Below are 136,521 nucleotides of genomic sequence, written 5' to 3'. Positions count from 1 at the left end.
GGGGGGGGCGCGGTGGTTAGCATGAAGGATCTTGATAGGAGTAAATAAAAACTATCTATTTCCATTGTCTTGAAATTCACTAAGTAGAGGGTTCAATTCCTATACCAGCTGAGGTTACCATGTAGGACACACCAGATTCATCAAAGTCTGTTGAACTTTTAATTTATTCCTTTAATTTCCTACTTTAAGCTATGAAAGACTTTAATGATAACTATTACCTTATTTCTTTATTATTCTACTATTCTGTGGAGTAATGCTTAAACTTTTTATTTCTCGTTTCTCTTACTACTTTGTGTGTAAGTTTTTTCGTACCTAGGTACTATGGTACCTAAGATGATGCTGTGCTGTGAACCACTTCAGCAATCAAATTCTGATCAATGGTCAATGCATGACCAATTGAGGCCTTTGAGTAGTCAATTAATGAGGGCCTTGACCCACCATTCATCGATTACTGGCTTTTTCTAGGAGGTGAGAGAAAACTGGAGCAGGGTTGCCTGTTGGGATTTGGGGTGTGGGTGGGGCTGGGGCCGGGGCTGGGGGTGTGGGTGTGGAGGAGGGCAGCACAGGATGATAGCCTCCAGTTGCCCCAACCTTGGGACAATTGGGAGAACAGATGGGGTGATGAAGATTGTCCACTGAGAATCACATCTCTGACCCCTCCCTCTCACTACAGCCCCCATTCCACAATCAACTGCCCTGACAATTCACTCCTCTTTTTGCTAATCCTAGTCTTGATGGCTACTGTTCCACCAGCGGAAACTGTATTAGTCATATAGACACTGTGGTTATAAGGACAGGTCAGATGCTGGGAACCGTGGCACATAACTCACCCTGTTCCCACAATGCCTGTTTGTTCACCATCTGCAAGCCATAACTCAAGAGTGTGAATGAAGGCTGCCCAATTGATTTGATGAGTGCGGCTCTGACAGCACCCAAGAAACTCCACATCATCCAGGACAGGGCAACCTACTTAATCAGCACTTGCTTTACAATTGACAGTGACTGCAATATGTCCCATCAACAAGATGCACTGCAGCAACTTGACAAGACCCTTTAATGCCACCTACCAAACCCGTGACTTCTGCTTCTGAAAAGGATATGGGCAGCAGACGCACGGTAACACAAAAACCTGATACTTCTCATCCCAGCCACAGGCCATCCTGACTGGGAAATATTGCAATTTTTTTTCACTGCAACTGAGTCAAAATGCTGGAACTCCCTCCCTAACTGCTGTGCACTTAACACCACGTAGTCATAGTGGCTCACCACCACCTTCAACTCACTGATGCATTGTCACTAAGATTTGGATCAAACTCTGCAACAAGTGAAATTGTGATTAGCTGAATTGCAAGAGGTTTCCCACCCACAAATATATGTTGAGTAGAGCTTTGGGACAGTTCAGAAGGCTCCTGTGTAATTCCTCCTTTCTTCAAAAATATAACTAGTGCAGTAAACATGTGTAAAGTGCCATTATTTTCAATTTGATCACACCTTACAACCTAGTGCAGTGAAAGAATCTAAAAACACTGGGAATTAGCTGTGGAAAATCTCAGTCATCTGCTTCTGCTTAGCATGCTGTCTTCAGGAGAGTCTGTCACACTATCAATGTGGTCAGACCATGTTGTCCAACATTTTTGAGCTGCAGTGTGAAATCTCAGAGCATCTCAATGGTGCTCTGTGGCTTCAGCGAAGGACACTGTCAGGTGAGTGGGCAGGTAAGAGACTGGAATCTCTTGTTAGGAATGACAGTTGTGAAATTGGATGAGTTAGCAGAGATAGGGAGGGATGAAACCACAAAAGTATTTACACAGAAATGTGGGGTATGCTTGTACAAGACATGTGTTAGGCCTCAGCTGGAGCACTGTGTACATTTCTGTGCATTATATTATAGTAAAGATTCAAATACATTTTAGAAAGCACAGAAATGATTTACAAGAATGGTTACAGGGATGAGAAACTTCAGTTATGAGGCAGATTGAAGATATTGGGACTGTTCTCCTTGGAAAGAGGAGGGCCAAGAGGAGATCCTGTAAAGGTTTCCAAAATCACAAGTGCACTAGACAGAGTAGATCAGGAGAATCTGTTCCTACCCATAAGAGGTAATGTGGAGGTGCTGGTGTTGGACTGGAGTGGACAAGGTCAGAAGTCACATGACACCTGGTTACAGTCCAACAGATGTGTTTGAAATCACAAGCTTTCAGAGCGTAGCTCCTTTGTCAGGTGAAGTAAGGAGAGGCACCACAGACTTTATATTTATTATAATAGACAGAATTTATAATTAGAGAGATCAAAAGATAGGACAGCTCCTTAATGAATACTTTTCTTCGGTATACACAACTGAGAGGGACCTAGTTGTAGGGGAGGACAGTGTGAAACAGGCTGGTAGGCTAGAGGAGGTGGATGGTAGGAAGGAAGATGTACTAAGAATTTTGAGGGACTTGAAGATAGATAAATCCCCCGGGCCTGATGGGATTTATCCAAGGATTCTATGCAAAGCGAGGGAAGAGATCGCAGGGCCTTTGGCAATGATCTTTTCTTCCTCACTGTCCACGGGTATAGTGCTGGAAGATTGGAGAGTGGCAAACATCATTCCCTTGTTCAAAAAAGGGAATAGGGATAACCCCGAAAATTACAGGCCGGTTATTCTTACTTCAGTGGTGGGCAAATTATTGAGAGATAGGATTCATGATCACTTGGAAAGGCACAGTTTGATTCATGATAGTCAGCGTGGATTTGTGAGGGGTAGATCACGCCTCACAAACCTTATTGAATTCTTTGAAGAGGTGACCAAACACGTGGATGAAGGTAGAGCAGTGGATACAGTATAAATGGATTTAAGTAAGGCGTCCGATAAGGTTCCCCACGGTAGGCTCATGCAGAAAGTAAGGAGGCATGGGATAGAGGGAAATGTGGCAGATTGGATTCAGAATTGGCTGACCCTTAGAAGACAAAGGGTGGCAGTGGACGGAAAATATTCAACATGGTGCTCAGTTACCAGGATCAGTTCTGGGTCCTCTTCTATTTGTGATTTTTGTAAATGATTTGGATGTAGGAGTGGAAGGGTGAATTAGTAAGTTCGCAGACGATACAAAGGTGAGTCGAGTTGTGGATAGCGCGGAGGGCTGTTCTAGGTTACAAACGGACATTGATAGGATGCAGAGCTGGGCTGAAAAGTGGCAGATAGAGTTTAACTCTGAAAAGTGTGAGGTGATTCATTTTGGAAGGACAAACTTGAAAGCAGAATACAGAGTTAACGGAAAGATTCTTGGCAGTGTGGAGGAGCAGCGGGATCTTGGGGTTCATGTCCGCAGTTCCCTGAAAGCTGCCACCCAGGTGGATAGAGTTGTTAAAAAGGCGAATGGTGTGTTAGCTTTCATTAATAGAGGGATTGAGTTCAAGAGCTGTGAAGTTATGCTCCAGCTATAAAAAAGCCTGGTTCGGCCACATCTGGAGTATTGTGTCCAATTCTGGTCACCTCATTACAAGAAAGATGTGGAAGCGTTGGAAAAGGTGCAGAGGAGATTTACCAGGATGTTGCCTGGAATGGAGGGAAGGTCTTATGAGGAAAGGTTGAGAGAGCTAGGGCTTTTCTCTTTAGAACAACAAAGGACGAGAGGTGACTTGATAGAGGTGTACAAGATGATCAGAGGTATAGATAGAGTGGACAGCTACAGACTTTTTCGTAGGGTGGAGGTAGCTATTATGAGGGAGCACAGTTTTAAAGTGAGTGAAGGTAGATATAGGGGAGACATCAGAGGTAGGTTCTTTACTCAGAATGAATTGCCAGAGAGGGTAGTGGAGTCGGCCTCATTTGGGGCATTGAAGCAGCTATTAGGTAGGCATATGGATGACGGTATAAGATAGGGGTGGACGTTAGATAGACCTTAGGTTTAGGGTAAAATTTCGGCACAACATTAAGATCTATATTCTATCTTACAAATGGTGTGAGTGGATTGTCAACAGGCCCTATAATAAGTTTCTGCCGGTGATCAAGAGTGTCAGATGGTGTGAGTAAAGTGTCAATCATAAGTAAAAGGATGATCTACAATCCAATTCATTGAGGCAAACAGATAATTACAAAAAACTAAAAATAAGGTGGTGCTGGAGACATACAAATTGACTGTAATAACATGATCAAATATCCTTTATTGCCACTTGTACTACAAAAAACAGAAGTATAGGAGTACAGTGAAAAGTTTTTACAATGGCTGCCTTTTAATGGCGCCTTCTTAGATACAAGTACCTGGGTACATCTTACAGGGTAAAAAAGTGGTGTTCTTGTACAAAGAGGATAAAAGGAAAGCATAACTTACAGAGGTAGTTACAACATTGTAAGAAGGTTTTAAATTACAGTCCGATAACAGCAGCTCAGCATGTGGCACCAGGCCTGGGTCCAGCAATTGTGCTGCATTGCTCCATCATCCAGTCTGCTCTTCACTGGCACTCAGCAGCAACCAGGTAAGTTGTCCTGTACCAGGATTCACATCTTGGCTCCTCCCTCACTCAGGACTCAGCCCCTCTGACACTCTGGGTGGACTGTGGACGCGGCCCCTCCATCACCGCCTTGCGCTGCCTGCTCCCACTTTCACCACCAGCCCTGGGATTTGCTACCTGTGCGATGCTCTGGGATGCTTCCCCACGCGCTGCTATGGGGCTTTTTCCTGCACTGCTGTGGGGTGCACAGCTCATGCGCTGCTGCAGGGCTTACTGCTTGTGGTGTTCCGGGGCATGAGTGCTACTTGCTGTTGGCTCCATTGCTGAGGGGAGAGATGAAATAAAAGAGAAAAGAAAAAGATGGGAAAAGAACAGGTATAAAAGAATAGGTATGATAGTCGCATGTCAAGGATCTAACCAAAGGAACAAAGTAGCATTCCAAAATTGTACAAACTAATTAAGGTAGAAAGATCATAACAAGTTATCAAGGTGATGATGTCAAAACAGGGTAGTAAGATTTTACAGATATAGAACAGTACGGTGGGGTCATATGTAATGTGACATGAACCCAAGATCACAGTTGAGGCCGTCTTCATGAGTGTGGAACTTGGCTATCATTTCTGCTCAGCAAATCTGTGTTGTCGTGTAAGTCAAAGGCCGCCTTGGAGGACGCTAAGTGTCCTTCACTGAAGTGTTCCCTGACTGGGAGCGAACATTCCTGTTTGGCAATTGTTGCATAGTGTCCATTCATCCATTACTGTAGCGTCTGCATGGTCTCGCCATACACCATGCCTCAGGGCATCCTTGCCTGCAGTGTATGAGATAGACAACATTGGCTGAGTCACATGGGTATCTGCCGTGCATATCATGGTGGAAACGCTGTGGATGATGGTCTGTTTAAGGTTTGGCGGTTGTTTGAAGGCAACAAGTGGAGGAGTAGAGATGATCTTGGCAAGATGTTCGTCATCATTAATGACATGTTGAAGGCTGTGAAGAACATGGCGTAATTTCTCTGCTCCAGGTAAGTACTGGATGTGATGGGTAGTCTATTGATCATATCCTGTGTCTGTCTTCTGAGGAGGTCATTGCAATTTTCTGCTGTGGCACCTCAGAACGGGGAATTGATGAGTTGAGCATCGTATCTCGTTCTTATGAGGACGTCTTTCAGCATCTTTAAGTATCCTGTGGATACACAGGGCTTGTCCGTAGGGGTTGGCTTTTTTAACATGTTTAGGCTGGAAGCTAGAGAAGTGCAGCCTCATGAGGTTATCCATGAGCTTGTGGTAAAGTGAGGTACTGAGGTGTCCGTCCCTGATGGAGATGCATGTGTCCAAGAATGTGACTGATTTTGAAGAGTAGTCCATGGCAAATCTTCCTTACTGTCCTGTTTTGAAACCAGCACCTTAATAACTTATGATTTCTCTACCTTAATTAGTTTTACAGTTTTGGATTACTTATTACTTTGGTTAGCCCTTGGCATGTGACCCTTACACCTAGTATGTATTCCAGCCATTTGGTTTCCAGCCTCTGCTCAAACAAGGAGGAACGTGAGGGACACCTAAAGATGCTGAAAGAATGGGGTACAATGCTCAACTCATCGATTGCAAGTTCTGATGTGCGAAAAACCGCAATGACCTCCTCAGAGGGCAGACACAGGATATGACCGATTGAGTACCCTTCATCATCCAGTACTCCCTGGAGCTGAGAAACTACGTCATGTTCTTTGCAGCCTTCAACAACTCATAGAATCTTATAGAATCCCTACAGTGTGGAAACAGGCCCTTCGGCCCAACAAGTCCATACCGGCACTCGGAGCATCCCACCCAGACCCATTTCCCTATAACCCACTTAATCTACACGTCCCTGAACACTACAGGCAATTTAGCATGGCCAATCCACCTAACCTGCATATCTTTGGACTGTGGGAGGAAACCGGAGCACCCAGAGGAAACCCACGCAGACACGGGGAGAATGTGCAAACTCCACACAGACAGTCACCTGAGGCTGGAATCGAGCCTAGGTCCCTGGCACTGTGAGGAAGCAGTGTTAACCACTGAGCCACCGTGCCGCCCCATGGCATCAATGACAAGTCATCAACGACGACCAACATCTCGCCAAGGTCATCCCTATGCCTCCACTTCTTGCCTTCAAACAACTGTCAAACCTTAAACAGGCCATCATTTGCAGCAAACTATCCAGCCTTCAGGACAACATTGACCTCAACATCACACAACACTGGCATGGCAATTTCTGCAAGACATCAGACCATTGACACGGATATTACCATCACACGTGAGAACACCACCCACAACATACATGGCAGATACTCATGTGACTTGGCTAATGTTGTCTACCTCATGCACTGCAGGCAAGGACGCCCTGAGGCATGGTATATTGATGAGACCATGCAAACACGATGACCATGGATAAATGGACACCGTGCAACAATCACCAGACAGGAAAGTTCCCTCCCAGTCGGGGAATGCTTCAGTGGTGAAGGACATTGAGCCACAGATCTTCGGGTAAGCATCTTCAAAGGCAGCCTTCAAGATACACAACAACGCAGAATTGCCACGCAGAAACTAATAGCCAAGTTCTGTACCCACGAAAATGGCCTTGACCATGATCTTGGGTTCATGTCGCGCTGCATGTGACCCTACTATACTGTTCTATATCTGTAAAATCTTCCTTACTGTCCTGTTTTGATACTTTCACCTTGATAACTTGTTATGATCTCTCTACCTTAATTAGTTTGTACAATTTTAGATTACTTGTTCCTTTGGTTAGACCCTCGGCATGTGACTCTTATACCTATCATGTTATTCCAGTAATTTGTTTGTCTCCAGCAACACCTTATTTTAAAATTTTTGTAATTCTCTCTCTGCCTCAATTAATCGGATTATAGGTCATCCCCTCACTTTCTATTCAGCTGTTGACATTTTACTCACACCATCAGACAGTCTTGATCACTGGCAGATTATTTGGCCTGTTGACACTCTACTCACACCATTTGTATGATCTTTTGATCTCTCTGATGATAAATTCTGTGCCTGTGTGCCTCTGCTTACTTCACCTGACAAAGGGGCAACACTCCTAAAGCTTGTTATTTAAAATAAAGCTGTTGGACTATATCCTGGTATTGTGTGACTTCTTACCTTACTCATAAGAGGAACAACAAAAAGACAACTTTTCATTTCTGCTCGATTCTTCCAGTGGCGTTCCAAACAGCCCGTCTCCAGAGGTCACAGATGTTAGCAATTGTCTCCCATGAGTCAGTGGCCATGATCTTCTCATCTCATTTCATCTCATCTATAGGCATCCTGTAGTGAAGGTAGATTCCCAGGAGGTCATGGCCTAGTGGCCGGTTTACCATGTCAAAGATATTTGGATAAATGGCTGTCATCCATACAATTAATGTGACTGAGTCAATGCAGACATCCTTTGCTTAGCAATGAGTCTACATTGATCGAATTACAGAATTACCGAATGGTTACAACTCAAAAGGAGGTCATTTGGCCTACTGTCTGTGTTAACTATGAAGGAACAATTTACCAAGTATCATGGGATAACAAGGTGTAGAGCTGGATGAACACAGCAGGCCAAGCAGCATCAGAGGAGCAGGAAAGCTGACGTTTCGGGCCTAGACCCTTTATCCCTACTTCTTCTGTAAATTCTTCCTTTTCAGATATTAGTGCAATTCCCTCTTCAATGTCTCGATTAAATCTGCCTTCACCACACCTTCAGGCAATGCATTCCACATCCTAACCACTCACTGTATGAAAACTCATGTTGGCATTGTTCTTTTTGCCAATTCCCCTATAATTGTCAAATAAAAGCAAAATAATGTGGACGCCAGAAATCTAAAATAAAAATAGAGAATGCTGAAGAAATATGGCAGGTCTGGCAGCATCTGTAGAGAGAAACAGAATTGATGTTTCAAGTCTGAAATGACTTCTTCAGAAGATCAATTAAACTATTAATGCTGTCCTCAAAGGGAACCCTCTTGAACCTTCCAATCTATTCCGGTAACTGAAGTTCCTCATTCCTGCAACAATTCTTGTGAATATTTCCTTCAATCTCATCAAGTCACATCCACATGTGGGACACAACTGCTGGAGTCTGAGATTTTTTAAAATTCATTCATGGGATTGGGCATTGTTGACTAGGCCAGCATTTATTCCCCATCCCTAATTGCCCTGGAGATGGTGAGCTAACTTCTTGAACCACTACAGTTCTTGTGTTGGAGGGACACACGCAGTGCTGTTAGGAAGGGATTTTAATTTGTTACTTTTCATCTCAAACTGGATACCGTCCGCGTCTTGTGACAAATGGATACAGTATCCAAGGAGTTACTGAAAGTTGTGCAATCATCAGTGAACATTCCCTTAGATCCAGAGAAGATCATTGATGAAGCAGCTGCTGATGGTTTGTCTTAGCATACCAGTGGATCAGTTGTGCTACAAGATGGCAAGTTTCATTTTTATTATTTTATGCAATCTGTGTCACTGAAAAGGCCTACCTAATTATCCTTGGACTGAGGTGCATGCTAAGCCATTTCAGAGATAGTGCGTATGAATGATGTGGAGGTGCCGCTGTTGGACTGGGGTGGACAAAAGTTTCTGCCATCCTTCGTCAGTTTTCACCTGATGAAGGAGCAGTGCTATGAAAGCTTGTGATTTCAAATAAATCTGATGAACTATAACTGGGTGTCATGTGACTCCTGAGAGTGGGTATGAAGACATGTGGGCCAGACTGGATAAGGAGAGCAATTTTCGTTCCCATTAATGAATGAGATGGGCTTTTGCAACAATCATTTCATGGTAAACATTAGTGAAACTAGCTTGCCAATCCAGAATCATGACCATAAGAACCAAGAACAACAGTAGGCCATTCAACCCCTCAAGCCTGCTCTGTCATTAAACAGGATCATGGCTGATTCGACACTCCTCACATCTGCATTCCTGCCCTTTCCCCGTAACCCTTGATTCCTCTACTGATCAACAATCTATCTATTTCAGCCTTAAATGTACACAAGCATTCTGCTGCCACAGTCCACTGTGGCAAGGAGTTCCAAAAACTCTCAACCTCATCTCAGTCTTAAATTGGCACGCTTAATTCTAAGACTATGCCCTCTAGTCCTAGACTGTCCCACGAGGAGAAACATCCCCTCAACACTTATCCGGTCAAGCCCCTCAAGAATCCTTAATGTTTCAATGAATTGAATTTAAATTCCACCATTGTCATGGGAGTAATCTGGGTCAGCAGTTCTGAAAACACTCAAGAAGCTCAACAGGACAAAGCAGCCGCTTGATTGGCACCAGATCCCTAAACATTCACTCCATCCACCAGATCGCACTGTGTATTGTCTACAAGATGCACTGCAGAAATTCACCAAAGATCCTCAGACAGCACCTTCCAAACCCACAACCATTTCCATCTAGAAAGACAAGGGCAGCAGGTACATGGGAACACCACACCCTGCAAGTTCCCCTCCAAGCCGCTCACCATCCTGAATTGCAAATATATCATTCTTTCACTATCACTGGATCAAAATCCTGGAACCCCCTCTAATGGCATTGTGGGTCTAGCTAAAGCACATGGCCTGCAGCGGTTCAGAAGGCAGCTTCACCATCGACTTCTCAAAGACACCTATGGAAGGACAATAAATGCTGGTGCAGGTAGTGATGCCCACATCCCACAGAAAATAAAAATAGTCACTGGATAATAAACATTAACTGATTTCTCTCACTCTCTCTACGGATGCTGCCAGACCTGCTGAGTTTCTCCAGCAATTTCTCTTTTTTGTGCCTCTTGGTTAATAACCCACTGATACTATCACTGAGACACTGCGCTACCCTACAGAACACGTGCTTCCTTCGAGTGTATCTACCCGCGCTCCCTCCGCGCGCATGCGCCGAGTAAATGGTCACGTGGTGCCACCTCCGCACTTCCACAAGGCGGGAGAAGCAGCAGGAATCCAGCGCCATCTTGGTCGCTGCTCGATGTTTCAGGACCCGCAGCCGGCCGCCGCCAGCAGCACCACCACCACCACCCTTGCCCGCCCTCCGCGATATGCCTTCGGGTTGCTGGAGACACCCCGCAGCGCCGGGGGAGACCGAAGCGCTAGCTCTTCTACGGGGAGGCCGGCTTCAGGCTCGGCCTCGGAGCCGTCTCGCGGTCACCAAGCTCCCAGCGGCTTCACACCGAGCGGTGGCTCGTGCGGCAACGGTGGCCTGAGCCGAGGTGAGTGCGGCGGGGACGCGCGGCTCGCTCTGGGGGGGGGGGGGGGGGGGGGGCGGGTGCGCTGCGCGTGCGTTGAGTTCGTGGCTGGGAGAGGTCAAAGAGCCTCCCCTCAACACCCGAGTCACGTGCGTCCTCGTGTCGTCAGGATGTGAATCTTCGACATGTCCTCCCATCCCCTGAAGCAGGATCCCGCTGAGTTCAGCTTCATTCCATTTCAGTAATGCACTGCTGTTCTATTTCTCCCCATCAAAGGAGACAAGTGCACATTTCGATTATATTCCCTTGGCTAAAGATTAAGCCCACTCACTTAAATGTTGAAATTAGGAGCAGGAGTGGGCCATTCAGCTGTCTGTTCCACTCTGCCATTCGTTACAAACATGGATGATCATCCAACATAATACCTTGTCCCCACTTTCTCCCTATGCCCTTTAATCTCTCTTTTTAATTCATTGACAGGTTTAGGGTGTCCCTGGCTAGTCAGGGACTATTACCCATCCCTAATGGCCCAGCGGGCAGTTAAGAGTCAACCACATGGGTCTGGAGTCGTATGTAGGCCAGACCAGGTAAGGTTGGCAGTTTCCTTCCTTAAAGGACATTAGTAAGCCATTTTGCATTAGGAGCTATACCTAACTCCTCATTGAAACCATAGAGTCATACAGCATGGAAACAGACCCTTCAGTCTGACGCACCCATGCTGATCAGATATCATAGACTGATCTTATCCTGTATGCCAGCATTTGGCCCATATCTTTCTCAATCCTTCCTATTCATGTACCCATCCAGATGCCTTTTAAATGTTGTAATTGTACCTGCCACCACCACCACCACCCCTGGCAGCTTGTTCTATATGCTCACCGCCCTGTACATGAAAAAATTACTCCTGGGGTTCCTTTTTAAATCTTTCCCCTCTCTCCTTAACCGAAAGCCCACTAGTTTTGGACTCCTCTATCCTGGAGAAAAAGCCTTGGCTGTCCACCCTATTCATGCTGCTCATGATTTTATGAACCTCTCTAAGGTCACCCCTCAGCCTCTGACACTCCAGGGGAAAAAGCCCCAGCTTATTCAGCCTCCCCCATATCTCAAACCCTCTGACCCTGGGCAAAAATCTTGTAAATCCTTTCGGAGTCCTTTCAAGTTTAACAACATCTTCCTTATCCTTGGAGAAGATTAAAAGGAGATCTGATAGAGGCATTCAAAACTAGGAAGAGTATGGACAAAAGATAGAGAAACCTGTTGGATCAAGAAACAGGACACTGATTTAAGCATTTCGGTAAAAGAAGCAATGGTTATTTGAAGAAATGCACCACTGCATGCTACTGGAAATATTTTCGTTCACAATCTCAGTCTGCCCTGTTAGGTGGATGCAAACGATTCCATGGCACTGTTTCAAAGAAAAGCAACGGAATTAAAAATTTGACAAGATGTTAAGTTTATTCCTCATTCAACATGATCATTATTCCACTGCTGTTTGTGCACGAAGAACAATCCCGGTTTCTTCAGTGTCTCCATGTACCTGAAGTCATGCACCCCAAGAATCATCGTGATAAATCTTTATACTCCCTCCACAGCTTCAGCATCCTTCTGAGTGTGGTGTCCAGAATTGGAACAAAATCTAATATTCCATCTGTGGTCTAATCATTGACCTACAGAGGTTTAACTGTAATAACCTCTCAAATATATGCAGGTAAGCTGAGAGGACCACCAAATGTGGCATGGAAGAAACCCAAATTGTCAGAATTAGAATTATTTAACACCTCAGTAAAACAGTCTACATGTTTCACTCACATCGGCGAGGAAATGACATGGCTTGTGAGCCCAGCAAACCTTCATAGTAATTTGGTTTCAACTTTGAAAAAGACACTAACATTTTGGAATGCCTAAAATTCTTATGTTTTTAAAACTGAAGTTTATAACTATATTTTTAATAAAAAATGTCATTTTACAATAGCAGTGGGGATTGTTGGCTTACTTGAACATGTAATTGCGTGATGGCCAATTTGTGTTAACGAAACACACGTTATAGCAGAACTACTTGTAGTTCTTGTAGTTTGGTTTAAATTTTTATGGGGTCATAGATAAGGTAGAAAGGGAGAAAATTTAATCCTTCGTTAAGGGTCAATGCCAGGCGGCAGAGTTTTTAAAGTAAGGAGCAGGAAGTTTAGAGGAGATTTGAGGAACCTTTTTTTTTCACCCAGAAGGTTGTGGTTATCTGGAACTCATTGCGTGAAAGTATGGTAGAGGTAGGAGCCCTTAAGACATTTTAAGAACTATTTAGATGAGCACTTGAATTGCCACAGCATACAAAGCTACGGGCCAAGTAATGGAAAACGGAATTAGGGTAGATGGATGTTTAATGATTGGCATGGACATAATGGGCTAAAGGGCATCTTTCTGTGCTGTAAAAATACTCCATGACACTCTATGACTTCATTTGATTTTGCACCTCTCAGGGTCTTATGGATCTTTCAGTTTTGTTAAAAGCCCTTAGATTGGGGAAAATGGTAGTGCAGGCCAGATTAATATTGTCAGGTTATGGCTTCAAACTCAACCATGGCAGTTAGTGAAATTTAAAATTTGATGATAAAATCTATAAAAATAGTGTCATTGATGACAATGGTGACAGTCATCAATTGTTGTTAATACCATCCTGGTTCAGTTGTATCTTTCAGGGAAGAAGATCTGTCACCAATTTTCTACATGTGACTTCAAATGCACATCAATGTGTTTGACTCTTCATTGTGCTGTCTAGGGCAGTTAAAGATGGGCAACAAATGTTGACCTTGCCATTGATAGCCGCATTTATTAAGAACTTCAGCAAAGCTTTTAATAAAGCCCAGTGGCTAATTAGATCCAGAATTGGCTGAATGGTAGAAAGCAGAAGTTGGTGGTTGAGGGTTCTTGTCGTGACTGGAAGCCCATGTCAAGTGGGGATCAGCAGGGATCAGTATTAGGTCTCTTATGGAATATATAAATGGTTTAAAGTTTGCAGATGATACAAAAATTGGTGGGGTGATAAAGATAGCCTTAGAGGAAATAAATGGGCTGATCAGTGGCAAATGGAATTCAGTCTGCATAAGTGTGAAGTGATACACTTAGGCAGGACAAACCAGGCAAGCAAATACATGAACAATGTAGGACCCTGGGGAGCACCAAGGATCAGAGGAACCTGAGTGTGCATTTCCACTGGTCCCTTAAGGTAGCAGGACAGGAACATAAAGTGGTTAAGAAAGCCTATGGACACTTGATAATGCTGAAAAAGTTGGTTAAGCTAGAGTATTGTGTGCAACTGTGGAATCCACACTATGGGAGGGATGTGATTGCAGAAAAGACTGACCAAGTTGTTGCCTGGGTTGGAGAATTTTAGTTTTGAAGAGGAATTGGATAGACTGAAATTGTTTTTATTGGAGCAGAGGAGCAAGAATGGGGGCATGACTGAGATGTATAAAATTTTGAGGGGCATGGACATAGTGGACCAGAAGAAAGTTTTCCCTTGTTGGAGGGATCAGTGATCAGGGGCATAGATTTAAAGCAAGGTGCGGGAGGTTTAGAGGAAATTTTTTCACCAAGTGAATGGTGGTAATCTGGAACTCACTGCCTGTAAAGAAGGTAGAGGCAGAAACACTCATAACATTTTAGGAGTATTCAGGTGCACGTTTGTGATGTCAAAGCATGTAAAGCTATGGACCAAGTGCTGGATAATGGGATTAGAATAGTTATGTACTTGTTTTTGACTGGTGTAGACTTAGAATCATACAGCATGGAAACAGACCCTTTAGTTTACTAGTCTGCGCTGACCAGATACCTAATCTGACGTAGTCCCATTTGCTAGCTTTTGGCCCATATCCCTCTAAACCCTTGCTATTCATGTACCCATCCATATGCCTTTTAAATGTTGTAATATTACCAACTTCCAGCATCTCCTCTGGCAGATCGTTCCAACCACACACCACCTGTTGCACGAAAGAGTTAACCCTCAGGTCCTTTTTGAATCTTTCCCCTCTCACCTTAAACCTATGCCTTCTGGTTTTAGACTCACCTATCCTAGGAAAAAGGCCTTGATTGATCCGCTGAAGGGCTTTTATTGTACCATAGACCTCTATGGCTGCAAAAGGGAGGTGATGGCCTAGTGACATTATCGCTGGATTGTTAATCCGGAGACCCAGATAACGTTCTGGAATCCCAGGTTCGAATCCCACCATGGCAGATGGTGGAATTTGAATTCAATAAAATATCTGGAATTAGGAATTTAATGATGACCGTGAATCCATTGTCGATTGTCGGAAAAATCCATCTGGTTCACTAATGTCCTTCAGGGAAGGAAACTGCCATCCTTACCTGGTCTGGCCTACACGTGACTCCAGACCCACAACAATGTGGTTGCCTCATAACTTCCCTCTGGGCAGTTAGGGGTGGGCAATAAATGCTGCCTGGTCAGCAACGCCCTCATCCCATCAATGAATAAAGAAAAAAAAATTTACTTCAAGTTAGTAGATATTTTATTCATTACAATCCATCTTGATGTTTGTTTTGGCAGAATCATATTTTGGTGATAAAAGTTCTAACATAGGGAACCAAAACCTGTTTCCGTCCGCCTCGGCACAGAGCAGTTCTTCACTGAAGGGTTATGATGATACCAGAATAGGGAAGACGCCTGCGTCCACTACCAGCAGCAGTCGCAATGCAAGACCCCCCTGCAAACTTCGTACTCCCCAAACTGGTCACTCAGGTTCACTGATAATTATTTTTATATTTCATCAAAGAACAGTTTAAATATATTCTTTCTCAGTAGTTCATTGCAACTTTTTAATTAGAATTGTTATCAAAACAAAAACGTAGAGTGAATGATAGAGCCTTTTAATAGAAGGTCTTTTGACGAATTCCATTGAATTTACAACACAGAAGCAGCCCATTCAGCTGTCATTGATAATATTCATGCTTCTCGCTGTTCCATCCCATCCTACTTTACTTCAACTCTATCAGCACTCCTATTACCATCTCCAACTCTTCCACTTCAAACTCCCAGCATTTCTTTATCTCTGGGAAAATGGGATAGAGTCCTTGCAGGATGGGGGCTGTGACAAGCTGTAGTGAAGATAGCTATGGGAATCAGTGGCTTTGTATTGGATGGCAGTGAATAGTTTATTCCCTGAAGTGGAGACAGAGAGATAAAGGAAAGGAAGAGAAGTCTTGGAAATGGGCGATCTAAAAGTTATAGAGGAGTGGAAATTGGAGGCAAGATGAATGAAATTTTCAAGGTCTTGGTGGGAGCACGAAGTGGCACCAAAGCAGTTGTTGATGTATCGAGAAAAGAGTTGTGGGACGGGGTCAGTGTAAGACTGGAATAAGGATCGTTCCACATACCCCAAAAAGAAGTATGCATAACTGTGCCCCATGCAGGTGCCCATAGCCACTCCTTTGACTTGGCAGAAGTGAGATGAATTAAAGGAGAAATAATTCAGTGAGAGAACAAGTTCAACCACGCGGAGGAGAGTGGTTGTGGACGGGGATTGTTCAGGCCTCTGGTTGACGAAGAAGCCGAGAGCTCTCAGACTTTCCTGGTGGGGAATGAAGTTATAGAGAAATTGGACATCCTTGGTAAACAGGAGGAAGTTAGGGCCAGGGAACTGGAAATTGTCAATATGGTGGAGAGCATGAGAGGAATTGCAGACGTAGGTGGGCAGGGCACAAGTGGAGAGAGGATGGTGTCAAAGTAGGAGGAAATGAACTCAGTGAGGCGGGAACAGGCTGGTTCTTTGGGCCTACTGGCTCTGTCTGGCTCGTGGACTTTGGGAAGGAGGTAGAAGTGCGCTATCCGGAGTTGGGAGACGACTAGGTGGGAGGCAGGGGTGGGGGTGGGGGTGGGTGGCTGTGCAGGGAAGATCTCCAGAGGTAATGAGATCGGTGACATTCCTGGCAACAATGGCTTGATGTTCAGATCTGTCTCCATTTCAGGGAATAAACTGCCATCCATTGCAAAGCCACTGATTCCTGAGGCTACCTTCACTACAGCTTGTCACACCCCACATGCTGCAAGGACTCCATCCTATTCTCCCAGTTCCTTTGCCTACATTGCATCTTTTCGAATGATGCCATCTTCCAAAACAGCGCTGCTGACCTGGCTTGCTTCTTCGATGACTGTGGTTTCCCATGCTCTGTGATTAATAGGGCCCTCAAACCCGTCCGACTTAACACCTATGCTTCCATCCTCGCCCTTTCCCATCACTCTCAATAGCGTAATCGGGTTCCCCTTGTCCTCACTTTTCATCCCACAAGCCTCTGCATTCAAAGGATCATTCTCTGTCATTTAAGACAACTCCTGCTGAACGCCACCAGCAAACACATCTTCCCCTCGCTCCCCCTTCTGCATTTCGCAGGGATCGTTCCATCTGGGACACCCTACCCCATTCCACAACCACCAACACCATCCCCCCTCTCTGCGGCACCTTCCCATGTAACTGCAGAAGGTGCAACACTTTCTTTCACCTCTTCCCTGCTCACCATCCAAGGGCCTAAACAGTCTTTCCAGGTGAAGCAGCATTTCACCTGTACCTCCTTCAATCTTGTGTATTGTATTCAGTGCACCCTATGTAGCCTACTGTACACTGGAGAAACCAAGCGCGGACTGGGTGACCACTTTGCGGAACACCTCCGGTCTGTGCACACGCAGGACCCCGACTTTTCCATAGCCAGTCATTTTAACACAGCTTGCATGGCCATGTCTGCCCTCGACATACTGCAGTGTTCCTGTGAATCACAGCGCAAACTGGAGCAACAACATCTCATCTTCAGAATAGGCACTTTACAGCCTTTTGGACTTGAGTTCAATATAGAGAATATTGAGTTCAACACCTGTAATTGGTGAACCATTTCTTCCCTTTCTTTTAGCTTCTTATCATGTCCTCCACTCCCAACATCCCGGTTACTACCCTTTCAAGTCTGGCTGGAGACACACCATTGTTCTGCCATTCTCAGATTCCGATCACTTAATCTGAACAATCCACATCTTTTCTCCACCAGCACCCTACTTGCACTACCCCCGTGCCTCCCCGCAAACTATAGCATAAATGCTGTACCCTCCACACTTTACTTCAGCTCTGATGAAGAGTCATCTGGACTCAACGTTAGCTTGCTGTCTCTCCATGGATGCTGTCTGACTCGTTGTGATCTCCAGCATTTGTTGTTTTCAGTACAGATTCTAGCATCTGCAGTAATTTGCTCCTACTTTCAGCTACCAGAGGACCCAATTTAATGGTGAGTGAGGAGAATTTGTTTATACAGCAAATTGTTGTGATCTGGAATGTGCTGCCTGAAAACATGATGGAAGCAGATTCAATAATAATTTTAGGCAGAGAATTGAATAAGTGGGGAAAGAGCAGAGGAATAGGATTAACTGGGTAGTATTTTTCAAAGAATCAGCTTGGGGTGGAATGGCCTCTTTCTGCACTGTGTGTTTCTATGGTTTAGATTAGCAAACTGTCTTAATGTCTTGAACTTTGATTTGATTCCAGACCACATTATGATTGAGGAAAAACTAAGCCACAGAGACTGTTTTGAAACCACACCCTACTGAACCTGGTCACTAACTATGCATCATAATATTTTATATGGAACAAATGCAGAAAAATAGTATATCTTTCAGATAGATATAATCACAAAATATTGAGATAGCTCCATTTCCTCTACACCATTTTTAATAAAATTAGGGCACAAGCAATAATTTCATGCAAGCACATGAACCCATGAGCCAAGAACGGCATCCAATGCTATTTACACCCCATGTAATATAAAGCCTGAAATTTCAATGAAGATGGACAGCTGTTTGATTTTGATATTTGTCCTGAAGAAGAGTCATATCAGACTCAAAATATTAACTTTTTTTTCTCTTGCAGCTGGTGACCATAAAATTATCATTGAATTTTATTAAAGCCCTTCTGGTTTACTAATGTCCTTTTGGGGAAGGAAATTTTCTATCCTTACCCAGTCTTGTGACTTCAGAACCACAGAAATTTGCTTGACTCTTAACTGGTCTTTGAAATGGCCCAGCAAGCCCACTCAATTCATGACTAAGTAGGGATGATCAGGAAAGCGGCATCCGTATCCCATGATAGATGAAGAAGAGCAGTTTTCACCAATCGGGAGGTACAACATTTAGAAATTCTCCAGTGAATAACTCACTTCCCATCTTTTCAATGCCTGTCCATCGTTTCCACAACATGAGTCAGGAGTGTTGGAATACTCTCCATTTGCATGGATGAGTGCAGTTCCAACTACACTCAAAGCTCATCAAGATACAGGACAAAGTAACCCATTATTGGCAATGTAGTAAATTCGCTTTTTATTCCCCTCATCACCACTACACAGGCAGCAACTCACCAAGACTGCTCCAACAGCAGCTTTCAAATCCGTGACCTCTACCCTTGAAGGACAAGGGCAGTAGACTCACGGAAACACGTTCAACTACAAGGTCGTTTGCTAATCACACCTCATCCGACTTGAAACTATAATGCCTTTCTACACTGTTGCTAAATCAAAATTCTGAAACTCCTGAACAGAACTGCAGCGATTCAAGCAGGCAGCTCACCACCATCTTCTGGACAACTAGGGATGTGCAATAAATGCTGGCCAAGTCGGCAGTGCCCACATCGCATTGATGAATTAAAAATAATTCAATCTTGCATCCTTTTAAGTGCTTTATATGTTGGTATATGGGTATCCCAGCTTGCCAGGTAAATGGTACAGCTTTTCACAGCTGGATTTGTTATTTTCAATAAAGCGAGTGGAATGCAACAGTTCGAGGTGGCAGCTCACCACCACCTTCTCAAGGGCAACTAGGGTCAGGCAATAAATGCAGGCCAGCCTGTGTCTCCCACATCTTGCAAATGAATTAAACAATACCGCTGTAAAGTGCCTAAGTGAAAAATGAGCTGTTGTTCATCAAGCTTGCTTTCCACTTTGATGGACCACTGCAGAAGGTTCAGGACAGAATTGCTAGTGAAAGAATCAGGTGGTTTATTGAAATGGCAAGCAATTGCAAAGTTGAAGTCATTCCTATAGACTAAATGGAAGTGTTCTGGAAAATAACAGGGGCACCAATATTACAGCCTTGCTCATCAACTACAGCTCCGCCTTCAACACTATTATCCCCTCCAGGCTGATCTCAAAACTCCGAGACCTAGGTCTCGGCTCTGCCATCTGCAACTGGAACCTCAGCTTTCTGACCCATAGTCCGCAATTGGTCAATCCGTGAAGATAGACAACTGCACTTCCTCCATGATAACCCTCAACACTGGAGCCCCCCCTGCAAGGATGTGTGTTAGCCCCTTACTGTACTCCTGGTACACCTACGACTGTATATCCAAATTCCGAATGAACGGCATCTACAGGTTTGCTGATGACGTGACCGTGGTAGGACAGAAATGAAACAACAATGAGTCAGAATACAGGAAGAGATAGATGGTTTGGTGGCCAGGTGCAATGACAACAACGTCTCTCTCCATGTCGGCAAAACAAAAGAACTGATAATTGATTTCAGAAAGAAAGGAGGCGAACACGTCCCTATCTACATCAATGGAACTGAGGTTAGAGAGGGTTGCCAGTGTCAAGTTCCTAGGAGTGATGATAACCGACAATCTGTCCGGGACTTCACGTGTAGATGCGACGATCAAGAAGGCATAACAGTGCCTCTTCTTCCTCAGGTGGCTCAGGAAATTCGGCAAGTCCACAAGGACCCACTCCAATTTTTACAGATAAACAGTAGACCGCACACTATCTGAGTCCATAATGACGTGATATGGCAACTGCTCTGCCTGGGACCGTAAGAAACTGTAGAAGGTTGTGTGCACAGCCCAGATCATCACGGAAACCAAACACATATCTATGGACTCCGTGTACACTTCTTGTTGCCATGGAAATGCTGCCAACATCATCATTCTGGTAATGCTCACCTACATCAGGCAGAAGATACAGAAGTTTGAACATGCACCAACTGGTTCAAGAACAGCTTCTGCCCTGCCATTATTGGTCTGATGAACGGACTGTCTAACTTTAAATAATGTTGATCTTGCTTTGCGCACCTCCTGTGCAGTGTAACCTGCATGCCTCGCTCTGTCCAAACACCCAATGATCTGTACGTCCTTGGTTACTATGATCTGCCGGTACTGCTCACAAACCAAGCTTTTCCCTGTACTTAGGTACACGTGACAATAAGTCAAAACAAATCAAATCAACAGTCACCCAGTCAGTGTTTGATCTTGCCAATGTAAAGAAGACTGAGTTGTGAGCAGTGAATGTAATAGACTAGATAGAGAGAAGTACAAGTGAAATGTTGCTGTAAGTGCCTTGATGAGACCACATCTGGAGCACTTTTGTTTTGTGTAACTATTTGAAATGAATACCATTACATGAGAAGCAGTTCAGAACAGGTTCACTTCATTCATAAGTAACGTGAAAAGCTTATGCTGTAAAGAAAGGCTGAATAGGGTAAACCTTTACCCATTGGAGCTTAGAAAAATGAGAGGTGAGCTTATTGAAATATGTAAGATCCTGACAGTTTTTATTCGCTAATGGGATTGCCTTCTTGAACTACTGCAGTGCACACGCTGTAGTTGGATCCACAATGCTGTTAGGGAATTCCAGGATTTTGACCCAGCAACACTGAAGCAATGGCGATATATTTCCAAGTCAGGATGGTTGATGGCTTGGAGGCCTACTTGCACGTGGGGGTGTTCTGATGTATCTGCTGCCCTTGTCCTTTTACGTGAAATTGGTCGTGGGTATGAAAGGTGCTGTCTCAGGATCTTGGGCAAATTTCTGCAGTGCACCTTGGATCAGAGAGGTTAAGTGAGCGGGGAAGAAGTTGGCAAATAGTGTATGTAATGTGTGAAAATGTGAAGTTGGTCATTTTGGAAGGGAGAACAAAAGAAGAGTATTAGAAAAACTGCAGAAGGCTGCAACACAAAGATTTTGGGGGACTCATGCATGAAACACAGAAGGCTAGGACACAGGTGCAGCAGGTAATCAGGAAGGCTAATGGAATGTAGTCCCTTCTTTCAAGCAGTTTGGAGTAGAACAATAGGGAAATCTTACTGCACCTATACTGGGTGCTGATGGGACCCCATAGGGAGTACTGTGAAGTGTTACTTCCTTATTTAAAGAACAATATAATTTCATTGGAGGCAGTTCAGAGAAGGTTCACGAGGATGATTCCCGATTATGGAGGGATTGCTTTGTGAGCAAAGCCTAAACAGGTTGGGAATCAACTTGGAGTTCAGAAGAATGAGAAGTGATCTCATTGAAATATATTGGATTCTTAAGAGGCTTGACAGGGTAAATGCTGAGAGGATGTTTTCCCCTCATGGGAGAGTCTAGGACCAGAGGGCATAGTCTCAGAATTAAGAAGTGCCAATTTAAGACTGAAATGAGAAGGAATTTTTGACAGTCTTTGGAACTCCTTGCCACAGAGAGCTCTGGGGCAGAGCCCTTGTGTATATATTTAAGGCTGAGACAGATAAATTTGTGATGAGTCAGGCAATCAAGGGTTATGAGGAAATGGCTGGAAAGTGGCTGTGAGGAATGTTGGATTAGCAATGACCCTATTAAATGCTGGAGCAGGCTCAACGGGCTGAATGGCCTACTCCTGTTCCTATTTCTTGTGGTCTTATTATGGTCTTGTAGATTGACACTCAGTACACACTGATGCACTATGGATGTTTATGGATGTGCCGCCAGTCAGGTGGGCTACTTTGTCCTGGATGGTGTCAAGCTTCTTGATTGTTGTTGGAGCTGCACTCTTCCAGTGTTCCATCACACTCCTGACTAATTCCTTGTAGATGATGGACAGGGTTTGGAGAGTCAGGAAGTGAGTTACTCACCGCAATATTCTTAACCTCTGATCTACACTTCCAGCCACTATTTTATGTGGCAAGCCCAGTTGAGTTTCTGATTAATTTATAATCCCAGGCCGTTAAGAGTAGGTTTTCAGTGATGATATAGACTGATGGGGCGGTAATTGCATAGATTGGATTTGTCCTGCTTTTTGTGTACAGGATAGACATACCTGGGCAATTTTCCACAATGTTGGGTAGAATTCGGTGTTGTAGCTGTACTGGAACAACTTGCCTTGTGTTGTGAAGGTTCTGGAGCACATGTCTTCATACTATTGCCAGAATGTTGTCAGGGTCCATTGCCTTTGCAGTATCTAGTGTCTCCACCCTTTCTTTGTCACGTGGTACGAACCAAATTGGCTGAAGACTGGCATGATGCTGGGAACCATTGGAGGAGGTTGATTGGCTGAATACTAGTCAGTGACGCCCACATCCCATGATTGAATAAAGGAATAAAGTTTGGACATCCTCTTCTCTACGATACATTATACTCAGTCTACCTTTGCTACTGTACCCACTTCTCACCAAGGCTAATGCTTGACTATTCTCACTATTGCCTTCAATGTTTTCCCTTACTCTGACCGACAGCAACCCTGACATGACTAACGCTGCACTTTGTCTGCGCTGCCTACTCACTCACTTGGAGTTCCTCCCCTGCACCAAAAGGAACAGATGAGTCGCCCACTTTCGTCTCCCTTAATAATTGTCTCTTTCTCATTCTAAAAGAAAAACAGTCGACAGTAGTGTACAAAGTATCAAGATAGGTGATGGTATGCCTAGCATTTGACTGTTTGACCCTTATGTGGAGAGGATCCTCACCCTCATTCCTTTGAGTAGCTTACTGACAGTCCAAGCCCCTGGAATCATATTAGAGGTTGCCTTTGACTTACTGTGCTGGGACAACCTGATCAAAGCTACTCTCCTTTGACTTGATTGAGGAACAAAGAACAAAGAAAATTACAGCGCAGGAACAGGCCCTTCGGCCCTCCAAGCCTGCGCCGATCCAGATCCTCTATCTAAACCTGTCACCTATTTTCCAAGGATCTGTATCCCTCTGTTCCCTGCCCATTCATGTATCTGTCTAGATACATCTTAAATGACACTTTCATGCCTGCCTGTACCACCTCCGCTGGCAACGCGTTCCAAGCACCCACCACCCTCTGCGTAAAGAACTTTCCAGACGTATCTCCCTTAAACTTTTTCCCTCTCACCTTAAAATCGTGACCCCTAGTAATTGAGTCCCCGACTCTGGGGAAAAAGCTTCTTGCTATACACCCTGTCTATACCGCTCATGATTTTGTAGACCTCAATCAGGTTCCCCCTCAACCTCCGTCATTCTAATGTACATGATCCTAATCTACTCAACCTCCCTTCATATCTAGCGCCCTCCATACCAGGCAACATCCTGGTGAACCTCCTCTGCACCCTCTCCAAAGCATCCACATCCTTTTGGTAATGTGGCGACCAGAACTGTACGCAGTATTCCAAATGTGGTTGAACCAAAGTCCTATACAACTGTAACATGACCTGCCACCTCTTGTACTGAAAGGACTGCTGACCACAATGATATGCTTCCTAGATTTGTGTCTGTATTAAACAGCAAGTCACTACAGCAATGTGTGAACTGGGAGGTTCCCCCTCTTCTGAAGTCCAGATATGAGGCGCAAAACTGCAACACTGACCTACACAGGAAATCGAGGTATGACCTTCGTGAGGCATCAGAGATACCATGAGGCAATACCAAACTAACCTTGAAACCCATACCAACCACATCGACACCATCATTTGTGGCAAGGCTTATATGACATAATGGTCCACAAAGTGAAGTCAGTTGTGGGCAACAGTACATCATTACCTGATGAGCTCAATACATTCTGTGCTCGCTTTGAACAGAAGTTCAGTGAAACAATGCCACCTATCCCAACAGACTCGGTTGCGCCTCTACTCACGGGCAGTGCCGCAGAGTGAACCCACACAAAGTAACTGGGCCAAATGGAGTCCCTGGCCATGCGCTCATTTCCTGTGTGGAGCTTTAACCTCTCCTTACTACGATCTGAAGTGACCACCATCATCCCAGCGCCCAAAGGAAAATCATATAGAGTCCCTCAATGACTACTGGCAGCTCTGACCTCTGTAATTATGAAGGACTCGGAGATGTTAGTCATGGGTCACGTCGCCTCCAGCCTATGAAATTGCCTTGATCTTTGTGAATTTACCTATTGATGCAACAGGTCCATAGCAGACACCATCTCCCTCGTCCTACATTCATTCCTGGAACTTCTGCACAACAGGGATACCTATGTCAGGCTCTTACTTATTGACTACAGTTCCACCTTCAACACCATAATTCCAATAACCTCCATCTTTAAACTCCAAGACCTAGGTCTCATCACCCCCATCTGTAACTGGAACCTTGACTTCCTGACTCATAAACTGCAATCATTAAGCGTAGGAGACAACATGTCCTCCACCATAATCCTCAATTTAAGTGCCCCGCAAGGCTGCATATTCACCTCTGTACTCCTCACACACGCACAACTGTATGGTTGAATTTACATGTTTGCTGGCGACCACTGTTGTAGGTTGGATCTCAAACGATGATGAGACAGAATACAGGAAAGAGATTGAGTGCTTAGTGGCGTGGTGTAAAGGCGACAATTTCTCTTGATGTCAGCAAAACGAAGGAGCTGATCATTGACTTCAGGAGGTGGAGTGGAGGGCATACCACTGTCTGATTCAAAGGTGCTGAGGTGGAGATGGTCGATAAAGTCAAGTTTCTGGAAGTGATGATACCAACAATCTGTCCTAATCCATGTGTGTCGATGTGACGGTCAAGAAAGCACAACAAAGTCTCTATTTCCTCAGGAGGCTAAGGAAATTTGGCATTTCCACAAAGACTCTTTGCAATTTTTATAGATGCACGAGACAAAGCATCCTATTTGGATGTATCACAGCATGGTTTGGCAACTGCTTTTCCCATGACCAAGAGAAATTACAGCGAGTCGTGAACACAAGTCCGTCACGCAAACCAGACTTTCATCCACTGACTCTATCTATACTTCCCACTGCCTTGAGAAAGCAACCAACGTAATCAAAGACCCCTTCCATCCCAGTTATACTCTCTTCCACCCTCTTCAGTTGGGCAGAAGGTATAAACATTTGAATACATGTATGAATAGATTCAAGAACAGCTTCTTTCCCACTGTTATCGGACTTTTAATGTACCTCTGAAATGTTAATTCTGATCTCTCTCTCTCTCTGCACCTTCTTTGCAACTGTAACATTGTATTCTGCACTCTGATCTGTGAACCTGATGCACTCTGTCTGGAATGATCTGCCTGTAAAGCATGCAAAACAACACTTTTCACTGTATCTCAGTACATGTGATAACATTAAATCAAGCAATCAATTGGTCAGTATCATGGCCCTGATATCTCTGGCTAAGGGCCAAGACACAAGAAGACAAGACAAGGCAAGGCAGAGATGCTGTGAGCATTCAGGTAGGCTCAAATAGGGTGAGGCAAAGAGAGCAAGAGATTCAGCCTGGTCCAGTCCATGAGCTGAATACATGTCCCTATGTATAAAGTGTCTTTATTGCAGCAATTGCAACGGTAGAATCCGTTGCACCCAAGGTGCAGCATTGAACTATAGAAGCATACTATAAGAAGATTGGAGATGGGCCATGAGGGTTCTAAGAGGGTGACACATGTCTCGTGCCAGTATGGACATGAAGTGCATGTGTCTAGTGCCCTTGAAGCATGCTCTGAGATGCTATTGCATGGTGACCAACATGGAGACTTTTTGCAGCCAGCAGTGAGCTGAAGTCGCCAAATACCTCACTTTGATTTCCATGTTGAGAGTTCTCAGTGTTTTGTTTGCTCATGGCAGTTGCCTATTAATGATGCAAGATCTGCAGTTAATAAGGTTGTGAACAAGCAATAATCCCTCTCATAGGCAGCTCGCAAGAATCTTGCTTCGACCCCTTGAATCTAGTTAGAAGATGCGTTGAATTATTCTTGATGTTGAGATACACTTCCACTGGACTTCTTGGGCGATTTGGCCACATTTCTTGCCAGACTCTATGATTCAGGAGTCCAGCAAGATACCACCCACTGTTTTTCAGATGAGGTATCAAACCAAGATGACAGTTTGCCCTTTCAGGGGTATGTGTGAGATTCATCTAAATAGTTAAAAAAAAACGAACAGATCCCTGTTCTGGCAATATTTATCCCTTGATAACACCTAAAAATTATCTTTTTTTATTCCTACAAGGGATGTGGGCATCACTGGCCAGGCCAGCACTTTTTGCCCATCCCTAATTGGCCAAGGGGCAGTTAAACTGTCACCCACATTTCTGTAGACGAGACCAGACACGTAGACCAGACCAGCTGATTACAGCAGTTTTCCTTACCTGAAGGGCATTAGTGAACCCCATAGGTTTTTCCGACAATCATCATCACCATTAGATTCCTAATTCCAGATATTTATTGAATTCAAATTCCACCATCTGTTATGACAGGATTCAAACCCAGGTCCTGAGAACATTACCAGAGTCTTTGGGTTAATAAAAACCGAAAGAACTGCAGTTGCTGTAAATCAGAAACAAAAACAGATGTTGCTGGAAAAACTCAGCAGACGAGAAATCAGAGTTAATGTTTCGGGTCTGGTGACCCTTCCTCAGTCAGTTGGTCATATATTTAATTTCCATATGCCAGAGCTTGCTCTGCACAAATTGGCTGCTGTGTTTCCTCCATTATAGTACAGAGATGACACTTCAAAAATACTTCACTGTAAAGTGCTATGAGAAGGCGAAAATAAGAATAGAAATAGAACATAGAACATTACAGCGCAGTACAGGCCCTTCGGCCCTCGATGTTGCGCCGACCTGTGAAACCAATCTGAAGCCCATCTAACCTAAACTATTCCATTATCATCCATATGTTTATCCAATGACCATTTAAATGCCCTTAAAGTGGGCGAGTCTACTATTTTTGCAGGCAGGGCATTCCACGCCCTTACTACTCTCTGAGTAAAGAACCTACCTCTGACATCTGTCCTATATCTATCACCCTTCAATTTAAAGCTATGTCCCCTCGTGCTAGCCATCACCATCCGAGGAAAAAGGCTCCCACTCTCCACCCTATCTAATCCTCTGATCATGTTGTATGTCTCTATCAAGTCACCTCTTAACCTTCTTCTCTCTAATGAAAACAGCCTCAAGACCCTCAACCTTTCCTCATAAGACCTTCCCTCCATACCAGGCAACATCCTGGTAAATCTCCTCTGCACCCTTTCCAATGCTTCCACATCCTTCCGATAATGCGGTGACCAGAACTGTACGCAATACTCCAAGTGCGGCCGCACCAGAGTTTTGTACAGCTGCAACATGACCTCATGGCTCCGAAACTCAATCCCTCTACCAATAAAACCGAGCATACTGTACGCCTTCTTAACAACCCTATCAACCTGGGTGGCAACTTTCAGTGATCTATGCACATGGACACCGAGATCTTTCTGCTCATCCACACTACCAAGAATCTTACCATTAGCCCAGTACTCTGTATTCCTGTTACTCCTTCCAAAGTGAATCACCTCACACTTTTCCGCATTAAACTCCATTTGCCACCTCTCAGCCCAGCTCTGCAGCTTATCTATGTCCCTCTGTAACCTGCAACATCCTTCCGCACTATCCACAACTCCACCAACTTTGGTGTCATCCGCAAATTTACTAACCCATCCTTCTACGCCCTCATCCAGGTCATTTATAAAAATGACAAACAGCAGTGGCCCCAAAACAGATCCTTGAGGTACACCACTAGTAACTGAACTCCAGGATGAACATTTCCCATCAACCACCACCCTCTGTCTTCTTACAGCTAGCCAATTTCTGATCCAAACCGCTAAATCACCCTCAATCCCATGCCTCCGTATTTTCTGCAATAGCCTACCATGGGGAACCTTATCAAACGCGTTACTGAAATCCATATACACCACATCAACCGCTTTACCCTCATCCACCTGTTTGGTCGCCTTCTCAAAGAACTCAATAAGGTTTGTGAGGCACGACCTGCCCTTCACAAAACCGTGTTGACTATCCCTAATCAAATTATTCCTTTCTAGATGATTATAAATCCTATCTCTTATAATCCTTTCCAACACTTTACCCACAACCGAAGTAAGGCTCACTGGTCTATAATTACCAGGGTTGTCTCTACTCCCCTTCTTGAACAAGGGGACAACATTTGCTAGTCTCCAGTCTTCTGGCACTATTCCTGAAGACAATGACGACATAAAGATCAAAGCCAAAAGCTCTGCAATCTCCTCTCTAGCTTCCCAGAGAATCCTAGGATAAATCCCATCCGGCCCAGGGGACTTATCTATTTTCACACCTTCCAGAATTGCTAACACCTCCTCCTTATGAACCTCAATCCCGTCTAGTCTAATAGACTGTATCTCAGTATTCTCCTCGACTACATTGTCTTTTTCCTGTGTGAATACTGACGAAAAATATTCATTTAGCACCTCTCCTATCTCTTCGGACTCCACGCAGAACTTCCCACTACTGTCCTTGACCGGCCCCAATCTTACTCTCGTCATTCTTTTATTCCTGACATACCTATAGAAAGCTTTAGGGTTTTCCTTGATCCTACCTGCTGAAGACTTCTCATGTCCCCTCCTGGCTCTTCTTAGCTCTCTCTTTAGGTCCTTCCTGGCTAACTTGTAGCTCTCAATAGGCCATTGTGCCTCCTCCCCCATTAAACTAGATCGTGGCTGGTTTTCTGCTGCATTGCCATTTTCTAGACCCATATACCCTTTATTTATTATTTGGACATCTATCAATTTTTGTCTTGATTTTACTAAGTGACTGAGCCTTCACAGCCCTCTGGAATAGCAAATTCTGAAGAAATTCCTCCTCTGTCCTTAGTCCAAGATGGCAATCCTCTTAATCTGATGGAGGGTTCTGAGGAATGACGTTTCCCAGGCTGGGGATTCTGATTTAAAACTAGGAAACACAGCCTCAGATTAAGGTCACCAGACCCAAAACGTTAACGTTGATTTTTTGCTTCACAGATGCTGCCGGACCTGCTGAGCATTTTCAGCAATTTCTGTTTTTGTTTCTAATTTATAGCATCAGCAGTTCTTCCAGTTTTCCCTTAATCTGAGATTGTGTTTCCGAGGGAAACATCATTCTTTCAACTGCCTCTTGACCCCTGTCGTAATTTAATACTTCAACGTAATGACCTTTCATTCTTGTAATCTCCAGTAGATACAGGCCCAGTCTCCTCAATCTCTTCTCGTAATCCTGCCATTCCCACACACATACACACGTGCACACACACACACTCACACCCCTGCCCCAAGGTGCTATTGAAGTGCTGTAGCAATACACTCAATGCAAGATGGAAAGGAAAAGCACTACCAGTCCATTGACATAGAACAAAAGAGAAGTACGGCACAGGAACAGGCCCTTTGGCCCTCCAAGCCTCTGCTGATCGTTGTGCCCTGACTAAACTAAAACACAAACCTTCTGCCCTTATTAGGTCTTTATCCCTCTATTCCTTCCCTATTAGTGTAACCATCCAGATACCTCTTAAATGTCACCAATGTGCCTGCTTCCACCACCTCCTCTGGCAGTGAATTCCAGGCTCCTACCACTCTCTGTATGAGAAACTTCCCTCGCACATGTCCCTTAAACTTTTCCTGTTCTCACCTTGAACTTGTGCCCCCTTGTAACTGAAACCTGGGAAAAAGCCTCTGACTATCCACCCTATCTGTGCCCAGGTCTCCTCTCAGCTGCCGTCTTTCCAGTGAAAACAATCCTAGTCTTTTTAACCTTTCCTCATAGCCAATGCCCTCAGGACTGGGCAACATCCTGGTGAGCCTTCTCTGCACTCTCTCCAAAGCTTCCACATCCTTCTGGAAATGTGGCGACCAAAACAGCGCACAATACTACAAATGCGGTCTAACAAAAGTTTTATATAGCTGCAACATGTTTTGCCATCTTGTGTACTCAGTGCCCCAGCTGATGAAAGCAAGCGTGCCATATGCCTTCTTAATCACTTTGGCCACCTGTGTTGTCACTTTTAGGGAACTGTAGACCTGCACGCCCAGATCCGTCTGTATGTTAATGTTCCTAAGGGTTCTGCCATTTACAGTATAATTCACACCTAAATTTGATCCTCCAAAATGCATCACCTCACATTTGACTGGATTAATCTCCATCTGCCATTTTTGTGCCCAAGTCGCCAATCTGTCTATGTCCTGTTGTATCCTTTCACAATGATCAGCACTATCAGCAACTCCACCAATCTTCATGTCATCTGCAAACTTACTAACCAGACCACCCACACTTTCCTCCAAATCATTTATATATACTACAAACACGAGAGGACCTAAGACTGATCCTGGTGGAACACCACTAGTTACCGGTCTCCATTCTGAAAAGTATCCTTCCACCCACTGCTACCCTCTGTCTTTTATGACCAAACTAGCTTTGTATCCATCTAGCCAGCCCATACTGAATACCATGTGATTTTAGTTTTTATACCAATCTGCCACGTAGGACTTTATCAAATGCCTTACTGAAGTCCATATAAACTACATCTACATCTCTTCCCTCATCAATTATCTTTGTCACCTCTTCAAAAAGTTCGATCAGGTTCGTGAGACATGACCTTCCTTGTACGAAACCACGCTGCCTGTCGCTCACTAGTCCATTTTCTTCCAAATGTGCATATATCCTGTTCCTCTGTATCCTCTCCAAGAGCTTCCCCACCACAGATGTCAGACTCTGTGACCTATAATTACCTGGGTCATCCCTCCTTCCTTTCTTAAACAAAGGAACCCCATTGGCTAATCTCCAATCCTCTGGAATCTCGCCTGTGGTCAAAGAAGATGTAAAGATATCTGCTAATGCCCCATTTATTTCTTCCGTTGCCTCTTGCACTAACCTGGGATAGATCCCATCTGGGCCTGGGGATTTGTCTACTTTAATGCAATTTAGGACACCCAAAACTTCCTCCTTTAATATATTGACATTCTCTAGAGTATTCACACATTCACCCCTGATCTCAACGTCAGTCATGTCCTACTCCTCGGTGAATACCGATACAAAATACTTATTAAGGATCTCACCCACTTCCTGTTGCTCCACACATAACTTCCCTCCTTTGTCCTTGAGGGGGCCTATTCCTTCCCTTACTACCCTCTTTCTTCTAATACATGCATAAAAAGCTTTGGGATTGTCTCTGACCCTGTTTGCTAAAGATGTTTCCTTTTAGCCTTACTGATTCTGCGTTTAAGTTCCTTCCTAATTTCTCCATACCCCTCAAGGGCTTTGTCAATTTGTCACTGCCTAGACCTATTGTATGCTTCCTTTTTCCTTTTGACTAAGTTTACAGTTTCCCTTGTCATCCATGGTTCCTGGATCCTGCCATTCCTATCCTTCAGTTTTGCAGGCACATGCATGTCTTGCACTTTAATCAACTGGTCTTTAAAAGTTTCCCACATGCCAGATGTAGTTTTGCCCTCAAATAACAGCTCCCAATCCACATTCCCCATATATGTCCTGTATAATTGTAATTTATTGTGTATCAAATCATATGCACTCTCCATTCAAAACCCAAGTGCAAGTTTTAATTTAAACTTCCAGTGAAACACTGAATAAAAAGGATTTGTTAATGCAAAATCATATTTTTGATATGACACAGTTAGACTGAACTGTTCACCTTTGAAGTGAGATTTCTGCCATTTCAGTTTACTTTTCATTAATCTGTGGCTTGTGTTTACATGAACACACAAGTATAATTTTTCGATGGAAGGTTTGAAAGTGCACTCTTGTAGATAGTGCATTTAGACTGTAGTTCAGCTGTTACATTTGTAGTTTTCTTTATACATTTTCTTGTATGCAGTTACCTCTTCTTCAGCAGTCTCAGCTCATGTTGCATCAGTAATTGTAGCTGTAGTGGAGGGGCGTGGGCTTGCTCGGGGTGAAATAGGAATGGCGAGCATTGACCTGAAGAGCCCTGAGTTAATATTGTCCCAGTTTGCAGACAACTCTACATACGCGAAGGTAATGCATTTAACAAATAAATCTACATTTGCTTACAGTTTCCCATGCCCTTCTTGAGATTATTGTACATTTACATAGAATCAGAGATATTAACAGCACAGAAGGAGGCTTGTTGTGACTGTGCCACAACTTCATGCAGTCTCTCATTCAGCTACTACTGTGTTTATGAGGAAGCTAGATGAGAAAGATGAGAGGAGGGATGAATAATAAATATTACGCTCTGCCCCGGGAGAATCTCCCACATCCCAAAAATCCCTCAGTGATCAATAGTTATGCTTTTTTTAATCATCAGAACAAGTTTTTGAGACTGTTTCAGAAGAGAAACTGTTTCCGCTGTCAGAAAGATCAGACACAGATTTAAAGCAATTGGCAAAGGAAGTAGAAGAATGGAGATGAGACTTCGAGTTGTTAAGATCTGGAATGCACTGCCTGAAAGACCGAGTCAGTAGCAGCCTACTGAAGGGAATTGAATAAATACTTCAAAAGGAAAAGAAATGCAGGGCAATGGGAGAAATGCAGGGCAAGGGCCAGCTCTTTCAAAGAGCCAGCACATGCCTGATGGGTCCAGTGGTATCCATAATTCTGTGTGTAGAATCACATTAAGGTCAGACCAGGAGGACATTGACTATTCATTTGGGTCTTTTTTTGCAATCTGGCAGTTTGCACGGTAATTTCCTTCATCTGTTGCTAGTCCATTAATTACCAGATAGTTTTGAATCAGTCCCAGAAATTATGAAGATGTAATTTGAACTCTCACACCTCTACTGCAGTGCTGAAATCACTAAGTCAGCACATGCTCAAATAATTGTATAAGGAAAGCAATTACTGACCCGGCAGACAATATATGATAACTCAAAATTCACAACCAGTTCTTGACACTGTGGAATACATACTTATTACATTTTAGAATGTGAGTAAAATAAGTCCTAAGATACAAGGTAAAATGATTCTTGCATAACGTATTTTAAATACTGAGATTATATGATAATTCATTGAATCCCTACAGTGTGGAAACAGGCCATTTGGCCCAACAAGTCCACGCAGGTTCTCCGAAGAGTATCCCACCCAGACTTACCTCAGCACACCCCCCAAACCTTATCCCTTTAACACTGCGTTTCCCATGGTTAATCAAACTAACCTACACACCCCTGGACACTATGGGCAATTTAGCATGGCCAATCCACCTATCCTGCATATCTTTGGACTATGGGAGGAAACCAGAACACCCAGAGGAAACTCATGCAAACACGGGGAGAATGTGCAAACTCCACACAGACAGTCACCCAAGCCTGGAATTGAACGTAAGTCCCTAGCACTGTGAGGCAGCACTGCTAACCACTGATCCACTGTGCCGCTCCTGAAAGCAAGTGCCTCAAATATTCTGGTGGCCAGATAGTTATCAGAGTAGTGCAGATTGGATTTGTGCTTTGAAACAACTATGTGGGATTCCAGAAGCAGCAAACTCTGTGTGAATTACCCAGGTAGTTGAAGATTCCGATAGGCAATTCCCACTGAAGTCCTCCGAAAGAATCCGTTAAAGTCAGAGAATTCAGCACGTTTTGCTTCCGTTAATAGTTACCCAGGAAATTTAGTCAATTAAAAACTTAGTCAATATCCTAAGTATTAAGCTGACCACCTAAGTATTAAGCTGACTACCCACCCCCACAACTTATCACACTTGCCTTACACTTTCCCAGATTCTACAGCCACTAACGAGGTTCCCCCCATAGCCCCTCTCCAAACCCACTTGTCACCAGCCTGAAACCACTTTTGCTAGCTGGTTTATACCCTCAGAATCTGACACCCCATTTTCCTGCTATCCTGAGCTCCTAACACCCCTTCACCTATCAGCCCTGACACACCTCTATCATTACCACTGGTCTTGATATTCATCTGCTGTCCACCCAGCCCTGCCAGCCTCAACATACATCTTAGGCACTGCCAGCCCAAGCATATCTCCCCGCTGTGGCTGGCTTCGTCACCCTTACCCCCTCACTCCAAACGCATTCACATAAAACCCCTAACCACTATCCCCCAGTTGACCCCAGCCTGGGCACCATACCAACCTGGCAACCTGCCCATCTAGCTCCCTTACCTCTTAACCAACTGCCATCCTAACCCACACTTATTTTGCATCCTACCGTTTTACGTGGAGGTGCTGGTGTTGGACTGGGGTGGGCAAGGTCAGAAATCATATGACACCAGGTTATAGTCCAACAGATTTATTGAAAACACGACTTTTCGGAGTCTTACTCCTTCTTCAGCTGTTAGTGAGAGAGGTTGCATCGGACACAGAATTTATAAGTAAAAGATCAAAGGGTCACACCACCGCTGAGGATGTACTAAACAAACCTACGATGCTGTTAAATCTTTAATCAGTTAGAAAGTTTTAATTGGTTAATACATATATGTAAATCTCCGAATTCCCTTGAAGTCACTGTCCTGAGAGAACTAAAGGTTTTATCAGTGTAAAGAAGAGGTAACATTTTAGGTCAGACAATGCATGTTAGGTGTGAGGCCTTGTTTAGAATCTGTTTGTGTTTTGGTTTGGAGTCAGACTGATTATATTTCTAAAGTGGGAATTTATAAAATGCCACATTGACTGACTGTCTACAAATTGTGTGCTTTTTGAACAAAATAGAATGTTTCTGCAAATACAAATTCACCCCATTCACATACTTACACACTCACACAGACCCTCTCTCATACACACTCTCTCTGTCACATACATACTGATCCACACACACTCACAATTTCTTTTTTTCAAGCACATGTGTGAACAAACACACTCACATACACACACTCCCTCTCTCACACACACACTCTCTGTCACACACACATACTGCCTCCCTCACACACAATCACTCTCTCTCTCCCTCTCCCCAATCTCTCTCAAATACACACGCGCGCGCACACACACACACACACACTCTCCCCGCCCCCCCCCCACCACACACACTTTCTCTGTCCCCCCACCCTTCTCTCTCTCTCACACTCACACACACACACACACACCCATATAAATCTATAGGGTGAAATTACATTTGCAGATTTGTAATTGCAGATATATCCTATTTTGTTCAAAAAGCACACAATTTGTAGACAGTCAGTGTGGCATTTTATAAATTCCTACTTTGGAAATAAAACCAGTCTGACTCCAAGTTAATACACACCTAGATTCAAAACAAGGCCTCATACCTAAAATGCATTGTCCGACCTGAGATGTCACCTCTGGTACACTGATAAAACCTTTAGTTATCTCAGAGCAGTGACTTTAAAAAAATGTTGTGATTTGCATATTAATCTGTTCTAACTGATTAAAGATTTGACAGCCATCTTAGGTTTGTTTGATACGTTCGCATCAGTTCTATGATGCTTTGATCTTTTGATAATAAATTCTGTGTCCAATGCCACCTTTCACTAACACTTGAAGAAGGAGCAAGACTCTGAATGCTTGTGTCTTCAAATAAACCTGTTGGACTATAACCTGGTGTTTTGACCTTCCTTCCTGATAGGCATAACCCTATAATTCTGAAAGCATTCTTGTCATGAGCAAGTCCCATCCCTTTCTGATACAAGAGTCTACATATGTATTTTCCAGCTGGATTCTCTAGAAAGCACTAAGACGTGAAAATCTGCCTGATTTGTTTCCATTTGCTGTCCCAGGGGTGTTCAGTTTGATTGCAGTAATCCAGCTGGAGTAGCAAAACAGACGATGAGCTGAGCTAGGAACCTTCTTACTTATGTTGTGCAGTTTTATAATGCTTCATTGGTAATAATTTATATATATATATTGCTTATTTCTGAAATAAAAATAATAACTATGAAAAATTAAATGGGTTTGAATCATTTATTTAATTGGATGGGTCACTTCCTGCCTTATGTTTGTTTTACAGGTTATTACCAAGTTGCAGATTTTAACACCGTTAGAAATTATTATGCCAAATACCGCTTGTGATAAAGGAAGTGGGACTAAGCTGTTTACTCTTATCACAGAAAATTTTAAAGTAGGAATGGTATAGTCTGTCAACAGTATTTATTCTGTGTTTAGGTTTTGGACATAATAATTGTTTTACAATATCTCTACAATTCTGTGAGATTTCTAACCTAATCCAGTTCTGCCATCTTGCTGACTGCTTTTGTATCACTATTGGCAACCATACATCAGCCAACTGAAATTGCTGTGACCACCCAGCTCCTTATCCTCCCTTAATGATGAAGAGAAACTATGGGACACTGTCTCAGGATAATGATAGTATTGAATGGCAGAGCAGGCTCAATGAATTGTGTGGCATTCTCTTGCTCCTGTTTTCTCCCACATGAACTTTGGGCTTGAGGGTTCTGTCAGCTGTTGGCCTCCAGTAGTATCCAGGAGCCCTGATGGCAGGGGAGAGGTACATACCCAACCCATCCCCTGATCCTAAAGATCCCTAGAGTGGGCAGGTCAGTGCAGGAAGTGTGCTTGGGTCACACATCGAACTCATATAGGAAAGCTGTGTACATTTTCTCATTATAGCAACAAATAACAGTAACTTATACTTATATAGGAACTATAACATTGTAAAATCCTCCTAAGGTACTTCACAGAAGGGTGATCAGTCAAAATGTGACACACTTAAGGGACTGTTATGACAAGGGATCAAAGTGGTAAGCTTTAAGACTCTGCCTTCAAGGGGAGAGAAAGGCAGAGAGACAGAGATTTAAGAACAGAATTTCAGAGCTTAGGGCCTAGGAGTTGAAGTCCTGGAAAAGAATGATGCGGTGATTAAAATGGGGCACGCACAAGGGGGCCAGAATTGGAGGACTGCAGAGATCCTGGAGAGTTGTTGGGGATTGGCGAAATTGCAGAGATGGACATTGAGAGGCTGTCAGGAAGAATGTTAACATCTGACCTTTTATAGTGGATATTAATAATGTATATGGGTTATGTATACAATTTTAATTTAAGAAATGGAATACAAAAATTTGAATGAATTAGAGCACTCGAGAATTTGGTGTTTGAAGTTAGTCTGCAATTGATTACCAAATTGATTGAGTCATAATACATTCTGACTTGTGTGGAAACAGTGAGTACTTTGTTATGCTAAGTTTGCTGGAAATTTTATTGGGAAGCCAAGGCATGGTGTTGTAAATAAAATGCTGATTAAAAGTTGCCAGTTCTTGAATATTTTCCTTTTCTTTCTCACAGAGTGTGGCTCTCAGTACTGTTCAGAGAAAGTACTTTAATGAAACAAAGGGACTGGAATACATTGAGCAGCTTTGCACACCCGAATTCAGCACTGTGCTAATGGAGATTCAGATGAAGTACGGAATTAAGTTAAGAATTAAAGGCATTTGGCCTGCGCACAACACATTCCATTTTACAGTGAGCTTTTACTAATAATTACTTATTTAAGAAAAAAACATGCATTTTTGTAGTGCCTTACAGTATCTCAGGACATTCCAAAGTGCTTTACAGCTTCCGTTGTTTTGGAATGTTGTTGGTACCAATAACATAGATTAAAACAAAAGAGAGATGCAAATAGGACGTAGGAAGCTGGGACACACATTAAAAAGTAGGACCTCAAAGATAGTAATCTCGTGATTACTCCCAGTGCCACATGCTAGCAAGATCAGGAATAGGAGAAGAAACCAAATTAATATATGTAATAGAGGAATGATGTAGGAAGGAGGGATTTTGATTCTTGAGGTATTGAGACTGATTCTGGTGGAGATGAGACCTGTAGAACCTGAACAGGGTGCACCTCAGCAGGACCAGGCCTATATCCTTGCAAGGACATTTAAGGAGGGGTTAAGCTGGAGTGGCAGAGGGACAGAAACTTGAATGGGGAGATATGTGAAGGATCAAAGATGAAAATGAAAGATAGAAAAGTAGAAAGCAAAAATTGAAGGCAGAGGAAAGAATTAGTAGCAACAATTAGGATTAGAGTACAAAAGGAATGGGTAAAAATTTCAAAAAAGACAAGTCTAAAGGTACTATACTTGAATGCATGGAGCATTTGCAATAAATTAGATGAGTTAACAGCACAGTTAGTTGTGAATAGTTATAATATTGCAATTACATTAACCATGGCTCCGGGGTGACCAAGGCTGGGAATTGAACATCAAGCACATTCAATTATTAGGAAGGACACACATAAACAGAAAAGGAAGTGGGGCAGTGTTGTTGATGAAATTGATGAAAATTGTTTAAAAGGTGAAATCAGTGCAATAGTGAGGAAGAATATTAATGCAGGAAATATTGATGTGGCATCTTTTTTGGAGCTAAGAAGCAATAAGCAATGAAAAACAGTAGTGTGAGTTATCTACAGGCCTCCAAGCAGTAGTGGATACCTAGAGGATGGCATTAAACAGGAAATTAAAGATGCGTGCAAGAAGGTAGCTGGAGTATTGTGTGTGATTTTGTCTGCACATAGACTAGGCAAAACACATCTGTAGTAATACTATGGCAGATGAATTCCTGGAATATGTACAAGATTTTGTTTTAGACCAATTCGTTGAAGAGCCAACTAGAGAATAGGCTATTCCAGATTTGACTTTCTGCAGTGAGAAAGGGTTAATTAATAATCTTGTTGTGAGAGGTCCTTTGGGAAAAAGTGACCATAACATGATAGAATTCTTCATTGTGATGTAAAGTAAACCATACAATCTAAATTTGGAATCTAAGTACTAAATCTAAACAAAGGAAACTTACCCAGGTATGAGTGGTGAGTTGGGTTTGATTGACTGAGTAATTTCATTAAAAGGCATGATAGTGGATAGACATGGTTAATATTTAAGGAATGAATGAATGCATGCATTGCAACTGTTATACATTTGTTTTGGATGAAAGAGCACAGTGGCTCAATCATAGTTAACAGAAGAAGGTGTACAAAATGATCAGAGGTATAGATAGAGTGGTCAGCCAGAAACTTTTTCCTAGGGTGGAGGTAACTATTAAGAGGGGGCATAGTTTTAAAGTGAGCAGAGGTAGATATAGGGGAGACGTCAGAGGTAGGTTCTTTACTCAGAGAGTGGTTGGGGCGTGGAATGTATTGCCGGAGAGGGTGGTGGAGTCGGCCTCATTAGGGCCATTTAAGCGACTATTAGATAGGCATATGGATGATAGTGTAAGGTAGGGGTGGAGGTTAGATAGACCTTAGGTTTAGGGTAAAAGTTTGGCACAACATTGTGGGCTGAAGGGCCTGTACTGTGCTGTACTGTTCCATGTTAATTAGATCTCCGCTCTTCTAAACTCTGGAGAGTATGGACCTAGATTACTCAATCAGTCTTCATAAGACAAACACTCCATCTCAACTTGTAATATAACCTCTGTTTTTCTGTTTTTAGGGTAAAAGTTCGCACAACATCATGGGCCGAAGGGCCTGTACTGTGCTGTACTGTTCTATGTTTTGTGTTCTAAGAAGTTGAGGATAGTGTTAAATTCAGAGAAGAGTACCATGCCTGAGGACTGGGTGAAGTTTAGAATTCAGCAAATGAGGACCAATACATTAGATAAAAGGGAAAAGGTTCAGTATGCAAGTAAACGTGCAAGGAAAATTAAAGTGGGTAGTAAAAGCTCCCTTAAGCATGTAAAAAGAAACTATTAGTGAAGACAAATGTAGACTCCTTACAATCTAAAACTGAAGAATTGATGATGAAGTAAAGGAAAGAAGATACAAATAACTTCCCAAAAATGAACACAACATTTTTACTTAGCCAAATTTCATGCTGACTGTGGGGCAGGTCCCTATCACTCCCCATAAGACTGAACCTCTTCCCGGAGGAATTTCACCTGTGCCTGGTCCTTGGTGGAAGACCCAATTTACATCTGGTGACAAGGAATACCATTGCATTGGATAGGTTTTTGTATCTGACAGTGTCGGTGACAATGGTTGCTAAAGGCAGTCTTGCTTGAACCACCTGGTCCAGTCACAATTTAAACACCTCTTTAGAACATCCCTGGGCAGGTTGAGCAGCAAGGCTTGCCATGGGGATAGGTCAGTAACTGTGTAGCAATCTGTTCCACCTGCCTTTTTCAGCCTAAGGTCTACAGTCCTGACTGTGTAAAATGTCACTTGCTCCTGGGAGTCCAGTCTTTCCCTATAATCTGGATGATGTGATCCAGTCTGTTGAGAAAAGGCAATTGATGTTTGCCACTATTAAACCTCCTCAACTGTATCTTGACCTTCTGCTAGACTGTCCTTCAATATCTTGTCCCGATTTGATTTGAAGGAAAGATCTAGGAGGATGATACAATTGAACAACTTCAACTGCACTGATACGGAAAACAGCCTCCCCCCCTTAAGCTTGCTTGTACTCATAAAAGTTCGTGTGTAGTTGTGCCGAGCTACTGCTGCCCCCTAACCCCTTGGCAGTACCTCAAAGATCCACTGCAGCCTTCTTTGAACATCTGCACCTCACGTTCCCAATAAGCTTTCTCACACTGATGTTCCATGACAAATGTTGCCCATTCCCTCACATTGAGGCCTATTTATGCCATAACCAGTTGTGCATCCTCAATCCAGTCTGCAATCATAGAGTCATATAGCACATAAACAGACCCTCTGATCCAACTTGCCAATGCCAACCAAGTTTGCCAAACTAAAGTATCCCACTTGCCTGCATATGGTCCATATCCCTCTAAATCTTTCCTATTTATGTACCTGTCCAAATTTCTTTCAAATGTTGTAACTATACGTGCGATCCTTACTTGGTCTGGGCCACAAGTGACTTCACACCCAAAGCAATGTGGATGAAATGGCCCAGAGAGCCAATCAGTTCAAGGGCATTTGGGGTGGGCAGTGCCACCCAAGTTTCCTGAACGAATTTTTAAAAATCTGGAACGAGTAGGGTGCCTCATGAAGAAAGGTTTGGACAGGCTAGACTGGAGTCTGGAGCATTAAGAGGTGACTGAAACAGAAGATCCTGAGGTGCCTTGGTTGGGTGGCTGCGGAGCTCCTCTTGTGGGAGTATCCAGAACTAGGGGTCAATGTGTAAAGATCAAAGGTCTTCCACTTAAGACAGAGATGAGAATTTCTTTTTATTGTGGAGAGTTGAGTGTCTTTGGAAATGTCTTCCTCAAAAACATGTTGGAAGTAGAGACTTTGAATATTTTTAGGTCAGCGGTAGATAGATTCTTGATAATCAAGGGGGGATCGTGGTGAAAGGTTATCAGGGGCACATGGAAATGTGGAGTAATTAGATCATGATCTATTTGTAAGGAGGAGCAAGCTTGAGGGGCTGAATGGCGTCTTCCCACTTGTATGTTTCAGTGAATTAACAAAGGAGCCAGAGTATGCTTTCTCCTACTGGGTTTAGAGGTTGATACATTGGAAGAGGAGGCAGATGGGCAAATGAAGATTGTGATGCCAGATTGAAGATTGTGAAGAACTAAACCCCCACGTAATGCAAGGTTAGGAGATGAGCAGTTTGTGTTGTACAGGGCCATGTTGACACCACATCTGGAATATTGTGTGTAGTTTTGGTCTCCTTTTCTGAGGAAGGATGTTCTTGCTCTCAAGAGAGTGCAGCAAAGGTTTAGTAGGTTGATTTCAGGGATGTGAGACTGATATATGAGGAGAGATTGACTAGGTTAGGATTATTTTCGCTGGAGTTCAGACAAATGAGGGGGGATCTCACAGAGACTTACAAAATTCTAACAGGACAAGACAGGGTAGATGCAGGGAGGATGTTCCCAATGGTGGTTGTGTCCAGAACCGTGGTCACAGTCTGAGGATTCGGTGTAGACAATTTAGAACGGAGATGAGGAGACATTTCTTCACCCAAAGAGTGGTGAGCAGGGGGAATTCATGACCAGAGGAAGTAATTGATGCCAGAACATTGAATGTATTCAAGAAGCAGCAAGATATAGCACTTAGGGTGAATGGGATCAAAGGTTATCGGGAGGAAGCAGGAATAGGCTATTGAGTCGGACGATTAGCCATGATCGTGATGAATAGCAGAACTGGCTAGGCAGGCTCCTATCTTCTAAGTTTCTATGTGTATGGGCTGAGGTGGTGAAATCACAACCACAAGGGCAGATTAGGTAGAATGTTGAAAGCTTCAAGGGCAGGCTGCTGGGATTAAACAGAGAGAGTAGGACAGGAACCTTGCTAAAAGTATCACCCTGGGAATTAGGAGGAAAGTAGGATGGGAGTGGAAGAGAGGTGAGGGGTGTCTGAATCAGCATCAGACTCTGGAATCCCATTCATTATCAAGAAGCAAAACATAAATTGCTGGAAAAACTCAGCAGGTCTTCTTCTTAAGTTCTGAAGAAGGTCACTAAACCTGAAACATTAACTCTGCTTTCTCACCACAGATGCTGCCAGATCAGCTGAGTTTCTCCAGCAATTTCTGTTTTTGTTTCAGATTTCTAGCATCTGCGGTTCTTTGGATTTTTTTCCACTAAAAAAAATAGACAACATTGATATGAATCAAAACATCAAAATCCAAAACACGGGTTTTATTTTTGTTGAACACATTCTTTTGAGGGCAAGCACCAAGAATTCAGCAGCTGACTGCAGACATTGACGCTTTCTCAACGTACAAAAGGAAACATCAGCAGCATCCCAAATATGATGGCACTTAAAAACAGAATGAAGACGTCCTTGCATTGCTGGTTGCTGTCTCTCAGATTTGTTGCCCTCATCTTGGCTCTTACTCAGCTCACAAGTTTGAACATTTCAAGACAATTGCTGGATCATTGGGTATTTCTTGTCCTCCCCTGAATCCATCCAACTTCCTACCCTAGAACAAGTAGAATATCCTGACTAGGAGTATTGCTTCCTTCCATCATAATGCCAAAGGAACACACCTGAGCCTCACCCTTTTAGTTTCTACTTATACCTGAACCTTCAGTTATGTTGGAGCAGCTTCAGCCTCCTTCGTAGACATTACCAATTTAAACTCCGCTATTCAATCCATCTGAGCCAGATGCCTTTCAACCGCTTCTGCCATAAGAACATAAGAAATAGGAGCAGGAGTAGGCCAACTGGCCCATTGAGCCTGCTCTGCTATTCAATAATATCACGGCTGATCTTTTTGTGGACTCAGCTCCACTTACCCACTCACCATAACTCTTAATTCCCTTACTGTTCAAAAATCTATCTATCTTTGCCTTAAAAACATTCAACGAGGTAGCCTCAACTGCTTCACTGGGCAGGGAATTCCACAGATTCACAGCCTTTAGGTGAGGAAGTTCCTTCTCAACTCAGTCCTAAGTCTGCTCCCCTTTATTTTGAGGCAATGCCTCCTAGTTTTAGTTTCACCCGCTAGTGGAAAGAACTTCCCTGATTGTATCTTATCTATTCCCTTCATAATTTATGGATTTATTGTCACATGTACAGAGGTACAGTGAAAAGCTTTGTTTACGAGTAGTACAGACAGATCATAGTAAGCAAGGATGTACAGATCAAAACAACTTAGAGGTACAGGTTACATTGCACACAGCATGTGCTAGATGAGATCACGTGAGCAAGATCAGTCATTTGAGGCTAGAGAGTCCATCCATCAGTCTAATAATGGCCGGGAAGAAGCTGTTCCTGAACCAATTTTATATGTTTCTATAAGATCTGCCCTCATTCTTCTAAATTCCAATGAACCATGACTTGATGCCTATGCTGTTGAATCCTGCCGACTATTCCTGAAATGAAACAGAGATTTGAATGCATGGATATTCCAAAGATCAAGAAGCAAGGATTCTTTATTCAGTGGCTTCAGGTCATTACAAACAAACAAGGAAATTAATTTAAAACAAGGAAGCCCTTACAATATTTACATGGAAAAAAGTCTATGTTTTATGTTGGGCTAAGGAATCCTTTGTCTGCTCCTTCATCCAAAGCAGTCTTCTTCCCCCAAAGGCACCTTTTATTTCCAGAGAGTGTCCATTCAGCTGCTCCAGCTGTCATCATTTACCATCTGTGTCTGTTCCTGGAGGTCCCAGCACAATTGCTCATGCTCCCCTACTAAGCATCCGCCCTCATTGTCTCCACCTGTTTGCTGGAGATATATTGCATATTCTTTATTGTCTCTAATAATACAGCTGTCCCACTCTCTAACTAATGCGGTACACACTGCCTGTCAGCGGCTGGCATTTAAACACTGTTGACTCACCCATCTTTCTGCAAGGAGCATCAAGTGGCAGTCAGTTGCTTTTCCTATAAGAAAAAAGCAAACCAGCAAGAATTCCCTGATATTACCATCTGGTTGCTCATTTACAGCTGCCTTGTTTGAAGACTGTATAGATCACCCAGTCTTTTCTTTTTGCCCCTGTTACAAACTACCTCTTTCATCAAGTCTGGTCATCTGCGCTAATATCTGCTCATGTCAATTTTTTCTTCTAATAAAGCCGCCAAGAAGTGATGGGCAGGCCATTTGGCCTATTCACACCAACCTTCCAAAGAGCATCCCACCCAGACTCATCCCCCTACCCTAGATCTCCCAAAACTAATCCAAATAGTCAGCATATCCCTGGACACTATACGCAACTTAGCATGGCCAATCCACCTAACCTGCACATTTTTGGACTGTGGGAGGAAACCCACACAGACACAGAGAAAATATGCAAACTCCACACAGACAGTTGCCCAAGGGTGGAATCAAACCCAGGTCCCTGGTGCTGTGAGGCAGCATTGCTAACCACTGAGCCACAATGCCATCCAAGTGCCTTGAAACTTTTTTTTGCTGACCATTTTATGTAATTGCATACAATTTGGGCTCATTGGCAAGATGATTGATTCTGCAGCATTGATGAGAGTTACGCGTTGGGGGCCTGTGGAATCTCTGACACAGAAGATGCCAAGGGAGTTGAAGTTTCAAGTGAGCATATCCCCTGCACCTGGAACTCTCTGAAAGTATCCATTTAAATCAGAAAATTTGAAGAGTTCTGCTGCAGTTAAGTAAATAGTTGCTCAGAAAGTTGGACGATGAAGGACCTAGAGTAACTCATGAATAATTATTAAATTGACCTGACAACTGAGAGTGAATCAGAGGGCGGTTGAGAGTCATCACAGCAGACTTCTGGGAGACATCGCCACAGTCATCACGACTGGACACCAGGTCAGAGAGAACCTGGTGTCGCCCTCCCTTCTCTGACCCAAAAAAGAGGACTGTGAGGAGGACGACTGGCAAGGTAAAGGTGTACCGGGGAGCAGCCATTAAGAGAGTGGGCAAGTGTTAGAATTGAAGTGCTGAAGCCTTTGCACGAGAGGTTTCAGCATGAGGAGGGTGAGCAGCGGTAGAGGTAAGAGCAGGTAAGGGCTCTTTAACTCTACTTACTTTCCGTCTAGACTGAAAGCAGTGGGGATGGTAGTTAGGGCATCTTGCAGGATGTGGGAGATCAGGGAGACTTCCAGTGTCCGTGCTGCCTACACCTGTGAGAAGCGCACCTGGCTGTAGCTCCTGATAGACTGCTTTAGGGAACGGGAGCTGGATACACTCAGGATTATTCAAGGTCCAGAGAACATCACTGATAGGAGCTATAGTGAAGTGGTCACTCCTAAGGTGCAGGCTGCAGCTACCTAGGTGACCACCAGAAGAGGTAAGGGGGGCAAGGCAGATGGTGCTGGGTTCCCCTGTGGCCCTTCCCCTCAATAGCAGGTACACCGCTTTGGAGACTGTTGTGGGGGGATGACTTTTCAGGAGCTAGCAGCAGCAGTCAGGTCAGTGGCACTGTGACCGGCTCTGAGGCTGAGAGGGAAAGGGTGCAGTCAGACAGAAGAGACTGAATTGTGAGGGGGACAGACTAGAGATTCTGTGGCTGCAGAAGAGACACCAGGATGGTATGTCGCCTCCCGGGTGCCAGGGTCAAGGATGTCTCTTGAGTGGTTGCAGAACATTCTGAAGGGAGAGGGTGAAATGCCAGAGGTCATTGTGCACGTTGGACAAATGTCATAGGTAGACAAAGAGATGAGGCCCTGCGAAATGCATACAGAGAGTTAGGTAAGAAGTTAAAAAACAGGAACCCAAAGGTAGTGATGTCTGGATTACTTCCAGTGCCACGCTCCAATAAGGATAGAAATAGAAAGATAGGCCAGATGAATGCATGGTGTAGGGGGCAGGGTTTTCAGTTCTTGGATCTTTGGGATCTCTTTTGAGGTAGAAGTGATCTGTACAAGAGGGATGGGTTGCACTTGAACTGAAGGGGGTCCAATATCCTTGCGGGGTGATTTGCTAGTGTTACCTGTGAGGGTTTAAACTAGTTTGGCAGGGAGGTGAGACTCAGGGGCCATCGAGAAATCAGGGGAAAATCAAGAGCAAGTTTACTATTCAGGATAGCCAGGGGCGCACTAAAGGGAGGGAAAAGACTTCTGGTTTAAAGTGCATTTATTTCAACACACAAGTCCTGAATGGTAAGGCAGATGACCTCAGAGCATGGATTGGCTCTGGGGACTGGGCTATTATATCTATAACAGAAACATGGCTGAGAGAAGGGCAGGACCGGCAGCTCAATGTTCCAGGATACAGAAGCTACAGGCGTGACAGAAGTATAAATAAGCGAGGAGGGGGAATTGCCCTTTTGATAAGGGGGGGCATAAACAACAGTGCTGAAAGATGATATTCTGAAAGGGTCATCAAATGAGGCCATGTGGTTAGAACTTAAGAAACATGAAGGGGATGGTCACTCTGTTGGGACTGTATTTTAGACCCCGAAATAGCCAGTGGGTACTAGAGGAGCACATGTGGTGAAAGATTGCAGGAATAATAGAGTAGCATTGGTTGGAGATTTTAATTTCCTCCGTATTGACTGGGCCACCCACAGTGTAAAAGGCCTGGACAGAGTGGAATTTGTCAAATGTGTCCAAATGTGTTTGGAGGTCGCAACACTGGATGTCCTCTCAGGAAATGAGGTTGGGCAAGTGGTTGAACTGTCAGTCGAGAGCAATCTGGCTCCACTGACCATAACTGTCTTAGTTATGGTCATAGTTATAGAAAAAGATAGGAAAGGTCCATAGGTTAAGGTGCTGAACTGGAGCAGGGCTACTTTTGGGGGCATTAGGTAGGATCTCGCAGAGGTCGATTGGATGAATCTGTTTGGAGGAAAAGGAATGACTGGCAAATGGGATTTTGTGTGATATCAAGAACCCAAGGACAGTATGTCCCTGTTTGGGTGAAGGAAAAAGCCGGCAGGTTTAGGGATCTCTGGTTGACGAGGGACATTGAGGCTCTAATCAGGAAGAAGAAAAAGGCATACATTGGGTTAAGCTATCGGGCTCAAGTGAATCCCTAGATGACTATAAAAAGTGTAGGAGCACACTTAAGACGGAAATCAGAGGATCAAAAAGAGGGTATAAGATGGATCTGGCAGATAAGGTTAACGATAATCTCAAGAGGTTCTAAAACTATATTAAGAGTAAGAGGGTGGCTAGGGGGAGAATAAAATCAGCATGGCTGCCTATGTATGGAGCCATGGAGATCGGGGAGATTTTTAGTGAAGAGTTCTCCTCAGTGTTTACTGAGGAGAGAGTCATGGATGCTAAAGAAGTAAGGGAATCAAGTGGGAATGTTTTGGGCCATATACACATTACCAGAGAAGAGATGTTTGCAGCCTTAAAGCACATTAAGGTGGATAAATTCCCTGTCCCTGATCAAATCCATCCTCGGATATTGTGGGAGGTTAGGAAGGAAATTACAGAGGCTCTTGCAGATATTTTTGCTTCATCTTTAGCCACTGGTGAAGTTACGGAAGACTGGAGGGTGGCTAATGTTGTTCCATTGTTTAAGAAAGGTAGCAAAGACAAACCAGGGAATTACAGGCCAGTGAGCCTGACATCAGTGGTAGGCAAGTTATTGGAGAGGATACTGAGGGACAGGATCAACCAACATTTGGATAGTCAAGGTCTGAGCAGGGATAGTCAGCGTGGAGTTGTGCGTGGGAAATCATGTCTGACAAATCTTTTAGAGTTTTTCGAAGAGGTAACCAAGAGAATAGATGAGGGTAGGGCAGTGGTTGTTGTCTGTGTAGACTTTATTAAGTCCTTTGACAAGGTCCCACACTGTAGGCTAGTCATGAACGTTAAGTTTCATGGGATCCAGGGAGGGCTAGCTAATTGGATTCAAATTTGACTCGATGATAGGTAGCAGAGAGTGATAGTTGCAGGTTCTTTTTTGGACTGGAGGTCTCTGACTAACGCTGTGCCACAGACGTCAGTGCTGGGACCATTGTTCTTTGTTATTTACATAAATAATCTGGATGTGAATGTACAAGGCATGATTAGTAAGTTTGCAGATGATACAAAATTAGAAGGTATTGTTGATAGCGTGGAAGGTTATCAAAAATTACAGAGGGATCTTGATCAGTTGAGGAAGTGGGGTGAGGATTGACAAATGCAATTCAATACTGATAAATGTGAGGTATTGCACTTTGGAAAGTCAAACCAAGGTAGGACTTATACAGTAAATGGTACGGTCTTGAGGAGTGTTGTGGAACAGAGGGACCTTGGAGTACATGTACATAATTAATTTAAAACGGTCGTCACAGGTAGACAGAGTAGTGGAGAAGGCATTTAGCATGCTGGCCTTCATTGGTTGAGGCACTGAGTATAGTAGTTGGGAAGTTATGTTGCAGTTGTATAAGTCTTGGTGAGGCCGTACTTGGAGTATTTTGTACAGTTTTGATCACCCTGTTATAGGAAAGTCGTAGTTAAACTGGAAAGTGTGCAAAGATGTTTTACGAGGATGTTGCCAGGGCTGGTAGGACTGAATTATAGGGAGAGGTTGGCCAGGATAGAACTTTGTTCCTTGGAACATAGGAGATTGAGGGGTGACCTTAGAGATGTATAAAATCACAAGGGGTATAGATAGGATGAATGCTTATAGTCTTTTTCCCAGGGATGGCGAATTGAAAACTAGAGGGCATTGGTTTACGGTAAGAGAGGAAACATTTAAGAAGGACCTGAGGGGCAACTTCTTCATCCAGAGAGTGGTGCTATATGGAATGGGCCGCCAGAGAAAGTGGTTGAGGCAGGTACAATTACAACATTTTTAAAAATCGTTTGGATAGGTACATGGATAGGAAAGGTTTTAAGGAATATGGATCAAATGCAGTCAACTGGAATTAGCTGATCAGGCACCATGGTCGGCATGGATCAGTTTGGGCTGAAGGGCTTGTTTCCATGCTGTATTACTCAATGATTCTAACCTGCACACTACCACCTCTCAATTATACTTTCCCCAGATCCAGATCTGACACCATATCCTCTGGGACTGACACTGCCCCACTGCACCTGACACCTCCACTCTATCCTGGGACCCAATAATATTCCCACTACTCCCCCACTCCAGACCTGAATTCTCCCATGCATCCCAATTTATCCTAAACACTCTCTCGCTTATTTGGCACTTTACCCAAGTGGCATCCTATCTACTTGCCAGCCTGGCACACTACTCCCAATCCACCTCTACTCTACCCACCTGGCTCCTTAACCTGATACTTACAATGCTACCCTTTCACATGAGCAGGAGCTGTCAAAATGGCTGGCTGTGATGCTGGTCATTAAAATCACAGGATACAGTAATTGGCTGCTGTGAAATCGGGGGGCGTGGTTTGTCTTCTCCCTGAGTGCACTATGCCTATGAGGACCCTGACAGATTTAAAGGACGACTCCGCATTTCTGAGGAGACATGTTCAGAATCTCCAATCAGAAATGCAGAGCTCTTTCTTAACATCAAAAAGAAGGAACCGAGTGACCTGAGTGTGATTACCACTGCTGCAAAAATCTGGCCCAGTGTGAATGACCTGGTGGCTACGGTGAAAGGGCCAAAAGGGAAATACTGAGGGAAGACACAGTTGGTAATTTATTTTATTTTTGCATTTGTAGATATTACTGTTTGGCTGCAGCCGCAGCCTTGCTGAAGTATGTTGAATTTATCCAGAATACAGTTTATGCTCCAAAATCTCTCAAAGTTATCTTCAAAGGGAGTGAACAGACAGCGATGATTGATTCGGCCTCAGCTCAGCAGCTTGAACTGATCATTAACAACAGAGATCCAAGGTATAGATACAAGCAGATTATCTGAGAGAAGAATCTTCCATAGCTAACCATTTTTAACCATTATAAAGTTAGAAAAAAAAATGAATTATGTTGCATTTTTGCCAGTCAAAAATCAGAATGATGGAACACAATGAGACCTTTCAGCCTATCATTATCAATGCCAGCTCCATTGAAGAAGCTATTCAATTAGTCCCATTCCCTGCCTTTTCCCCATGATCTTGCATTTTCGCCCCACTTCAAGTATGTAACAAATTCCTTTTAATAGTTACTGATGGATGTGCTTTGATTCCATGTCGGAACAATTTGCTGTATAAATTTAGGGCAGCATGGCGGCTCAGTGGTTAGCACTGCTGCGTCACAGCACCAGGGGCCTGGGTTTGATTCCACCCTCGGGTGACTGTCTGTGTGGAGTTTGCATGTTCTCCCCATGTCTGCGTAGGTTTGCTCCGGTTTCCTCCCACAGTCCAAACATGTGCAAGTTAGGTGGATTGCCCATAGTGTTCAGGGATGTGTAGTTTAGGTGGGTTATAGCGGGATGGGTCTGAGTGGGATGCTGTGAGGGTCGGTGTGGACTTGTTGGGCTGAAGGGCCTGTTTCCACACTGTAGGGATTCTAAGATCTAAACAAATAAAGTTCTGTTCAATCCTCTCCCCAGTTCCCATGTTAATTATCTAAAATATGTATCTCCTGGTTGTTACTGGCTGTGGAACCATGTTCTTATAATTTATAAAAGTGTGAGGTCATCTACTTTGAAGCTAAGAAAGGTAGATTAAAGTATTTTCTAAGTACCATCAAACTAGGAAATATGAAGCAGATTTCGGCGTCCAACTACAGAAAGCTTAATGAAGCCCTGCCCTCTGTCTTAAGTGAACTGGAATACAAAGAACAAGGAAAATTACAGCACAGGAACAGGCCCTTTGGCCCTCCAAGCCTGAACTGACATGATGCATGTCACAACTAAAACCCCGTACCCTTCCGGGGACCGTATCCTTCTATTCCCATCCAATTCATGTATTTCTCAAGATGCCCTTTAAAAGTTACGATCGTATCTGCTTCCACTACCTTCCCCGGCAGCGAGTTCCAGGCACCCACCACCCTCTGTGTAAAAACTTGCCTTGTACATCACCCTTAAACCTTCCCTCTTGCATCTTAAACCTATGCCCCAAGTAACTGACTCTTTGACCATAGGAACAAGGTTCTGACTATCCACTCTGTCCATGCCCTTCATAATCTTGGAGACCTCTATCAGGTCGCCTCTCAACCTCTATTGTTCCAGTGAGAACAACCCAAGTTTCTCCAGCTTCTCCTCATAGCTAATGCCCTCCATGCTAGGCAACATCCTGGTAACTCTTTTCTGTACCCTCTTCAAAGCCACCACAATCTGGTAGTGTGATGACCAGAATTGAACACAATATTCCAAATGCAGCCTAACTAAGGTTCTATAAAGCTGCAACATTACCTGCTAATTCTTAAACTCAGTGCCCCATCCGATGAAGGCAAGCATGCCATATGCCTTGCTAAGTACCTTTTCCACCTGCGTTGCCAGTTTCAGTGACCTGTGTACCTGAACACCCAGATCCCTCTGCCTATCAGTACTCTTAAGGATTCTGCCATTTACTGTATATTTTCCATCTGGATTAGACCTTCCAAAATGCATTACCTCACATTTTTCCAGATTAAACTCTATCTGCCATCTCTCTGCCCAAGTCACCAACCAATCTATATCCAGCTGTATCCTCTTACGGTCCGCATCGCTATCCGCAATTCCACCAACCTTTGGGTCATCAACAAACTTACTAATCAAACCAGTTACATTTTGGGCTGAATCATTTATATATATTACAAATAGCAAAGGTCCCAACCCTGATCCCTGAGCTAATCACAGCCCTCCATTCATAAACGCACCCTTCCACTGCTACCCTCTGTCTTCTATGACCGAGCCAGTTTTTTTTAATCTATCTTGCAAGCTCACCTCTGACCCTGTGTGACTTTATCTTCTGCCATGAGGGACCTTGTCAAAGGCCTTACTGAAGTCCATGTTAACAATATCCACTGCCGTGCCCTCATTGATCGTTTTCATCACTTCCTCAAAAAACTCAATCAAGTTAGTGAGACACGACCTCCCCTTCACAAAACCTTGTTGCCTCTTGCTAATCAGCCCACTGATTTCCAAGTGGGAGTAAATCCTGTCTCGAAGAATCCTCCCCAGTAACTTCCCTACCACTGACGTAAGGCTCACCGGCCTGTAATTAGCTGGATTATCCCTGCCACCCTTCTTAAACAAAGGAACAACATTGGCTAATCTCCCATCCTTTAGGACCTCCCTTATAGCCAGTGAGGATACTAAAATTTCTCTCAAGGCCCCAGCAATTTCCTCCCTTGCTTCTCTCAGTATTCTGGGGTATATCCCATTAGGCCCTGTGGACTTGTCTACCTTAATGTTTTTTAAGACCCCCAATACCTCCTCCCTTTTGATGTCAACATGACCCAAACTATCTACACACCCTTCCCCAGACTCATCATCCACCAAGTCCTTCTCTATGGTGAATACTGACGCAAAGTACCCATTTAATACCGAGTCCATTTCCTCTGGCTCCACACATAAATTCCCTTCCCTGTCTTTGAGAGGGCCAGCCCTCTTTCTGGCTACCCTCTTGCTGTTTTATATATGTATAAAAATCCTTGGGATTTTCCTTAATCCTGTTGGAAGGGTGAAGGTTATGCTACAGTTCTAAACAACTTCATTTAGACCTTTTCCAGAGTAACTGTATTCAATTCTGAGTATGCATCTCAAAAAAGACTTATTGGTCTTGGAGAGGATGCAGCATAGATTCACCAGAATGATATTTGGGCTGATGGAATTAATTTTAAGGATAGGTTGTACAGACCAGTTCTTTGCCCCCTTGAACATGGAAGATTAAGAATGATACAGCTGAATTAGAACATAGAACATTACAACGCAGTATAGGCCCTTCGGCCCTCGATGTTGCGCCGACCTGTGAAACCAATCTGAAGCCCATCTAACCTAAACTATTCCATTATTATCCATATGTTTATCCAATGACCATTTAAATGCCCTTAAAGTTGGCGAGTCTACTACTTTTGCAGGCAGGGCATTCCACACCCTTACTACTCTCTGAGTAAAGAACCTACCTCTGACATCTGTCCTATATCTATCACCCCTCAATTTAAAGCTATGTCCCCTCGTGCTAGCCACCACCATCCGAGGAAAAAGGCTCCCACTGTCCACCCTATCTAATCCTCTGATCAGCTTGTAAAACATAATTAAGGGATAAGAACTAGGAGCAGGAGTAGGCTGTCTGGCCCTTCGAGCCTGCTCCGCCATTCAATAAGATCATGGCTTTTCGTGGACTCAGATCCACTTACCTGCGTTCTCACCGTATCCCTTAATTCCTTTATTGTTCAAAAAAAATCTACCTTTTTTTAAAAGCGTTTACTGAAGTAGCGTCAACTACTTCACTGGGCAAGGAATTCCATAGATTAACAATCCTCTGGGTGAAGAAATTCCTTCTCAATTCAGTCCTAAATCTGCTCCCTCTAATCTTGAGGCGATGCCCTCTTGTCCTAGCTTCACCTGCCAGTGGAAACATCCTCTCTACTTCTATCTTATTTATTCCCTTCATAATTTTATATGTTTCTATAAGATCCCCCCTCAATCTTCTGAATTCCAATGAATATAATCCCAATCTACTCAGTCTCTCCTCATAAGCCAACCCCCTCAACTCCGGAATCAACCTAGTGAACCTCCTTTGCACCCCCTCCAGTGCCAATATATCCTTTCTCAAGTAAGGAGACCAAAACTGCACACAGTACTCCAGGTGTGGCCTCACCAGCACCTTGTACAGCTGCAACATAACCTCTCTGCTTTTAATTTCAATCCCTTTAGCAATGAAGGACAAAATTCCATTTGCCTTCCTAATTACTTGTTGTACCTACAGACCTACCTTCTGTGATTCATGCACAAGGACATCCAGGTCCCTCTGCATAGCAGCATGCTGCAACTTTTTACCATTCAAGTAATAATCCTCTTTACTATTACTCCTACCAAAATGTATGACTTCACATTTATTTACATTGTATTCCATCTGCCAGACCTTTGCCCACTCACACAATGTATCTGTGTTCCTCTGCAAAGTTTCACAGTCCTCTGCACACTTTGCTCTGCCACTCATCTTAGTGTCATCTGCAAACTTTGACACCCTACACGTGGGCCCCAACTCCAAATCATCTATATAAGTTGTAAATAATTGCGGTCCCAACACCAATCCCTGAGGCACACCACTAGTCACTGACTGCCAGCTAGAATTTATCCCCACTCTTTGCTTCCTGTTAGTCAACCAATCCTCTATTCATGCTAATACTTTACCCTTAATGCCATGCATGCTTATCTTATGCAGTAGCCTCTTGTGTGGCACCTTGTCGAAGGCCTTTTGGAAATCTAGGTACACCACATCCACTGGGTCGCCATTGTCCACCTCGCTCATAATGTCTTCATAGAATTCCAAAAGGTTTGTCAAGCATGACCTGCCCTTCATGAACCCATGCTGCGTCTGCCCAACGGGACCATCTCTATCAAGATGCCTTGCTATTTCTTCCTTGATAATAGACTCAAGCATCTTCTCCACTACAGAGGTTAAGCTAACCGGTCTGTAATTCCCCATCTTTTGTCTACTTCCCTTTTTAAACAGTGGCATCACATTTGCTGTTTTCCAATCTGCTGGGACTGCCCCAGAGTCCAGCGAATTTTGGAAAATTACCTCCAGTGCACCTGCTATTTCTCCCGCCATCTCTTTTAGCACCCTGGGATGCATTCCATCAGGGCCAGGAGACTTATCAATCCTTAGCTCCATTAGCTTGCCCAACACTACCTCTTCCGTAATAATGATTGTTTCCAGGTCCTCACCTACCTTCGTCTCTTTGTCAATTACTGGCATGTTATTAGTGTCCTCCACTGTGAAGACCGATACAAAATACCTGTTCAATGCCTCGACCATTTCATCACATCCCATAACTAAATTCCCCCTCTCATGCTCTAAAGGGCCAACATTTACTTTAGCCACTCTTTCGTTTTATATATTTATAGAAACTTTTGCTATCTGTCTTTATATTCTGTGCTAGTTTTTTCTCATGTTCTATCTTACTTTTCTTTATAGCTCTTTTTGTGGCTTTCTGTTGACCTTTAAAGTTTTCCCAATCTTCTAGTTTCATGCTGTTTTTGGCCACTTTGTATGCCTTCTCTTTCAATTTGATAGCCTCCCTTATTTCTTTAGACACCCATGGCAGATTACCCCTTTTCTTACAGTCCTTCCTTTTCATTGGAATATAGAGAGATAGATAGAGAGAAACTAAATTCTCTGATTGGGACTTGAGGACAAGGGGCCCGAATCTTAAAATTAGAGCTGGCCTATTCAGAGGTGATGTCAGGAAATAGTTCTTCACTCAAAGGACCTCATGGAAATTTGGAACTCTCTCTCCATCCTCAAAACAAACAGCTGTTGCAGATGGAAGTCAATTGAACATTTCAAAACTCAGGTTGATGCTTTTGTTAGACAAGGGCATTAGTGTTATGGAACCACAGTGGATAAATGGACTTATATTGCAGACTAGCCCATGATTGGTTTGAGTGGTGAATAGTCAACAAACTGAATGACCTCAAGCTGTTCCTACATATCTGGGTAATGAGAACCTTCTAAGTTTTTGCACATTTTTATGCTTCCCTTTCCCTCTTGCATTCCTGGGTAACTACTGGCACACTATCTGGGTCTGGCATACATTATCCTTCAGTTTATCTCAACATTGCTCAATTTGTTTTACATCACCATCACCTCTGTTGTCTAATCATTAACTGTCCTCCAACGCATTGTTCACTTTTCCTTTTTGGTTTACGGCTCTTCTCTATCTGTTGCTTTTTGTAAGGTCTTCATCTGTGTCTCATAAAACTATAAGAAATAGAAGCTTAAGTAGCCCATTCAATTCATTGAGCCTGCTCTGCAAATCAATAATATTATGGCTAGTCTGATTTTAGCTTTAATTCCATTCTTCTGCCTACCTTCAATGACCCTGTCTCCACTGTTGTCTGGATAAGAGAATTCCAAAGACTAACAACCTTCTGAGAGAGTAAATTCTTCTTTATTTCTGTGTTAAATGAGAGATGCCTTATTTTAAAATGGTGCCTCCCAGTTTTAAATTCCATTTTGAAGGAAAAGATCCTCTCATACTGTATGAAGTTTCCCCCGCCCACCCAAATCTTAAAGGCTTTTTTTCAGATCCCCTCTCGTCTTTGTAAACTCCAACGAGCATAGGTCCAACTTGCTCAACCTTTCCCTATATACAACTCCTTCATCCCAGGAATCAGCCTCGCAAACTTTCTCTGCACCATATTCAATACAAAAATATCTCTCCATAAATTATGGGACCAAAATATAACACAATATGCCACGTGTGGTATCACCAATGCTCTGGACAAATGTGGCTAGACTTGCCTAATTTTATTTTCCTTTCATTTTAGAATAAAGGCTAACATTTCATTTCCCTTTCTAATTATTGGCTGTACCTGCGTGCCAAAATTTTGCATTTCATATGCAAAATATAATAAAATCCCACCTACTCCCTAACACCATCACTGGGGGAAGGCAATGGCCTAGTGGTATTATTGCTAGACTGTCTCTGTAATCCAAAAACTCAGATACTGTTCTGGGGACTAGGGTTTGAATCCTGCCACGACAGATCGTGGAAGTTGAATTAAAAATGTTTGGAATTAAGAATTTATTGATGGTCACAAAGCCATTGTTGATTGACAACAAAAAAGGCCATTAGGTTCCCAAATGTCCTTAAGGGAAGCAAATCTGCTGTCCTCACCTGCCATCTACATGTGACTCCAGATCCATGACAATGTGGTTCACCCTTGACTGCCTTCTGAAATGGCCTAGCAAGCTACTTAGTGTACCAATTGCTACAAAGTCTCAACAATGAAATGAAGCCAGATGAGGCATTTGTCATCAACCTAGTCATTGGAAACAACATTGATAAAAGTGGTCCTGTCGACCCTGCAAAGTCCTTCTTTCTAATATCTGGGGGCTAGTGCCAAAAGTGGGAGATATCTCGTAGACTAGTCGAGCAACAGCCTGACATAGTCGTACTCATGGAATCATAGAGACAATTTCCCGGACACCACTATTTATTGATACGTCCTGTCCCACTGCAGAGCAGACTCAGCAGAGGTGGTGGCACAGTGATATACAGTCCTGGGAATCCTCAACATTGACTCTGAACCTCATGAAGTTTAAGACATCATGTTAAATACAGGAAGGAATCCTCCTGCTGATTACCGCATACCATCCTCCTTCGGCTGATGAATCAGTACCCCTCCATGATGAATGACACTTGTAGGAAGCACTGAGGGTGACAAAGGCACAAAATGTACTCTGGGTGGGGGATTTCAATGTCCACCACCAAGAGTGGCTCAGCACAGGACTACTGATTGAGCTGGTTGGCTCCTAAAGGACATAGATACAAGAGTGGGTCTGTAGCAAGTGGTTAGGGAAGCAATGGGAGGGAAAAACATACCTGATCTCATCTTTACCAATCTACCAGCTGCAGATATATTGATCCATTAGAGTTTTAGTAAGTGATGTCTAAACAGTCCTTGTGGAGACGATGCCCCACCTTCCCATTGAGAGTACCCTACATTGTGTTGTGTGGCACTATCACTGTGCTAAATGGGTCAGACTTCCAACAGATCTGGCAACTCAAGACTGATCTATGATGGGCTGTGAGCAATCAATAACAGCAGAAGTGTACTCTAGCACAGTTTACAACCTCATGGACCAGCATTTCCCCACTCAGCCATTACCATCAAGCTAAGGGATCAACCCTGGTTCAATGAGGAGTGCAGGAGAACATGCCAGGAGCAGTACCAGGTGTCAACCTGGTGAAGGTACCAAACAGGACTACATGCATGCCAAACAGTATAAACAGGAAGTGATAGAGCTAAGAGACCTCACAACTAATGGACCAGATCTAACTCTGCAGTCCTGCCATGTCCAGTAGTGAATTGTGATGGACAATTAACTCACTGGAGGAGTAGGCTCCTCAAATATCCCCATCCTCAGTGATGGAAGAACCCAACACAACAGTGCAAAAGATAAGGCTGAAGCAATCACAGCAATCTTCAGCTAGAAGTGCGGAGTGGATGATCTGTCTTGGCCTCGTCCAGTGATCTCCAGCATCACAGTTGCCAGTCTTCAGCCAATTCAATTCATTCCAGGTGATATGAAGAAATGATTGGAGGCACTGGATAATGCAAAGGTTTTGGGCCCTGACAACATCCTGGCAAGACTACTGAAGACTTGTGCTCCAAAATTTAGCTGCTCCCCTAGCCAAGCTATTCCAGTACAGCTACAATACTGGCATCTACCTGACAATGTGGGAAATTGCCCAGGTATGTCTGGTACGCAAAAAGCATGACAAATCGAACCTGGTCCCATCAATCTACTCTCGATCATTAGTAAAGTGATGAAAGGTATTATCAACAGTGCTAGCAATCAAATGCTTAACAATGACCTGTCAGTGAATGCCCAGCTCGAGTTTCACCAGGGCCACTCAGTTCCTGACCTCACTACATCTCAGTTTAAACATACACAACGACTCTTCCTCCACAGCTTTCTGTGGCAACGAGCTTCAAAGACTGACAACTCACTGAGATAAGAAATTCCTCCACATCTCAATCTTAAATTGACACTCCTTTATTCTGAGACTATGGTGCTAAACTGTCCCATGAGGGGAATCTTCCTCTCAGCATTTACACTGCAAATCCCTTGAGACTCCTTTATGTTTCAATGAGATCACTTCTCATTCTAAATTTAAGTGAGTAGAGTTCCAATCTGTTTAATCTTTGCTCATAAGACAATACCCCCCTACCAGGGAGCATCCTAGTGAAGCAACTGCCTTCTTACATCTGATTTCAGTCAGGCCTCCTTTGAACTACTTCTGATTAAATTAAAAGAAAACATACTTATTCTAGCTTCAACCAAGCTAATGACAGACTTCTCCTGTCTTAAAACCCCACAATATAAGAAAGTTTCCATTATTCCATCAGGAGGCCTCCAGCCATCAGCTCTTTGACGCATACTGGTTTAAAATCACGGCTCTGTAAAACTGACCATCAGACCCCTTTACACAAGTAAACCAAAATTTGTATATCACTTGATTAAAATCCAAACTCTGAAAAATATATAAATCACACAGCTTTCATCACTGTATCCTCCTCACAACTTGCATTCTTATCTATCACCTCCTGGTTCTGACGGAGAAGTAAGTCATTGACTTGAAACTTTAGCTCCACTGCCTTCATTTTCCCACAGTATGGCTGCCAAACCCCACAAAAATTCTGAGGAAGGGTCACCAGACCCAAAAAGTTAACTCTGTTTTCTCCTTCACAGATACTGCCAGACCTGCTGAGCTTTTCCAGTAACTTTGTTTTTGTCCCACAAAAATTGCCCTGTACTGCTCTGTGTATAAAAAAAGGGAGAAAGTCTCAGGATAGAGGGACTGAATGGCCTTCTCCTGCGCCTGACACTTGCTTTATTGAGTCATTGCTTATACGTTTCTAAAGTAAATTTACTTGTCTGTTTTTGTCTTTTTTTTTGCAGAAATAATCACACACTGTACGGGGTCCTGAACTACACAAAGACAGCTGGAGGGAGTCGCAGACTTCGCTCCAACATCTTGGAGCCCCTGGTTGACGTGGAAACTATTAACACAAGATTGGACTGTGTACAAGAACTCCTGGAAAATGAGGATCTCTTCTTCAGCCTTCAGTCCAGTCAGTCTGCTTGTTGTTTTCTGGGAATATTATGCACACTGCAATAAGATTATGAAAGGGGTTAATAGGGTTGACATAGAAAAATACTGTTTCCACTTACGAAAGGAATAGAACTTGGTGCCCGAAATTTAAGGTTGTCACTAATAAACCTAGTAAGAAATTCAAGAGAAACTTCTTTTTCACAGGGGAAGTGGAATTCGCTAATACAGGGTGTGGTTGAGATAAACAGCAAAAAAATGCATTTAAGGGGAAATGATAAATGCAGATAAACTGGATAGACAGAGTAAAATGATTCCACAACCAGTATATCAGGTTTAAACACTGCAGTTCTGCCTCATCCAGTTGTGAATTATGGTGAGCAATTAAACAGTGGAACAACGCTTAGCATTGCTGCCTCACGACGCCAGGGACCTGGATTTGATTCCAGCCTTGGGCAACTGTCAGTGAGGAGTTTGCATGTTCTCCCCATATCTGCAAGGGTTTCCTCTGGGTGCCCTGGTTTCCTCCCTCAACCAAAGAGGTGAGGTTAGGTGGAATGGCAATATCTCAACTCCCTGAGTGAAAAATGGGGCTCCAATTTTCTCTTCTCCACTATTTCTAGAACAAATGTCTGGAATCATGCAGTGTCCATGGATGTGCATTTTAGATGAAAAAACCACATGCAGGCCCGAAACGTCAGCCTTTCTGCTCCTATGATGCTGCTTGGCCTGCTGTGTTCATGCAGGGATATATGGTCTGGATGGGATATTCTTCAGAGGATTGGTGCAGATATGATGGGCCAAATGGCCTCTTTCTGCACCCGGTGATTCTATGAACTCATTGGAGGAGGAGGTTTCACAAATATTCCATCCTCAATGATGAAAAAGCCAAGCATATCGATGCAAAAAAAAATTCACAGCCACCTAGTATCCAAAGTGCTGAATTATAGTGCTGATTCGTCTCCACCTGCTCCAGATACAGATCTTCACAGATACAGATTCATCATGAAGGGTCTAGGCCCGAAACGTCAGCCTTCCTGCTCCTATGATGCTGCTTGGCCTGCTGTGTTCATCCAGTACTACACCTTGTTATGTTAGAGATTGCTGGAAAAGCTCTGCAGGTTTGGCAGCATCTGTGAAGAGAAATCAGAATTAACTTTCGGGTTCAATGACCCTTCCTCAGAGTTAACAAGAAATAGGTGAAGGCATTGGATTCTGCAAAGGCTATGGATGCCAACAATGTTCCAGCAATGAAGACTTGTAACCCAGAATTAGCAGTGTCTTTGGCCAGGCTATTCCAGTACAGCTACAACATCGGCATCAACCTGGCAATGTGGAAAATTGCTCAAGTGTATCCTGTCCACAAAATGTAGGATGAATCTGACCCCAGAAAATTAGCTAAGTATCAATTTCGTTGAGTTTTCATCGAGGATTTCTATCCATGAGACCTAGCACGTTTTCTTGCCACATCTTGCCAAACCTGTCACATTAACTACCTACCCACCTCCTATAGCAACCTCTTGTCTGATTCTAACTCCATTCCACTACTTGCCATACCCAGAACAACTCACCATTGCCAGGATATCCCAGAATAGATCAGAATTCTTGGCACTAGTGTTTGTGAACCTGGTCAAGCTTTGTCAGTCTGGATCTGCTCTGCATGATTCTAGACATTTGTCCTAGAAATGACGGGGAAGAGAAAATTGGAGCCCCACTTTGCAGTCAGGGAGCCGAGGTCCTACTGGATGGAAAAGTGTAGAAGTGGGACCAGCAGTGGAGACTACAACCCAAACAAAGCACTCTGGCCTGAGCCATCTCAGCCAGTGCAGCCTTAGCCATCTGGAGGAATACACAGCAATGTAAAAAAAGTTCACTCCACTCCACCAGTGTAAGGGCCACCATCTTCTCTCCAATACCTCACGTTCACTCCATCTTTACAACTGTACCCATCCTCCACCGAGACTCATGCTCTACCACTCTTGCTATTGTCTGCAACATCTTAGCTCATTTGCTCTCACTACTTCACCTTCTGACATCACTAACCCTGTATGCCACTCATGCTGCCTACTCGCTTACTCAGGAGCCCACCCTACTTGCACAACAGTAATAGCTATACCACTTACTTTCATCCCCCTTAGTACCTCCTCTATCTCTTATTGCAGGAGTAAAACAGCCCACCATAGGGAAGAAAGACAGGTGGTGCGCTGCCTGACATGAGTCTTCTTCTTCCTTAGGATGAGACAATGTTGATTCAGATCATCCAGAGTGGTTGACTGTGTCCAAGCCCCTAGTCTGCTAGGCTGTCTTTGACCTAATGTGCTGGACCACCCTGAGAGAAGGTTATCTCCCTTAAATTGCTTGAGAACTGTAGACAACATGACGAGGTTCCCTGTTTTGTGCCTGCACTAAACAGCATGTCAATGAATTGGTATCTCTGGCTGAAGGACTGTTCATCCTAATGAAAATTTTACTTTGATGCCTGGACCTTAGTTAAAACATGCATCGAGTTGTTCCCATTGTTGAGATAGACCTAGAATCATAGAATCCCTACAGTGTGGAAGCAGGCCATTCAGTCTATCGAGTCCACACTGATCCTCCGAAGAGCATCCGACCGAGTTGATAATGGTATCAACGTGTGGGTGAAAATAAACTGTGCTGAAAATGAGCTGTGCTGAAAGCAACCCATATCTTGGCAGGGTCTGGGGTGTGGGGCTGGGTAAAGGACATGGAAGGAGGTATTCAGGCCCTAAAATTATTGAACTCATTATTGAGTCCTGAAAGCTTCCTGTAGCCTTCTCGATTATGTGCTGTACCTGCATACTAACTTTTTTGTGACTCATGCACTAATACAGCTAGATCTTTCTACACCTTGAAATTCTTCATTTGTTTTCCGTTTAAGTAATACTGTGCTTTTTCACTCCTCCTATCAAATTAAACAACTTCACATTTTCCCATGTGACATTCCATCTGCTAATTTTTTTCCCACTCACTCAACCTATCTATATCCATCTGCAAATTTCTTATGTCTTCTTCACAGCGTAGTTTCACGCCTATCACTATCATCTGCAAATTGACCTACCATGACTTTACACCACTCATCTAAGCCATTGATGTTAATTGTAAATTATTGAAGCCCAGCAGAGACCCTTGTGGGACTCCAATGTTCCGTAAATGCTTTGTTAAATATATGTTTACATAAACTGTATGCTTGTGCTTTATCTTTGCAGTAATTTCACGGTTCTTGGATACTGATCAGCTCCTGTCTATCCTAGTGCAGATTCCAAAGCAAGACACTGTATGTTTCATATGTTACTTTCTCCGTACTGTTTGAGAATGTTTTTAACTATGCGTAGTTCTAATAAAGATTACAGCTCATGCAGACCTTTTTTACTTATCTGTCAGAAAGTAGGAGTTGTGATTATCTGCAAAACCATGCATCACAGAGTACCCCCATGATGTCTTTTTCTGACCCACATGTTAATTCATTGAACTAACTGGCCTTAAAAGGTTTATTATATCGGCTGTCTAATCCATGACATGCTGCCCTCTGCAGTCTTAAAGTGTACGTTCTTTTTGGTTTTAAGATAGATATATTTTTCAAGCAAATTTGAATCAGAATTGCACATTCCTTTAAGTAAGGGGTTGTTAGTTCTAATTGTTGATGGCAATTACAAAATATCTTGTGTTTACTAAACAGGTACAGGCAGCAGAATCCAAGATCACTAACTTAATTTACCTGAAGCATACGTTGGAGTTAGTGGAACCATTGCAGGTATTGAATGGAGAAAATGTGTATGTGAAGTGGGTGAGCAGCCAACAAACATTTTATATGGTCAGCGTGATAACTTTATTGATATGGATGAAATAAATAGTCAGATTTTCCATGCTACATAGGAATAAATGAACACAAAAGCAAAATACTCAAGATGCCGGATATCTGAAATAGAAAATGCTGGAAACATCAGCATGTCAGGAAGCATCTCTGGAGACAACAAATGAAAGGTTCTGATGTAAGGTCACAGGTCTAAAATGTTAACTTTGTTTTTCCTGTCCATTGTTGCAGCATTAACTGCTGAATATTTCCAACATTTTCTGTTTTTTTTATAGTAGGAATATGCACAACTGTGTTATCTACCCTATTGGGTAGAGATTTAAACTTTGCCACTTCTGGTTGACATGATCCAGGTTCTTTGGCTCCAAAATCACGTTACACTGACCGCCTTACATGGGGGAGATAGTAAGAACTGCCGATGCTGGAGTCTGAGATAACAAGGTGTAGAGCTGGGTGAACACAGCAGGCCAGGCAGCATCAGAGGAGCAGGAAAGCTGATGTTTTGGGTCTGGACCTTTTCTGAAGAAGGGTTCAGACTCGAAACATCAGCTTTCCTGCTCCTCTGATGCTGCCGGGCCTGCTATGTTTATCCAGCTCCACACCTTGTTACTGGGGGAGTGTTTGCTAGAGTGGTTGGGGAAGGGGGATAGGAACCTATGTAAAGAGTCAGAGAGGAAGGCAGCAAGGACAAAAACAAAAGCTGGAAAAGGGAATAAGAAAGGTGAAAGGCTGAGAAACCAAGGGCAAGATTCAAACAGGGCTTTTGAGAAAAATAGGGAAGAGACAAACACAGGTAAAAGGGCAGGCTTAAAGGCTTTGTGCCTTAATGCGCGGAGCATCCGCAATAAAGTAGATGAATTAATCACGCAGATAGATGCAAACGGATACGATATAATTGGGATTATGGAGACATGGCCGCAGAGTGACCAGAGATGGGAACTGAATGTCCCAGGGTTTTCAGTATTTAGGAAGGACAGGCAAAAAGTAAAAGGTGGAGTGGCATTGCTGGTTAAAGAGAAATTAACACAATAGTGAGAAAGGATATTAGCTCTGACAGTGAGAAGTCTGTACGGGTAAGAGTTGAGAAATACCAAGGGACAAAAAACATTAATAGGGGTCATACCTAGACTCCCAAATTGCAGTGGTGATGTTGAGAATGGCATTAAACAGAAAATTAGAGATGCATGTGGTAAGGGAATATCGGTAATCATAGGTGATTTTAATCTGCACATAAATTGGGCAAATCAAATTAGCCACAATGCCATAGAGGAGGAATTCCTGGAGTGTATCCAGAATGGTTTTCTTGACCAATACGTGGAGGAACCAAATAGAGAGCAGGCCATCTTAGACTGGGTGCTATGTAATGAGAAGGGAATCATTGCCAATCGAGCTGTGTGAGACCCTTTGAGGATGAGTGACCATAACATAATAGAATTTTTTATCAAGATGGAGATTGAGGTTGTTGATTGGGAGCCTAGGGTGCTGAAACTTAATAAAGGAAACTACGAGGATATGAGACATGAGTTGGCCTTGATAGATTGGGGAGAGTTACTTAAAGGGATGACAGGAGATAGGTAATGGCAAGCATTCAAGAAACGCATGGGGGAACTGCAACAACTGTTTATTCCTGTCTGTCGCAAAAGCAAAATGGGTAAGAGAGCCAATCCAAGGCTTACAAAGGAAAAAGAGATGGTCTCCGATCCAAGGAAGAAGCATACAGATTGTCCAAGAAAAATAGTAAATCTGAGGAGTGGGAGCAGTTTAGAATTCAGCAACGAAGGACCAAGTGATTGATTAAGAAGGGGAAAATAGAGTATGAAAGTAAGCTTGCAGTGAACATAAAAGACTGACAACAAGGTGCAGGGCTGGATGAACACAGCAGGCCAAGCAGCATCATAGGAGCAGAGAGGCTGATGTTTCGGGCCTAGACCCTTCATCAGAAAAGGGGGAGGGGAAGGGGGTTTTGAAATAAATAGGGAGAGAGTGGGAGGCGGATAGAAGAGGGATAGAGGAGAGGATAGGTGGAGAGGAAACAAACAGGTCGAAGAGGCGGGGATGGGGCCAGGAAAGGTGAGTGTAGGTAGGGAGTTAGGAAGGGGATAGGTCAGTCCAGGGAGGACGGACAGGTCAAGGGGGCGGGATGAGGTTGGTCGGTAGGAGATGGAGGTGCGGCTTGAGGTGGGAGGAGGGGATAGGTGGGAGGAAGAACAGGTTAGGGAGGCAGGGACGAGCTGGACTGGTTTTGGGATGCGGTAGGGGGAGGGGAGATTTTGAAACTTGTGAAATCCACATTGATACCATTGGGCTGCAGGGTTCCCAAGCGGAATATGAGTTGCTGTTCCTGCAACCTTCGGGTGGCATCGTTGTGGCACTGCAGGAGGCCCAGGATGGACATGTCGTCTGAGGAATGGGAGGGGGAGTTGAAATGGTTCACGACTGGGAGGTGCAGTTGTTTATTGCGAACCGAGCGTAGGTGTTCTGCAAAGCGGTCCCCGAGTCTCCGCTTGGTTTCCCCAATGTATAGGAAGCCACACCGGGTACAGCGGATGCAGTATACCACATTGGCAGATGTGCAGGTGAACATCTGCTTGATGTGGAAAGTCTTCTTGGGGCCTGGGATGGGGGTGAGGGAGGAGGTATGGGGGCAGGTGTAGCACTTCCTGCGGTTGCAGGGAAAAGTGCCGGGTGTGGTGGAGCTGGAGGGGAGTGTGGAGCGGACAAGGGAGTCACGGAGAGAGTTGTCCCTCCGGAAAGCAGATAAGGGTGGGGAGGGAAAGATGTCTTTGGTGGTGGGGTCGGATTGCAGATGGCGGAAGTGTCGGAGGATGATGCGTTGGATCTGGAGGTTGGTGGGGTGGTACGTGAGGACGAGGGGGATTCTTTTTTGGTTTTTATTGCGTGGACGGGGTGTGAGGGATGAGGTGCGGGAGATGTGGGAGACACGGTTGAGGGCGTTCTCGACCACCGAGGAGGGGAAGTTACGGTCCTTGAAAAACGAGGACAACTGAGATGTACGGGAGTGGAATGCCTCATCCTGGGAGCAGATGCGGCGGAGGCGAAGGAATTGGGAATAGGGGATAGCATTTTTGCAGGAAGGTGGGTGGGAGGAGGAGTATTCTAGGTAGCTGTGGGAGTCGGTGGGCTTGAAATGAATATCGGTTTCTAGGTGGTTGCCCGATATGGAGACAGAGAGGTCCAGGAAGGGGAGAGAGGTGTTAGAGATGGTCCAGGTAAACTTAAGGTTGGGGTGGAAGGTGTTAGTGAAGTGTATGAACTGTTCGAGCTCCTCGTGGGAGCACGAGGCGGCGCCGATACAGTCCTCTCCACCTATCCTCTCCTCTATCCCTCTTCTATCCGCCTCCCACTCTCTCCCTATTTATTTCAAAACCCCCTTCCCCTCCCCCTTTTCTGATGAAGGGTCTAGGCCCGAAACGTCAGCCTCTCTGCTCCTATGATGCTGCTTGGCCTGCTGTGTTCATCCAGCCCTGCACCTTGTTGTCTCGGATTCTCCAGCATCTGCAGTTCCTACTATAAAAGACTGACACTGAGTTTCTTTAGGTACATGAAGAGAATTAGATTGGTAAAGACAAATGTAGGTCCCCTACAGATAGAAACAGGAGAATGTATAATAGGAGACAAAGAAATGCCTGAGGGACTGAATACATACTTTGGTTCTGCCTTCACAAAAGAGGATGCAAATCAGATACCAGAATTGTTGGAGGAAACAAGATTTAGTGAGAGGGAAGAACTGAGGGAGATCAATATTAGTAGTGAAATGGTGCTGGGAAATTGTTGGGATTGAAGGCCAATAAATCCCCAGGGCCCGATAATCTACATCCCAAAGTACTTAAGGAAGTAGCTCTAGAAATACTGGATGCATTGGCAGTCATCTTCCAGGATTCTGTAGACTCTGGAATAGTCCCTGCAAATTGGAGGGTGGCTAATGTCACTCCAGTATTCAAAAGGGACGTAGAGAGAAAGCAGGAAATTATAGACCGGTGACCCTAACATCGGTAGTGGGGAAAATTCTCGAATCCATTGTCAAGCATTTTACAGCAGAGCATTTAGAAAGCAGTGACAGGATCAGATAGAGTCAGCATGGATTTACGAAGGGGAAATCATGCTTGACAAATCTGTTAGAATTCTATGAAGATGTAACTGGTAGAGTTGACATGGGGGAGCCAGTCAATGTAATATATTTGGACTTTCAGAAAGATTTTGACAAAAGTCCCACATAACAGATTAATGTGTAAGATTAAAACGCATGGGATTGGGGAAAGTGTATTGAAATGGATAGAAAACTGGTTGGCAGAGAGGAAACAAAGAGTAGGAATTAATGGGTCCTTTTCAAATTGGCAGGCAGTAACTAGTGGGGTGCCACAGGGATCGGTGATGGGACCCCAGCTATTCGCTATGTTTATTAATGATTTGGATGAGGGAACAAAATGTAACATCTCCAAGTTTGCATATGATACGAAGCTCAGTGGGAGGGTGAACTGTACCAAGGATGCAGAGATCCTTCAGCATGATCTGGACAGGTTGGGCGAGGGGCAAATCAATGGCAGATTCAGTATAATTTGGATAAATGTGAAGCTATTCACTTGGGAAACAAAAACAAGAAGGCAGATTACTACCTGGATGACTGTAAATTGGGAGAAGGGAATGTGCATCGGGACCTGGGCGTCCTTGTGCACCAGTTGCTGAAGGTAAGCATGCAGGTGCAGCAGGCAGTAAAGAAGGCATATGGTATGTTGGCTTTCATTGCGAGAGGTTTCAAGTACAAGAGCATGGATGTGTTGTTGTAGTTGTACAGGAACTGGTTGAGACCACCCCTGAAGAAGGGTCTAGGCCCGAAACATCATTTTCTGAAGCAGGGTCTAGGCCCAAAACGTCAGCCTTCCTGCTCCTCTGATGCTGCTTGGCCTGCTGTATTCATCCAGCTCTACACCTTGTTATCCTGGAATATTGTGTGCAGTTTTGGTCTACTTTTCTGAAGAAGGATGCTGTTGCTCTCGAGGGAGTGCAGCGAAGGTTTACCAGGCTAATTCTGGGGATGGCGGGTCTGACGGATGAAGAGAGATTGACTAGGTTGGGATTGTTTTCGCTAGAGTTCAGACAAATGAGGGGGATCTCATAGAGACTTATAAAATTTTAACAGAACTGGACAGAGTAGATGCAGGGAGGATGTTCCCAATAATGGGTGTGTCCAGAACCAGGGGTCAGAGTATGAGGATTTGGGGTCGATGATTTAGGACGGAGATGAAGAGACATTTCATAGAATGAATATAGAATCCATACGGTGTGGAAACAGGCCCTTCGGCCCAACAAGCCCACACCAACCCATCTCCCTATAATCCACCTAATCTACACATCTCTGAACACTATGGGCAATTTAGCATGGTCAGTCCACTAGCCTGCACATCTTTGGACTCTGGGAGAAAACCGGAGCACCCGGAGGAAACCCACGCAGACACAGGGAGAATGTGCAAACTCCACACAGACAGTCGCCCAAGGGTGGAATTGAACCCGGGTTCCTGGTGCTGTGAGGCAGCAGTGCTAACCACTGTGCCACCATGCCGCCCGATTTCTTCACCCAAAGAGTGGTGAGCCTGTGGAATTCATTACCACAGGAAATAGTTGATGCCAAAACATTGAATGTATTCAAGAGGCGACGAGATATAGCACTTGGGGCGAATGGGATCAAAGGCTATGGGGTGAAAGCAGGATTAGACTGTTAAGTTGGATGATTGTGAAGAATGGTGGAGCAGGCTCGAAGGGCCAAATGGCCTCCTCCTGCTCCAATCTTCTATTTTTCTATTGCATGTAAAACCCATTTAATTAAAGCGTTAACTTTCCTTTGGATTGTCTGCCGATTATAATGTTGCTCATCTGCACTTACTTATCTTGATATATGTTGTGACTAGATGATCTTTATCTACATGTAATGCAGTACTGTATGATCAACCCAGTTTTAGTTCACAGTTGCATCAGCCAAAACTGACTCTAGCACCAGTATCACCCAACCCACATCAACCCCTTGTTTACTCCAAGTTGCTTTCTCAATGATGCCTATCAACTCTCCTTTACACGGTTTATAGAGCTTCCAGAGTACCAATCTATCATCTTCCTACAACAGTGTGTGGCTTTCTGGTGAATCAATCAAGTGTGTAAATCCTCAGCCATCTTTCCTGAGGACTCATTACTTTGTTGCAACAAAATCTTTCCTGAACTTAGCCCCAAATTAGCCTTCTGCAAAAGGAGGAAATATTTTTATCACCTCTGAACATTGCAGATGGCTTCACAATGATGTACTTTCATCCATAAACCAGAGCCCTAAGTTTGTTTGTTGTATTTTTTATTGTTTCATAGTATGCAAAATGCTGGCGAGGCCAAAATTTATTGCCTATGCGTAATTGCCCTTGATAAACTGATTGTAAACCACCTTTTTGAATTGCTGCAGACTATGTAGTGTTGATACGTTCACAGTGCTGTTAGAAAGGTAGTTTCAAGATTTTCACTCAGTAACTGTATAACTGTCCCAAGTCAGGTTTATGTTTATGCTTCTGGTGGTATTTAGCCAGTCGCTATTTCAGGATCTAATTCATTGTTTCCACCTGCCCCCATGGTTGTGGATGATAGGGACAGTGAAAGTTCCAGTGAAATGCATTCCCTGGTCCGAGTCAATGTTGGTGGGTAGCACCCACCGGGATATGTAATCCTTACACAGTACTTTGGCTGTGGCCTTTCTCACAGGAGCAGCTTCCACCCATCTGGAAAACTTGTCCACAATTCAAGGATGTCTGAGTAACCTTGACAGCATGGAAGTAAGAAATAATCAACTTGCAAGTGCTGGAACAAACCTGGAGGTGCCGGTGCTTTGAGATGGGGAACTTGTACTTTGGCTCCGGGGTTGCCTTTCTGGCAAGTGAGGCAGCAGTCCACTACTGCTTGAGCATATCTTTTAAAACCTCGTCCTCACTGTGCTGAAACTGGGCTGTCATCTGTTCAGATCCAGAATGTCCCCATGAGTGGATTTGTTGTGCCAGATATGGCATCAAGGCAGTGGGTGCCACTGGTTGATTTGATTCTCGATGTCTCCAAACTCCATCTTTGCATAGCCTGTGTCCATTATTGATCCATTCGCATTTCTCCTCTTGGGAACATTCATTCTGCATTATTTGCAGATTTTGATTTGCTGTCGCAGTGTCGAGCCGGCAGACGTCACTTGAGGCTCTTGGCAGGAATGATTGGAGGTGACTCTTTGGCTGCCTGATCTCTCAGTGCATTACCCTGGGCTTCCATGGTGTTATTCTTAGTGTGGGCTTTGCACTTTAATATGACCTCTTCTTTGGGCAGTTGGAGAACCTCCAGCAAGTCCTTGACTTCTTTCCCGTTTCTGAATCCACACGATTTCCGTAGTTGGCCAGAGTTGTGGGAAATGTCAACAGCATAATAGGAGTCTGTATAAATGTTAGCAGACTGATCCTCAGCTATTCTGCAGGCTTCAGTCAGAGCCTGTAATTCTCCTCGTTGTGCCGATGCTCTGGGAATAGGCTTCCCGATGTCATGACAGTATGGAGTGCCGTGACAGCCCATCTGACTTTCCTTATACCATTTTCCATGAAAGAGGAGCCGTCGGTGTAAGGGATGAGGTCTGGGTTTTGCAAAGCCTTCTTCATTGTTTGATTACAGTCCTCCAATTCCTGCAGGATTCCAACACAATCACGGTCATCTTTTTCCCCTTCTGCAGGCGCCGGTAATAGTGTGGCTGGATGGACCAGGCTCACAGGAACTATTTGTAGATCAGGGGCTTCTAGGACTGCTGTCCATCAGGACCACCAGGCAGCATTTACCTGGGATAGTCTGCTCCTAGTGAGCAAAGTGTGTATGGCATGCGGGCATTTAACTATTAATCTCTGATCCAACACCAGAGTCGCAGTAACTTCCACCGCCATGCACATAGCTTGCACCGCTCTCAAACAGACCCCCATCTGAGGGCTACACTGTCCAATTTCCTTGAATAATACCCAACAGGTCTCAACCTGTCCCCATGTTCCTGGGCCAGCACTGCTGTCATATAGCCCTCCTTCTCTTGGGCAAATAATGTAAAGGGTTTTCCATCATTGGAAATCCCAATCCTGGTGTGGAACAAAGTGCTCTCTTTAGGTCCTGGAAGGCTTCTTCCTGTCCCTTTGTCAGCGCAATTTGTTCTTTCAAGTCCCGTTTCCCCTTCAGGAAGACTGTCAGCGGCTGGGCTAGTTAGGTATACAAATCAACCCAGCGCCAGTTAAAGTTACACAGACCCAGGAAAATCCTCAGTTCTCGAATTGTCGTAGACTGTTTGGCAGCCTGTATGGCTGCAGTCTGACTTTGGGTGATCTCCTTTTCATGTGGGAGATTTTCTGTCCTAGTTAGACTACCTCTTTCTGGGTGATCTGAGCCTTCTCAATACTGGCCTTGTGATCTTTCCATTTCAGGTGGTTTAGGAGGGTCTTAAGGTCTATCTTATGTTGCTTTTCTGTTTTGGAAGCTATCAGTGTATCATCCACATACTGAATGATAACTAACTCGGTTGGCGGCATTTCATGGAGGTGGTTTTGTAAGGCCGAATGGTACACAGTCGGGCTGTTGTGGAATCCCTGCAGCTGAACTATAGGTCCTACCTCATTACTAACTCATGGAAGCTGAATGCAATATGCATGGGTTTGGTCCTTGTAATTTTGATCCTGTCAGCTTCTGCTCCGTAAGCTGTCCTCACTGTCCCCTTTGGCGGGTGTTTGGTCCCATACCTCTGGGGTAGGCACGTTAACTCTGCTCCTGTGTTCAAAAGGCACTCAATGTCCAGGTTTCCCACTCTCATGATCACGTAAAGTCCATCTCCCCTCACTGGCATAAAGCCAATAGGAGCATAGAGGGTCCTGGGGCAGGCTCTCTCAGTTTTTTTATCGTCTTGAGCAGCTCCTAGTGCTGCTGGGTGGTTAGCTGTTTCAACTGCCATAGGAGATCGGTCTTACTCCCAGTTTTGGGTGTCTCCTCTTCCTTATTGCTTATTGGACGACTTTGCCCTTTCCCCTTTTGTCAGCACTGTCTGGCCCAGTGGCCTTCCTTCCCTCAGACGTAACACTTCGCTGGGCATTTGTCCTGGGTCTTTCCAGGGTTACTAGGGGTTTGTCCGATTTGTCCTGTCTGTAGGTCTTGCAATTTGCTGCCCATATCTCAGTTGAGCCGATGGGCTTGGTCCACCAGTTCATAATAATTAGTCCCCCTCAGCTCCCAGCCTGGTTTGGTGAGCTTTAGCACCTTAGTAAGCTCAGATTAAAGTCCGGCCACAAAAGCAGCCATCAGCGGGCTGTAATCACAACCTTCTAAATCCCTATCGTCCTGCACATTTAGCACTCCTGCATTCCCTTTCCAGATCATTCTAAACCTTTCCTCGTACTCTGGGACTTCTGTTTGTTTTGACAGCAAGCTATGACTTTCTTCCAGTCAATCTCAGGCGGACTATATCCCTGTAACCAATGTTTTATTGCTGTCCAGCCAGCTTGCAGCTCCTGCTTGCATACTCCAAAGGCACCTTTTACTACCTCATGGAGAAAGCATCCTTCTTTTTTAGTGACAGTGACATTCAGAATCTGTATCCCATCCCAGGGATGAAGCATAAATATTCCCCTTAACCAGTTTAGGCTCTCCCATGTCTTCATTGGCCCCTTCTTTGGGTGAGACATTGCTTTAGACCACCTGCCTATGTTTTCAGGGGCCGTAGGTTCATGCGCAGTGTGTTCTCCGGTCCGTTTTACTGGAACATCCACCTCAGTACTGTCCTCTAACCTTTGCCTCACCTTCTCGGTCTTAAGGGTCATAAAAATGGTACAAAAACAAAGTTGCTGGGAAAGCTCAGCAGGTCTGGCAGCATCTGTGAAGGAAAAATAACAGAGTTAACGTTCCCGGTCTGGTGATCCTTCCTGCTGAACGCTAAATGCGGGATTTGAAAATGGCCAACTCATGAGAAGTTTGGGATCGCGTTCAGAGACTAGATCATGACTTTAAGAAGGAAGTCTCTTACCGTTGGAGTAGTATCAGTACCAGTCAGTTTCGACTCTGTCTACAGTGATACTGCCAAATATGCCAAATTGTGGGATCGTATTGAATAGTGACTGCAATTGGTGAGTGGCGAAAATAGCCTCTTTATTGAGCATCTGCAGTGGCACAGTTTGAGGCGGAGATGGAAATCCAAAGTGCAGTAGCCTCTTTTATAAACAGTTTTTACATACATTAAAATTTTAGCGCTGTAGTGTCACATAATTTTACACAAGTTTACATGACATCTGTCGTGGGGAAGCAGGAGATATTTAAGCACTTGCTGGCTGTTACTCCTGATGGGATTAGAATGTATGTCTGGTCTGAGCTTGCTTAATTAAGAGGTGTTAGTCCTTTTGTCTTTAAAGTTAGTAATGTTAGTAAAGTACTAGATTTATACGATATAAATAAGTGAGAAATTATATGTGAACTAAATATAAGTATAGAGGATATTAAACTGATCTCTCGCTGTTGGGTCATGAGATTTCATCTACTGTTGCCGGTTCTTGACAGTTCCTACACATTCATTTATGCAGTTTCATGGAAGCGCCATTTTGATAATAAGTTTCTTAAAGGGGGTATGTATTTAAATATGTATTTAAAAAGTATAAATCCGTATATTAGGACAAGATGGTAGTCCTAAAAAAAATTAGAAATAGGTAGTACAGTGTTATAGAAATAGGTAGTGTAATGAGGAAATTTCAAAGAGTTAAAAAGCAGCGGACTGTAGGAACATGCTGGTGGTAGAAACTGTATGATGTCCTGCAGCCTGCTCATGTCCCAAGAGACAGTTAGTATGGGCTAATTAATATTATAATATTTCCATAATTTTGAGTGAGTTATGGAGACACAGTGGTGGGTTCTGAGTAGGTTACAGCATTAATGCTTATTCAGGGATAGCCTTTGATAGAAAAACAGCTCTAAACAATGCTTGCAGCATGAGGCCAATAAGAATTGAAAGGTGTAAAGAAACAGTAATGGGTTGGCAGCCTAGGAAGGGATGTTTAATTTAGTTTATCTTGTAAGAGTAAAATGTACTACAAGAATGTGGTTTTACGAATGAACAAATGCAAATGCGGTATAGTAAACATAGAGCGCTTGTGAGTGAGTTAGTAAAGAGAATAATAATACAATATCTCACATTGATGAATTCAGAGCATGTTTAAGAACATGGGTTTGGGACGTCATAGCTATCATAGAAACATAGAAGATAGGAGCAGGAGGAGGCCATTTGGCCCTTCGAGCCTGCTCAGCCATTCTTCACGATCATGGCTGATCGTCTAAATCAATAGCCTAATCGTACTTTCTCCCCATAACCTTTGACTCCATTTGCCCCAAGTCCTATGTTTTCAAGAGTTGCCTCTTGAAAACATTCAATGTTTTGGCATCAACTATATCCTGTGGTAATGAATTCCACTATCTCACCACTCTTTGGGTGAAGAAATATTTCCTCATCTCTGTCCTAAATCATCTAGCCCGAATCCTCAGACCGTGACCCCAGTTCTGGACACACTCACCATCGGGAACATCCTTCCTGCATCTATCCTCTCCAGTGCTGTTAGAATTTTGTAAGTATCTATGAGATCCCCCCTCGTTCGTCTGAACTCCAGAGAAAACAATCCAGCGAAAACTTGGCTGAGACATGGACAAGACTGGCAGCTCAGTGTTCCAGGTTCTAGATGGAGGCAAGAAAAGTAGGCAAGAAGTTGTGGGGTGGAGTTCATTTTTGATTAAGGAATTCTCTAACTTGAGAAGATATTTCTGAAAAATCATCCAGTGAAAATATATGGGTAGAAATTAGAATAAGAAAGGAAAGATTACCTTGATGGGATTGTACTATAGGCTCCCCAATAGTAAGGGGGAAATTGAGAAACAAATATGTGGGGAGATCTCAGATATATGTAAGCATAATAAGGTTGTAGTAATTGGGGATTTTAATTTTCCAAATATCGACTGGGGCTACCATAGTATTAAAGGTTTGGATGGTGAAGAATTTGTCAAATGTGTTCAAGAAAATGTTCTTTATCAACGTGTGGATGTTCCCATGAGAGAAGGAACAAACAAGACCTTCTTCTGGGCAATAATGCAGGGCAGGTGACTGAAGTAAAAGTGGGGGAACACTTTGTGTCTAGCAATCATAATTCTATCAGTTTCAAATGGTTATGGAAAAGGATAGGCCTTTCGTAAAAGTTAAAAGTTTTTAATTGGAGTAAGGCAAATTTTAATGGTATGAGACAAGAACTTTCAAAGTTGGTTGGAGTAGGCTGTTCGCAGATAAAAGGACATCTGACAAGTGGGAGGCGTTCTACAGCGTGATGACGAGAGTTCAGAGGCATTATGTTCCTGTTAGAGTGAAGGGTAAGGCTGGGATGGTTAAGGAACAATGGATGAATAAAGATATTGAGGTTCTAGTCAAGAATAGAAGAGAATATTATTTTAGATTATAGACAACTTGGTTCAATTGAATCTCTTATTCAATATAAAGAGTGTGGGGCATTCTTAAAAAACAAATCAGGAAGGCAAAGAGGGGATATGCGATAGCAATGGTAGATAAGGTTAAGGATAATCCGGAGAGATTCTACAGAAACATTAAGAGCAAGAGGATAACTAGAGAGAGGGTAGGGCTTCTTAAAGATCAAGGAAGTCATCTTTGTGTTGAGCCCCACGAAATGGGACAGATACTAAATGAATATTTTGCATCAGATTTTACTGTGGAGAAATAAAGAGTCTAGAGAATGCAGAGAAATACAGTTTGTTGTTTTAAAAACAGTTCACATTACAGAAAAGGAAGTTCCGGAGTCCTTAGCGGATATAAAGATTGGTAAATCTCTGGGACCTGATCTAATGTATCCCAGAACGTTGTGGGAAATAAGGGAGGAAATTGTGAGACCCCTTACAGAAATATTTGCATCATCTATAACTAGGGGTAAGGCGCCTGATGACTGGAGGGTGGCTAATGTTGTACCTCTGTTTAAGAAAGGTTGTAAATAGAAACCGGGGAATTATAGACCTGTGAGTCCGACTTCAGTTATGGGTAAAATGTTGGAGGCGATTATAAAAGATAGGATTTATGGACATGTAGAGAGGCACAAATTGATTGGCAGTAGTCAGCATGGTTTTGTGTGAGGAAAATCATGCCTCACAAACTTGATTGAGGTTTTTGGGGAAGTTACCAAAAAGATTGATGATGGCAGAGCAGTAGACGTTGTTTATTTGGATTTTCGTAAAGCCTTTGACAAGGTTCTGCATGGTAGACTAATTAGTAAAGTTAGGTCATAAGGAATTCAAGCTGAGCTTGCCAGTTGGATACATAATTGGCTTAACAATCGGAGACAGAGAATAATGGGTTGTTTTCAGACTGGAGGTCTGTGACCAGCGGTGTTCCACAGGGATCAGTTCTAGGTCCTCTTTTATTTGTCATTTATATAAATGATTTGGATGAGAATGTAGAAGGTACGTTTGGTAAGTTTGTGGATGACACCAAATTAGTGGCATTGTAGACAGTGAAGAAGTCTTGTACGATTACAAAGGGATCTTGATCAAATGGGTAAATGGGCTAAAAAACGGCAGATGGAGTTCAAACTGGATAAATGTGAGGTATTGCATTTCGGTACAACAAACAAGGGTAGGGCTTATATACTTAATGGTAGGGCCTTGGGTAATGTTTTTTAACAGAGGCACCTAGCAGTGCAGGTACATAATTCTTTGAAGTTTGCATCACATATAGACAGGGTGGTTAAAAAGGTGTTTGGCATTCTTGCCTTTATTGCACAGTCCTTTGAGTATAGGAGTTGGGAAGTCATGTTGAGGTTGTACAGGACATTGGTGAGGCCTCTTTAGGAATGCTGTGTCCAGTTCTGGACGCCCAGTTATACGAAGGATATTATTAAACTTGAGAGGGTTCAGAAGAGATTTACTTGGATGTTGCAGGGTATGGAAGATTTGAGTTATAAAGAAAGGCTGGATAGGCTGTGACAGTTTTCCACTGGAACGTAGGAGGTTGTGAGGCGACCTGATAGAAGGCATTATTAGAGTTAATGGTAGTTGCCTCTTCCCTAGGATGTGGGGATTTCAAGACTAGGGGACAATAGGGAACCTGTGGATGTGGTGTATCTGGATTTCCAGAAGGCATTTGACAAGGTGCCACGCCAAAGGCTGCTACATAAGATGAAGTTGCACGGTATTACAGGTAATGTATTGGCATGGATAGAGGATTGGTTGACCAGTAGAAAGCAAAAAGTAGGGGTAAAAGGGTGTTTTTCTGGTTGGCGGTCAGTGGCTAGTGGTGTGCCTCAGGGATCAGTGTTGGGACCTCAATTGTTTACAATTTACATAGATGATTTGGAGTTGGGGACTTAGTGTAGTGTGTCAAAATTTGCAGATGACACTAAGGTGAGTGGTAGAGCAAAGTGTGCAGAAGACACTGAAAGTCTGCAGGTGGATATATATAGTCTAAATGAGTGGGCAAAGGTCTGGCAGATGGAGTACAATGTTGATAAGTGTGAGGTCATCCGTTTTGGTAGGAATAACAGCAAAATGGACTATGTTTTAAATGGTAAAAAATTGCAGCACGCTGCTGTGCAGAGGGACTTGGGTGTCCTTGTGCATGAATCGCTGAAGGTGGGATTGCAGGTGCAGCAGGTGATTAAAAAGGCAAATGGAATTTTGTCTGCCATTGCTTGAGGGATGGAGTTTAAAAACAGGGAGGCTATGCTGCAGCTGTATAGGGTCCTGGTGAGGCCACACCTGGAGTACTGTGTGCAGTTTTGGTCTCCTTACTGGAGAAGAGATATACTAGCACTGGAGGGGGTGCAGAGGAGATTCACTCGGTCGATTCCAGAGTTGAGAGGGTTGGATTATGAGGAGGGACTGAGTAGACTGGGCTTATACTCATTGGAATTCAGAAGAATGAGGGGAGATCTTATAGAAACATATAAGATTACGAAGGGAATAGATAAAGTGGAGGCAGGGAGGCTGTTTCCGCTAGCAGGTGAAACTCGGACTAGAGGGCATCGCCTCAAAGTAAAGGGAATCAGATGTTGGACTGAGGTCAGGAGGAACTTCTTCAGCCAAAAGGTTGTGAATCTGTGGAATTCCCTGCCCAGTGAAGCAGTTGAAGCTACCTCACTGAATGTTTTTAAGGCAAGGCTAGATAAATTTTTGAACAGTAAAGGAATTAAGGGTTATGGTGAGTGGACGGGTAAGTGGAGCTGAGTCTCGAACAGATCAGCCATGATCTTATTAAATGGCGGGGCAGGCTCGAGGGGCCAGATGGCCTACTCCTGCTCCTAGTTCTTGTGTTCTTATTATGTTCTTAGGGTGAGAGGAGAGAGATTTCAAAAAGACAGGAGAGGCAAATTTGTGAGTGAAATGAACTTCCTGAGGTAGCGGTGGATGCGGGCACAGTTACAATGTTTAAAAGACATTTGAATAGGTACATGAATAAGAAAGGTTTGGTGGGATATAGGCTAGGTGCAGGCAGATGGAACTAGTTAGTTTGGGATTATGTTCGGCATGGTTGGACAGAAGGGTCTGTTTCCTTTTTGTATGACTCTATAACAACCTTTATTATCCAAAATATATTCTGAAAATGGAACAAAAACAAAATTGCTGGAAAAGCTCAGCAGGTCTGGCAGCATCTGTGAAGGAAAAAACAGAGTTAACATTTTGGGTCCAGTGACCCATCCTCAGAACTGTTAAAATGTTCTCATTCAGAAGTCAAATATTTCTCTATAATTCCATACACTGAAATTTTTTGCATGTTCATTCTTCACACTTATGTATCTCAATTTTCTCAAGTAATTTACTGAATTTCTTTAGAATTTCCATGTCTCAAATTTAATTCCAAATTCAAATAAGAGTGTTGTTGAACATAGAACATAGAACACTATCAGATTTACTTTCATTTTAAATTTCCTCTTCTTTTAAAACTTGCTGTTTCCATAGGAACTACTTTTGTGTATTGCTGTTTGTGTGTTCATTCATTATTTTTAAAATCCCTTGTCTTTTTTTCTGGATGCTTTCCAGAAAAGGAAATAAAGAAAGTACAGATGCTTTGTAGTTCATGTATACTTTAAAAGGCATGCCATTTTATGTGAGTTTTTAAAAATAAATTCTGTTTTAAAACTGCTTTCTGATTTCTGTCTCAGAAACATCTTTTATGTTTTTGCTTCAGATTTTGGCCACTCTGTGTGGTCTTTCAGCTCACCTTTTCCTCAATGTTCACAGAAGTCTGACCTGCATGCATTGCTTTAGCTCTCCCATCTCGCCAGTATGATTTTACCTTTTCACCTGGTACTTCCTGTCTGAATTCCTCCTTCAGGTTCTTTAGATCTCACCCATATCAGTCTGCCCTCTGATCTAACATGGGTGATAAATGAGAATGTACTCACCTGAATTCCAGGAATGTGACATGAGAGCCTATTGATACTGTTGTCATTCAACTTGACAAGCTGCCAGTAGAGGAAACAATAACTTATTTGAATAGATGCAAGGAGAGTCAATCTTACCAGTCTAAGATTAACTGTGCAAAGTCCCGTAAGTTTTCCAGGTGTTATATACAACAGGTTACATATTAAATTCCTATCTGGTCAATTCACACTATGTTGACCAGATGTCCTGATGTTAGTTTACTGATTGCGAGCAGTTCATACAAAGGCATGTTTGTATTTTACCCAAGGCCTTCTTTATTTTTGCTGATTGTGTAGCCTGTCAGTCCCTAGTCAGTCCCTGCATCACTGGCCTAGCCCTTTTGTGTATTCTCATCCTTTAGCTCATTTCTGTATATCTGTAGATCTTAAAGTAAAGAGGCTAAAGGGGAGCCTGATATACGTACTATATTCAAATTTCCAGAAGGCATTTGATAAGGTACCACATTAAATTTTATTACAGAATTTAAAAGCTCACTATGTAGAGGATAACATATCAGTATGGATAGAAGATTAGCTGGCTTGAAGAAACAGTAACATAAATATGTTTTCGTCTGATTGGCAAAATATGATGAATGGAGACCCGCAGGGGTCTCTGCTGGGATTGCAACGTTTTACATCATGATTTAAATGAGGGGAGTGAAGGAATGGTAGCTAAATTTAAATAAACTCTGGGGGTGTAGAAAAGTTTGCAGATGGATGATAGGTTGAGTATGTAAGCTAAAGTCTGGGAGATGGATTGTAATTGAGGAATGTGTGGTGTAGTTCTGTGTTTTGCGAGGAAGAATGAGAAAGCAGACTATTAATGAAATGGAGAATGACTGTGGATTACTGAGGTGCAGAGAGCTTTAGGTTTTCTAAGGTATGAGTCACAAAATGTTAGTATGCAGCTCCAGTGCATAAGAACATAGAACATAAGAACCAGGAGCAGGAGTAGGCCATCTGGCCCTTCGAGCCTGTTCCGCTATTAAATAAGATCATGGCTGATCTTTTCACGGCCTCAGTTTCACTTACCCACCCTCTCATCATAAACCTTAATTCCTTCACTCTTCAAAATATTATCCATCTTAGCTTTAAAGACGTTCATGAGGAAGCCTCAACTATTTCACTTGGCACGAAATTCCACAGATTCACAACCCTTTGAAGACGTTCCTCCTCAACTCAGTCCTAAATCTGGTCCCCCTAATTTTGAGCCTATGCAGTCTTGTTCTGGTTTTACCCGTCAGTGGAAACAACCAACTGCTTCTATCTTATCTATTCCCTTCATAAGTTTATATTTTTCTATAAGATCCCCCCTCATTCTTCTAAATTCCAATGAATATAATCCCAGTCTATTCAACGCCTCCTCATAAGCCAACCCCGTCATCTCTGGAATCAACCTAGTGAATATCCTCTGCACCCTGTCCAGTGCCAGTATATCCTTTCTCAAATAAGGTGACCAAAACTGCACGCAGTACTCCAGGTGCCACCAGCACCCTATACAGCTGCAACATTACCTCCCTGTTTTAAACTCAATCCTTCTAGCAATGAAGGACAAAATTCCGTTTGCCGTCTTAATTACCTATTGTACCTGCAAACCAACCTTCTGCAATTCATGCGCAAGGACAGCCAGGTCCCTCTGCATGGCAGCATGCTGCAATTTTTTACCATTCAAGTAATATCCCGTTTTATTCTTATCGTCACATTTATTAACATCGAATTCCATCTGCCAGACCTTCACCCACCCACTTAAACTATCTGTATCCCTCTGCAAACTTTCAGAGTCCTCTGCACACTTTAGTCTACCACTCAACTTTGTGTCATCTGCAAACTCTGACACGCTACATGTGGTCCCCAATGCCAAATCATCTATGTAAATTGTAAACAATTGGGTCCCAACGCTGATCCCTGAAGCACACACTAGTTACTGTTCGCCAATCAGAAAAGCACTCATTTATCCCCACTCTTTGCTTCCTGTTGGTTCACCGATCCTCGATCCATGCTAATACGTTGCCTGTATTGCTGTGCACTTTTATCTTATGCAGCAGCCTTTTGTGCGGCACCTTATCAAATACCTTTTGGAAATCCAGATACACCACATCTACTGGGTTCCCATTGTCCACTACGCTCGTAGTGTCTTCATAGAATTCCAGAAAATTAATCAAGCATGGCTTGCCTTTCATGAACGCATGGTGCATCCACTCAATGGGACAATTTCTATCAAGACGTCTAGCTGTTTCTTCCTTGATGATAGATTCAAGCAATTCCCCACTACAGAAGTTAAGATAACCAGCCTGTAATACCCCATCTTTTTCTACCTCCTCATTTGAATAGTGATGTCACATTGACTGTTTTCCAATCTGCTTGCACTGCCCCAGAGTTTAGCGAATTTTGGAAAATTACCACGAGTGCATTTGCTATTACTCCCACCATCTTTTTTAGTTCCTGAGATGCCTTCCATCAAAGCCAGGAGATTTATCTATCTTTAGCAACATAAACAAAGTTGCTGGAAAAGCTCAGCAGGTCTGGCAGGATCTGTGAAGGAAAAAACAGCATTAACATTTCGGGTTCGGTGACCCTTCCTCAGAACTGATTTACAACATCCGCAGTTCTTTCGGTTTTTCTCTATCTTTAGCTCCATTATCTGGCCGAATACCACCTCTTCCGTGATAATGATTGTGTCTAGGTCCTCATCTACCTTAGTCTCTTTGTCATCAATTACTGGCAAGTTGTTCATGTCCTCCACTGTGAGGACCAACACAAAATACCTGTTCAGTGCTTCAGCTATTTCCTCATTTCCAGTTATTAAATACCCCTTCTCATCCTCTCATTCACCTTAGCCACTCTTTTTCGTTTTATATATTCATAGAAACTTTTGCTGTCTGTTTTTATATTCTGAGTTAGTTTACTGTCATAATCTATCTTACTTTTCTTTGTAGTCTTTTTTTGTGGCTTTCTGTCGATCTTTAAAGTTTTCCCAGTCTTCTAGTTTCTCACCGATCTTTGCCACTTTGTATGCCTTGTCTTTTAATTTGATACCCTACCTTATTTCCTTAGACATCCATGGCTGATTGCCCCATTTTCCTACAGTTCTTCCTTTTCACTGGCATTGCTGAGCACTTTGAAAAATTGCTTTGAAAGTCCTCCACTGTTCCTCAACTGTCCCATCATTGAGTCTTCGCTTCCAGTCTATTTTAGCCAACTCCTCCCTCATCCTATTGAAGTCTCCTTTGTTTAAGCATAGGACCCTGGTATTGGATTTTATCTTCTCACTTTCCATCTGTATTCTAAATTCAACTATACTGTGATTGCTCCTTCCAAGAAGATCTCTAACTATGAGATCATTAATTACCCCTATCTCATTACACAGGACCAGATTTAGGATAGCTTCCAACCTTGTTGGTTCCTTTATATATTGTTCAAGAAACCTATCGCAGATACAATCAATGAACTCCTCCTCAAGGCTGCCTTGACCGACCTGGTTTGACCAATTGACATGTAGATTAAAATCCCCCTTGGCCTGCTGTGTTCATCCAGCTCTGCACCTTGTTGTCTCGCAAATACCATGTTCACTTTTGCTCTCATTATTGAAGCATGTAGATGCATTGGAGGTGGTTCAGAGGAGGTTTACTAGATTGATCCCTGGAATGAGTGGATTGTCTTATTTACATTGGTTGGACTGGCTGGGCTTATTTCCATTAGAATTTAAAGGAGTGAGTATGACTCGTTTGAAGCCTATAAGACTCTGAATGATCTTGATAAGACAGACACGGAAAGATTGTTTTCTGTTGTGGTTGCATCAAGAGCTAGTGGGCATTGTATTAAAATTAGGTGTCACCATTTTAAATGAGAAATGAGACTTTTTTTTCTCTGAGCTCATAAGTCATAGAGTTATACAGCACAGAAACAGACCCTTCAGTCCAGCTTGACCTAATGCTTACCAGATATCCTCTAACCCTTTCCTATTCATGTACCCTTTCCGATGCCTTTTAAATGTTGTAATTGTACCTGCCTCCACCACCTCCTCTGGCAGCTCATTCCATACACGCACCACCCTCTACATAAAAAGTTGCTTCTAAGGTCCCTTTTAAATCCTTCCCCTCTCACCTTAAACCTATGCCCTCTAGCTTTAGACTCCCCGATCCTTGGAAAAAGACCTTGGGCTATTCACCCTATCAATGCCCCTCATGATTTTATAAATCTCTGTAAGGTCACCCGTTAGTCTCCAACGCTCCAGAGAGAGAAACCCCAGCCTATTCAGCCTCTCCCTATTGCTCAATCCCTCCAATCCCAGCGAAATCCTTGTAAATCTTTTCTGAACCCTTTCAAGTTTAACAATATCTTTCCTATAACAGGGAACTCACTGCCTCAGAAGGTGGTGGGTGGTGGAATAATTAAGTCTTTTTAATGTAGAGGTAGATGGATTCTTATATAATAAATCAAAGAATTGTGGATGCTGAAAGTCTGGGGGAGAAAAAGCAGAAATTGCTGGAAAAACCCAGCAGGTTTGGCAGTGTCAGTGGAGAGGGAAACAGAGTTAGCGTGACAAGTCCAGTGCCCCTTCTTCAGAACTGATAAGGGGGTGGTGTGGCAATGAGCTGCTAGGTGGCTGTGGAGCCCAGAGAGAAAGTTGTTTGATAGCAAATCAAGGAGGAGGAAAAGCTGGGTAGGTGATAATGAGACTGAGAATGAGTGGATGCAAATGAGTTACCGGTGCTGAAAGCAAACCATGTCATGACAGGGATAACAAGGTGTAGAGCTGGATGAACACAGCAGGCCAGACAGCATCAGAGGAGCAGGAAAGCTGACGTTTTGGGTCTGGACTCTTCTTCAGAAATGGGGGAGAGGAAGGGGACTCTGAAATAAATAGAGATGGGGGGGAGGCGGATGGAAGGTGGATAAAGGAGCAGATAGGTGGAGAGGAGACCCACCTCACTGACCAACCCCCACCTCCACCTCCTACCTACCAGCCTCATCCCTGCCTCCTTTGACCCCCGTCTTCCTTTGACTGACCAACCTCCATCCTAATTCCCCACCTACACTCACCTTTACTGGCTCCATCCCTGCCTCCTTGACCTGTCCGTCTCCTCACCACCTATCTAAACTGCTGCTTCATCTGGAAGATGTGTCTGGGACCTTGGATAGGGAGGAGGGAAGAGGTAAACAAGCATGGGAAGGTTTCGTGGGGTTTTGAGAGGAGTTGGGAGTGGAGGAAGAATACACCAGGGTGTCCCAGAGGGAACAGTCCCTGCAGAATGCTGACAAGGGGGAGGAGAAGAATGTGTCTGCTGGTAGCATGTTGCTGGAGAAAATGGTGGCTTTTGAATTTTTGGAAGGTGTGGAAAATGGGGACCAGGAGGACCCTATCATGCGAGGAAACAGAACAGGTGAAGGCTGAAGTGTTGGAAATGAGTTGCACATGGCTAAGTATCCTGCCAATCGCAGTAGCAGGGAATTTTCGGTTGAGGAGATAAGTAAACATTTTTGCAGCCCCTCTGCAGAAGGTGACATCTCAGAACAGTATAGTGGGTTTGTAATGGATATTGGTGGCCAGCCTGGCCCCACCAGAGAAACAGATGTAGAGGAAGGGAATGGAGGAGTCAGAGATGGACCGGGTGCAGAGCAGGGTGGAAATTGGAAGCAAAGTTGATACATTTTTCCAATTCCAAACAAGAGATGGCAGCAGAATCGATGATGTCTTCAATGTACAGAAGAAAGAGTTTTGGGGTGGGTCTCAAATAGGATTTGAACAAGGAATGTTCCATGCACCCTACAAAGAGACAGGCATAATTGGGGCCTGTACAGGTACCCATGGCTACACTTTTGATCTGAAGAAGGTGAAATGAGTTAAAGGAAAAGTTGTTCAATGTTAGGATGGCTCGGGCAGGCAGAGTGTAAATAGATTGTTGTTAGGCAAGGGAATCAGAGATTTTGGGGTAGATGGAATGTGGAATTAAAAACAAAAGTAGATCAATCATAATCTGATTGAATGGCTGGGCAGAGTTTAGGGGCCAAGTGGTCTTATGCTCCTATTCTACATAGAACATACAGCACAGTACAGGCCTTTCGGCCGACGATGTTGTGCCGACCGATTATCCTACTAAGATCAAACTACCCTGCATACCCTGCATTTTACTATCCTCCATGTGCCTATCCAAGAGTCGCTTAAAAGCCTCTAAAGTATCTGACTCCACTACCACTGCCGGCAGCGCATTCCACATGCCCACCATTTTGTCTGTTCATGTGTATGTTCCCCAGGACCAGGACGTTGCCTGTGTCTTAACCGCAAGGAGCCCTATCAACTGGTTCCTGGGTCGTCTTGTGTCCTGGATGTACAGGTTCAGAAGTGTTCAGCTACTTTCTCATCAGCATAGCTAACTGGAGCACTTTTTCTGCATGAAGCCTATTTTTCTCCTCTTGTCCATCTGACTCACTAATCAGTCACAAAATTTTCCTTTTATGACCATCCTGTGTCTCGTGGTCAGGCTTTTCTTCCAACACCACCATATAGGTGCACCACTCGGGCTGGCTGAGCATTATTCAATCTCTGAAGTTGCCAAGAATTGGGAAAATTGAGCTGAGTGTGCCTAACCTACCCTATGTTGTGCATGGGCCAAAAGTCAGATTATGCCAAGAATTGTAGTCCTTGGTCTCTACTCATTAAAAAGGAAGTTTCTTTTTAACAGATTGTAAACAAATATCTAAAAAGGTAGTGAAAGGTAATTTCAATAAAACCTATTAGAGAGTTATGGTATAACCCAACGACGAATTGGTTAGTGTTGACAAAGATCAGCTTTCTGAAACTTTTTAGAGGATGGATTAACTTTGGGAGATAAGGTGTGTTGACTTTCTAAAAAGCAACATTGTTCTAGTTAGAATGTTGCTGATTGTTTTTAAATAATGTGGATTGTCTCTTTTACTGTGGTGGAATCTGTTACAGCTGTCAAAATGTGAGTAGAGTTTTCAGAGCAGATTGTTGGATGTGAATTGCCCAGAAACCACCTCAGAGATGGAAGCTGTTGATAAAAAGATTTAATTTTCAGATTTTTAGATATAGGGTATCAAAGCAGAGAAAAACCTCAAAGAAGAGCTATGTAATTTTAATAATGAATTAATAGTGTAGTGGGTGTTTGCCCTCTACTGACTTCCCTCTTCCTTTTTTCTAACATTGCATCCCCCTTGTTTTTGAGTCTCCCACATAAGTAAGTTTTTTTTCTATTTCTACTGTGTTGAATCCCTTCACTCATTTAAATGGGGAGAGATGGTGATTAGAGGAGTAAATACATGTTTCCTTTCGAGATCAAAGAGAAATACCAAGATAGAGAAGCATTGGTTTTTGAATTAAGAGGTAGCAAAGTGCAGATGCTGGATTCAGAGACAACACAGTATGGAGCTGGAGAAACACAGCAGGTCAGGCAGCATCAGAGGACCGGGAAAGCTGATGTTTCAGGTAAGGACCCTTCTTCAGAAAATTAAGCAATCTTATCATAGGGACGTGATAGATATTGTGAATGAGGCAAGAAGCAAATTTGATGTGTAAATTTTTCTCTTCATTAAAATCAGCTGTTTCTTAGAAATAGGGAAGAATGATTTTACTAAAGTTTTTTAATGTATTCACAATCATTGCTTGTGTTCTACAGGGAACTCTGAAAACCTGCAAGACACCATTACTAAAGGCTTATTGCAGTTCATTGGAAGATAGCAGGTAAGCCAAGAGTAAATGAAGGGCTTTGTGTAGTAGTTATTTCATTAAAAACTGCGTGATCGAATTAGATTTAATTAGGTCAATGACTTAACCAGATTTATAAGCATCAAACTGATAATAACTGAACTGGGAAGAGAGTTTGTTTGCGGAAGGACATGCAGGTGACGAAACTGAACTGCATTATCCACAGATTCAGTTTTAAATGACAGGAGCAGTTAAACATGTTTCCTGACTGACTTAAAGGCACTGAAGGGGGAATTGCAGTGGGTGGGAGGGAGTGTGGTGGCAGTGGTGGTGGTAGTGGTGGGTGAAGGGCAAGGGTGTCAGCCAATCAATATTATTTTTTTTTGGCCAGGTCAGGCTGGTGGATACTCTTCCTTCTCTTGCTAATGCATTGCACTAAAGGCAGTTACCTCACGGATCCAGCTTTTCTCACCTCCTCTAATACGTAGCATTTCTGGCACCCCGAGAATCCCAATTTACAGATTTTCAAAATAAAACATGAGCTGAAATGGCACCATGCATCCTCCCAAGTTATTTTACTTGTAATCCTGCAACTGGCCTTTAGTTATCTGCAGTTTATCTCAGTCTGAACTAGAACTTGCTGAATGAGAGACAGTTTTGATGGTGGTTCTCATTTCTTAATTTAATCCATAACCACCTCTGTATAAATTCTCCAATCTCTCTGAAGCCTTGACAACTTGAGTGTGCCCAGAACTGAGCGCATTACTTCAGGTGATTTCTGACCAGTGATTTGTGTAGATGTAACGTAACTTTTATGCTTTTTATATTTGGTTCCAAGTTCAGAAAGTTCATTGAGGGCGGAGTATTGTTTTAAGCTTTCTTTGATTAAAGATTAATTTTTAAATATATATTTTGAATAATGATTTGCATTTGTTTTTACATTGAAAATTACAGATTTAACCTTATTCTGGACCAAATCAAAACTGTCATTAATGATGATACCAGGTACATTAAAGGCTGTTTGAACATGAGGACACAGAAATGCTATGCTGTCAGACCAAATATTAACGAGTTCCTTGATATTGCTCGGCGAACGTACACAGAGATTGTTGATGATGTAGCAGGTATTGTTTCCATATTTTGATAATGCTGTGCCTGACAAGTGAAGGTGAAACTGTTCATAAACAAATTTAAATTTTTAAACTGGGTAGGATTTGCACGTTAAAATTGTACTGCTATAAATTCAGGCAAATACATTTCTGCTAATTGTATTTGCATAATTACAAACAGTACATTTTCCATGAAGCAGATGCTGCAATAGGGCAAAGTAATACCATATTTCTTCATTCTTCCATTAGAAGTACCTTATATACACAAGTAATCATTGATCTCATGTAAAAGTCAATCCCAGACCTTTGGCCAAAAAAATCTAAAATCTTTCTATTTACCATCTGCTCGCTGCTAAAGTCAAACATGTCCTGATGTTTTTTTGTATTTTGTATTTGCGTTGTTGGGAAGGGCTTACACAGGTACAAAACCTACATATTCATTCATAAGTGGTTGTTCAATTCTTCATGTTGGGAGAATTGTAAACGTGCTTCTTGATTACCTTTTAGGGGTGGTATTGGCAAGATCAGTCTCCAATCTGGCATCAATACTAAAGCAAGATGATTAGAAAGGGTGGGTTCAACTTTCTGAAAATGGTACTTGAGTAAAAGACAGCCCTTACTTGTTGGCTAGAACGTTAGTCTCAGAAACTCGACTTTTACCATGAGGACATATGGTATGTAGGAGTGGTAAACTGATGTAGTTAATTTTGTGGTCAGTGGCGAACAAAGGCAACTCACAAACATCTAAAGTCTGTGGCATGTATTTCCCTTTTACCAACGACAGTTTAAGTCTGGAGTAAAGCCAGAATGATCTCCAGGAGTCAGGGAGTAGTGATATCATCAAGCTCAGCATTCAGTAACATTGAAGGACTCACACACAGCAAACAAGGACTTTCAAAAGACTGAATCTATCACTCTTCACTTAATTTTTAATCTGTATCTTCACAGTGATTTTGATTATATCATGATAGAAGCTAAAAAGTTGTAAATAAACTTCATCAAAATTAATTTATAATTCAACATTTTATGTATCTTTTAATCATGTTGGAGAAATTTGAAATCAACTTTCAAGATCAGTGATGTGTTTAATGGTTATTAGTGCACATTTAGACTTCAGTCAACCAGATGTAACCTTTTGACGAATTTTTACAGCAATCTAATAGCATAAAGTGGAGGTTTCATCAGTTCAGTGATTGCTTAGGGATTACGCTCTAAGAGGACTTCAACATTGCAACCTCTAGTGTAGTGTTGAGTGAGAGACAGCATATTCTAGATTCTCATGGGATGAGGCCGGGGTGGGGAGATTTTAAAACTGGTGAATTCCATGTTTAGGCCATCAGGTGGTGGGCTCCCAAGGCGGAATATGAGGTGTTGCTCCTCCAGTTTGCGGGTGGTGTCATTGTGACACTGGAAGAGGCCAACACTGGAGGAGGCCCAGGATGGATATGTCACCCAGGGAGTGGGAGGTGGAGTTAAAATGCTTGGCGACCAGAAGATGTTGTCATTTGTCATGATGCTCGACGAAACGGTCTCCCAGTCTACGCATGATCTCTCTAAGGTAATCATTATTGCTTAGTTAAATACCAGAGATTTCAAAATGTCTATGCTTGTCTTACAAAATTCCTGTGTTCTGTGTTAAATCAGATGAGGTTGAAATAAATTGTGTAAAATAACACTGAAATTGCAGCATAGAAACAAGCCAGACCTGAAACATCGCCTTTCCTGTTCCTCTGTTGCTACCTGACCTGCTGTGTTCCTCCACCTCCACAGTGTATTTACTGTGACTCCAGCATCTGCAGTTCTCATTTTGCCCCACAGGTTTATGCTTGTGTTTAAGCTCCACATGAACTACCTCCTCAGCACCGTTGCATTACATCCAGACCCATCAGCATATCCTGTTTCTTTCTCCCTCATATGCTTATCTAACTTTCCTTTAAGTATGTCTTTGCTACTCGCTCCCGTCACTTAAAGGAAAAGATTGCTGCATGTGGGACATTGCTACATGTATTGGGATTTGCTGTCCAAATATTGGTCACCATGTTTTCTACGTTATATCCCACTACTGCTTAAAAGCACTTCATTGGCCATAGAACTTTGGAACACCTTGAGGCGTGACTTTTAAAAGGATTCTTCCTTTGGTGCTTTCTTTCTGTCTGCTAGTCCATTCAGTATATTCACTCCACTGGATTAAAACATCGCAGATCAAATCGTAATTGACATCTCTGAACATTTCACCATCTTCTTTAGACAAGAGATGCTTCTATAATCAATTTTATGTTAAGCTGAAGGCATCCTTTTTGTCACTTTTTCATTTTGAACTGAGTAGGAATGATATCACAGCTGGGAGAAAAATATAACCTGCCTCTGAAAACCAGCTTCAGTACTGCCCGAGGATTCTTCATTCAGCTGAATTGTGAGGGAGCTTCATTCTCTAATGGGCAGTTGCCATCAGAGTTTATGAAGGTGCGTTAATCAATTCAACTTCTGTTATATATGACACTGTTTTGTAACACATCATTAAATTCCAAAACGTCCTAACTATGATGATGAATATCTTTCTGATGATGAACATTTTGGGGATGGCAATCTTTATAGTTGAAAAATGTGGCTGTATTTCCTGTTTTCACCAAGAATAACCTGCATTTCTATGGTGCCTTTCACTTAGTAAGACTTCCTGAAGTGCATCGCAGTGTGATATCAAACAACATTTGACATAAGGCCACCTAAGGTGTTAAGAGATACGACCAAAAACTTGGTCAAAGAAATAGGTTACAAGGAACTCCTTAAAAAAGTGATAGCACTCTCATTTTGAGTCAGATGATTGTGGGTTTAAACTCAAATCTGGAGATTTCAGCCAAAGTATGGCCTAATATTCCAAGTCCAGCATTGAGAGAAAGCTGCAGTACAAAGGTGTAATACTGAGGGAGTGCTTCGCTGTCAGATGAGCAGTGTGAGGGAGAACTGCTGGCTTTTTGACGAGATGTGGGGGACCTCAGGAGGAGACTGTGATGGCACATCCATTTGGCACTTCTGGCTGAAGTTGCTTGCAAATGTTTCAGCCTTGTCTTTTTGCATGGATATGCTGGGCTCGCCCATCATTGAGGATATTGTTTAATTGTCCAACACCATTCATATCATTCATATCTGGATGTGGCAGGATTGCTGAGCTTAGACCTGATCCCTTTGTTGTAGGACTGCTTCTATTGACAATTGAATGGTGTTTCTGTTGCTTGTCGCTTCAACACGTTGGTACTTCATTTTTAGGTATGTCAGGTTTTATTTCTAGCGTGCTTTCCTGCATTCTTCATTGAACCAAGGTTGATATTCTGGCCATGAGGTTACAGACTGCTGTTTACAAATTTTTTTTTTGATAGTGAGTGGTTTAGGATGGATGTGATATATGCTCTATACTTCTTCCTTTTATCTACTGTCTTTTCTCCCTGTTAGAATGCATCCCCAATATATTAGTAGTTTTGTACTAAGCCACGTGAACTTAGTAGATAAAGTTAAACGAAAACATGATCACAATGATGCACTTTCAACTTGTATAGCTACACATCATGTATATTGAGCAGGTAGAGTTTAGATACTTGACACTGCCAAGAGCGTTTAGCAGTTTGTTTGCATCCTGTATAGATTGCAAAATGGGCGTCCTGGCTTGACATGTTCAGAGTCCTGCAGAAAGCTTCTATTATAAGTTATGAATTCCTTTCTAGGTCACCGTAACGAAGAACACTTACAACTTCACTACAGCTGACTTAATTAAAATGAATGAGCGGTGCCAAGAGTCTTTGCGGGAGATTTACCATATGACCTATCTGTAAGGAGATTAACAATATTCATAATGCAACTTTTGTTCTTTCAAGAAAGCTGGAATGTTCTCATAACAGGTGTCATTAAGCCAAAATGAAATGAAGCTGAAAATGAAATGCAGTGAATGGAAGTCTGTTGTAGCTCAGTGGGTAGTGCTCTTGCCACTATATCAGAATGAAGTAAGTCTTGCTCTATTGGTTTGAGTGGAAAATCCATGCTGAAATTGTAGCACTTATTTCTTTCAGATGAGATGCTAAACTAAACCCTCGCCTGCCTCGCATTTGGGTGTAAAGGATCCCGCATCACTCTTTCAAAGAAGAGTGTGGGAATTCTCTCTGGTGACCTGGTCAATATTTATCCTTCCGCTAAAATATATTGCTTAATCTTAATTGCATTTCTAATGGTTGAACCTTGCTGTGTGTAAATTGGCTGCCATGTTTCCTCTGCTACTCTAAACTAATTCACCAGCTGTAAAGTCCTTTGACACTTACTAAGACATTAAGTGCAAGCCTTTCTTTTAATGCATTTCATAATGTCAGACTCATATGCATTATTCTTATTTGAGTTGCTCGTCTGGTACTTGTATACAATTTAAATTAACCTAGTTGACTTAAGTTAGTGTCAGTATAACACTTAATAGGGTGGTTTCTGTTGCTCATTTGTCATGATGCACTAATTAGGAATATTTTGTTTTGCTAATGACTTGAAATGCAATTTTTTTCCCTTTCTCCAGGGTAGTTTGCAAACTCCTGAGTGAGATCTACAGACATATCCATTGTTTGTACAAGCTGTCAGATGCAGTCTCCATGTTGGACATGTTGCTGTCCTTCGCGCACACCTGCACTCTTTCAGACTATGGCAAGGGTTTTTTCTTCCTGTCAATCTTTGTGTTACAAGTAGTGGTGTTTAAAATAAGTGTCTGAGAAAGAAACTAAATGTAATTAATCATTGCACAGATGAGAAGTTTTACACAAATCTAATTGTAAATCATAATCTAGCAATTAACTACATTGTAAGATTTTCAGTTACATTTTTAAAAAGTTATGATTCCGTAAAACTGTACAGTGCTGTGGTTGGTTCGTTAATTCGCAGACATTTCAGTACCCTGCAGGGTAGCATAATAAGTGCAGCCTCTGATGAAGTGCTGTTGTGTTTTCCCGCCTGTTATTTAAACTCTGGGGCCCTCAGGGTAATGAAACGTCTGCGAATTAACAAACCAGCTCAGCGAGCAAACCAACCACAGAATCCACAACCCGAGCTACAAATCTACTCAAGAACCTTGAAACTGAACAGTCTTTCTCAGTAAAGACAAGGTTGAAGAGTGACCTAATAGGGTCTAATAGTAAAAATTATAAAGTGGTTGGATAAGATAGATGCAGAGAACGAGTATTCATATTCATGGGTAATTAAAACTAGGGGCCATACGTATATGATAGTCACTAATAAATCCAATAAGAAATTCAGGAGACATCGCTTCTCGGAGTGGGGAAAATGTGGAACTCTCTTGATGGAATGGTTGTAGTGGACGGCATAGATGCACTTTTGGGGATGCTAATAAACAAATGAGAGAGAAAGAAATATGAATTACAGTGATAGAGTGAAGAGAAGAAGGATGAGACATGGATAATATTTCTTCAGTGCAGCGCAACAAATAGTTGAAAGTTAGGAGAAGTAGTGAGGAGGTTTGAGAAAATCAAGGAAGGCAAGGAAAATTGGGAAGGTCAGGATGCTGAGGTCACTTTGCTGATTTGATTGAAATGCATAGGTCTACATTCTGTGTAGTTTGCTGTCCTGCCTCCTGAACATATTGGCTCATGCATTTCAGGAACCCTTTGGCACCTGGTCCTAATTGCCATTTTTCATGTATAAGCCCATATTATGAGCTGAACAAGCTATTAAGCTGCAGTTGGCCAACACAGTAGAGTCTTAACTTGTATCTTTGACATTCACCCGTGTATTCCTTTATTCATTCATGGAATGAGGGTGTCGCTAGCTTGGTAGAATTTATTGTCCATCTCTAATTGCCCAGAGGGCAGTTAAGAGCCAACCACATTGCTCTGGGTCTGCAGTCACATAGACCACACCAAGTAAGGATGGCTGTTTCCTTCGCTAAAGGATGTTAGTTAATCAGATATTTTTTCTAACAATTGACAGTGGATTCAAGGTCATCATTAGATTCTTAATTCGAGATATTTATTGAATTCAGGTTCCACCATCTGCCGTGGAGGGATTTGAACCTGGGCCCCCAGAACATTATCTGGGTCTTTGGATTAACAGTCCAGCAATAATACCACTAGGCCTTTGCATCCCCAATAATAATGTTTCCACAGGGCTGGATACATAATCAGGAGTGAAAAATGATTATCTATTGCTGTAGCCCTGATGAGACCAATTATAGGACTCCAACATTTGGCCTGAAAATGTAGGAGGAGGAGTTTACATTTAGGCTTTCACCGTTCAAGTAGATTGTGGTGATCTGTTACTAAGCCCCATTCACCTGCCTTGAACTTCTATTCCTTGATAATTGAGCAAATAATTCATTTTGGAGGTGCTCTGATCTGCACCAACAAAGATACAAGTCTTTAGCTGCTTCAGTTCACTTCAAGACATAAAGAAGTGCATAAGTACACTCATTACAGCAAGGGCTTCGAACACCAACAGTGTCTTAGATGGAATGCTGTAGATTTTGGCTAGTCAATCTCTAGCCAAACTGTTCCAGTATAGAAGCAGCTCACGACAGAATGCCTGCTTGTCTACTCTACTTTAAGATATTTCTAAAAACTACTTCTTTAACCAACTTTTGGTCGCTATTTTAATAACCCATTGTGTGGCTCAGTGCTACATTCGGTGAGGTTGTGCTCATGTGTAACATCTTGGAATGTTTTGTTATGTGAAATGTGCAATATAAATTCAAATTGTTTTTGAAAGATCCAGTCTGACTGAAATCAGCTACCTCCTGTCAAGTAGTGTTACCTGATCTGCATGGATTTTTGCACTCCTGAAAGGGTGGAGGAAACTGATTCAGTGATAACTTTCAAAAGGGAATTGGATAAATACTTAAAACAGAAACAATTGCAGGGCTTTGCAGAAAGTGCAGGAGAAGTGACTGATTATGACGTTCTTTCAAAGAACTGACACAGGCATAATGAGCCTTTGAGTCTATAATAACTAATGATTTGATATACATTTGAATCCCTAATCCGAACTTTGCAACTTTCAGCGATTAGCAGTTGTGAAGGTACAGAAGTATTGTTGCTGTTTGCTTGCAACATGCACCAGTAAAAAGCTCATGGGTTCTTCTGATTGGCCAGTGGAGAATGGACAGAAATCCATGTGTTTATCCAGGGTTTTGACTCAATATTATACTGAACCACTGAGGAAATTCAGGCAGTTAACATCAAAATCCAACCAGGTTTTCATGATTGATTGTTCTTCATTTTGCTCTAGTCCGTCCAGAGTTCACTGATACCTTGGCCATTAAGCAGGGACGACATCCTATTCTTGAAAAGATATCGATGGAGAAACCTGTTGCTAATAATACCTACATCTCCGATGGGAACAACTTCATCATTGTAACTGGGCCTAACATGAGCGGAAAGTCAACCTATCTTAAACAGATTGCTCTGTGTCAAATTATAGCACAGATTGGTGAGTAGGAGCACAGTAGAGGGAAATTAGATTTGACCAGAAGGTGCAAAATAGAACTTCAGTTGCGGCAGTGGTCAGACAGCGTAGAACTGTGGGTGGGAACTTTGGAGTGATGAGGCAGTGAATGTAGAGTGACAGAAAGGATAAACTGATTATCCATGTGGTATTGTCTGTTATAAGCACTGATCTGATCTGTTACTGCTTCATCATTAGTATCCTTGTTAATTTCTAGTTGAAACACTGTGGGAGCCCCCTCACTTTAAGGATTGCAGTTTTTCAGCAAGAGCTTCTCAGGGCTGTTAGGAAATGAGTATTAGTTACATTGCAAAAACAAATAATAATAAACATTATTTTCTAAAGACTTACATTTGAACATTCACGATCCTGGGTATATCTATGTATCAAGTTAAATTTAGTTTATAAGAGCATTTTCACATGACCTCATATCTCAATGTTCATTCACCGTCAGTTTATTTATTTTTAAACCTCAAAACCACTGTTAATAGTGCTCTCAGTGACTTGGTGTCAAATTTTATTTCACCTCTTTCCCTCAGTGCAGGGTGCAAGAGGTGCTTTTTGCTTTCTTTTTGGTTCATAGTTTGTAAGGCTACATTGTTCAGCTTTAACTGAGCAGGAAGAGGAAGTCAGCACAGGACAAACTGAGGCACAGGATCGGAGATCCAGTACTTCACCTTTAACTGGGCAGAGGAAAGGAAATCAGCAACAGGATAAACTGAGCCCCAGGATTGGATGGACAGCAGCAAGACGGGAGATAGCAAGGGGTTATATTAAGAGGAGAGTCCTAGTTTAACAGCTGCAGCTTCAGGTGTCTGCTGATAGAGAAAGCAAATCAGACAATGACACCACAGGAAATTGGTGTGTTGATTGGTTCAGGATTTTAATAAGTGTATTTTTTTGAAAGAAGGGATTAACTGAGAATAAAAACAAAAATAAGTGGAAGTCATGGTCAATATAATAAAGTTACACAAGTAAGCAAAGTAGGGTAAGTTAACATAGGGAAGTAAGTTAAGAATATTCCTACAGAAGCATAATTATTTATTTTTAAAGAAAAGAGTGACTAAGGGTCTTAAAGAAAGTCATAGCAGCAGAGCTTACACCCGTGATATGCTCCGGCTATGCCATGTGGCAAATAATGGAAACTTCAGTTATCCCTGGTGGCTGCATGTGCAAGAGGTGTCCAGCTGCAGCTACTAGTTAACAGCATTTTGGAACTGGAGTTGCAGGTGAGTTTACTGTGAAGCATTCATGATGCTGAACAGGTCTTGGTGGGCATGTGCAGTGAAGTGGTCACACTGCAAGTGAAGACTGAGCAGGCAGAAAGGGCATGGGTGACCGTCAGGCAGAGTAGAAGAAGGCAGGTGCCCCCTGTGGCCATCTCCTTTCAATAGATATATTGTTTTAGATACTAAATAAAAACCGAAAGAACTGCAGATGTTGTAAATCAGGAACAAAAACAAAGTTGCTGGAAAAGCCCAGCAGGTCTGGCAGCATAAAAACAGGGTTAACGTTTTGGGTCCGGTGACCCTTCCTCAGACCCCAAAACATTAACTCTGTTTTTTCCCTTCACAGATGCTGCCAGACCTGCTGGGCTTTTCCAGCAACTTTGTTTTTGTTCTTGTTTTAGATATTGTTGGGGAAGATGACTATGCAGGGGAAAGCAGTGGGAACCAACTACATGGCACCATGGTGGGTCTGCTGCACACGAAGGGAGGAAGAACAATAGCAGGGCTATAGTGGTAAGGAATTCAATGTAAGGGGAATATACAGACATGTCTGTGGCTGCAAAAGAGACTCCATAATGGCATGTTGCCTCCCTGGTGCCACAGTAAGGATGTCACCGACCAGGTGCAGGGCATTCTGAAATGGGGAGGACAAACGTGTAGAGACTGTGGTACATATTGGTACTGATGACATATGTAGAAAAAGGATGAGGTCCTGCAAACTAGGACGTAGATGAAAGAACAGGACCCAAAAAGTAGTAATCTCTGGATTACGTCTGGTTCCATATGCTAGTGTACACAGAAATACGAGGTTAGTCCAGATAAATGTGAGGCTGAACAGATGGCGCTGAAGGGAAGGTTTTAGATTTCTGGGACATTGGAATGATTTTTGGGGCAGTAGGACCTGTACAAGGCAAACGGATTACACATGAAAGGGAGGCTTATGGCAGATACCGAGGGCTCAAAGTCACAGAAGCCCTGGAGGATTGCAGAATGTGCAAGGGCAAACTTTAAGAGGAAATTAGGAGCACAAAAGCAGGTACAAAAGAATAATGACAGGTAAAATAAAGGAAAACCATCAGTTATTTTACACGTGCATTAAGGATAAGAGAATAACCAGGGAAAGAGTAGGCCCAATTAAGGACCATAGTGGGCATTTGTGTGGAGCCAGAGGATGTTGGTAGGATTCTAAATGAATACTTTTCGTTGGTGTTCACTAGCAAGAGGTTATAGAAATCAGGGAGGAGGACTGTGATTTACTTAAAGAAATTAGCACGGACAAAGAGGAGGTTCTGAGTGGACTGCCAGACTTAAAAGTAGATACATTTCTTCCAGTCCTGGAAGTCTATCCCAGGCTGTTGAGTGAGGCAAGAGAGAAAATAGCAGGGGTGCTTGTGATAATTTTCAGTTCCTGTTTAGCCACTAATGTGCCAGAGGATTGTAGGACAACCAGTGTATTACCATTATTTGAGAAAGGAAAAATGGATAAACCAGGAAACTACAGACCATTCAGTTTAACCTTAGTGGTGGGGAAACTGTTGGAAGCTATTCTGAGCAACAGAATTAATCTTCACATGGTGAGCAGAGATTAATAAAGAACCGTCAGTATGGGGAGGTCATGTCTGACCACTTGATTGAATTTTTTCGAAGAGGTAACTAGGTGTGTGGATGAGGCAATGCATTTGACTTGTTCCACTTGGACTTCATAAAGCTTTGGATAAGGCCCTGCCTGGGAGACTGATGGTGATGGTAAGAGCCCATGGGATCCAAAAATATTTAGCTAATTGGATCCAAATTGGCTGAATGGCAGGACGCAAAGGGTGACGGTCACAGGGTACTTTATGACTGGAAGCTTGTTTCTAGTGGGTTTCAGCTGGGATCAGTGTTGGGGCCCTTGCTGTTTATTTTTGTATTCATAACTTTAGACTTGAATTAATTGATTTAGACTTAAATGTAATAGGGTTGATCAGTAAGTTTACAGATGAAATGAAAATTGTTAAGATGGTAAATAGTGAGGAGGATAGCCTTAGATGACAGGTGGATACAGATGGGCTGATCAGTGGCAATTGAAATTCAATCTGGCTAAGTGTGAAATGATGCACTTGGGCATGAGAAACAAGGCAAGGGAATACACGATGGACAGTTGGACCCTAAGAAGCACCGAGGATTAGAGGGGCCTTGGTGTGCATGTCCACTGATATCTTAAGGTAGCAGGACAAGTAGATCAAATGTTTAAGAAGGCATATGGGGTATTTGCCTTTATTAGCTGAGGCATAATGTTTAAGAGCAGAGAAGTCATGCTGAAATTCTATTAAACATTGGTTAGGTCACAGCAAATATACTGTGTGCAGTTCTGGAATCCACATTATAGGAGGGATGTGATTGCCCTGGTGAAAGTGCAGAGGAAATTTACCAGGATGTTGCCTTGGCTAGAGAGTTTTGGTTATGAAGAGAGATTGGATCGATTGAGGTTGTTTTCTTTGTAGCAGAGGAAACTGAGAGGGAACATAACTAAAATGTATGAAACGATGAGGGGCATAGATGGCGTTGAGACAAAGAAACTTTTCCCCTTGATGGAGAGATCAGTGATCAGGAGCATGGATTTAAGGTAAGGGAAGGAGGTTTAGAAGAGGTGTGAGAAAACCTTTTCCCCCCAGGGAATGATGGGAATCTGGAACTCACTGCTTGTAAGCAGTGGAGGTAGAAACCCTCATAACATTGAAGAAGTATTTAGATGTGCTGTTGCGATGTCAAGGCATACACGCCTATAGGTCAGTTGCTGGCAAATGGAATTAGAACATTTAGGTCATTGTTTTTGTCTGGTGTAGACTTAATTGAATGAAGGGACTTTTTCTGTCCTGTAGACCTCAATGATAATCTCTATAAGCACTCAAGGATGGTTTGCTTCATGAAAGGTCCTACCTAGACTACACCTCCTCTCACCCACCATCCTGCAAGAATGTGCTCCCTTACTCCAAATTCCTCTGCCTCCGCAGCATCTGCTCCCAAGATGGGGCTTTCCACGCCCGAACATTCCAGATGTCCTCTTATTTCAAGGACTGCAACGTCACCCCTTCAGTGGTTGAAAATGCTCTTGACTGCATCTCTTGCGTTTCCCGCACCTCTGCCCTCACATCCTCTCCCCGCAAGAAAAACCAAGACAGAATTCCCCCTTGTCCTCACATATCACCCCACTAACCTCCAGATTCAACGCATCATTCTCCGCCACGTCTGCCACCTGCAATCTGACCCCACAACCAAGGATATATTTCCCTCCCCATCCCTATCTGCCTTCCGTAGTGACCGCTCTCTCCATGACTCCCTCTGTTCTACACTCCCTGGCACCTTTCCCTGCAACCGCAGGAAGTGCTACACCTGCCCCTACACCTCCCCCCTCACCTCCATCCAAGGAACCAAAAAAACTTTCCACATCCGCTAATGTGGTCTACTACATCTGCTGCTCCCAATGTGGCCTCTTGTACATTGGTGAGACCAAGCGGAGCATCGGAGACCGCTTTGTAGAGCACCTGCGCTCTGTTCATAGAACATAGAACATTACAGCGCAGTACAGGCCCTTCGCCCCTCGATGTTGCGCCGACCTGTGAAACCAATCTGAAGCCTATCTAACCTACACTATTCCATTATCATGCATATGTTTATCCAATGACCATTTAAATGCCCTTAAAGCTGGCGAGTCTACTACTTTTGCAAGCAGGGCATTCCACGCCCTTACTACTCTCTGAGTAAAGAACCTACCTCTGACATCTGTCCTATATCTATCACCCTTCAATTTAAAGCTATGTCCCCTCGTGCTAACCATCACCATCCGAGGAAAAAGGCTCCCACTGTCCACCCTATCTAATCCTCTGATCATCTTGTATGTCTCTATCAAGTCACCTCTTAACCTTCTTCTCTCTAACGAAAACAGCCTCAAGTCCCTCAGCCTTTCCTCATAAGACCTTCCCTCCATACCAGGCAACATCCTGGTAAATATCCTCTGCACCCTTTCCAATGCTTCCACATCCTTCCTGTAATGCAGTAACCAGAACTGTACGCAATACTCCAAGTGCGCCGCACCAGAGTTTTGTACAGCCGCAACATGACCTCATGACTCCGAAACTCAATCTCTCTACCTATAAAACCTAAAACACCGTACGCCTTCTTAACAACCCTATCAACCTGGGTGGCAACTTTCAGTGATCTATGCACATGGACACCGAGATCTCTCTGCTCATCCACACTACCAAGAATCTTACCATTAGCCCAGTACTCTGTATTCCTGTTACTCCTTCCAAAGTGAATCGCGACAAATGACAACACCTTCCAGTCACGAACCACTTCAACTGTCCCCCTCCCACTCCCTGGGCGACATGCCCTTCCTGGGCTTCCTCCAGTGTCACAATAATGCCACCGGAAACCTGGGGGAGCAGCACCTCACATTCCGCCTTGGGAGCCTATGACCCAATGGTCTTAATGTGGATTTTACCAGTTTCAAAATCTCCCCACTCCTGGCCTCATCTCATGACCAACCCTCCCTCTCATTCCCGCCTCCTTGACCTGACACAACCTGTCTGTCTTCTCTCCCACCTATCTGCTCCTCCCACTTCACTGACCAATCCCCACCATTGCCTACCTGCACTCACCTATCACCATCCCACCTACCTTCCCCAGCCCCACCCCCTCTTCTCTCTATTTGTTTCAGAGCTCCCTTCCCTCTCCCCCATTTCTGAAGAAGGGTCCCGACCCGAATCGTCAACTTTCCTGTTCCTCTCATGCTGCCTTGCCTGCTGTATTCCTCCAGTTCCACACTGTGTTATCTCTGACTCCAGCATCAGCAGTTTTTACCATCCGTTTATAAATGCAAGTTGTTTCAGCTGGACCAAGAATTAGCTTATTATTTACATTGCCAAGAACTGCATGTGTGGTCATTAGGGGATATTGTTGAAACTGTCATGTTTTTCTTTATTTTTCACATTTTTGGTTGGAACTGTGAACTAAAGTTGAGAATTGAACTTTGAACAGCAGCTTATTTAAAAAAGAAACAGAACAAACAATCTATGTTTGCAAATGGGAACTGGCCTGGAAAGATAATTACAGTTAATTATTGTTCTAAGAACACTGCAGTCATTTCAGCATTAGGATGGGTTATGTCAAGGACTGGCAGCTGGTTGGATACTGCATTGGTCAATCAAGTGGAGGCCAGTGCTGACCAGCCAACCACAGAAAGTGATGAAAAAGAAAGAGCAACAACAGATTGGATTGGTTTTGACTGAAATTTTGAGTGGAGGGCATTGTGCTCAGAAGCTGCCGGACTGTAAAACTTTTTTTTTCAGTTCTACTGTCTCTAATTTTATATCCAGTTAAGAAAATATTGAATGTTCTGGGGAAAGAATCCCAGTTTTCAAGTGTTATGATACTGTGGCTTAAGATGTGTATTTCGTCCTGGGCTTTTTTGAAGACAGGTTTTAAGGCAGATGTAGCGAGCAGTCTACCAGAGCTACTAGAGTAAACAGCTTTAGCTGTCTTGGTTTTTGTTAAGTTGGAACGATAGAAACAGCCTGAATGAGCTCCCACAGAAACAGGATTTTTAGTTTTAGCTTTCAGCAGCTGCTGTTGGGGTATTGAATAAGTGGAAGCTTTTTTTTTCCCTCTCTCAGTTACAGCTGAAAGCTAGGGTTTCTCCGTCTGCTATGGGAGTTGCCCATGAGATAATCTGTTTTCTGAATTTGCCTTTTGCCGAGTGTGTTTGCAGGATGTTATTATATTGGAACACTTAATTAATAATACTTATTGTATCCATTGTTCTGTTAAGTTTTCCAATAGAGTTGTTATTCCAATTCCTTGTTTCTTTTAGTGGATGAAAAAGTGTGTCTTGCTTTAAATTCGGTAGTTTCACCAATCATATTTCATCTGGAACGCAACACCTTACATTTACCTCAAAAATAACAAAAAGTTAGGGTCTAGACTACCTTCTGAACATTTTCAGGAGTTTGCCCTGACCCAAAACAATAAGAAATAAATGAACGTTCCTTGGAGCCTGCTAAAGACTGTTAGTATTGACCAGTAATTTCAGAATTCAAGCAAGATGCAATCCCTTGTGCCTGGAATACAACACATTATTGAAGAATTCCATAAAGACCTGGTACTCATTGTTGAAACAGTTATCGAACTGGCCAGATACAATTCTTTTCGCTTTTTAAAAAATGTATCCATTAATAGCGTCTGTCTGTCTATCTATGTGTGCAAGTGGGCTTCACAATCAGCGAAGATAGGATTTAAATCATAGACATTAATTCGATTTAGCTTTGCTCTACTAAAGTTAACAGGATTAATAATAAATTGTTAATTTTTGTTTAAGTTATAAACTTGTCTAATTTCTGTGATTCTTAGAGTCTGATTAGGAAGAAATGAGCAATTTTGAGGGTCTTTGAATGATTTAATTTCACTGTGTTGAGAATTTACCATTAACAACTCTGATTTGGTCTGGCTTGCTATCCCTGTGTCATAATGGTATGTAAATTGGAATAACAGAGATCAAGTATATTAAAAGTATTAAACAGGGCTTGTTTACTAATGTGCGAGGTAATTTATTTTAACTGCATTTACATTGTCTGCCACATCAAAGTGTTAATACTTATTTGAAGGAGGGTCAGACGCTCAGATTTGGACGGGATGTTGAAAGATTGACAGATTGAAATTCTTAACTGCAATAAGGGTGTTTTTTTTTAAACAGTTTTCTTCCTCACTTCCTCTCTTCAGTGTACTATCCTGTGTATTAATTCATTAATTAATTCATTCATTCTTCATATAGGGACCAAATACCAACCAGTATGGGGTGAGAGAGCATCACTGTTAAACTTCTCCTGAACTCCAATCATCTCACCTTGCAATGGGTGTATTAGGACTTTTCATTAACAACAGGTTCCAAAAATAAACAAAGAAATTACACACAAATACTTAAATGAACAACTCATTCGCAAAGAGAAAGCTAAGGGAATGAACTGAAAGAGGTCTTTAAAATACTGAAGAGACAAAATGGAGAGGAAAAACTGGTTAAAAATCCCACCTTTTTAAGAGTTAATATTTTAAATCTGTTAAATTTCAATATCTAAAAACCAAAAGAACTACGGATGCTGTAAATCAGGGACAAGAACAGAAGTTGCTGGAAAAGCTTAGCAGGTCTGGCAGCATTTGTGATGAAAAATCAGAGTTAACGTTTTGGGTCCGGTGACCCTTCAATTCACATGTCCCCAGGTGACCACACAGTAAATCTTAGTAATGCTAATGTTAATACTAATTCATGGGGTTTAATGATGCAAGTCATAAAAAATATTCCCAGTTGTGAGAGAGGCCAAAACTAGGTGCCATTTATATGAGTGAAAGTTTGTGAGGAACATAACCACCACCGTGGTCCGGCTAGGTTAATTGGTGTGTTATTGATGTAAATTCTATGTAATTTGCATAAACCTGAAAGAAGATTATAAGAAACATTGAAATTTTTTTTTAAAAATGTAAATGCATTCTCGCTCTGTTGAATACGGAAAAATTGAAGACGAGTAACAAATAAGCATTCTTTTCTCCCGCACTAGGTTCCTTTGTTCCAGCTGAGTATGCTTCATTTCGAATAGCTGATCAGATCTTTACCAGGATAGGTGTAGATGATGACATTGAAACAAACTCATCAACCTTTATGAAGGAGATGAAAGAGGTGTAAATATATTTTTTAATATCCCTTTGAATCTTTTTGAATATGTCATGTTTATGATAATTTATGCTTAATGGAGAAAGTATTAGAATCATCTAGAAATGTTGGTAGGGTATTATTAGTTTCCATCATAATCTAGAGTGATATTGCAGTGCAGTACTGAGAAAATGCTGCAGTCAGAGGATATCCTTTGGGTGACCTGTTATGCTGACTATGCTGATGATTAGAAGATTCAATAAGTATCTGTTCCTTTTCAGCCAGGTAACAGCCACCAGGCATAATTCACTGATAAATCTCTTGAGTGGCATTACGGCCAACATAAAAGATCCTGTGATCGTATTTTGATATGTTCTCCCTATTGTACTGGTCAATATTTATCCCTCACCCAACTTCACTAAAACAGATTATCTGGTCTTTACCAGGTTGCTGCTTGAGGGAGTTTGCTGGGCGCAAGTTGATGACCATGCAGCCTAAGACATTGACTACACTTCAAAACTATTTCACCGGCTAAAATAGTGTTTTGAAATTTTGAGGTCCTGAATAATGCCAGAGAAATGTAATTTGTTTTTTTTCTTATTGCAACAAAACAATACTATTCCAGAGTTTTGAAGTAATCTCATTATTTCCAGCATTATTATGTTTAGGGATAGTCAGCATGACTTTGTGCATGGGAAATTGTATCTCACAAACTTAATTTGAGTTTTTTGAGGATGTGACCAAGATGATAGATGAGGGCAGGGCTGTAAATGCCATCTACTTGGAATTTAGCAAGGCCTTTGACAAGGTTCTGCATAGCAGACTAGTTAGTAAAGTTAGATCACATGGAATCCAGAGAGAGCTAGCCAATTGGATACAAAATTGGACCAGCTCACCTACTCCCAACAGATCCAAACTAAGGTGCAGTTAGATACAATATGTAGGTTTTGAAGGTTATGCTGATGATTATAAGATTCAGTATGCATCTCTTCTTTTTCTTACAGGTAACATACATCATGCATAATGCCACTGATAAATCTCTCATTATAATTGATGAATTGGGTAGAGGAACCAGTACGGAAGAAGGCATTGGGATCTGTCATGCAGTCTGTGAATTTCTGCTCAGTTTCAAGGTAAAGAGTTTGGTCATGTAGGTGTGAACAAGTGGGATTTATAAGAATGGAACCAAAATTGAGTCATTATACATATTACAAAAGAGTGAGAAGACGGTCTTCTCTTCTCCATAATAAAGAAGACTGAGGGATAGCCTGACAGAGGTCCAATATTATAAAGGTGTTTTCATAGGACAGAACTTTATGGTCCCCGTACCAGTGGGTGGTCTTCTAAAATTCCATGTATTGATTTCCTACAACCCACCCGTCCACAGTTTTACAGATAGAACATAGAACAGTACAGCACAGTACAGGCCCTTCGGCCCACGATGTTGTGCCGACCTATTATCCTACTAAGATCAATCAACCCTGCATACATTTTACTATTCTCCACGTGCCTATCCAAGAGTCGCTTAAAAGTCCCTGAAGTATCTGACTCCAAAACCACTGCCGGCAGCACATTCCACATGTCCACCATGTACTCTTAGATAACCCTTTTCACCATCCACTATACCAATTGTAGTATCATAGTGATAGAAGCGTGTACAATTACAACATTTAAAAGACACTTGGACAGGTTCATGGATAGGAAGGGTTGAGAGGGATTTGTCCAAATGCGTGCAAATGTGACTAATTCAGTTTAGGAAATCTGGTTATCATGGGCAAGTGGGCCGTAGGTAGATTTTTGCTAGATAATAGAATTAAAAGTTTCTGATGGTAGGTGGGAATGTGGAATTCAAAACATAACAGATAAACTGTGATCTTATTGAATAGTGGAGCATGTGAAGAATAATGTGGACCAGCTGCTTTTGTCGCAGCTGAAGGGCTCAAATGGCCCATTACTGGTTCAGTTTTCATCGCATGTAAAGTTTTGCCCAAAGGATAGATGTACAGAAAATGTTTCCACTTGAGAGGCAGTGCAGAATTAGGCCCAATAAGTACAGAACAGTCACTAATAAACCCAGCAGGGAATTGAGGAAAAACCATTGATACTCAAAGAATGGCTAGAAGTAAAACTCAATACTTCAATGAATAGTTGGCATAATAGTATAGGTAGCTTTAAGGGAGGCTAGGTAAACAACTGAAGGAGACATGAATAGAAGGGTATGCTGAAGTGAAATAAGGCTTATATGGAATATAAGCATTGCATGGACTAGTTCAGCCATATGACCTGTAACTGAGCTGTAAATATTGTGTAATCAACATTAGCCGAAATCGCAGTGAGGGGATATAGTAATAAAGGACATTATAAAGTACTTATATTTTATAAGTACTTTTATAGTACTTTAGACATTGTAAATATGAATGCCAATTTGTACAGAGAGTGATCCCATAAATAGCAATATAATAATGAACCAGATAACCTATTTAACTGATCTTGGTTGAGCTTGAATATTAGCCAGGCCAACCAGGGGTTGAACTCCCCTGCTGTTCTTTGAAATTATGTCATGGGACTGTTAACATTCATCTGAAGACACCAGATGAAACCTCAGATTACTTTGTGCATATAAAATGATTGTACCTCTGCCAGTGCAGCACTCCTTCAACACTGGACCGATAATGTCACTCTAAATTATATATTCAGATCAGAAAGCTGCGACAATGTTTTGAATCAGAGGCTGTAGTACTCTACTCACTGAGCTGTGGCTGCCTCATGGCAATATTGCATAGCAGGAAATGCATTTACCCCCAACAGGCAGCTTTTTTGAAGTGCTTTCCTTGGGTGTTTGTCATTATTTAGTTTTCTTTTATCATCGGATGTGGGCATTGCCGGCATAACCAGCATTTGTTGCTTATTTGTAATTGCCCTGAATCAAGTTGTTTCCTTGGCCATTTCAGAAAAGAGATGGGGAACTGGGGGGACTTTGAACCCATATTCCCAGAGCATTAGCCTGAGTTTCTGGATTACTATTCCAGTAACATTACCACAATGTCTCACCTCATTTGAAACACGTTATTTGCTTTCTTTCCACTTAGGCATTCACATTATTTGCCACTCACTTCCTGGAAGTCTGCCAGCTTGATGCTTTATATCCCAATGTAGAAAACAATCACTTCGAAGTTCAACATAATCGAAGCAGCACTGGAAACTGTAGTAAAATTGTCTACACGTACATCCTCTCCAAAGGTTATACTGAGGAGAAAAACTATGGTAAGCTATACTGCTGGACATGGGAACTTTGGAACAGAAGTAGGCCATCTGGCCCCTTAAGCCCACTCTGCACTTCAATGAGATTTGAAAGCAAACTCTATTTGCTCCATATCCCTGACTGCCTTTAACCAATAAAAATCCACAAATCTCAATTTTGAAAGTTTAATTTGACTCAGCGAAATCTTCTATCAGTTTCCCATGTGATACATCAGCTGCTCCACCTTCATTCAAGTATATGGTCACCTCCTTGAAACATTCTACTAGATTTGCGAGACACGACCTCCCTCTGACAAAGCCATGCTGACGATCCTTAATCAAACCTTTCCTTTTAGAGTCATAGCACAATACAGTATGGAAACAGGCCCTTTGGCCCAAACTAGTCCATGCTGACCATGGTGCTCACTCAGCTAGTTCCAATTACCCATTTGGTCTATATCCCTCTAAAGCCTTCCCATCCATGTACTGATCCTAATGTTTTTTAGATGTTGCTATTACACCTGCCTCAACCCCTTTCTCGGGCAGCTCATTCATATACGCAACACTCTCTGTGTGAATAAGTTGCCCCTCAGGTCCTTCTTAAATCTTTCCCCTCTTGCCTTAAACCTATGCCCTCTAGTTTTCAATTCCCCATCCCTGTGAACATGTCTATATGCATTCATCCTATCTGTGCCCCTCATGATTTTATACACCTCAATTCTCCAACATTCCAAGGAATAAAGTTCTATCCTGGCCAACCTCTCTCTTTATAACTCAGTCCTACTAGACCTGGCCACATTCTCGTAAGTCTTCTTTGCACACTTTCCAGTTTAACTATGTATTTCCTATAACAGGGTGACCAAAACTGTACACAATATTCCAACTGCGGCCTCACCAATGACTTATACAACTGTAACATAACGTCCCAACTCCTATACAATGCCTCGACCGATGAAGGCCAACATGCTAAATGCCTTCTTCACCACCCTGTCCACCTGTGACGCCGCTTTCAACAAACTATGTACTTGTACTCCTAGGTCCTTCTGTTCCACAACATTCCTCAGGACCTTACCATTTACTGTGTAAGTCCTACCTTAGTTTGACTTTCCAAAGCATAACAACTCACACTTAACTGCATTGAATTGCATTTGCCAGTGCTCAGCCAACTTCCCCATCTGATCAAGATCCCTCTGTAATTTTTCATAACCTTCTTCACTATCAACAATACCTCCTAATATTGTATCATCCACAAACTTACTAATCATGCCTTGTACATTCACATCCAGATCATTTATGTAAATAACAAATAACAAAGCTCCCAGCACCGACCCCTGTGGCACACCACTAGTCACAGGCCTCCGTTCCAAGAAACAACCTTCAACCATTACCCTCTGCTTCCTGCCATCAAGCCAATTTTGAATCCAATTAGCTAGCTCTCCCTGGATCCCATGCGACCTAATGTTCATGACTAGCCTGCCATGCGGGAGCTTGTCAAAGGCCTTACTAAAGTTCATATAGACAACACCCACTGCCCTACCCTCATCCACCTTCTTGGTTACCTCTTCAAAAAACTCGAAAAGATTTGTCAGACATGACTTCCCATGCAATAATCCATGCCGACTATCCCTGCTCAGATCTTGACTATCCAAATGTTGGTTGATCCTGTCCCATAGTATCTTCTCCAATAACTTGCCTGCTACTGATGTCAGGCTCACTGGCCTGTCATTCCCTGGCTTGTCTTTGCTACCTTTTTTAAACAATGGAACAACATTTGTCATCCTTCAGTCTTCAGTAACTTCACCAATGGCTAAAGATGAAGCAAAATCTCTGCAAGGGTTTCTTCAATTTCTTTCCTAGCTTCCCCACAACTTCCAAGGATGGACTTGATCAGGCCCTGGGATTTATCCAGCTTAATGCACTTTAAGGCTGCAAATATCTCCTCTCTGGCCATAAGGCACATTGGAAGGATTTACGGCTGACTGTCAATCTCTTTGGCCATGTTGTGGACCTTCTATGGCCAACAAGTCTTGGTGTGGGACTTGAATCCAGAGCTTTTGGCTCATAGGTCAGGACACTACCACTGTATTCTCACCCTCCGATTACGTCTATGAAATTCTTTATAGTCTAACAAATCTTGAGATTACCCTTAATCTATACTCAACAGAATACAGGTTAGTCTATCTTAATGTGTATGCAGCCTGTAATTTGCATTTATTAATGGATGGATGATCAAAGGCTTGTGTCTGTGTGATTTCCTGTTTTGCATGATTGCCTGATTTGTGTTTCACATGGACAAGACTGAATGTTGGGAACATGAAACAGGAAAACACACTCTCTCGACATAAAACCTTGTTTCTCACCTGGTCAGTTGAGAATAAGTAATAATTGATGATCTTACTAGCAATGCACACTTTAGAAAATGAAGAACAGCACCAAAGAAAATGGCCCAAGGACTTCAGAATTCATATTTAGAACATATATGGTTGGAGGTGAGAAACAGAGAGGGAGCAGTGATCTTGTTAGGTTTATTATTGATTATAGATCTCTAATTAGTAAGGAGGAAACAGAAGACAGCATTTGTAGGCCAATTATGGAAACCTACAGGACAAGTAGGGTTGTGATAGTTGCTGATATAAATTACCCTAAGGTAGGTTAGGAAAAAGGTAGAGTGTGGGACATGGAAGGTGAGAAATTCCTGCAACGTGTGCAAGAAAACTTTCTGAATCAGTACATTTCCAGTCCTACCGGTTAAGGGGCTGTGCTGGATCTTGTCCAAGAAAATGAGACAGGCCAAGTGGAGAACATCAGAATGAGGGAGCATTTGGGAAATAGCAATAGTTATAAAATTTAGTTTCAATATTAAATTGGAAAAGAATAAAAATCAGTCAATGACAAAGATCCCAGACTGGAAAATGGCAGATTTTGGGGGTCTAAAAGTTGAATTGGAGCAGGTTGATTGGAAACGCATTTTGATGAATGAAAAATGGGAGAATTCCAAAAGGGAATCAAATAGAGTGCAAGCTAGGTACATATCCATAAGAAATAAATACAGGGTATCCAAACTAGAGTACGCAAGATGACTAAGGATATTGATGAGAAAATAAGGAAGGAAGAGGAGGAATATGATGTATATCAGAATAATAATTGCAGTAGAAATCAGGAAAAGTATCTCAAATGCAGGAGAGAGGCTAAAGCTGGAATAAGGAAGACTAAGAGGAAGCGTGAGGAAAGGATGGCAAAACAAGTAGTAAAATGTTCTTGAAACATATTAACAGTAAAAGATTTGTGAAGGATAGAGTGGGGCCCATTAGGAACAAGCAGGGTAAGCTTCTTACTGAAGCAAAGGATATGGCAGAGGTACTGAATGAATATTTTGCATCTGTCTTTACCAAGTTAGAAGATGGTAAAAATGGCCTAGTTAAAAACATGGGTGTTGAGCAACTGAACGTTATAGTGATAGATAAAGAAGACGTGCTAAAAAGGCTGGCAGCACTGCAGGTAGAGGAGAAACCATGCCCAGGTGGGATGCATCCAGGTTGATGAGAGAGTTAAAGGAGCAATTGCAGAGCCATTGACAGAAATTTTCCAGGCCTCTCTGAACTCAAAATTAGTTCCGAGAGACTGAAGGATTACAAATGTGACACCATTGTTTAAGAAAGGGTTAAAGGATAACCCAGGAAACTACAGACTTGTCAGCTTGACATCAATGGTGGAGAAACTGATGGAGGCCATAATACGGGACAAGGTAAATACACAATTAGAGAAAAATAAGTTAACATTAGACAGTCAACATAGCTTTGTCAAAGGCAGGACAAATTTAAATGAGTTCTTTGATGATGTCACACAAGCAGTGGATGGGTGTAATGCTGTAAAGGTTGCACATTTGGACTTTCGGAAAACATTTGATACGGTACCACATGGCAGGCTGGTTAGCAGATTAGAAATGTTTGGGTTGATGGGTCCTTGGCGACATGGACTAGAGTTGGCTAAGAGATAGGAAACAGAGAATAAGTATTGATGGGCATTTCTCAGATTGGAGATGGGTTGAAAGTGATGTTCCCCAGAATCAGTGTTGGGACCCTTGTTTTTTCTGATTTATATAAATGATTTGGAGATGGGTGTTGAGGGCAAAATCTCTAAATTGTCAGATGATACTAAGCCAGGGAGAATAGTGAATTGTGAGGATGATGCTGATTGACTTCAGAGGGACATCGACAAGTTGGCCAAATGGGCAGACACCCGGCAGATGAATTTCAATGCAGAGAAATGCGAGGTAATGCATTTTGGTAGAAGAAACACAGAGAAATACAGGCTCAATGGTACAAGCTTGAGGGGAGTACAGAAGCAGAGGTACCTTGGGCTTCATGTGCACAATTGAAGGTGGCCACGCAAGTGGAACCAGTTGTTAAGAAGACTTACAGGATTGTTGGGTTTATAAATAGAGGCATAGAGTATCAAAGTAAGGAAGTGATGCTACACCTCTTCAAATCATTGGTCAGACCACGTTTGGTGTATTGTGTATAATTCTGGGCATCTTATTTAAGGAAGGATGTTAAAGACCGGGACAGAATTCAAAAGAGATTTACTGGAAGATTTACTAGATTTACCAGGAATGAGGGATTTTAGATACAAAGAAAGATTAGAGAGATTTACCTTATTGAGGGGTTCAAAATTATGAACGATGTTGACAGGGTAAAGAAGGTTATTCGGCTTCCACTAGTTGGCATATCAATAACTAGGACAATTTCAAGATTGTAAGCAAGAGAGTTAGGAGTGAAATGAGGAGAAACATCTTTACTCAGAGAGTTGTTAGGATTTGGAATGCTCTGCCTGGGAGAGTGGTGGAGCTGATGCCAAAGGAGGTTAAAAAAGCGAGCTGGAGATACATTTGAAAGTGATGACATTTAGAGGACTATGGAGATAGGGCTGGAGAGTGGGACTAGCTGGGCAGCTCTTTCTGGAGCCAGTACAGACACAGTGGTTCAAATGGTCTACTGCATTGTAAAATTCTATGATTCTATCCATGCTAACAAGTTTCGAGCTGTGCAAATCTAGACTCCATCCAGCACCTTAATCATCCAAACCCTTCAGTTTAAGTGGACTGTGGCTGCAGGGCACACTGCTGTAATTTGGTCTGAGTTCTTTGACAGGACTTCCGAAATCAAGAACCTTTGCTACTTGAAAGAACAAGGACAGCAGATACATGCATATGCTGTCCACTTGAAATCACATAGCAGTCTGCCTTTACCATATATTGATGGTTCCTTCACTATTCCTATTCAGAATCCTGCAACTTTCTCCCTGATATCACCATGGGAGCACCTTCACCACGTGATCTGCAGTGGTTAAGAAGGTGGCTCACAAGCACTTTTCTAGGGAAATTAGGAATGGACAATGAATTGACGTTACCCCTGACAGCTACACCCTGAGAATTAAATATTTAAAACATATTCGCTTACTTGAACATGCAGAGAAAGGTTAATCAAAACCAAGGTGAAAAGTAACACAATGGAAAAGATGACAAAGACATTTCTGAAATTAAATTCACAGCCAGAGTTAGCTTAGTTATAACACTTGTTTATTCAAACTTCTTTGTTTTCAAATACTGCTTGTACTTTTTAGTTCATTCCATAGAAATATGGAATCCCAACAGTGCAGATAGAATCCATTTGGCCCATTGAGTCTGCACTGACCCTCCGAATAGCATCCCACCCAGACCAACCCACGCCCAGCACCCACCATGGCTATCCTCATAATGCCGCTTTTACAATGGCTAATCCACCTATCCTGCATATCTTTGGACTCTGGGCAGAAACAAGAGTACCCAGTGAAAACTCACGCAGGCATGGAGAGGATGTGCAAACTCCACACAGACAGTCACCCAGTGCTGAAATTGAACCTGGGTACCTGGCACTGTAACACAACAGTGCTAGTCAATGTGTCCTTGAACTATTGGTCCCACATTGTACTACTTTGAATGCAATGATCAGTCATATAATTCTCTTCCTTAATATCTTTTTTGTCCTTTTTTTGCATGAGGTTTGAAGGCCGCTGAGGTTTCATCTCTTCCCCCATCAATAGTACTCGATGCTAAAGAAATTGCTTCTCACATTACCAAACAAATATGGGTAAGCATGATTTAAACCAAGGTTACCAAAGTAGTATTGTATAATGGATAGCCCATCAGATGAGAAAATTATACTTTACCTTTGTACTTAAAAAGCATTTGCATCACAATAAATATTGTAGAAATATATATGTGCAGAAAACACACTTTAATGCTGTTGAGGTTTGCCAACATTTTAAGTGAGTCTTTTCATTACCTGATCTCCCACCTCCAACCATCCTGATCTCTGGTAATCTCATCATAGGTCATCTAAGCTCATATCAGTTTGAACCCCTCCATTAGCCTCACATTGGTCTCCCAACAATGCCATTCAACTAACACTCTGCCTTCATGCTCCTGGCATTGGTCTCCCATCGGCTCCACCCTTGTGTCATCCTGCTCCATCAGCTTCCCAATACCGGTCTCCTGGTAGGCCTGTGCTTGTGACTTCTTGCCTTCCAGTACCAAAGTGCAAAGCGAATGATCACTCTATTGAGTGATTAGATGATACTTGATACTTAATTTTATCATGTTTACCATTTTTACAAATAACAAGCTGCTCAGAAAATCAATTACTTTCATCTGGATGTTGCTTGCGATTGGAGATTAACTTAATATAATGGCACTCTCCACCAGTCGTGGTGAGCAAATTTCTTCCCTTCGGCCCCATTTCTCTGCCACAGTATTTGAAGAAAATAAGATTTTAATTTATGTAACACGTTACAAAACTTCAGGTCATCCCAAAGAATTTTAGAGCCTGTTATTTCTGAAGTGTAGTAACAGTTGTAATGTAGGAAATCCAGTAGCCAGTTTGTGTACAGTAAGATCCCACAACAGCAATGTGAAAATGACCACATTACTTCTTTGATGTTGGTTGGGAGACAATATTGGGCTGGGGAGAACTCCTCTGCTCTTCATGTAGTGTCTTGGGTTCTTTTATTTCTACCTAAGACAGCATTTCATCTGAAATACATTCCACTCTATCAGTGCAATACTGCATCACCTCAGTACAATACTGCGAATGTCAGTTTAGATTATGAGCTTGTGTCTTGATTGGGAGTTAATTCCACGACCATCTCACTCAGATGAGATTGCTGCCCATTGAACCATGACTGATCTTATAAATGTGACAACCTGTGATAGTAGTCTGATTTTTGACTTTGTGTTTTTTGCTAACTTGCAGCGTAAACAGAGAAACACTGTTGAATCACTGCAGCAGAGAGCGATGCATCACCTAGCCACCAGACTAGTGCAGACAGCAAGAAACTCATGCTTGGATCCAGATCGGTTGAGAATGTACCTAATGGGCCTCCGGAAAAGGTACGAAGCAGACTGCCTCGCAGCTCAACAGTCTCCACAAGCAGATACATCCCTCTGAGAACAAGTTAGTTCTGATCAAGAATGGAACCATTCAATAACGAACGCTCCAAAATGTTGTGGTTATTTGAAAAAAAATGTTGGCCCAGATTTACTGCCAAAATAAAGGTGCAATTAATGTGTGATGCACCCTGGATTTCTGGCAAGGAAGAGAGAACTAGGAATCACCACAAATCACTGGCTGATTTCCAGTGCTCTGCTATCAGTCTTATATGTACAGCGGTTCACCCATAACCTCCGTGAGTTTTATGAAGTTGTTACGTTTGTACATCAATTACCCATTTACCTCACTGAAGAGAGTCATGGCAGCTGATTAAGTACCTTTTTTTTGATGAGATTTACCTTTTAGTTATGCTACCTAACTTCTAAGGCTCAGAAGTGAAACAGTTTAAAGTGTGGTGTTTCATTCCTACAGATTGTAAATTGTTGTTGGCATTTTAAAAAAAATATTTGTCCTTTCTGCCTTCTCTCTTTTAGTCTATTGTTATTTCTTCTGTCTTTATTTCTCTTTCTGTCTCAGATTTTAGTCTCAATACCTTATTGATTCTGGTCTTTCCACTTTCAATTAATTAATCTTCAATTTCATTGACTCAGGAAACAGATGCGTCCCACTGCCCCCACACTATGCTGTCACCAGCTTGCACATGCAGCAATTGTGGTGTGAATTGTATCAAGCTGAAGGGTGAAGGGAAATGCCCAAATTGACTGGCATATACCACCGGATACTCCACTCCAGAGAATTCTAGGTGTAATGTTTTAGGTCAGGTTTGACATAGTACAAATTTAAAATTTGTAAATGATTCTCTTCTTTTGAATTCTGTCATTTCAGTTTCTGTGCAAAGTGTGAAAGCCTTTCCAAAGCATTGGTAAGGAAAAAATAAAACAACTGCAAAAATTGCTGGAAATTGAGTTTATTGCATGTTGTGCAGCGATAGAACGCGATGTAAATGCTGTAATAACGAATTGGTTCTTTTTTCTCTCCTGAAGGGTCAGGATTTTTTTCTTCTCTCTGTTGTCCTGGTCCCCAATCTGTTAAAACAGGCTGGCGGCCAAGAGAGTGGGTAGGTGGGGAGGAGGCAGATTTCTTCATCTTTATCTTTCCAAATTCAAGTAATTCTGAAGCAATTTGGGTAGCGGCAACAAAGAAATTCCTTTAGGCAGCCCACTATTGGCTAGCAGGGAGCTTCTAATAGACATTCTGCAAAGGTGAAGGAGCTCACAAGGCTCTTGATATCTTGTCACAGGAATGTAATCCAACCAGTTAGAAACGAGAGGTTGCCGTCTAAAACTAATATACGCCTGAAAACAGAAGAAGGGGAATGCATTATATTTGGTATCTGCCTTTAATATCCTGATCCTTCTGTACATCTTTTCCTGCCATAAAGCTGTGTCTCCACTTTCTTTTTGAAGGAGTCTAATAATGGGTTGATTTTAAAATTCATAGCTTGTTTTCAAATCCCTCCGTAGCCTGGGCCCTTGCCTATCTCTAGAATCTCCTCCAGCTCTCTGAGATCTGTACTTTCCCAGTTCTAGCATCTTGAGGATTACTAAGTTTAAACATTGGTGGGTGTAACTTCGGCTACCCAGGCCCTAGATTTTGAAACTTGCCCTCTAAACCTCTTTGCCCCTCTCTCCTTCTTCAACATGTCCCTTAAACCTAACTCTTTGGCTAAGCTTTTGGCAATCAGCCCTAATATCTTCTTGTGTTGCCTGTATAGTGTACTCTTGTGTAGTGCATTGGGACTTTTTATCTGTGTTGGGGAAGTATTCTGCAGACACTGGTTATTCTCTGGCATATTGGAGAAAACTTTAAGCTTCGAACCTTGCCACTGTTGTCAGTCAGTTCACTCATGAAGAGCAGCAAACCAGCAAGGCCCCAAGCCAGTCCATGCCTGATACCCACATTATTCTCTGTATTCTGTGCTTGCTCCTCTCCACATTTTCCCCTACTTAAGAGCCCTGTTGTTTTGTGTAACCGTACCATAAGGATTGAAACAATTTAAGAAAGTGACTTATCACCATCTTCTCAAAAGGAATTAGGAATGGACAATAAATTCTGTCCTTGCCAGCAATATGTATATCCTGTGAACAAATAGAGTCTCAGGAAGTCTGGCAGCATCTTGGATAGAGAAACAGAGTCAATGTTTGGAGACTGATATGACTTTTTCCTTAACAGTCCAAGGGCCATACCAGACTTGACGCATTAACTGTTTTTCCCGCTCTCCAGAGATGCCACCAGATTTGCTTAGTTTCTCCAATGTTCTCAGTTTTAGCACCCGGAGAAAACCTGCACAGACATGGGGAAGAATATGCAAACTCCACACAGACGGTCACCTGAGGGTGGAATTGAACATGGGTCCCTGGTGCTGTGAGGCAGCAATGCTAACCACTAAGCTACCGTGCCTCCCCTGTTTCTCTCTTCCTACCTAAATGATGACATCAGGATGTTTCTCTGGCGTGTGGATCAATAAACCAAAGGTCAGTTATTTTTAAAAAATGTTCAAAAAAAAAACTGGGGAAGTACAAAAGAATCTTAACAAGGAATTGTTAAGAGCTAGATACAATATCTGAAAGGGTGATGAAATGAAATTGTATAGTTTCCAGAAAGTATTTGGATATGTGCTTAAAGAAGGCTAATAAGCAAGGTTGATGGGGGAGAAAACTGGACTGAGGGACCACACAGGATAGAACCAGAACAGACATAATAGTATTAACACTCTTCCTTGGAGTTGTATGATTCTATGGTCTCTAAATATGTCAGTGGGTCACAAATTCAGTCATCAATTTTTGTAGCTTGGGGAATGCTGCCCTGATGGTCCTCTCTCTTTCTCTCCATTCATACCAGAAAGATATGGGCTAATCAAGGCTACATTGGGAACTTTAGTCAAAAGAAGGGCCAGTGGCAGGGTTCCCTCAATAGAGAAAGACAGGGTGAGGTGGGGCATCCTACTGGAACCTGTTCACCCTTAGTTCTACACAATTACACCATCATAGCTGCAATCCCCACCTACCTCTTTTAAGAATATTTCCAGCATACCACAGGCAGTGGAATTCCCTCTCCATATGGGAACTAAGCATTTTCCAGGTATTTGTTCATATCAGAAGGGAGAACAAAAAAGCAGAGTATTATTTCAATGGAGAAAAAGAACTGAAGAAAGCTGCAACACAAATGGACTTGAGGGTATAATGTGCATGAAACACAAAAAAAAAGTGCAGCAGGGAATCAGGAAGGTGAATGAAATGTTGGCCCTTATTTCAAGGGGGTCAGAGTATAAGTGTAGGGAAGTCTTACTGCAACTGTACAAGGTGCTGGTGAGATCATATCTGGAGTATGTGAGCAGTTTTAGTCCCCTTATTTAAGGAAAGATACTATTTAATTGGAGGCAATTCACAGAAGGTTCACGAGGATGGGCCCCATATCTCAGGAAAGATGTACTGGCCCTGGAGCAGGTTCAGAGGAGGTTCACAAGAATGGTCCCAGGAATGAAAAGCTTAATAAATGAGGAATGTCTGAGGACTCTGGGTCTATACTCAATGGAGTTTAGAAGGATGAGCGGGGATGGTGGGGGGTGGGTCTAATTGAAACTTGCAGAATACTGAATGGCCTGGACAGAGTGGATGTTGGGAAGATGCTTCCATTGGTAGGAGAGACTAAGACCCGAGGGCACAGCCTTTGAGTAAAGGGAAGACCTTTTAGAACAGAGATGAGGAGAAACTTCTTCAGCCAGAGAGTGGTGAATCTGTGGAATTCACTGCCACAGAAGGCTGTGGAGGCCAGGTCATTGAGTATACTTAAGATGGAGATAGATAGGTTATTGATTGTCAAGGGGATCAAGGGTTACGGGGAGAAAGCGGGAGAATGGGGTTGAGAAACTTATCAGCATGATTGAATGGCAGAGCAAACTCGATGGGCTGAATAGCCTAATTTCTGTTCCAATGTCTTATGGTCTTATGATGATCCCTGGTATGGAGGGCTTGTCTTATGAGCAAAGGCTGAACAGGTTGGGACTCCACTCAATGGAGTTTTGAAACATATCAGATTCTTAAGGGACTCGACAGGGAAAATGCCGATAGGACGTTTCCCCTCATGGGAGAATTCAGGACCCAAGAGAATAGTCTCAGAATTAAGGGGTGCAAATTTAAGACAGATGAGTAGGCATTCCTTCTCTTTGAGATTGTGAATCTTTGGAACTCCTTGCCACAGAGAGCTGTGGGGGTATGGTCCTTGTGTATATTTAAGGACAGATTCTTGATCAGTTGGGGAATCCAGGGTTACAGGGGAAAGGAAGGAAAGAGAACGTCAGGAGTGTCAGGTCAGCCATGATTCTATCGAATGGCAAAGCAGGCATGATTGGCCAGATGACCTATTCCTGTTCCTATTTCTTATGGTCTTTGTAGGTACATAGCTAAAGAACCATCAAGCTTAAAACAACAGCTTGCATTTTTATAGTGTCTCTACATCATATCATGCCCCAAAATGTTTAACCAGAGTGTTTTGCAGAATTTGACACTGAGCCATGTAAATTGATATAAATACGTCATGTGGCCAGAAGTTTGGTCAAAAGGATTGTCTATAATGAGAGTCTTAAAGCAGAAGAGAGAGAGGTTTATGGAGTAAACTTCAAAGCGTAGGATCCAGGCATCAGAAGGCAAGGCTGTGAATTGAGGAATGTTAGAAGTCAGCAATGTACAAGAATTGGAGAAGCACAGAGAACCTGGTGATTATAGAATTGGAGGAGCTTTCAGAGGCAGGGAGGGATGCAGGGAGGCCTTTGGTCTATGAGAAAACAAACACGTAACTCAAAAGGAGTCTTGCACAGCCGCCAGCAGAACGTACCTTAATTTGTGCGACATTAATGCGATACACCACTCTAACGCATAAACCGAGACACAGTTTTGCCTCCTCTATTATTTTTGTTGACTCAAGGTCATGCACCCTTGCTACTGATGTTGGATAGAAGAGGATGATGAGGATTGTGGACGTGGGACTTTCCTCCCTCTCTAGTATCCCATACTGGAGTAAAATCTTCAGAATGTCTGACTGCCTGTTTTGAGCTACAAAGTGTAAGGGGGTCACACCGCTCAGTGGGCTTGGATTGTACACTGGTGTGAAAGTTCTGAAATGCAAACAGGAAATTCAGAAACCCACTTAGTAATAACACGTTAGAAGTGGCTTCTACTATAGTTTAATATTTGCTTCATTTTTAAAAAAGAATTGTGCATGTTATCCAAATGCCAATGAGAAACTGATGCATAGATTAACAGTGTTGCTGGCTAACGATCCTGGAACTCCCTCTCTAATGGCATTGTGGGTCTACCTATACCAAATTGTCAACAGTGGTTCGAGAAGGCAGTCACCACCATTTTGTCAAAGACAGTTAGGAATGGGCAATAAATGCTGGCCCAGTCAGCAATGCCCACATCGCCATGAATGAAATAAAAAAAAACTTACTTTTATATTTTTGAATGTTGTAATGATTCTTTCATTTAACGTTGTGTTCATTTACTGTTATTTTGAAATCAAAGTAAAAAGGGGAATTACCTTAGAATAGGTTCAGTATACAAATTATACAAAATTATACAAAAGTTTGGGCCAAAAGATAGAGGAGGAATAGAGAATCAGAGAGGGAAGGAATTAAGGTTGAAGTTTGAATGAATACCATGATGACAGTTAAAGCATTTGCTTTTAAAATCAGATCATTTATTTTAATTGTGAAAACATGCTTAAAAAAAAGAACATTGTTGGCATAGGTTTCTCATGAAAGTTCTATTCATGGCTTTTTTGCACAGGGAACTAACTACAGATGAGGAAACAAGTGTGTATGAGGCAGAACTCTGCTCCATTGTCACTGTGATTGGCTAAAGCAAGCTACTTCTTGTGACATTTCATACTTGTCAGGTGGAGGCAAATTAGGAGTCATAACAAAAAACAATTAGTAATACATCCGATGAGAACAAAGAACAATACAGCACAGGAACAGGCCCTTTGGGCTCCAAGCCTGCGCTGACACATTTTGCCCTTCCATACTAAAACTGTCATCAGTTACAGGATCCTTATCCCTCTATTCCCTTCCTATTCATGTATTCGTCTGGGTGCTTCTTGAATGCTGTTATTGTGTCTGCTTCCACCACCTCCTCTGGCAGTGCATTCCAGGCACTCACCACCCTTTGTGTGAAAAACCTGCCTCGCACATCTCTTTGAAACTTTCCCCTGCCCCTTGAATCAATGTCCCCTAGTAATTGACCCGTCCACCTGGGAAAAAGTCTCGTACTTTCCACTCTATCCATGCCATTCACAATCTCATAAACATCTTTCAGGTCGCCCCTCAACCTCCTGTGTTCCAGCGAAAACAAACCCAGTCTATCCAACCTTTCTTCATAGCTAAAATCCCCCATATCAGGAAACATCCTGGTAAACCTTTTCTGTAGCATCCACATCCTCTGGTAATGTGGTAACCAGAACTGTATGCAATATTCCAAGTATTGCCTAACTAAAGTTCTACAAAGCTGCAGCATAACTTATCCATCCTTATAGTCAATGCGCCTTCCAATGAAGGCAAGCATAGCACAGGCCTTTTTTACTACCTTATCTATCTGTGCTACTACCTTCAGTGATTGTGGACCTGCACTCCCAGATCCCTCTGCATATCAATACTCCTAAGGGTACTGCCATTCACTGTATAATTGCCTCCTGTACTTGACCTTCCAAAATGCATTACCTCACATTTGTCCGTATTAAACATAATCTGGCATTTTTCTGCCCATGCCTCCAACTGATCTATATTCTGCTTTATCCTCTAATAATCCTCCTCACTATCTGCAACTCCACCAATTTTTGTATTGTCTGCAAACGTATTAATTAGACTAGCAATATTTTCCTCCAAATCATTTATGTAGACCATAAACAGCAAACGTCACAGCAGTGATCCCTGTAAAACACCACTAGTCACAACCCTCAATTCCAAAAAGCATCCTTTGATTGCTACTGTTTGTCTCCTATGACTAAGCCAGTTCTGTACCCATTTTGCTAACTTACCCCTTATACCATGTGACTTCAGTCTGCCATGAGGGACCTTGTCAAAGGCTTTACTGAAGTCCATGTAGACAACATCAACTGCTTTCAGCACCTCCTCAAAAAATTTGATCAAGATAGGGAGGGATGACCTCTCCCTCATAAAACCATGCTGTCTATTGGTAATAAGCCCATTAGCTTCTAAATGCATACAGATCTTGTCCTTGAGACTCTTTTCCAATAATTTTGCTACCACCAATATGAGGCTCACAGGCCTGTAATTTTCACGATTATCCCCCTTACCCTTTTTAAACAATGGGACTACATTGGCTATTCTCCAGTCCTCTGGGACCTCATCTGTGGCTGAAGAGGATACAAAGATGTCTGTTAATGCCCCAGCAATTTGTTCTGTTGCCTCCCTCAATATTCTGGGATAGATCCCATCAGGACCCAGGGATTTATCTACCTTAATACAACTTAAGATGCAGAACACCTCTTTTTTTAATAGCAACTTGACTTAGAGATTCGACACTCCCTTCCCTGACATCATCCTCCACCAATTTCTTCTCTTTGGTGAATTCCAACACAGTGTTCATTAAGAACCTCACCTACTTCTTCTGGCTCCACACATAGATTCCCTCCTTTGTCCTTGAGTGGGCCAACCCTTTCCTTGGCAACTCTCTTGCTTTTTATATATGTATAAAAAGCCTTGGGATTCTCCTTTTAGCCCTTCCAATTCCTTATTTAAGTTATTTCCTTATTTACTTCAAGGGCTTTGTCAGTTCCCATCCTCTTAGACATATGCTTCCCTAGAAAAAAGAGGAGAAATGCCTTTCCTCAAAAAACGATGAGGATATGGAACTGACCATCACAAAGAGTGGTTAAGAGGATAATATGAATGTATTAAGGGGTTTTGATAAAATAAATAGAGAAATGGTTTCAGTGGGGTCAAGAATTGGTAGCCACAGGGCATAGACAAGGTCATTGGCAGAGGAACTGGAGGCAACACAGGGAAACCTTTTATGATACATTGGACTATTACAGTCTGGAATGCACCACTTGAAAGGTCGAGAGAATTAGATTAAAAACTTCCAAAAGAAAATTTTGGAGGATGATAGAGAAAGGGCAGGGGGAGAATTAATGATAACTCTTTCAAAGAGCTAGCATAGCCCAATGGGCTGAATGGCCTACTCTTTGTCATTTTGTGATTTCACTTCTAGTTTAAAACAATGCTGGGCAGAGAAGGGAGGAAGATTTCTTGGGTAGAGTGTATGACTTCTTTCCTGAACTTTCAGTGTGTCAGTTGTCAGCAGGAATGCTCAATCTCGGCCTGCACACACATGTTCACACAGCCCTCCGTTGGGCAGAAGTATTCCAGTTGGAGCCAGGCTGGCTGAAACTGAAAATAACTGCTGTGTTCTCAGATGCAGAATAAGTACCTGTTTGATTCTCCCATTGTGAGGTTTAATTGTGTTTGAAACAATCATAAACTTACAGCTTTTTGTGTAAGACTCAATTGATCAACAAAATAATAGCAATGTGCATTTATGTAATGTCTTTAACATAGGAAAACAAAGTATCTCACATGAACGCAATAATTAACACAATAAAATATAATTAATACACCCAACCTCAAAAGCATGGCCAGATGAGGACTGTTGCATGAAATTGGCATCTGTGGCTGAGTCAGAAGGTTGATTTCAAGCCCCATAACAGCATCTTGAACATGAAAATCTTTACTGATAAATCAGTTCGGTTACTTCGAGAGTACTTCACTGTGTGAGGGTGGTGGTGGTGAAGGGTGGGGTGTATAGGTGTGGTGGTTGGGTTGGTTGCGCAAATCTACAGGATAAGATATTAGACAACTGCCCTGTATGTCATGTCATGTGGATGTAAAAGAGCAAAAGAGGTCACCCCAGTGGCTTGACCAATAATTATCTGTCACTGAAATCAGATAATCTGGTCGTTATCACATTGTTGATGTTGGCATCTTGCTGTGTGCAAATTGACTGCTGCACTTTCTACTTTACAATAGTGACTATACTTCAAAAAAGCATTTCATTGAAAATCACTTTTTAAAAATTCATTCAGGGGTGTGGGCATTGCTGGCTAGTTTCTGCTTTATTGTTCCCACCCAGCAATAATATTTTTCAACATGAAACTATTGTCAATTGTCAGAAAGTTCCATCTGGTTCCCCCATGTCATTTAGGGAAGGAAACTACTGGCCTGACTGATATGTGACTCCAGACCCACAGCAATGTGGTTGACTCCTAACTGCCCTCTGGGCAATTAGGGATGGGCAATAAATGCTGCACCCTTAATTCCAGATTTTTATTGAATTCAAATTCCATCATCTGCCATGGCAGGATTTGAACCCAGGTACCCAGAACATTAGTCTCTAGATTAATAGTCTAGGGATAATATCACTCGGCCCAGATACTGTGGAAGTTACAGTATAAATGCAAGTTTTTCTTCTTTTAAAAGAGGATAACGAATGGTCTACATTCAAAAGCACAATCAGAAGTGGATGATTGGATGGAATTACATAAGGACTGTCAGTAATCACCAGTAAATTACCTCCAGATCAATCCCAGCTGGTTGCCCCTGTCTCCCAGATAGCTGACAGTTTTCTCCAGTAGTTTTTGCACCAACAGGGAGCTGACCTTACGGGCAAACAGCCAGTACAGGATGGTGTTGATGCAGATCTCTGTGAACTCCAAGTAGAAACTGAGGGTCCTCTTGTCCCGGGGCCGGTGGACAAAAGTGATGTAATCAGAGAGGAGGGAATCAAAACCCGGTGCGTCGACGTGGCGGAGGATGTGCGATAGGGTATGGTAAATGAGTGGCTCCCAATTGCGGTATACTGGACCCAGTAACCTCTTCACAGCCACTTTCTCCAGCAGCTCCCCAAAAACAGTCTGCCGCACTTCTAGCTCTTTACAGCACCTTTCAGCGTCGTCAGACATACCCCTCCAGGACACACACCGAAACCAGGGTCTTAGCACCGAGTCCCCTCTCACTGTAGGTTACCAGGTCCCCCTCGTTTATAAAAGCCTCAAACCAACTGTGACATCTTCTTTTATTACATAAACTGGATTTTGACATAGTTGACAAGGTGACATCACAAAAACCCTAGAAGGGCTTCAAAATTCATGAAGGGATTTGATAGGCTAGATGCAAAGAAAATGTTTCCACTCATAGAACCAAAACTAGATAGCCTTAACTTAAAGACTGCCACTAATAAATCCAATAGTGAATTTAAGGGAGGTTTCTTACCCAGAGAATAGAACACAGAATATAGAACAGTACAGCACAGTACAGGCCCTTTGGCCCATGATGTTGTGCCAAACTTTTACCCTAAACCTAAGGTCTATCTAACCTCCACCCCTACCTTATACTGTCATCCATATGCCTATCTAATAGCCACTTAAATGCCCCTAATGAGGCCAACTCCACTACCCTCTCCGGCAATGCATTCCACACCCCGATCACTCTCTGAGTAAAGAACCTACCTCTGATGTCTCCTCTATATCTACCTCCACTCACTTTAAAACTATGTCCCCTCATAATAGCTACCTCCACCCTAAGACGTTCCAAGGCTCATCACTCCCTTCACCAGGAAGAATGCTCCACCTAGATTTGAACTCAGATCACAGGATTCAGAGACCAGCGTACTCACCATTGCAGCATGGTAGCCAGAGCCAAAATAGTGAGAAGATGGAACTCATTCCCATCTGAGGTGAATATTATTAAGGGGAAGGCAGAAAGTACATGAATGAACAAAATAGGGAAATGATATCGGGGTTCAGTGAAGAGTAAGAGAAGCCTTGATTGGAATATATATTCCAGCATGGGTCAATGGACTAAGAAGGCTTTATCTGTGCTGTGAATTCTTTGTATTTTCATCTTATTCATGGTGTGTGTAAATCACTAGTTACTTTCAATTCGGCTATTTATTAAGAAATCTCAAAGACAATCAATTACTGAAGCAATGATTTAAACTTTAGTACAGGTAACAACCAAAATAAGACCTCTCAAGTATGCAAGTTAAGCCTCACAACCCAACCTGGTTATTATCCAAAAAATGGTGAAATTTAGCTACAAATCCAATCTTTGTCTGTCTTCGGATGTGTGCAGGGTTTGATCCTTGTGCAGTGTTGTTCTTTGAAGATCTGCTAAGGGAGAGTTCTGGAGTTGAATTCTTAAACAACTTTCTCTCTTTCAAGTTTTTGGTGTGACATTATTCATGATCCTTAAGATTCTTTCATCCCCAATGCTGATTACACTTCTGGAGACCTCAAGTCTGTAGCTTGTCTTCTTATCAGAATTAACTCCCTGGTCCTTGTTACATTTGGAGTTAACTGTTTAAAACAACCTGTCTTACAAATTTCCCATTTACTTCAGGACATTTCTTCTGCATGCAGTCTTAATTGCTCATTTGTCATGAGGAAGCAGGTTATCAAGCAGTGTTACCTCCTCTCTCCCAAGAAACAGCTTGTTTATGTTACTTTGACACCTTCTTTCCAGGGATGGTTAATTAGCATGGTGTTTTTAATTCCTTTAGAACAATTCCTCCTTGTCCCTTTCATCTTGGGAATCAATTTATTCCAGAAAGAGTTATTGCTGATACTTTCAGTCTCTGAAGTAATCAAAGTTCTGAAGTTTACACTATCACAATGGTGTATGGCCAGTTTCTTGGATTTGGTTTCTAATACCACCTATAGTTTCAGCTTGTTGCCCCTCACTTCTTTAGAACAACAATTCTCAAAAACAATGATCCCAACCCCCTTTACTTGGCCATTTATCCCATACTGAAAAGGGAAGTTATATCATAAGATCATAACACCATGAGCTCTTATGCATTAACTTTTCATGTGGCACCTTTTCAAATGCCTTTAGGAAATCTTCAGATAGATGACATATTTTAGTTGCCCTGCTCATTACATCTTCAAAGAACTGTAATACATTTGTTGAAAACTATGTCCCTTTACTAAAACCATGTTGATTATATCTGATTGTATTATGAGTTTCCACATGTCCTGCTCCTGCCTCCTCAGTAATAGATTCCAGCAAATTCCCTTTGACAGATAATAGACCAAATACCCTATAGTTTCCTGCTTTCTGTCTTCCTTCTTCTATGAATAGAGGTGCCACATTTGTAGTTTTCCAATCTACTGGAACCTTTCCAAAATCCAAGGAATTTTGGAGGTTTACAACCCAGTGCACCCACTCTCTCTCCAGTCACTTTCATTATAACACTAAGATGCAGTCCATCAGGTTGAAAGTACTTTTTTTAAATTCATTTGTGGGATGTGAATATTGTTGGCCGGCCATCAGGAATTGCCCGTACCTAGCTGCCCTTGAGAAGGTGGTGGTGAGCTGCTTTTTTGAATTGCTGCAGTCCACTTGCTGTGGGTTGACCGACAATGCCTTTAGTCCCATGAGTTTTCCTTGTGCTTTTTTTTCTCATGATCCTGCTTGTTTTAAGTTGCTCCTTTTTGCTTCTTGATTTCTTGTTATTCTTGGGATGCGTTTTTTTTGTCTTTTACTGTGAAGACAGATACAAAACACTTGTTCAAAGTCTCTGACATTTCCTTGTTTCCCACTATTAATTCCCAAGTCTCATCCTCTAAGGCACCAACTCCAACAGCTACTCCTTTTGTAATTATACACACGTAGAAGCTTTCACTGCCCATTTTTATATTTCTTGCTAGCTTTCTGAAGGAGTTGCATCAGTTTCAGTTAGTGAAGAGTTAAATTTTCAGTTGTATTATATATATATATATATATATATATAAATAAAATAGGAATCACAGATGAAGGAAGGTAGGGTAGAGGTCCAAGAGATGCACTATCAGCAAAATACAGACAGCCTTGGGTGAAATGTAGATTTAAATTCAAATGCCTTTAAAACTGTGGAGACACAACAGATGTGAGACATTGCTGTTTATTTTTATAAAGATTGAGGGTTTTTGTAATCTAAAAAGTGAGTTTTACACTTCATGGTGATAAGGTTGGCTCTCCATAAGTACATATGAAATAAACCATTGTTATACTGCTTTCCTAAAATCCTCTATCAATTTGAAAATTGACTCATATTTTCTCTCAGTTTATAATTTCTCCCTTTTTTAAAGTCACCATTTTTCTAGTTTGTAAAATACTCCCAATACTTCTGAGTTACCACTAATCTTTGCACACTATGAATCTTTCTTTTCAATTTGATACAATCTTTAACTTCCTTAATTAGCCACTGATGTTTCATTCTCAGCATCTTTGCCACTGAAATATATATTTGTTGAGAGTTATTCTTCATTTTCTTCAAGTCTGCCACTGTTTCTCTACCATTTTACCTTTTCACCAGTTTTCCTATTCCAGTTTAATCAATTTTGTCTTCACACCATTGTAATTGCCTTTACTTAAGTTCACAACACAAGTTTCAGACCCAATTTCCGAACTTCAGAATGAATGTTAAATTCTATCACATTATGCACGCTGTTCCCATGTGGATTCTTTATTATGGAGGATTCTTTATTATGATGTCATTAATCTTACCTCATTCCATATCACCAGATTTAAAATAGCCTGTTCATTAGTTGTTTCCAGAACATATTGTGACAAGAAACTGTACTGAATATGTTCTATGAACTCATCCTCTCGGGAATCTGTCCAATTGATATGAAGTTAAACTTGCCCACGATTACTCAAGCATCTTTATCCTAAGCCATTATTTCTTGATGAATAGACTTCTTCAGTGTAGCTACTATAAGGGGGCTATAAATGACTCTGACCAGTGAATAAAGAACAGTACACCACAAGAACAGGCCCCTCAGCCAACCAAGCCTGCGCTGATTACTGATGCATTTATAAACTAAACTTTGATATTTCTTGTTTCCACCCAAACTGATTCAATCTTTTGATCTTTCAAACTAAGATCATTTTCATTTCTGTACTGATCCTTTTATTAAAGCAGCCATTTCATGTCCTTTTCTTCTTGTCTTCCCAAATGACAAATACTCTTAAATATTCAGGTTCATAGTTCTTTTACAACCGTGTCTCCATAATGGCTATCACATTATTCTCATTTATTTCTATTTGTGCTATCAATTTATCTACCTTCTTAGAAAAGCTGTATAGGTTCAAATAAAGAGCCTTCCTTCTTTCATTTTCGACTTTTTACCCTCCCTGAACTCATTTTCTGGCCCACTCCTATGTCTGCGTAGAGTCATAGAGTGACAGAGATCTACACCACAGAAAAAAGGCCCTTTGGCCCATCATATCAGTGCCAGTCAAAATAACCACTGAATTATTCAAATCCCATTTTCCAGCACTTGGTGTATAGCCCTGTACGCCTTGGCATTGCAAATGCAAATCTAATTCCCTAACTGATATGAGGGTTTATAGCTCTACCACCCGTACAGGCAATAAGTTCCTGATTCCCACCACTCTCTGGGTGAAAACATATTTCCTCACGTCACCTTAGGAGGCAATGGCCCAGTGGTATTATAGTTGGACTGTTGATCCAGAGACCCAGGTAATGCTCTGGGGATCCGGGCTTCAAATCCCGCCATGGCAGATGGTAGAATTTGAGTTCAATAAAAATCTGGAATTAAGAGTCCAACGATTACCATTATTGATTGTCGGAAAAATCCATCTGGTTCACTAATGCCTTTCAGGGATGAAACTACCATTCTTTCCTGGTCTGGCCTACATGTGACTCCAGACCCACAGCAACGTGGTTGACTCTTAACTGCCCTCTGGGCAATAAATGCTAGCCTAGCCAGCGATGCCCTCATCCCATGAATGAATAATAAAACAGGTCTCCTCTAAATCTCCAACTCCTCACCTTAATACTATGCACCTGATAATTGATCTCTCCATCAAGGGGAAAGTTTCTTCAAATATAATCATACCGTGCCCTTAGGTCCATTGAGTCTCCACTGACATGTGAGAAACACCTGATCTTCTACCTAATCCCATTTACCAGTACTTGGTCCATAGCCTTGAATATTATGATATGCCAAGTGCTCAACCGGGTACATTTTAAAAGGATGTGAGGCAACTTACCTCTATCACCCTCCCATTCCATTTTATCACTGCCCTCTGGGTCAAAAGGTTTTTCTTCACATCCCCCTAAACCTCCAGCCTCTTTGCTTGTACACCTCAATCAGACCCCACAGTCTTCTCTGCCCAAATGAGAACAACCCAAGCCTATACAAGCTTCCTCATAACTTAAATGCTGTATCCCAGGCAGCATTCTGGCGAATCTCCTCTGTACCCCCTCCACTACAATCCCATCCTTCCTGTAATGTGGCAACCAGAACTGCATACAGTACTCTAATTGTGGTCTCACCAATGTTCTACACAACTCCAACATGACTTCCCTGCTTTTGTAATCTGTGCCTCCATTAATAAAGGCAAGTGTCCCATATGCCTTTATCACCACCCGACTAACATGCCCTTTTGCCTTCAGAGATCTATGGAGAAACACACCAAGGTCCCTTTGTTTCACAGAACGTCCTAGTGAACTTCTTCCTGCCTACCCTTTCTATACATAATTTTATACATCTCAAACATGTCCTCTATGAGTCTGCTCTGCTCTAAGAAAAAAACAGCCCCAGTCTGTCCAATCTCTCTTCATCACTGAAACTCTCCATCCAAGGCAACATCCTGGTAAATCCCCTCTGCACGTTCTCCAGTGCTATCACATTCCTTCTATACTGTGGATTCCAGAACTGCACACAATACTCTAGTTTTGGCCTAACCAACATTTTATGCAATTCCAGCATCACCTCCCTGGTCTTAAACTTTATGCCTCAACTAATAAAGGCAAATATCCCATATGCCTTTTTAAATGCTTTTATGTACCGGTCCTGCTACTTTAAGATACCAGTGGTTGTCCACTGCACATCAAGGTCCCATTGATCCTCAGTGCTTCCCAGGGTCCTACCACTCATTGGGTATTCCCTGGCTTGCTTGTCCGTGTATGTTCTGGTCCCTTCCTGTTAATAGCTCTGGTTAACATCATCTGTGTCACTGCTCTGCACTATCTACAATCCTTTCTCTTTAACTTTCTAAACTTGCCCTCATGCAGATCTTTCTCCCTACTACGAAAGCCCTCTCTCAAACAACCCTATTACAGTACTCTTCTGGAATGGATAGGATTTGAACCCAGACCTTCTAGCCCAAAGGCAGGGACACTACCACTGCACCACAAGAGCTCATAAAGGTCCTGTCAGATATTTTGAGTAATGTTGTCAGAGATGTTATTACATACATCCGGAGTAGGTGGGACTTGAACCTGAACTTCCTAGTTCAAGAGGTAGGAACACTACTACCGTACCACAAGAGCATGAAAGCTCTCTCTTGGTTTTTTTTTCCCAATAAGCCACAGCAGGGTTTGAACTCAACCTCTGGCCTGTCCAAACAAGTTTTGTTAACTGGCTTACACAGCCTGCCACAAGTACCCTGCTGCAGCCTTATCTCACTGCAGCCCTAGTACGATTCACCTGGACACTGGTCCCAGTGTGAATCAAAAGAAAGCTGTCCTAATGGTTCAGCACCCTCTTTTCCCGGTACTTGTGCCAGTGCCCCTAAATCAAAACCCAGTTCTCCTACTCTGATCTTTTAACCACACATTTAACTTTAATCATATTTACCCTATTCTAATTTGCTTGTGGAAATAAATAAATCCAAAGATTATTACCTTTATGCTTCTGCTTTTTTGTCCCTTGTTACTCATGCTCCTCCAGCAGAATTTCTTTCCTTGTCCTATTTGAGCCATTACCACAGGACCTTCCCCCTCCAACTTCTTCTCCAGCACTGAGCAGATAGCCTTAATCATTTGCATCATATTCTGCAGAATTCCTGCTCTCAACTGCAGAGAACAGTATCTATACATCTAACGATAGTCTCCTACCGCAACCATCATTCCGTCTAGGCACAGATGCTTTCAAGGTTCACATGTGCCTATTGGTGAGCCGACACATTCACTTCCAGTTTCTCCAGCTGCTGCTGAGCACTGATCTTGGAGGCCTATGCAGCGGCAGGAGGAATTAGAGGAAACAGACAACAACTCTATTCTTTTGTACTCCTCCCTGTCTCTGCACTTGAATAGTTCCCTGCAGCACGGTGTAGTGGTAAGTTTGTTCATCCTTCCTCCAATCTTTATTCTCTTTCCTGAAGAATCTTGATCCTGATCAATAGTTGTAAGGCTGAGCCATCTCTGTTGCTACTTCCTGCATCCCCACACCCATGTTGCCCATAGTCAAACTTCCAGTTGCTGACATGAACTAAATCTGAAGCACCTAGACTAAGGAATGTGAATGCCTTCTGGAACAAAGTGCCGTCCCTAATACATCACAATATGTAAAGCTCAGATTACAGTTTGTAAATTTGGAGTTGAAGTTCCTTCTCTAGAAGCTTGCTGCTGATGTTGTGTGTCACACTGGTGTCCATCAGCTCCCACATGTTACAACTACACTTTTTTCATGCTGACACCTTTAATTTGCTTAATTAATACATTTTCAAACTTAGAACTCAATTGTTATGTGATACAAGGATGTTTAACTAGTTTAGTTAACAGATATATCTGTTCAGAGATGTGACACACATTAATGCAATACATAGATCTCCTCACTACCTGTTTTAAAGTAATGCCCACATTTACAGGTATAAAATCTTTTAAAAATACCAACCACCCAAGTAAAGGATTTTTTGGTCATGGGATGTCAGTGTCGCTGGCTGGGCCAGCATTTATTGTCCGTCCCTCGTTGTCCTTGAAAATGTGGTGGTGAGCTGTCTTCTTGAATCGCTGCAGTCCATGACTCACAATTTCCTTAGGGAGGGAATTCCAGGATTTTGTTTTTCCAAGTCAGGATGGTGAGTGAGTTGTGGGGAACTTGAAGGTGGTACTTGTTCCCAAGTATCTGCTGCCCTTGTCCTCCTAGATGGAATGGGTTGTGGGTTTGGAAGTTGCTGTCTGAGGCTCTTTGGTGAATTCCTGCAGATAGTACACACTGCTGTGTAGGTGGTGGAGGGAGTGTGTGTTTGTGAGGTGGTGACAATCAAGTGGCTGCTTTGCCCTGGATGTTGTCAAGTTTCTTGAGTGTTGTTGGGACTGCGCTCATGGAGACAAGTTTCTGTGAACTAGGTTCCTTAGCTTATAATATTAAAATATAAGCCAGAATCTGAACTTGGTGATGTAAATAAGAACTTGCAAACCCGTCTACAGAATAATCACCTCGTGGCCCAGTGGGCTTCCCGCCTTTAGCCAACAGTGACCTCAACATGGCCGACATCAGAACCGTCATGCTTTCGCCGCCATCTTGTTGGTACTCGCAAATTACCGCGCCACAAGCTCTGTGTACGTTTCTGTATGTCCCAGGATGCAGCACGGCCCGAACTGTTGACGGTATAAAGCAGGTTCCCGGCCGCGCTGCATTCTGGGCAGGCAGAACTGCCATTGCTGGCTCCGCTTTTTATCAGTTCCTGCAGCCTGCAGACCTTCCCTGGGGTACTTCAGCCGTCAGGCCCGACCCCGAGTACTTCTTCCCGGTCTATCCTGTCCTGTGCTATCCAGTCCGTGGATGAGGCTGCAGATGTCCGTTCCCGGGCTGGGATTACACTGTTGCCCCAGGGCGGTTATGAAAGCGTCGATCTGGAGCTGGAGCCCGTTCTGGGTGTCCCTCTAGCGCTGCCTGAGGTCGTCCGACTGGTTGTAGCTCAGGACCATCTGTTGGAGGAGGCAAGCCTTTTCTCGCTTGGACATCACCACCCGCACTCGGCCGTTCTCCTTGGGCCGGGATGCCGCCGGTGGCACCTCGGCAGCGAGCTGGCGCCGCCAACTGCTCCAGATCCTGTCCACCTCCCCAGAACACCCGGCCAGATCCTCCGGCCCCTGGTCTCGAGCAGAGCAAAACCGAGCAAGTGGGCAAGACATAGCCTGTGTGGGAAGGAGTTGAGAGAGATCTGCTCAGTGGGGATCTTATCTGCGACTGTCCTGTTAATGCAGGAGATATCCGAGTCCTTCCTCTTTGGCTGAAAGGTGGTCACTGACTGGAACACAACAGCTGCTGATATCACTGGGAAAGGACTCCAAGGATCGAACAGTGAAAAACAAAGCCCGTTTGATTGGGATTTAATGCCCAGTCCTGCCTCTCTAACTTCAGAACAAACTCTCACGGTTCCACCACTAACTGATTTACAACAGCGATCAGTACTGTGGACCAGAAATGTTCGAATCTCAGAGTTCCTCTTGTATTTTCTCCATTTCCAACAGCCACGACTCGTTTTCCGAAGTCTCCTGGAGTCGAGGGTCGACAGAGCTCTCTCCTGTTCAGACAGAGAAGCTGCTAACTCTCCGCTGCCGAATCCTGACCTCTTAGCTTCTCCTCAAGTTTTCCACCCCCAAAGGCGTGACCTGTCAGCCTGGGGGACCTCTGTTAGTGCTGCTCAGCGATCAATCTCTCGTCTTCTACAACCTCCTGTTCTCTTCCCATTCCTTGACCCCGGGATACCTCCCTAATACACTCCTCGCGTCTAAACCATGGTTTGGGGTCTCACTCACGCTGTGTAGGAAGGTACAGTTTACCCCCAGCTCCCACTCTGCCCCTCCTTTCATATTAGACCGCCACCTGAGTCTATTTCCCGATGTTTCTGAGAGCCGGGTCTCTCGCAATCTCCTCAGCTTTTGAAGATTTGAGAAGCTGCTCGCGGGTATTTTCCCCTTGTAGACTCCATTCACTTGGCTCTGTGCCCCACTTTTGTCTTTTCTGGTTCTCCCGAATGGCTCTTCCTGCTGTTTTGCGACTGGTAAGAGGCCCATTGTAGCCAGCACTAACCTTGATGAGCCGGAGCGACCTCCTCAGCAAAGCCATCTCCTTCT

At 42.6% G+C, this 136,521-nt stretch overlaps 2 protein-coding genes across 2 annotated transcripts; one reads left to right on the top strand and one right to left on the bottom strand.

The window, feature by feature from the left end:
• Positions 1–15,195: 15,195 nt before the first annotated feature.
• Positions 15,196–117,113, top strand: msh4 (mutS homolog 4). The gene is made up of 19 exons (XM_048601569.1): positions 15,196–15,403; positions 32,471–32,631; positions 36,528–36,638; positions 37,820–37,935; positions 50,430–50,603; positions 60,275–60,447; positions 63,653–63,720; positions 64,123–64,197; positions 88,382–88,446; positions 89,365–89,534; positions 91,846–91,982; positions 93,236–93,339; positions 94,066–94,190; positions 96,780–96,980; positions 105,811–105,929; positions 106,907–107,035; positions 108,992–109,166; positions 115,182–115,270; positions 116,432–117,113. The coding sequence occupies exons 1-19, from the start codon at positions 15,196–15,198 to the stop codon at positions 116,624–116,626; spliced, it is 2,595 nt and encodes an 864-aa protein (XP_048457526.1). The 3' UTR covers positions 116,627–117,113.
• A 604-nt stretch (positions 117,114–117,717) lies between these two features.
• On the bottom strand, positions 117,718–126,604 carry LOC109937348 (ankyrin repeat and SOCS box protein 17). Its single transcript, XM_048601568.1, has 3 exons — positions 126,216–126,604; positions 121,463–121,742; positions 117,718–117,924 (listed from the first exon to the last, which is right to left on the bottom strand). Exons 1-3 carry the CDS (start codon positions 126,602–126,604, stop codon positions 117,718–117,720), a joined length of 876 nt encoding a protein of 291 aa, XP_048457525.1.
• Positions 126,605–136,521: the final 9,917 nt, after the last annotated feature.

This window comes from Rhincodon typus, chromosome 10, assembly GCF_021869965.1.
Source record: "Rhincodon typus isolate 14 chromosome 10, sRhiTyp1.1, whole genome shotgun sequence".
Lineage (NCBI taxonomy): Eukaryota > Metazoa > Chordata > Chondrichthyes > Orectolobiformes > Rhincodontidae > Rhincodon > Rhincodon typus.
This window is presented reverse-complemented; position numbering and strand designations above follow the sequence as displayed.

Coding starts and splice junctions, on each gene's coding strand:
- msh4 (XM_048601569.1), top strand. CDS start 15,196: ATGTTTGTTTTGGCAGAATCATATTTTGGTGATAAAAGTTCTAACATA. Junction 63,721..64,122: donor AGATTCCAAAGCAAGACACT/GTATGTTTCATA, acceptor TTTACTAAACAG/GTACAGGCAGCAGAATCCAA. Junction 88,447..89,364: donor AGTTCATTGGAAGATAGCAG/GTAAGCCAAGAG, acceptor TGAAAATTACAG/ATTTAACCTTATTCTGGACC.
- LOC109937348 (XM_048601568.1), bottom strand. CDS start 126,604: ATGTCTGACGACGCTGAAAGGTGCTGTAAAGAGCTAGAAGTGCGGCAG. Junction 121,743..126,215: donor CAGCTGGGATTGATCTGGAG/GTAATTTACTGG, acceptor TTTGCATTTCAG/AACTTTCACACCAGTGTACA. Junction 117,925..121,462: donor TTAATGTCGCACAAATTAAG/GTACGTTCTGCT, acceptor TTCTGTTTTCAG/GCGTATATTAGTTTTAGACG.